The sequence below is a fragment of the Delphinapterus leucas genome, unplaced genomic scaffold, assembly GCF_059928025.1.
Source record: "Delphinapterus leucas isolate spDelLeu-1000000601 "Yukka" unplaced genomic scaffold, BTC_Dleu_Yukka2 spDelLeu_asBTCV2_sq49, whole genome shotgun sequence".
NCBI classification, from domain to species: Eukaryota; Metazoa; Chordata; class Mammalia; order Artiodactyla; family Monodontidae; genus Delphinapterus; species Delphinapterus leucas.
In genome coordinates, this window is record NW_028322258.1 from 3634936 (window position 1) to 3779114 (window position 144179).

Below are 144179 nucleotides of genomic sequence, written 5' to 3' on the forward strand. Positions count from 1 at the left end.
GAGATGTTTGGAAATCATATATCTGATAAGGGATTAATATCTAGAGTGTACAGAGAACTCCTAAAACTCAGCCACAAAGCAAACAACCTGGCTAAAAAATGGGCAAAGGACTTGATTAGACATTTCTGCTAAGAAGATACATAAATGGCCCATAAACACCTCAAAAGATGCTCAGCATCACTGATCATTAGGAAAATGCAAGTCAAGACTACAGTGAGACACCACCTTACACACTTTAGGGTGGCTACTATGAAAACAAAAAATAAGGGTTGATGAGGATGTAGGAAATTGGAACCCTGTGCACTACTGGTGAGAATGTAAAATGGTACAGCCATTGTGCAAAATATCATGGTGGTTCCTCAAAATTAAAAGTAGGATTACCATATGGTCCAATTCCACTTCTGGGTATATACCCAACATAACTGAAAGCAGGTTTTGCAAGATACTTTGTATACCTCTGTTCATAGCAGCATTGTTCACAATAACTAAACTATGGAAGCAACCCAACTGCCCACTGACAGATGAATAGATAAGCAAAACGGGGTGTATACACAACAGAATATTATTCAGCCTTAAAGAGGAAGTTCTGACACAGGCTACAACATGGATGAATCTTGAGGACATGATGCTAACCTACCAGTCACAGAAAGACAAATGCTCTCGATTCCACTTGTATGAGGCACCTAGAGTGGTCAAATTCATACAGACAGAAAGTCGAATGGTGGGTGCCAGGGGCTGGGGGTAGCGGTTGCTGGAGGGCAGAGAGTTCCAGTTTTTCCAGAAGAAAAGAGTTCTGGAGTTTGGCTGCCGCACAACGTGAATCTCCTGAACGTGTCTAAACTCTACACTCATAAGTGATACGATGATACAATTTTATGTGCATTTCACTACAATTGAAAACCAAACATGGACTTTCCTGGTGGCGCAATGGTTAAGAATCCACCTGCCAATGCAGGAGACACGGGTTCGAGCTCTGGTCCGGGAAGATCCCACATGCCGCGGAACAACTAAGCCCGTGCACCACAACTACTGAGCCTGCACTCTAGAGCCTGCGAGCCACAGCTACTGAAGCCCATGTGCCACAACTACTGAACTGCATGCACCTAGAGCCCGTGCTCCGCAACAAGAGAAGCCACCACTGTGAGAAGCCCACACACCGCAACAAGGAGTAGCCCCCGCTCGTCGCAACTAGAGAAAGCCCGCGCACAGCAACGAAGACCCAACGCAGCCAAAAATAAATAATTAATTTTAAAATTAATTTTAAAAACTATTAAAAAAAATAAAACACCAAACACAAGTGGCCCTCGGTGACACAGTAGATATTTTTGTCATTCACAGTTTAGAGCTGCCTCATTGTGAGGGTGTTAGTCTTCAGTCAACTAGCTGAGAACTGGTATGGAGGGGATGGGAACTTCCATGAAAGAGCTTCTGAAGCTAAGTAGCCTGGTCCATTTCCTAACTTCTTCAACGAATATCTGAGTGCTTGCTGGAGCCAGTCACTGTACTTGGCCCTCGAGATAGACAGCTGTGAAAACATTATACAGAGAGCCTTGCAATCTGGGAGTGAGAGGTGGGGTAGGGAAGGATCCGCAAATGAAAGCATGGAAGTTTTTAGCATGTTACCAGATGATGCAGGTTACGGGAACAATAAAGCATCAAAGGGAAAGAGGGCTACCCTAATTAGAAGGGGACATGTGGACAGACCAGAGAGAGCAGCCCCTGTAGATACGGAGAGAAAGAACCTTCTAGGCAGAGAGAATAGTAAGTGCAGGAGGCTATGGGGAGGGAGCTGCTAGGAACAGCCAGGGACAGCATGCCAGTGTGTCTGGAAGGGCTTGAGGGAAGGGGAGGGACGGTGTGTGTGTGTGTGTGTGTGTGTGTGTGTGCGCGCGTGCGTGCATGTGTGTGTGTGTGTGTGTGAGAGAGACAGAGACAGAGAGCGGGGATGGGGAGGGGGAGAGAGGGAGAAGACTGCTTTTATTCGAATCCAGATGGGAGCCTCTGAAGGGTTTTGAGCTCCGAGCAACACGATCTGACTTGGGACTTACCAGGATCACCGTGACCACTGTACCTAGAACGGATTGAATGGGAGGGGGCAAAGCAGAAAAACGCATTTGAAAGGGGTGCACAGAAGGGGGGAGCAGGGCTGGTGGGACCTGAGGGGAGAGGTTTTCTGTCTCTTGCAGGGTGCCGGCTAGGGTTTAGTCTGGGAGTGGTCGCCCCGCTCCCCATCTGCAGCACTCTGCCCTCCTCACCTCCTGTAAACGGAGGCCAAGTGCATCCTTGAGGCTCTCCCAGAGAGTTGATGGCCTGCCTGGGACAGTCCTGAGTCACAGCCCCTTGGCTGTCACCAGCTCCGGGGATGCTCCTGTCCTGAGCATTAACCTCCCTCAGGGGGAGTCCTCATTCTCCAGGGAGGAAATGGATATCTCACTGCTGCGGGCTCTTAACTCCTGTAAAGCTGCAGGACAAATGACTTCGCTGAACATGCTTCATGCAGGGAAGAATGGGTAATCTCAGAGAAGGGAATAAAACTTCTCAAAACTCCGAACCAGGGGATTGCAGAGAAGCTCGCTGTCTTCCCTCTTGGGTGCGTGTGTGTGAATCCGGGAAGGAGAGGGCGGGCACCGACTTGGGTCTCTGTTCGCCCCCGCGGACCATTCTTCCAGGGCAAGTTTTTCTTAGCGTCACTCGATTTCCTGAAGTGGGAGAATGAATACCCAGTGTAGAAAAGGGGGAAGAAAAGCGTGTTAGTTAGCATGAAATATGGTCATCTGATGACTTGTCCATTATGTATTTGAGGAAGTGGAGATTCTGAAGACCTTCACCTACTCAAGGAGAGGAAATTGCCTCTGTCTACACCAGGACCTCTTACTTTTGCCACTGGTGACATTTTGTGTCCGATAATTCTTTGCTGTGGGCTGTCCTGGGCATTGTGGGATGCTCCTACAGTATCCCTGGCCTCTGCCCAGCGGACGCCAGCAGTCCTTCCCCAGCTGTGACAGCAGAAATGCCTCCTGAACTTGTCAATTGTCCGGGGGACGGGGAGCTGGGGGCAGGGGGGCAAGTTGCTCTGGGTTGAGAGCCCCTGACCCAGGCTCAGCAAGCACATGGGTGAAGTCAGGACTGTGTATGTCATGTCCTCTCTGGCTAACAATAATCGATGGAGTTAAAACTAATAGTGGCTTCTGCTTGGTCACTGGGACAGCAGAGCATTCACTGTTCTGCCTTGAGAGAACAATTTTCCTGTGTTTTAACTAATAAGGCCCTTGTGATGGCTGGATTCTGGGCACTCCAACTAATAAGCGTGCCTATAAGGCAAAGAAACCAAAACCAACGTCCTCCCTGATTGCCAGGGAGGGGGCATGTTGTCTTTCCCCTCCCTCTCCTGGATCCATGCAGTAATTAGCCAAAGTAAAATGAATATTAGCTCATGCTTACTTGCCTTTACAGTGTACTCGCCAGCACTGATGCAGTAGTGCTAAAGCAATGTATTTTAATAAATTTTTTAAAATTTATTTTTATTTTTGGCTACCTTAGGTCTTTGTTGCTGTGCGTGGGCTTTCTCTAGTTGTGGTGAGCAGGGGTTACTCTTCGTTGCGGTTCACGGGCTTCTCACTGGGTGACTTCTCTTGTTGCAGAGCACGGGCTTTAGGCGCGTGGGCTTCAGTAGTTGTGGCACGCAGGCTCCGTAGTTGTGGCACACGGGCTTAGTTGCTCCACGGCATGTGGGATCTTCCCGGACCAGGGCTCGAACCCGTGTTCCCTGCACTGGCAGGCAGATTCTTAACCACTGCACCACCAGGGGAGTCCCTAAAGCAATTATTTTTTTAACTTTATGGCTTTAAATAATCCTTGGCTCTGAAATTCCCTGTACCCCTCAGCTACGTAACCACAAGCCCCTCTGCCCTAAATCCTTTTCTTACACTTTGTAGCTTTTTAAGCAACGCCCCTCTTTAGGACGACATAATTCCTTCTCTGTAGAAAACATGAAAGACCTGAACAAATCAAGATTTCTCCATGGAGAATTCAGCTAGTCCTGTGCTTAGCTCCGAACAAGGAAATCCATCTCTACACCAAGCACGCCATTACCCGGACTAATGCCTGACTTGAATAACAAGCAAATTATTGTGCTTTTAATTGTACCCTGCTCGGTCACAAAGCACGTGTGAGAGAGGAATGTGCCCAGCTTCTTCAGGAGAAACAGGTCAGGCCTCTAATCCTCCTTTTCTGTCACCTTCCCCTTCCCCTTTCCAATCCTTTCTCTTCTCAGCAGAGCAGAGGCAAAAAAAAGAGACAGCTAAATTATGTTTAAAATGGAAGAGTCTAAAAGAAGAAAAACGGTGGTCAGTACTGACTTGGGAGAGGATGCATTATCTATCCACAGCCTCTGCAGTGTGGGCCATTTGAGGACAATCAGTGTTCTAACCGGCTTGCTGGAGGGCGATATCTGCGAGCCTAAACCAGGCTTTCTCAGCCTCAGCATGACTGCTGGGTGGGGTTGGATGCTTCTTTGCTGTGGGCCTGTCCTGTGATGGAAGGACTTTTAGCCTCCCCTAAGCTGTGACCATCCAAAGTGTCCCAAGACACTTTCAAATGTCTCCTGGGTGCAAAATTGCCCCTGGTTGAGAACCACGGCCCCAAGCCCTTCCATATTGGGATGTACTTGCTCTCTCTCCCATTCTCTCCCCCCCCATACACAAAACCCAAGAAAATCATGGTTCCTGTGTTAAAACTGGGGAGATCAACGTGCTCTTCATGTAGGTAGAATGAGCGGAAAGGAAAAAAACACTGACTTGTGTGTAGTCAGGGGACAGAGTGGGAACCCCCTCAACGCCAAGACTGAAAAGAGTCTTAGGATGTGGGTGTGTTTCTGGCTCCCTCTGGGAAGTGGCAATGCCCCTGGTTGAACAAGCCAACTTTCGAACACCTCTACCCTGTGCACTTTGGAATCGGGCTTGCTGTGGGCGAGATGAGGAGTGATGGCGAGGCTGCAGAGATGAAGGCGCCTCTGAAGGTGCTGACTGTCTCCTCCCACACTACTTGGGACAGGGGAGAACTATCCAGCTTCACAGAGATACCCATTGCTCAGACAATGACGATCCTGTCTTGGACCTAAACATCGGGATGAAAGAGGGCTACTGACAAGACAGACGTTGTGCAAGCATGGGGTTGCACTTTCATTCCAGACATTGAGGCAAACATTTCACTCCTGGTGATATAAGACCTCCCCTATTTTTAGGAACTTACAAGAAGCGTTATTGCTTGTTCTTACCGGCCAGAAGGAAAGGCGGGAGAACGAGCACACTGCAGTGAGCCCCCATCTCCACTAGATGGCGGTGTACACCTTACTCAGAAGCCAGGCGGGCGGCGCTCCGGGCAGCTCGTTGGCCTAAGCAAGACAAGGGCCGCTCTTCTTTTGGGAGACAGGCGTCTCCTGTCATTGTCGGCACAAACAGCCCCAAACAATTGCACTGACCACACAGCTCTAAGCCACGTTCCAGGGCACTGCCGTCTGTTCAGGAGTGAATGCTGGGAAAATGAACCACGCTGCTAATTTGCTTGATTGGGGGGAAAATAAGATCTCAAGTGACGGTGGGTGTAATTTATTTTTCCAACAAGAATAGGGGCAAAGCCATTTCATCCCCCCCCCCCCCCCCCCGCCAAGTGCTACCATAAATGAAAGCAATCACCTAGTTAGTCCTGAATTACTAACTGGCAGGGTAAAGATCTGCTGGAAGTCAAGCTGAAGTGGGGAGTCTGGAGAAAGGGATGTGATTTCTGCAGGGGAGGAGGGGAGGGGTAGGGCGGGGTGGGAGGGGCGGGAGGAGAGGGGAAGGCCTGAAGCCCATTGTGAGGTCCTGCGCCCCTGTGGTCTGGGAGCCGTGCTGGCCCTGACCCTGGGAGAAAAAGAGGCTCAGTGATGTCTTCAGGCCGTTTATTTTGTGCAGGAGAATGACTTTATAAAGTGAAGGAAAAAGAACCTGTTGGAGAAAACCTATCCGAGAGTTTCTCTGAAAATGCTACAGATGGAGATGAACTGGCTTGGGAAGGAGAGCACAGCCCTGTGGCGCCTGGCCACCCCGCTGCTGGTGGACCCCCCAGGAAGGTTCTGTCACGGAAACGACAGGCAGATCTGAAACCAAGTTGGGCTTTACGTCATTAAGAAATCCCCCAAAGGAATGGAATAAAGGCCTCCTTTCACACTTTGGGTTTTGCATGTGTCCTGAGGAAGCGCCTCTTCCCCAGCTGAGACAGCGCGCTGTCCCCGCGACCCAGTGAGCGGCCCTCGTCCTGCGGGGAAAGCAAAACAGCAGCGGGGTGGGTGCGCGCCCAGAGCTGCCCCTCTCCCAATTGATTTGTTCAGGGATGACTTCTTGCGTTCTAGTTAGATGTGACTTTAATCGAAGTGCTTTCCTAAGGAGATTTATCACAACTGTGAACCGTCAGTTTGCACAGCTGCTGCTCTTTTAGGGAAACGCACAGGCTCGGGAGACGGAGGGGCCGGCGCGGGCTCCCCTCTTTCCCACGGACCGGCCCGCGTGCCCCTCGCCCACCAGAAATATGTGCGCCGCGTCCTCAGAGGCCGCCGCTTCTGTGCTCGGGCTCCTCTGCTGTTTCTGGCTGCTGAACAGCCATCTCCTCTCTCCTGGGAGGGACAGCTGGTTTCCTTTTGGGGCGCTCTCCTTCTCCCCGTCTCAGCTCCTGCAGCGGAGACGAGGCTGCCTCTCTCTCCCTGCACGCTGTGGGCTGGGTGTGCAACCCGGCTCGGGCCACAGTCCCCCACCGTCCCCGCCGACCCCGCTCGGCACCCACCACAGCCGGCAAAGCCCACACGGGGCGCCCAGTTAAAGGTGAACCGCAGATGAAAACCACGACTTCTTAGGGTGTCTTCAACATTGCATGCAACATACTTCTACTAAAAAAATTACTGTTTATCTGAAGTTCAGCTTTAACGAGGCGGGCATCCTGTATTTTGTCTGGCAGCCTTCTTGGTTCTAAAGAAAATGTTTGTCCAGAGCAGGTCAAATTGCAATCAGCCTAGGACTTTTAACTGGAGCTTTGGGGAAAAAATACTTAAAAGGTATCTGTTGGGACTGCTAGGCTGGTAGGATTCATGCTTGCAACTGCTGGGAGCCAGCTTTGCTATCATGTGGGGAGAGCTGCTTGAACTAGAAGCCAACACCACAGAGAGCAGACCTGTTTCATTTGAACAGGTGGATCCAGCTGTTCTTGAAGCTGGCCCGGTGGGTGGTAGAGGTCAGGGTGCTGATGGCCAGGAGGGATAATAATTTCCTACCCCTCAAATCTGGGAAGTGAAAACAGCAGGGCTGAATGTGCCCACGGGGCATGGCTTCTGTTCAACTGGAAGAGTGGTGAATGGCTATTGGGTGACAAAAACAGTCGGTCTACTATATTCTTACTTTGTTTGCTAATTGTTTTGCTGCATGTAAACTCTTTGTTGCATTAGCTCTTGTTCATGACATCACGTCTGGAGACAGGGTCTGATAGACTTACATGTGGAATTGGAGACTTAAATTTCAAATCTGCCTCTGCCTGGTTGAGTGGTTTTAGGGTCCTCGTAACCTCTACAAAGTTGAGTTTCTGGGTCTGAAACCTAAGGACAGAGGTTATCGTAATCCATTTGGGCTGCTATAACAAAATACCAGAGCCTGGGTAGCTTATGAACAACAGAAATTTATTTCTCATAGTTCTGGAGGTTGGAAGTCTAAGGTCAGGGTGCGAGCAAATTCACAGTCCGGTGAGTATGCTCTACCTGGGTCACAGCTGGCGTGTTTTCTCTGTAACCTCCCATGGCAGAAAAGTCGAGGGACCTCTGTGGGGTCTCTTTTATGAGGGCACTAATTTTGTTCATGAGGGCTCTACCCTCATGACCTTATCACCTCCCAAATGCCACACCTCCTGATACCATCACTTTGGGGGTTAGGATTTCAACATATGAATTTTGGGGAAGGCAAATGTTAAATCTATAGCAGAGTACTTTCCCCATAGGATGGGGGAGAGGGAAAGTATGTAAGCACCTGTCATAGGGCCTGGTGTGGAGCAGGTGCCCCATACAGATGTTATTACAAAATATTGAGTATAGTTCCCTGTGCCACAGAGGAGATCCTTCTATCTATTCTATGCCTTCTTTGAATGACCGTAGCACTTGTTGTCTGTATCATTATTATGTCTGTTGTTGCTTTGTGACTGAAAATGAAAAATTTCTATTTGTCCATGTCCTGGCCCTTACATAAAAATGTGTTCATTTATCTAATTCATATTTATTGACTACATCTTAGACACCGTGTTAACTGCTGGTTCTAGATGTTAGTAAAATATAGACCTTCCTGCTCAAAGGGTCACAGTATTTGTGGGAAAACAAAAAAATGAACAACCTATGTCTCTAAGAGCTTTGTACTTCCCAAAGAGAACACACCTCGTAGGTACAATGAATACATGTATCATACGTAAATGTATAAATAGTTAATGGGATTATACACCTGAGATAACTGCTTTTCGATTCTGAGGAAATGATAATTATATTTCACCAGGAGCTCAGTACCACTCTGAGAATGAGGGCTTAACCCCCGACTTGACTCACTGCATCGCTTTCCTATATAAAAATACACAAGTCTGTACATACGCTCCAGAAAAAGGCTTATCTGGCATGAATTTCAGATAGCAAGAATAGCAAGAAGAAAACGTCAAGAGGTTCAGAGAAGCATCCAGAAGCTCAGATGACTGTCTGGCACTAATACAACTTGCTTGACAGGAAAATAGAGCTGTAAATCTCACAAAATTAGATGATCTTTTAAGAATTTCAAAACCTCCTGCTATTAATTGGAAATCCTAGAAGAATAGCTTCTTTTTAAATGTACTGATAATATGCTTTACAGCTTACTATTCAGAAGCCTATGTTTTGGCTAAGTGAGCTTCAGGAAGGAAGGAAATTTGTGGTTGACCTCCACTTACTTTGGAACCGCTGGTTCCAAACATCTACTTCTATGCACAGTCATCTTATCATCTGTAGAATGGAGGCAACTCTAAGACAACAGAGTTACAGAGATGTTGCACAGCTCCATGTGTCATTGTCTTCATTTGTTTCAGAATACCAATGACATCTAAGCTACTACTGAAAGAGTGCTATATTATTTGGGGTCATCTAGTGCAGCTCTGTCAAAGTAAAGAAAAGGGACCTAGAATGACTATAATTTTCCCAAGAGGACACAATTATTTTATGGTAAATCTGGGACAAGAACCCTGATCTCTTTGATCCCATTCCATCGTTCTTTCATTGGGTTCTGAACAACCCAGAGAAATAAAGAGAAATAAAACTCCTGTGTGCTGTGTCACTGGTACAGGACATGGCGAGATTGGAATTGGAGCACTACATATTAAGAGGTATCTGAGAAATTCTTCAAACTAATTGAGATATATACCAGGTACATAGCAAACCGTATGTTTTATGAAGATGATTCTGTGCAATGAACAGAACTGGTAACACACACTGGAAGGTGAATTCTCATTTTCTGGCACCTTGAAAACTCCACCTCAACAGACACGTTAAAATAAACATTTGAACTGGGTCATATTTAATTCTGCATGCTCTTGTAAGTCAGCAAAATATTCCATATATCATTTAAGTTGTCACTCACTTTTTAACTTGACTTTCAATTTCTAAAAGTCTTTCCAAACATAAAACAGAGGTAGGAAAATGGTATATGGGAAGCTGCAGAGATGAAATAAGCTTATTTCATTAGGCATAAAGATGAATATCCAAACAACTTCTTCATGGCTGAAAGTGTCCAAATCTACTATCTTCGTTTTGTAGTCAAGGCTTCCGGAAAAATATGCTAATGGATTCCTAATTACCCAAATGCCCCATATCAGTTTCAGTAGGTATCATTATATATTATGGAAATTTTTCTCAGTGACAGTGAAAGACATCCTGGCTGAACATCCCCCTGCCCATGACACAGAGATGATGGTCTCAAGCTATCTTGAAGGCGTTGCAGCCCACACTATCCGTTACTAATATTAATGGAGGATAAAACTTCATATTCTGTTTGCTCTGTATTTGTTCAATCACTTCTTCCCTTCATTAAACTGGATGGCCCATAATTGAGTCTGTAGTGTGTCTATCATTGGAAACTGAACAAAGTTTTGTTGGTTTTATTAATGTCATATGTTTCTAGGGAGGGTCTATTCAATAACTAAGTCTAGTTTCACAGTTACAAATAAATTATGATGTAACTTTGAATAAATTAAGCTCATCATAAAGGAAGGATACTGAGAGTTGCTACTATCCCTTCCTTGAGGGGCTCTTGTAAAGCACTAAGTAAAGTAACAGAGGTGTATATGTATGCATATATTTTCAATGATATTTGTACAGACTTAAAAAGAACTCTACAGAATGCATTATAAAAACCTTAATGCTGTGTGTCCCTAGTTCCCAGCTCTCTCATTAAAACTACTTAAATGAACACAATCTTATCTGTTAGGATAGCTATCAGAGTACTCCACATACTACTTCTTGCAGTACCCTGTCCCAACCACTTGCCATCCTCTTCCCATTAGTCCTCAAGTCAGAAGCCCCGAAGATCTGTTCATTAATTTATGAACACATTTCTTCATCCAGCCAAGAAAATTGATGGATCCCTTACCAAATTTCAGGCACCATTCTTCAGTATGATTTATAGGCATGTTCAGGAAACACAGCAGTGATTAACACAGATGAATATAGTCTCTCTTGAGCTGAGGGGGGAGACAAAAGTAAATAAGCAAATATAAAATCATAAGTATAGTGCTTCCGTGGTGGCGCAGTGGTTGAAAGTCCCCCTGCCAATGCAGGGGACACGGGTTTGTGCCCCAGTCCGGGAAGATGCCACATGCCGCGGAGCGGCTGGGCCCGTGAGCCATGGCCGCTGAGCCTGCGCGTCCGGAGCCTGTGCTCCGCGTCGGGAGAGGCCACAACAGTGAGAGGCCCGCGTACCGCCAAGAAAAAGAAAGCTATGAAAACAAAACCTATGGATGGAGACCTACATGAAAGATGGAAGCGTATAATAATGGCCAGAGTACATTACTGTGGCAGAAGCAGCAGCCCTTAAGGAGGACAACTTTATAAATTACAAATTGGATTTAAATAGACAGGGAATTGAAAGTGGAGACATTATTTTCTGCAGAAGATGATGGACGGGGAGAACAAAGAAAATAAAACTGAGATTGTTAACAAAATACAATACTAAGCATATAAGTTAGGACTGAGTCCTTAACTTTCAGTTTTATTAATGAGTGGCTGAGTACAGATTACTGACTACACAGAACCAAGCCTGGGAACACATTTTATATTTATGATCTTTGTGCCTAAAACTAGATTCTCCTGCAATTTAATATGACACTAGGACAATGACTGGCCAAGTTTTAGATTAATCACTCTTACACAAAGATTTTTCATTCATATAATCTCAAACAAATACTGCGTCACCGATTAAGTTCCAGATCCTATGCACTCTGGCTGAAGATATAAATATCTTGCAAGCCCAGCGTCACTTTCCTCTTTCTCTGGTAATAAATCACACTTTCTATTATGACAATGGCCCCAGTTATCGGCCCAGGAATAAACACTTGACTCAGGAAGAGCCAATTAAAGCCTTCCTTTAGAGTTGATCGAGAGCTTTAAGGTTAGAGTATTTCAATCTTATGAAATTTTTGTAAAACAAAATTATTTCAAAATCTACTAATTATTCTTTAAGTTCTAGAAACTGCATTCTGTGACTAAGAGGACAATTTATTTGCCGTCGTTTCTGCTCTGCCCACTTTATGTTTCTGTTATTGTGAGATAAAGGCAGTGGGGAATGGCAAACCATTTCTGATTCATTCAACACATGAGTGCTTCTTAGGTACAAAACACCATTCTGAACATTGTCCGAGGTAAAAAGATAAATAATACCTAGCCGCTTACCCTCAAGGATCTTCCAGCTTAGCAAGGGAAATAAAATAGGCACACAGATGACTGCAACAAAAAGAAGATAACGATTGCTGCCAGATGTTTGGGGAGAATGAGTAGAGCAAAGAGAGAACACAGAATAAGGCAACATTCAACAGTCAGCCAAGAACTATTTGTTGAGCAATTGCAAGCTGTGACCTGGAAATGGAAGAGGAGAACATAGATCTTCACGTGGGCAGGTGAAAAATCAAGTGTTATTACTTGTAACACAGCTCTTCAAATATATTTTTTGGCACCAAGTGCCTACTAAACAGCCTTAAATTAAAAACTAAATAAGGATACAGTCTCTATCAAATATAGCCTGAGGTACTGATGCCTAAATACTAGGATCACAGTATTTGTGTTCCCAAGGATGCCTTTCTATTGCTTTGCTTCTTTCCCCCTTTCCAAATTAGCTAATGCTGCCTTAACAGGATATCTATTTCACTTGTTCCAGCCTTTTTGATCCAATGTATTGAATAGCAGAATAGGTGAGTTACAAGAGGATATTTTGACTTCAAACAACAGAAATAAAATACTATATAATTGAAAAAAAAGAGGCAATCTTTCAGGCACATGTGGATCCAGGAGTTCACATGTTTTAACCAGGTCCCTTTCTCTCTTCCCCACCCCTTCTTCTCTCTGCCTTTTCTCCTCTCTGGTATCTCTCATTATGGGATTCAAATATTTCCCTGTTTATGTGGGAGCTTCTGGCACAGCTGCGGGCTTATACGCTCGCAGCTCCAGGGCTGGCTGGAAGGGGCGGGCGCATCACAGCATAAGGTTGCACGAGGTGTGCACTTATATAGCAGGGCATCACATCTATGAGTGATGGATGATCACATTGTATACAGGGGTAGCTTCGCATAGCTTTTACATCACTTTTCTTGAAGATGGCAGTAAAATGGTATGTGTTTACAAAATCAAATAGTGTAACATTGTCCAAAGATATACATAAAGCATTTAGAGGAAGGAGGCTCCTTTTTCTTTTAACTCCGGCACGGATTGTCTATTGGACAGTGGTAAGCCTATGTCATCAACCTCGTTACTCCAGCAGAAGTCCAGGGATTAGCCCTGCCTAGCTCTTGTTAGCCTCTATTCCCTTCCTTGAACACTGTAGCCAGAAGGTTTTTTTCCTCCTCAAACCTTAAGTATTGAAACCTGGAGGAGGGGCATGTCTGAAAAGAAAATGATGGACTGGACTCTCCCTAGAAGGAAGATAAATGGGTGGTCAACAAGAAAAAAAAAAAAATCCTCTGTACCAGGAAATGTTTGAAGTGTTGTTTGGGTATCAAAAAACGGGTGCCCTACACATAAAGCAACAAAGGATATTGGTCTAAAAAGAACACCATGGCCAAAGGTGCATGGCCTATTTCAACAGAGGATTTGAAAGTTAAAAGTTAACCTGTAAAACATTCAATTCAATTTCATCATTTTACAGATGGGCAAAGTAAAACTCAGGCACAGGAACAGAAGTGCCAAGGTCATACAGGTGGTTGGTGGAAGAGACAACCAACTTCCCAACTTCTGACGTTTTAGGTGTGTGTGTGTGTTGTTTTGTTTATGTGCAAGGACATTTTTCTTTAGTACACTAACATTACAACAGAAAGTATAGTCTTGTTTTGGTTTTCTCTGCGCCCTCAATTCTGTATAAGACAGTTTCGCTGCACTCCAACAGAAAGGCTCAGCAAGAGTAGAGACCACCATAAGCAGTACACGTGGGCACCAAGGGCAGATACATTGCCCTTCCTTGTGTAGGAACTAGGGCCACTTGTTGCTTTAATGGGCCAAGTTTGGGCTGGACCTGCAGGAGGGGACACCTTTGAAAAACAGCTTCCTAACTGCACTACAACCTGCTCTGGCATCCTGATTCCACTCCCCAGCCCCCCCCAAATCTTCAGCCAGAAAAAAAAAAAAAGAATGGATCACTGGATCGATGGGGAGATTTCTGTCTGCTCCTCCTACTGTCACCTCTTTCTTGCTATTTCCTGCCCGAAGAAACCTGACATCAGCCCAAAAGCACCTCTGGAAATGGGTAGGAGGGAGCCTTACACCTGTCAGCGCCAGAGAAGAAAGTGCGCTCTGCAGAGTTCTCAGTTGTTCCATCTCTTGCGATGAAAGGAAGAAAAGGAGCGAATCCGCCACAGATTTACTGGAGACCAGGGTTACTTCATACGGCTCCGGCCACAGTAACCCCTGAAGACCAAAGATGCATTTCCATTCCCAGCATTTCTTGTTGGCGTCTTTCCCTACAGGCTAGCCCTGTGCCTGGCCCCGGAGAAGTCTCTGCGTAAAGGTTCTTTAGGTCATAGATCAGGCTCCTGTGTGTATGTGTGTTTTTCTTAGGAAAAACTGGCACAGACGAATTAGCAGTAGAGACTGGGGTCTCCCTACTACCCTTCATGCTTGGCGGCATCACCTTCGACTACCTCGCATTCTCCCGGCGCTGACAGCCCCGGCTCCGGACCTCAGGGTTGGAAGCAGTCAGCCCCAGCTAGAACCGCCCTGTCCGGGGCTGATGCCACCCTGTGCCTAGAATGTGCGTGTGGGTGCAGGCGGGCGAGCGAGCGGCTTCTACAGTGAGACCGAAGCAGGAGCTCAGCCTTCGACTGCGACCTGCAATCCCCAGATTCCCTGGGGACCTCGAAACTCCCAATCGGAGTTACTACCCCCCCCCACAGCCGCCCACCCTTTCCCTCCCCCTTTCCCTCAGCACGCAGCCCCTCCCTGCGTGATGATGCAAAACCGTGGGAAGGGTGGGCGCTGGGAAGGGTGGGGAGAGCCTGAGAGCGAGCGAGGGTGGGAGGGAGTGGGCCGAGGAGGAGAGGGAGCCGAACGCGCGTTTAAAGCGATAGCCATCCTCGCTCTCTCCCCAGTGCTGGGCTGTTGGAGAGCTCGAGCTGCAAGCCACCGAGCGCGAGCTTGAGCGCGGCGCGCTGGCCGGGGAACCCAAGAGCGCACGGCGCCCCAAGCTGGCAGGCGCCGCGGGGCCCCCCACCCTCGCCGGCTGCCCTTCCCCGGGTGCCCCTACCCTCCTCGCCCGCAGGAGACCCTGGGCTTCCCCGGAGGAGCTCACCCCAAGGGGCCAGGACTCCGGCGAGCCCGCCACCGTCCCCTCGAGTGCCGCCGCCACCACCGCAGCCGCGGGAGCAGCATGGTCCAGCTGGGGAAGCTGCTCCGCGCCCTGACTTTGATGAACTTTCCCTGCTGCGCGCTGGAGGTGCTTCTGTGCGCGCTGGCGGCGGCGGCGCGCGGCCAGGAGATGTACGCCCCGCACTCCATTCGGATCGAGGGGGACGTCACCCTCGGGGGGCTGTTCACGGTGCACGCGAAGGGTCCCAGCGGAGTGCCCTGTGGCGACATCAAGAGGGAGAACGGGATCCACAGGCTGGAAGCGATGCTCTACGCCCTGGACCAGATCAACAGGGATCCCAACCTGCTGCCCAACGTGACGCTGGGAGCGCGGATCCTGGACACTTGTTCCAGGGACACTTATGCGCTCGAACAGTCGCTCACTTTCGTCCAGGCGCTCATCCAGAAGGACACCTCCGAAGTGCGCTGCACCAACGGCGAGCCTCCGGTTTTCGTCAAGCCCGAGAAAGTAGTTGGAGTGATTGGGGCTTCGGGGAGTTCGGTCTCCATCATGGTAGCCAACATCCTGAGGCTTTTCCAGGTAGGGGGGCGCTCCCTCCGGGGCAGAGCGCGCCGTAGCTCCCCGCGCTCTTTTTCCTGAAGGCTGGCTTGGACTCCAGGGGTGCGGGGTCTGGTCAGCCTTCGCTCATTTCCACCCTGGAGATCCTGCCGAATCCCTCCCACCTCACCCGAGGAGGTACTTTCCCTGTTTGATTCATTTCCCTTCCACCTCTCCCCTGTCCGCGCTCCACTCCATCCGGCTTGACTTTCTGGATTTATGGCCCCATTGACAAGAAACAGTCTCCGAAAAACAAGGGGATGATTTAAATGGGTTTGCATTAGAGTGAAATATGGTTCCAAAACAGGCTTGTAAAAGTGCCGGACTCCTATGAGAGCCACTTAGGCGCAAGGAATATGAAAGATGAGAAGACGCCTAGAAACTAGGCATTTCTCAACTCCCCAGCTTCCCTGCCCCAAGCCGCCCGACAAGCTGCAGCTCCCTTGGAAAATTTCGAGAAGAGCTTAGGGAGGCAGTTCTTAAACCGAAGGCTAGTTCTTCACCTACATTTGGACGTGAATTGCCCATTTCGCTCGGGTTGGATTTCCCGACCTGTAACCTGTCTCTGCGAGGGCATGGGGCGGAAGGCGTGGGGACTGTCCTCAAGCGGGGAGAAGCCACCCGCAGACGTGCCCCCAGGTGATTTGCTCTGGGCAGTTGTTTGCACCGTCTAAACTGCCTTTGCGATCCGGCCACTGGCAGGAGCCGGGCGATCAGCTTTCTACTCCTGCCAGCTCAGAGCCCGGAGGTGAGCTCATGCTAACTGCGAAACACAGTCGCTTTTTCTGCACCCACCCTGTGCCCATCCTTTCCCACGACCTCCCTAACGCAGCCCCCAACCCCAGTCCTGGGTTTTGAGGGCGATTCTCAGAGCCAGACAAGAAGGCGCCTGGAAGGAGGCAGTAGGGTGCGCTGAGCAAGGCCGGGCGGTCCTCTAGCTCCGGGTGCAGGCGGGCAACGGCGGAAGATGCGAGGTCGGCGGATCGAGCCAGCTGAGCCGTGGGCGGTGCTGCAGTGCTCTCTCACCGCCTGCTCCCGCAGCCTCGGCCCCACGGCTCCTGTGCCGCCCTGGGTATAGATGGATGGCTTCTGTATGAAGAAATTGAGTTTCAGGGTATGCGTGACTATGGGTTCTCTTGTTTCTCTGTCTTTCTTCCTGTGTGTCTCTCTCCTTGTGTCTCTTTCTCCCTGCTTTTTTTTTTTTTTTTTTGGTCTCTCTGTTTTTATGTTCTCCCTTTCAATTTCTGCCTCTCTTTTCCTTCTCTACCCCTATCTCCAAGTTTTTTGTTCATCTCTGTCTTGAAGTGATCCTTTCCTAATGCACAGCTCTCTCCCTGCCTGGTAGGACCCAAGCTCAGTTAGTCCCTTCTCCAGGTGTTCTGGCTGACCCTTATGCTCCCCGTAGCTAAAAAGTTGGCTCCCTCTCAAGTGCCTTTCCTGAAGCATGTTGGGTTTCTGGAGGGGACTCCTTGTGAGATTCAAGCTGTCACTACATCAGCACCCAGGGGTATGAAGTTTGTGTTTGTGCCAGAAGGAGGGGTGTCTGTCTAAAGCTGCAGCCTGGTATGGCCCCTCTGAGCCTCTGAGCATCCCTAGCACCTGTTGAGTATGTCACCTCTAGATGTTTGCAAGGCCAAAAGTGCTTCTGGGCAGCCTTCACTTTGAGGTACTGCTTTCAGGAAGAGCCTGGGCTGTTGTAAGCAAAACCCAGAAGCACTTCCTTTACCTCTGAGCTTAACCTAGAGAACCTGAGGAGGCAGCGCTGCAGGGAGGATGAGGCCAGAAGTCACCTGAGAACCACAGGCGCAACTCACCGTGTTTTTACTGGAGCTCTGGGGGTTGAAGGCACATTTGCTGTTTGACATTTTAAAAATTATTTTGGTGCCTTCACTTGGAGCTTGGGAGCTTGCAGATGGGCCTGCCTGTCGAAAAAAGAGTGAAATCTTAAAGTCAAGAGAGAGCTTGCAGACTAGGCTGAAGGATTGTGTTTGCTGAAAAAGATTCCAGGGGGAGCTGATTCCTTCTCTGGTGTGTGGATCTGAGGCACTTGCAAGAAAAGAGAACGCTTGCCTTATGCTTAGTTCCCCCGTTCCCTGGGCTGGGAAGGAAAGGAACTGAATGCCAGCATTAGCAGTGTGGGTTGGGACCAAAACCATTCAGAGAAAACTCTGTCATTTTCCTCTAATTTGCAAATTGCAGCTATTCATGTTGGATTGAACAGCTGAGGGAAAAGAGCCCCCAGTTTTCACCTGCATTTATTGAGAAGAGGCTGGTAGTAGGAGGGATGCACCAACTTGTAGCTTGTGCTGCAAGCTGGATATAAGCTTTGGTGTGAGCATCCTGGTTAACCACTGCCCATGTTCAAATATACAGAGATAGATTCCAACAATCTCTTCCCGCAGCCTTATTTTTGCGTGTGATCTTAGAAGCTCCTGGCATGTAAGTCCAGTCCCCAGTTTCCCAGCCTCTGTAAACCTGCAAAATGAATAGAGAGAATAGTGGAACACAGACCCATTGTTCAAAGACACAGTCACTTTAGGGAAAGAGGAAAAGAACGGGTAGGTGAATCTTCTCTGGGATTGCAGGGTTCAGCTCAATGAAGACTGTCCTGTATAAAAGAAACTTCTCTAAATGGTTGAATTCTTAGCTCTCCAGAGATCTGAGTTTTCTTTTCCCCAGTCCCTGTGGGTTGCTGTGGGGAATGTGCCAAACCTATCATTTGAGATAAAAAGTTATGGTGAGGTAAGCTTCTAGGCTGGGGGAAGGAAGACTTAGTGACTGAAATGGGGGATGCTAAGCACTGGGGGGCAGGAAGGAAGAAGGAGCTAGTAATGGATGTAACAAATGCTGCAGCTGCCGGCAAAGCCTGGATTGAAGTTCCTTCCTGAAAATGAGGACCCGGGCAAGAACGACCACTCAGATGTAAACAGTGTCTCTGACTGGGAATTCTCATCTGCCTGCCGGTGGGCCAGAGCTGAGCAAGTCCTTTCTCTCCTCTGTATGCACACTGAATTGGTTAGTAAGTGACGTGTCAGAGGACAGGAATCATATTCAGTGGATCTTTCAAATCCAGGAGTTTGAGGCTAATGAAATTAGTGTGTGGCCAGGGCTCTGCCAACTAGAATTAAGTCACTGCAGCCACACTGCAATGCATTTTCAGCCTGAAGGGAGCATCAGGGAGGAATTTCGGGAGATTTGTTTCTGAGCCTGTACAAAATAATACTCATAATGCTAAGAAAGATTAAATGTAAATTAATATTGACTACGAGTAACATATTTAAAAAATAATCGCCGAGTGGGGGATGGCTTAAAGTGGAGAGATTATATAATATGGTGTCCAAAGAATAAATCTCCCCTGACCACTGTTTCATGGGCTATAAGTAAGATATATTACAATGGAAAGTAATGGGAACGTTTTTAGTCAAGGCTTCGCTGCTATTGACTTGAGAGCAAATACTCTGAGAGTATAAATTACTCTTGCTATGTGCTGACTCTGAATGAACAATATTTCATGTGCAGTGACATGGTCTAAGCTATAGACTTGGAATTGAATGGCATCTGTTTCAATTGTTTTGTTCTCTCAAGAGCAACTAGATAGAAAAAAGTGGTCAATTTGACCCTTGTGGGAGCGTGTTGCAAATCTAAACCTGTGTCCCTCATACCATAAATGAAATACATTTGTAAATTTGTAAGTGTTTTCTTTCTGTTCATTGATGCTTGAGTATAATCTCAAACTTTGGGAGCAACATTTTATACATAAGTAGTTGGTTTTCTTCCTTTCTTCTTTCTCTTTCTCCTCTCTCTCTCTCTCTCTCTGTTTCTATCTCTCTCTCTTTCTCCATCTTATGTAATTGGATAGAACTGGGCACCTAGGATGATGTGGTGTTACTATAGTGGGATTTTTTTTTTTAAAAAAAAAACAACTCTAACTTACCCTTTTAAAAATTTCATAAATACAGGTGTCAGTGCCATTTGGAATAGTCTCTATAACAATTTCTGTCTCCACATTTACTGTGTTTCAGCAAATTTACCTAATAGATGGTGAGTGAGCAATTTTTAAAGGGGCATTTTTTAGAAGAGCGGAGAGGGAAGGAATAGAGACAGGCACATACTGTATTTGAAGTTACCTCCACGTGTATTTTATGTATGTATACCCATACAATTAAGAAGTCTTTGGATGTTTTATCTTCAAGAATAATTCAGATAATGGATTACTTGAATATCATAAACATTTAGGGTTTAACAGATTTGTTACATATAGACGTTGTATCACGGATTTAAAAGACCATAGCCAGCGGGCAGCGGCGGGCGGAGCGACCGAGGGGCGGCGCGGGCTGGGCGGCGGGTGCGGGGGTCCGTGCTTCCTCGCGGTGGAGGGCTGGGGTTCGCCGAAGACGCCGGGTTGCGCCGCGTTGCCAGGTTACCGAGCGCGTGCCCCGCGCCCGCTCTTCCGCCCGGGCCGCCCTCGGCGCCGCCTTAGCCGCGGTGCGGGCTGCGCGGGGCGCCGGTTCCGCGGAAGCCTGGGTCGGGCGCTGCGTGCGGGACTCTCGTCGCTCGTGGACGGGGCGCGAGCGCGCGGGGGACGTAGGGCGCCGACCTGGGCCTCCCCGGCGCTCCGGCTCCGCTCAGGGCGCCCGCTCAGGGGCCTCCGGCGCGAGGCCCCCTTTGTGGTCAAGATGGCGGCGCCCAGGCGGGCGGCGCCGAGGTGAGCTGGAGTCGGGCCCGGAGAGGGGCGAGTCTGCCACGCCCAGGACTTGGACCCGGGGCAGGTCTCCCGTCTCCCGCGGAGCGGCAGGTGAGTGGGCGCGGCCGCGCGTAGGTCCCTCTCGTGGGGTGGTCAGCTCTCCGTGCGTCCGCAGACTTCTGTCGTCTGATAGTCAGATCTGGGGTGGCCCAGGTTGGAGGCGAGGGTGCTTGATTGGGGAAACCTGAGGGGTTTAAGGACTCTATTGGGATCGTTTCAGACCCCAGCAAGAAGCTGAGCAAGTTTCCTCTTGACTCTCTTCCCGGCTAAGTTTTCTCCCTTCTCTGAAGGCGCCAGCTTTTCTGAATCACCTTGTTACCCGGGGGGATACAGTTGGTGGTTCTGACCGTGGAACGTAGGACCTGGCGCGGGGAAGCCTGAGCTGGTTCTAGTTACTTTGTTTGCAAAGCACTTGTCTTGTCTTTGGAATCTTTGTGTATGTAACCAACGTTGGGAAGAGCCAGCGTTTTCTCCTCCAAAACACTGTGAGGGGTAACTTTTTATACGTAAGAAACAAGATGGCGTTCACATCCGTCTCTTTTCCAACCACTGAGTTTTGGTTGTGTTTCCTTTCTTTAAGTTTGTCTCGTTCTGAAGTGATAACAAACAAACAAACAAAAAGACCATAGCCAATTACACAAAGTATACTCTAGTCTCAGTCCTGCCATTAATTAGCTTAAGTCATTTAATTTTTCTAGGCCTCATTTTTCTCGTGTGATGTTTTTTCTTTGAAAAAGTATAGTTTCTAGAAGTCTCTAATCTCTGTGTCATAGTTCAGCTTGGAGAAAACCTGTTCTTATCCAAACTCCATGACATTGTATTTCCAGCTCCAACTTTGGACTTTGAGTGAGTTGGGGGCAACTTTTTCAGGATATTTTCACACAGCTTTTTTAGTTAATACCAGTCTAGCTGACTTGTCATACTCAGACTTTCTTCCATATTCTTTTACCAGTGTGTTCCTTAGTCATATATATAAAGACTGTTGTGGGCAAAATGACCTCCTGGGTCAGCTTACTGCATGGTCATCGACACAGGGCAGGGAGTAAGATTCTGTGGATTTTACAGAAGCAGATACAGGTTTCATTATCCATGTCCTCTCCCCTTTCATCTTACAAAAACAGCAGGCTTTTCTTGGAGAACTGCCAGATAATGCCATCCTGCCTCCTCACGGGCCCCGGGGATGAACTCCAGTAAAGCAGGTGATTGGCTCATGGGTAGGCATCTGACCTCGGCTGAGTCTATCAGACTCCTCCCCAGGACTTTTCTCTCAGAGAAAAATGGAAGAATTGTCTTTTCTCTCTGGAATTTCTAAGCTGGGGAGATATGACTCTGGGACTCCCAGTGACCATCCAGCACAAGAAGAGACTTTCTGTAAAATAAAGTCTTGCAGAGGTAAGCAGGGCTGAGCGATGGAGAGAGAGCTGGAACCCTGCTGATACTCTGGAACTTGCAGATCCAACTGTATCTGAATATGGCTGCATCCCTGAATTTCTAGTACTTGTTTGTTGAGGTGGTTGTTGTTGTTTGGTTTTTGTTTTTAAATTTCCTTTGACTATTTTGAATTTGTTTTCAGTAATGTGCATTTGAAAGCATCATAGCTAAAAGAGCTAATTTCCTACATTAATGTCAGGTTTGCTGAGTGGCATTCCTTAAGTGAAAAATAATATCCGCTATTTTCTTTAAATAAAATCCTTCTAGCTCAGGTTTGAGATATTCAAAACTCTGCCTCCTACCCCCCTCTTTTCCAACATTTACTATATCACCTTGAAGCATTTGTGACCACATCTTTCCCATCTAGACGCAGTTGAGAGAGAGAGCAAAGACTTCTGATATAAACTGCAACCTATACGCCTCCTACCTGGAAGCTTTAGAACATACTTGATTCTTGTCATTAAAGCAAATCTTTTGTTGTTGTCTCCAGGGCACAGAAGCATTTTCATGGCATAATGGAGTACAAAGTACATTAAGCCTAACTCTACTTCTCACCCTCTTTTACTTTAAATAGGCAGAAAAGAACAATCTCAAACACATTTTCCCAACAAATAAAATACATATACGATTATGTTTAGAAGACGTTTATGCAACACATAGTTAGACTGATTAATTAATGGACCTTTCGCCAACTGGCACAGTAAATATATATGTTCAATGTGCTTAATTAAAAAGAAGACAATAACATATTTTTACAGGTTGATTATCTGAGAAGAGTATTGTGCCAGCACACTTGATGCTACAGTATTTCATGTTTGACAGGTAATCTTCTTTCAATTATATTTACTGCTAAATGTTTCTTGGATCAAGCTATTAAATTATAAGGTCAAAAGTAAAATGATACGAAATTACAATGATAAAGGGACACATATCCCACTTTATGAGAATAGAAGTTCTAATTTCTTTTCAATACTACTAGTAGTGACCACAGTACTAATTTGAGCCCTTACTATGAGCCACTGTGCCCATATGCATTTAGTTCTTACAGTAGTTCTGCAAAGGGCATATAATAATCCACACTGCAAAGCTGAAGAATGTGATTCTCATAGCTGAAAGTCACATAGCTGGTGAGTGGCAAAGTCTAGATTCAAACTTAGAGTCGTCTGACAATGCCCAGGTTGTTGACCACTATGTACACTGCTCAATTGTTGCACCAATAAAGAAGTGCTTGAAATAATTATAGATTTGCCTACCCTGAAACTGCAGTGATTTAAAGACATCAAAGTTGCCAGTTGCTTAACCACATCTACTTACAGTAAGAAATTACATTTTATTTCATTTCTAAAACAAGATTAATTCTGCAGGCCCATAGAAACTTGAGCACACAAATCCTACCTCCAAATGAAAGATGCTTGTTTTCCACTATTCAACAGATGGCCCTGTACAGAGGCAATAAATATATAGTAGAATTTTCATTCAAATAAATGAGAAGAGAGGTTTCTTCTTGTCCTGATTCAGTGCCCATCATTATGGATTATGATGGCTCTTCCCAAACTTTACTTCATTCACTCCACTCTTTCTACAAAACTCCAGTAATGGAATCCATCATTCAGATATATGTGCAAAGCGAAAGGACTGTATTAATACAGTTGCTGAAAGTCAAGTTGATAGAGCACAGGAAATACATCCTAATAAATGCAACATTAATGTTTGTGTGGGCCTTGGAGTTAGCGGTAGAAAAATTTTCAGTTTAATGGAATATTTTGCCTCTTGCTATGGAAGTGTGGCTTAATAGTCTTGTAATTGGTCATTTACAGAATCCTCCATCTCTGGGTTTCATGCTTTCTTTACTCTGCAGCTGTTGATTCCTTCTCTTGTTCTGGATGGAAGATAGCAGCGAAGCCACTTCAGAGGGCTCAGCCTGCCTTTTTGTGTTATTGTTTAGATGAAGATATTTCCATTTATTAAAGCACACTATTTAAACATTTTTATCATGTTTCAAAGTTGACTGTGTTCTGAAGGTATGAGCGCAGGCAGACATAATGGGGGATGTTTTCCAGGAGAGAACATACCCTTATCAAAGGAATTATCAGAATTTTCATGTATGGATTGAGAATCAAATTCTGGAGTTAGACCTGAATTTAAATTCATACTCACAACTTATTACCAGTCTCATCTTGATCAAACGGTTACCACACTTCTCATCAATTTCCTTATCTTTGAAAGCGGAATAAGAGAAGTATGCCTGGTGGAGTTACACATAAAGCTCATCTGATAGAATATTCATAAGGATTTTGCACAAAATATACATGGATATATTTTAGCACCGAGTTTAGCATGCGATTCGTCTTCAATACATTTAAGAGCTATTATTTTATTATTATTATGCTATCGTTAAATATCACTATTACTTAAATGTCATTATTGCTAAAATTGCTGTAAAACTACCGCAATAACCCATGATGAATTCCCCTCTTCTGTTTCCTTTGTTTAAATGGAAAATATATATATAAATCTAGACAGAGAACACTTTAGTGATCCTATTCAGTGGAGTGAGAATTTCCATGGCACTGATTAAAACAAATCCTGAATTGCATGGACTTAAGATAGCAGAGAGGGGCTTCCCTGGTGGCGCAGTGGTTGAGAGTTTGTGACCCGATCCGGGAAGATCCCACATGCTGCGGAGCGGCTGGGCCTGTGAGCCATGGCTGCTGAGCCTGCGCGTCCGGAGCCTGTGCTCCGCAACGGGAGAGGCTGCAACAGTGAGAGGCCCGCGTACCGCAAAGAAGAAAAAAAAAAAGATAGCAGAGAGGCTAAGAGATTTGAAGTTAGACATCCCCAGGTGTGAATTCTACTGTGACCCTCTTCTAGCTCTAGAACCTTGAGGAAGTTACTTAAACTTTCTGAGCTTCACTACTAGTTTCCTCATCTGTATCTTTTTCAGGACTATTTATCAAGCATCTTCCTGTTCTCTATGCTTGGACGTATCAATGAATAAATCAGACAAGAGCCTTTGCCTGCGTGCTCCTTCTTGCATGCTTTCTCCCTCCTTACACTCTCGTGTGGAAACGGATGTTATAAATAAATTCTGTGCTTTGTCACAAGTTGACGGGCGCTACGGGGTAAGGAAAAGGATGTGAAGCTCACTGAAGAGGCTTGGGTTGGGAGTGCTGGAGGAGTGTACAGGTAGGTTCCGGTTTTAAATAGGGTAGTCAGGGTGGATTTTATAAGTTGACATTTGAGCAAAGACTTGAAGTGAGGGAGTTGTCAGAATGTATGATGGGGAGACCACTCCCTGGGAGCAAGAATAACCAGTCCCCAAACTCTAAGGCAGAAATATGCCGGGCAGCTTGGAGGAATATCAAGGAGGCCACCCTGGCTGACTTAGTCAGTGGGGAGGAAGAGACAGCAGGAGGGCTGGAGGTCGGATATGTGATGGGTTGGATTGGGTAAGTCCTGGGAGGCCATCACATGCATTGTGTCTTTTACTCTAAATGTAGGCAGCCAGGGGCAGGATTTTAGCCGAGGTGTGGCATGAACTGTCTCTTGTTTGAAAAGCATAACTCTATCTGTGGCCTTGAGGATGTGGGGAGAGAGTGGAGTCAGGGAGAATCTCGGGAGGCAACTACAGGATCCTCGAGGTCTATGCTGGTGGCCTGCACCAGGCTGCTAGCGGCTGGTAATTCTCAGAAGTGGCACATTGGGAAGGTTGTGACAGCATTTCGTGGTAGATTGAATGCAAGAATGGAAAGGAAGAGGGAGTCAAGGGTGAATTCGAGATTTAGGGCCTGGGAAACTGGAAAGGTGTGGTTACTGTCACCCAAGATGGAAAAAGTTTGGGGTAGAGCATGTTTGGGGGATTAAAGACCAGTTTTGGAGGTATAAGATTTGAGATGTTTTCGTGACGTCCAAGTAGAGATGCTGAGTACACAGTTGGATACACAAGTCTGCAGTTCTGAAGAAAGGTCTGAACTAGAGATACACTTTAATACAATGGAGATATTAAGAATAATGACATGGAAGCGCTATTTTAAAGATAAAATGAAGTCATGCAATTAGCACTCTGTCTTCTCAAAACATTGAATAACTGTTAGCTAAAATAATTACCTGAAATGAAAAAATACCTATAGTTTGTTTTGTTGTTTGCAGTAAAAGTGAATAAAATGTCACAATTATTTTAATAGTATTTGTGACACAGTAGTTTTAGTTAAGACACCATGACTACAAACATTTACAAGAAACCTTTCCGTCTCCTACTTTTCACTCTGATAGGGTACTTGGAACCATATTTTGTAAGGTTTAAGTTAGTTGCCATAGGGTACCTCTTTAATTAGAAGTAATTCTGAACTGTCTAGTTCCATGCAGTTTTGTATACATATATGTATAATTATTATTTTATGATTTATCAAACTCAGTTGAAAATTTGCATCACTGATATACATTAGAATTTAAGCATTTACCCAGGTATTCAAGGGAAAAAATGTACTTGTCTTGTAATTTCCATAGGGGAAATTACACATCTTCCCTTCACTTTGCAATTGAATTTGCAATTGAATGCAGGGGAAATACTATCTTACTGGTCTTTGAGTTCCCCTTAGCTATCTGCAAGTCCTTAAACAGCCTTTGTGGCTTAACCAAAATTCTCTTCCATCTTCATTCCGCTAACAGATATTGGTCTAAGCATGTACTTATACTAAAAAATGCATGACCACGTTGTCTCTACACATCTATAATTTTATGTTAACACTATCATTATGTAAGCTATACTTGAATTGTAATTATAACAGATTTTATGTCAACACACATCCATTTCTAGTGTTCATCTGGTGTTCAAGGGGAGAGCAGCATGTCGTAAATTTTATCAAAATATAACATCTGAAGAATAGAACAGAGGGTAATTGTGTAATTCTGTATTCACTCTAATTAAGTTCAGTGGAGTTGGCATAATAGAATTAAGATGAAAAAAAAAAAAGACATTGAGGTACCATGGCTCCCTCTCCTAACACACCCTTTTTATATCCGAGAGCAGAGACTCAGCACCTTTCTGTACAGAAATGGAGACAGGAAGAGGCCAGAGGATGAATGACAGGCACGAATGAGGTGGAACTTTGAAGAGCAACATGGAAATGAAATAATTCTTTTGTATTTGGTAGGTGGGGAAAATGTACCAGCGTGTATGCCTACTGGGACCACGTTTTCCAGAACAGTTAAGCCCAGTGTCAACTATGCTGTCCCACCTTCCTCGTAAGTAGGAACATACTGTTACTTGAATCTTTGCTTCCTGTTTCTTGATACCTGGTTGAGAAGATTATCACAAGAACTGCATCTTGTTAGCAAATACACTGTTTTGAAATGATTGACACTCACTGAAGAGTGGCAGCTCCAAGCTTGCTCTCTCTTGATCTTGGAGTATTTAAGTCTGGAGTGCAGGAGTGGGTTATGGGGAAAGACCATTGGAATTCTTATGTCTTCAGCATAATGGTTATAGCATAATGGTTAGGAGTGTAGGTGCTGGTTCCAATCTCTGCTTTCCACTTGCTAACCATATGAGCTTGGGCAATTTACCTGATTACCTGAACCTCAATACTCCTGCCTATAAAATGATGTTAATAATATTTCATCCCCATAGACTTGTTTTCAATGTTAAAATGAAGTCACTTACACCAAGCACTTAATACAATGCCTAGAGCATAGTAAAGTCTATTATTATTACTATTACTACTACTACTATTATTATTATTACTATCACGATGCCAGGTGCTATTTTTCCTATGCCTTATTCCATTATCTTCTGCCCTGTTCCCCCATTTCTGTCTTGTTGCTGTACAAGGGTAGGTTTGTCACAGAGCATTTTCTTTCCCTAGTGTCTGACTCTTAGTCATCAAGGTGACTGGTCCATGACCCCGGCATTCATTGCTGCTCGTTGAAGCAACCCATTTTGAGAAGGGGAGTTGGATATTGATGCCAAGTTGGGTCAAGGAGAGAGAATTTTCTCTCTTCTGCACTCAGAGAGCTAAGTGAAATATTCAGGCCTCAGAAGGAGAATCAGGCAAAGGGCAACATGCTTAATTTCATACCTTAGTGATTAAGAACAAGTCAGACAGGCTGGATTTGAACTCATTTCCGTCATGTACTGACAACGGGATCTTAGGTGCTTTTGTAACCCGTCTGAGGCTCAGTCAACATCTGAAAGAGACGAATAACATTATCAGAACCTAGTGTATAGCCTCGTTGTAATAAGTGAGTAAATCCTTTTAAAACGTTCAGCACGTTGTTTGGCATATAAACACTTAATAAAATTTAGCTTCTTTGACTACTACCGCTGCTAATATTATTAAGTAGCTGAGCAGATCCGAGGCCCATTTTTTTCTTAGATTGCACATAATCATTTGGACAACCAGCTCACATTGATCAACCGTTGCTTATATATAAACCCCCATGAACCCAAAGGTGCTTTAACTCTCTCCCAGTCAGAGCCTGTTCTGGGGGCAGAAGCAACACCGGCACTACCCCCGTCATCTTTGCCTTTATTGTCACTACACTCGCCTGCCGTACTGAGCACTTTCTGTTTGCCAGGCACCAAATTTAGCCCTGCGTATGCACTATATCATGTAGTTCTCACACTCCACTCAGGTGGGAGACATTATCATCATCCCCAGTTTTCAGGTAAAGACGCTGAGGTGTTGGAAAGGCAAGAAACTTGACCCACAGCAAGAGATGGAGCCGGAGTATTCAAACCCTTCTCTCTGACCTCAAGAACCCTTAAATATTAGCATACTACTACATCCTGGTAAGAAAATCTGCTTCCAGCCACTCTGGTGAGAGTAGAAATGATTCTCAGTCCCCACATTCCTCTATTGCCCATGCCACCCTAGCCTCAGGACTAGGGGGGAAAGGAAGTGATCTCTTCAAAGAGCAGCCAAAGGGAACCTACTCCCTTCTGCCTTTTCGTAATCAACTAACCAATATTTTATTTCCTTCTTAAGAGTCCCCACATGTTCCTTTTGGTACTTAGCTTGGCCTTTTAGAATTCTGACATTCTGTACGTGACTCATCCACTGTATTTCATGTTAATTTATTGAGGTCAAGTATAGGGTCTTACTCATCCTGAAGTCCAGTTATCCCCTGTCACATCTAACTCTGTTCTCTTCTTCTTGTAGGACATCTGCAGGTATTTATTTGAATTTTGTTGCATTGTTCTCATCAATAGTACATTAAAAGTTATACAGAAAGTGCTTTCTTGTAAGGAAAACCATCTAAATAGATTTCTAGCTCTTTACTTTTTATAGCACTATTGTAGAGATTATAGATCTCCAGGTAATATTTTTTAGATTGAGTTCTTCATATCATCTTATTTTTACATATAATGATAAATCTGAATTTTCTCTATCAAACCTCCGAGACTTCACTAGCTTGTAACTTAGCTTGTTGATTATGTGTTGTTGACTTTTCCATTTACAATGATATTTGATCCTGGTAAGGATGGGGCTGGGTGGGAAGGTACATCTTAGGGCCATAAATTGGTTTTGTAGAGAACTAACATAAAGATCTAAAGCCTCATCATATTTCTGCAGAACTCATGAATCATTTTATTATAATTCCATTCATTCAGGGAGTATAAAACCATTTTCCAATTGTTATTCCTAATTTGTTCATCTTCTCTTCCTTAGTCTTAGTGAGAAGAGAGCAGGCTGAATGGAAGAAAGTCATTATGACCACTGGGGCCCCTAGGGTAGGCATCAGTCCCAGAGTTTTGTTTTCATCTCTCCGCTATTAATATTGGCTAATGTCTTGAGTGCTTACTTGGTGCAAATTACTTAGCCGACCATGGCAAATGGATTGTGTCATTTCATCCCCTGATAGTCATACAATTAATGTATGTATTATTATGATATCCCATAATGCATACATGGAACAGAGCCTCAGAAGTAGTTATTTGCTCACCAAAATATGGTAGATGTGGAATTTGGACTCAGGTCTGATAGACTCCTAAATCACTCCTAGTGATTTTTACCACTAAATTAAAGTTGTATACCTCTGGAGAGTAGATAGTTTCTAAAATTTCCTCAGCTCTAACGTTTTATAATTAAATTTTTGTCTGATGGCAAGCTTAACAGTTAAGATGGGTAGGAAGGAATGCCAGCCTGTTGAATGGAATTTCCCTGAAATAAGCCTGTTTTATGACACCAGTTCACTCATTCATTCACTCAGCATGTATTGAATGTTTGCTCTGTGCAAAGGCATTTTAGGCATCACAGTGGAGTGAGCGCCCCTTCCATAGACTCTCCTGCAGCACTCAGAGAAGTCTTGGACTGGTTTGCCTGTTATGGAATGGGGCTTGGTGATAGAAGCCTGGTTTGTCCTCCACTGATATAACTAAGACATACTCATATGAGTTTATAGGCATCTTGAAGCCGTGGGATAGTAACACACATGAATCTTACCATTTTTGCCTGGGATTAATGATATAAAGGCTTTGGATTTGGGTATGGAAAATGGGTGCAATTATGGGCGTGTTGGTTCTACATATATATGGACATCACGTGTCATCAGCCTGCAGCTACCTGCCATTCCTCACTACTTCTTTTCACAAACCAAACAAGTACCTTCTTATCTCTCCTGTGGATAAGCTCTTGACAGTGGCACTAGGGCCTCCCTCAATAAGTACATCATTGGCTAAACCAGTGCTTTCTCAGATATGCTCATTGAACAGCCCTTAAGGTGGACTGACATTCCACTGCCTAGAATAGAATATGGTGTTCTTTAGAAATCGGGGGGAAAAAATAGGCCACCAGATGTACTTTCTTTACTTTAAATTGTTTATATATATATATATATATATATATATATATATATATATACGAACAATTGTTATATATGTGTATGTATACTTGTTCATATATATGAATGATTTAAAATTGAAGAGAGATATATATATACACACACATATATATATGTATATTTAAATTTTGGCTTCTGTTAGCAAGTAGTAAATTAAATGATTAGCAGATCCATACTGCAGGGAAATAACCAATCAGATTTCATTCAATAGCTTGCTTTTTTGTAGATTTATGGTTGTGATTTTATATCTGCAGGTATGTTTGCTGAAGAAAATATTTCTACCACTTTACGCAAAATTAAATTCATTTAATACCAATGCGGCATGTCCCAAATGTCTTAATACAGTTTTAATCTTTAATCGCATCAGAAGTATGGAATTAGAAACATACCCCAAAATCATTTGAAGATATAATTACTTTCATTTCCCTTATACTTCTGAGACTTTTGAAAAATAAGTATTTAGTTGTACTTATCTGTTTCTGTCTCTCTAAGGATAGCAAACACTGAAACACAATTATTTTTAAAAGTCAATATTAAAAGTATATTGTCCAAGATGATCAAAACTAAGGAAGTGGCAAAGAAATTCAAAAATTTAACCTTTCAAAGGGTGCTTTTTTTGTGAATGTGTAGTACTTGTTCTTCTGAAGGAATTAATCTTTTTAAAAATTTAATTAACTTATTTTTTATTGAAGTATACTTGGTTTACAGCATTGTGTTAATTACTGCTGTCCAGCAAAGTGACTCTGTTATACATATGTATATACATTCTTTTTCATATTCTTTTCCATTATGGTTTATCACAGGATATTGAATATAGTTCCCTGTGCTATATAGTAGGACCTTGTTGTTTAGCCAATCTATATATACCAGTTTGCGTCTGCTAATCCCAAACTCCCAGTTCATCCCTCTCCCACCTGCTTCCCCCTTGGCAGCCACCAGTCTATTCTCTATGTCTCTGATTCTGTTTCTGTTTCATAGATAGGTTCATTTGTGTCATATTTTAGATTCCACATATAAGTGGTATCATGGCATTTGTCTTTCTCTTTCTGACTTACTTTGCTTAGTATGATAATCTCTAGTTGCATCCATGTTGCTGCTGCAAATGGCGTTATTTCATTCTTTTTTTTATGGCTGGGTAGTATTTCATTGTATATATGTACCACATCGTCTTTATCCATTCATCTGTTGATGGACATTTAGGTTGTTTCCATGTCTTGGCTATTGTGAATATTGCTGCTGTGAAGATCAGGGTGAATGTGTCTTTTTGAATTATAGTTTGGTCTGGATATACGCCCAGGAGTGGGATTGCTGGATCATGTGGTAGGTCTATTTTTAGTTTTCTGAGGAACCTCCATACTGTTTTCCACAGTGGCTGCACCAACTTACATTCCCACCAACAGTGTTGTAGGAGGGTTCCCTTTTCTCCACACCCTCTCCAGCATATGTTATTTGTAGACTTTTTAATGATGGCCATTCTGACTGGTGTGAGGTGGTACCTCATGGTAGTTTTGATTTGCATTTCTTTAATAATTGGCAGTGTTGAGCATCTTTTCATGTGCCTATTGGCCATCTGTATTTCTTCTTTGGAGAAATGTCTCTTTAAGTCTTCTGCCTATTTTTTTGATTGGGTTGTTTGCTTCTGTTGTCATCAAGTTGTATGAGCTGTTTGTGTATTTTGGAAATTAAGCCCTTGCTGGTCGCATCATTTGCAAATATTTTCTCCCATTCTGTAGGTAGTCTTTTCATTTTGTTTATGGTTTCCTTTGCTGTGCAAAAGCTTGTAAGTTTGATTCTGTCCCCTTTGTTTATTTTCATTTTTATTTCTATTGTCTTGGGAGACTGACCTAAGAAAACATCGGTATGATTTATGTCAGAGAATATTTTGCCTGTGTTCTCTTCTAGAAGTTTTATGGTGTCATGTCTTATGTTTAAGTCTTTAAGACATTTTGAGTTTATTTTCGTGTGTAGATAGGTTCATTTGTGAAAGGATGTGTTCTAACTTCACTGGTTTATATAAGGCTGTCCAACTTTACCAACACCACTTGCGGAAGAGACTGTCTCTTTCCCATTATATATTCTTGCCTCCTTTGTCAAAGATTAATTGTCAAAGATTAAGTGAGGTGTGTGGGTTTATTTCTGGGCTCTGTATTCTGTTCCATTGATCCATATGTCTGTTTTTGTGCCAATACCACGCTGTTTTGATTACTGTGACTTTGGAGTACTGTCTGAGTCTGGGGTGGCTATGCCTCCAACGTTGTTCTTTTTCTTCAGGATTGCTTTGGCAATTCTGGGTCTTTTATGGTTCTGTATGAATTTTAGGATTATTTGTTCTAATTGTGTGAAAAATGTCATGGGTAATTTGATAGGGATCGCGTTAAATCTGTAGATTGCTTTGGGTAGTATGAGCATTTTAACAATATTAGTTCCTCCAACCCAAGAACATGAGATGTCTTTCCATTTCTTTGAATCATCTTCACTTTCCTTTATTAATGTCTTACAGTTCTCAGCGTATAAGTCTTTTGCCTTCTTGGTGAGGTTTATTCCTAAGTATTTATTTTGGGGGTTGTGATTTTAAAAGGCATTGTTTTTTTACGTTCCCTTTCCGATATTTCATTGTTGCCATAAAGAAATGCCACCAATTTCTGTATGTTAATCTTGTATTCTGCTACCTTGCTGAATTCGTTTATCAGTTGTAGTAGTTTTCATGTAGAGTCTTTAGGGTTCTCTATATATAGAATCATATCATCTGCATCTAATGACAATTTTACCTCTTCCTGAAGGAATTAATCTTGAAGTTCTACTGAGACTTTTGGGATACCTGTTTTAATGAGCCATTACTTCCTGCCTGAGATTGCACTATGCACCAGAGATTCTAGAATTAGCATAATAAAACTAATAATGCAAACAACAGCAACAAATCTTCACAAACCTTCCTTGCAAGGAAGTAAAGTCCACTGGAAAAACAGACAAGTGAAACACACATTCAAAATGGCAGTGATTCTCAAACATTTATGTGCTGAAAAATCATGACAAGCATGATAACCAGGGCAATTACTAGACCCCTTCTCCAGCTGGTCAGGTGTAAGGTCCTGTAACTCAATTTTTGGTGAATGCCTCCAGGAGAGTCTGAGACAGATGTTCTCAGTTGTCGTCAACCTTTAGTGTGCATCAGATTTGCCTGAGAATATTGTTAAAACACAGATTGCTGGGCTCCAGTGCCAGAGTTCTAACCAGTTCCCAGGTGTGGCTGATATTGCTGGCCCAGGGACCACATTTTGAGAACCACCTTTCAAAACGCTGCAGTATGCGGTTGTGTGTGTTGTGAATGAGACGGCCCAGAGAACCAAAGGAGGGCAAAGGGACTCTGCCCTAAATTAGTCAAAGGTAACAATAGCAGCTAGAATTGATTGACCCAAGAAAAAATTATAAGAACTTTACCTGCATTTGCTCATTTAATCCTTTCAGTAAGGTACATAGGTGCTACTTAGTGTTCCTCTTTTACAGGGGTGTCCAGAGAAGGTAACTACTTTGCCCACGTCCTAAACTGGTAAGTAACAGATTAAGAATTCAAGTCTAGGAAGTCTGATTCCAGAGCCCACACCTCTACCCTTTCTGCATGTAGAGAGGAGTAAAGGGTTGTCAGTGAAGCCTTCCTGGGGGCCCTGGCCTCTGAGTGTAGATAGAAGGATGAGTGGACATAAAGATCATTATTTGTGTGTGGTGGGGGTAGGGGAGGAAGTATGAGGGCTTCCAGAAGAGCCCGCCCTCCCCATACATCTGCTATAAGCAAGTCTGATGATCAGGAGTCCGGAACATGAGTATGACTGTGGGTTACTGAGAAGGGTTCTACAACCCTGAGGTTAGAGTTCTGGATCAGTTAGTAGGTAACAGAAAGTGAATGAGTGATTTACCTTACTTTCCACGGGTAGCAGGAAGTTTGGAGATAGTCCCTCTAGCGTTAGTCCAGCTGCTGAAGGGCAGCACCAGGGGACTGGGTTGCTTCGCTCTTCCAGCTTCCACATCTCTAGCACGTCCACATAGCTTCAAAGTGACCCCAGAATCTCCAGTAGTGTTCCAACAATTTGGGCAGGAAGAAAGAAAAGGAAAAAAAAAAAAAAGAAATTAAGTAAGAAAAAAAAGGCAGTGTCTAACTCAGAGAGCAAATTTTTTACCACAGATGGTCAGCAGACTTGCACTTAGATCTCATCAGCTCGGATTTTAAACTGGCCACCTTAGCCTTAAGGATAATGGGGTCTCCTAAACCAGGGCTCTGATAGTAAGGAATAAGGAGAGAGTGGTACTGATTAGCAGTGCCTGCTGTCCCAAACAAATATTATCCCCAAACTATTGTTTTTTATCCTATATTTTACTTTAAAGAATGGAGGGGAAACATTATGTATCTGTAAATAGCCTTTTAGAAAGGGTACAATTATATAGTTATACAACCCCCTGGAGGGCTCCTTTCTTCTAAAATCTCTTTAAAAACTGTTCAAGGTTAAGGACATTTTTATCTTAATTTAGTAACTTGCAGTCGATTATCTTGGAATGACATCCTCTCTCTGCAGATGTTCTGTCAGGCTTTAGAAAATTCTAGAAGTGGACAGAGAAGTGTTATGGTACATGTATTTGCAGTATGCACGTCTTTGAAATGAAATCCATTTAGGGACCAAAAGGCATTTCATGTCTTTGCTATACATTTTCACATATTTGCCTTTCCAGAATTCCTTTGAGCAAATCTGTTAGATGTAACGCATCCGTTTCTCCCATCTGAATTCTTTATTACTAAACGTTCTTCAGTATGCTCTCACTCCCCTCTGTCAAAGGCGTTTCTCTGGGTCCTCACCCTTCTCATCTCATATGTGAATGCGTATCTTAAACTGAAGCAACAGTCTGCTATGACTTCTCCATAACTTGAAGAACCCGTCTTTGTGGGAAAAAAAGTAGACTTACTAACTTAAAAGGTAAAATGCGCGCAATGTTTCTGAGAATTAAAAACTAAGATAAAAACATAAGCAATGGAAAAAACTTAAAGTGGATCCTTTTCAAAGACTTTATTTTACAGAGAAGGCAACTGAGGTGTAAAGAAAAAATGCGTTAGTTAAACACTAAATGATAAACCTTAAACCTCAGTGGAGCAACACATGGACAGTTCATTTCTCACTCACTCAGGAGTGTAGTATGGACTTTGGTGGTCTGAGGGTCAGTTTTCTGCTCAGTTATTCAGGGACCCACCACCTTCATCAAGTGGCTCTACGTTTGTCCTAAAAAGGAAAGGAGAGAGGAAGCTGCAAGCTACAATTATCAACTCGTTATCCTTCAGACATAAACTCTTCAGGTCACCTCTGGTCACATTCTTTGGGACAGAACCATACCCAGATGCAAGCGGAGATGGAGAATGTTGTTCCTATCTTGGTCCTAGTGATGCCTCTACAGGCTGGAGGAGCTAATTAAAGTGTAGTCAACAGCTCGTTGTTTCTGCCACAATGAGTGATTAGCCTAAGACTGTGGATTAATTATGTGTGTGTGTCACATATACATATAATACACACAAACATATATGTGTGTGTATATATACATTTTTTAGCATGAGTTGACACATGGGGCTTCTGCCGTATCAAAAGAGTACAAACTGCCTCTTGTTGCTTTTCCTTAATTGAAGTTGACTACTACTATCTATTTCCCTTCATTTTGCTACCTCCCACCCCCCGCCTTTCAGTATTATATGAAAATTCTGAAAGAAATAATTTCAAAGTTTCCAGTGCTTTTCAACGTAATAGAATACTCAGACCTTAACAATTTTCCTGTGTGAAACTTTTGCCAGACTAAAATAGTTAACTTATGAAAAGTAAATTTAGATTGATACAAAAGAGAAAATAAGCTGATTTTTTTTTTTTTTTTTACACAAATACCCCGAGCCAGGGTGGAAAATAAATGGAAAACTGGAGGAATTTAGATCCTTTTGTTGTAAATTTAAATATTTTTAATTGTAAAAATAATACAGGCTCATTGCAGAAACTCCAAAATTGAAAGGATTTAAAGAAAAAAGGAAAAATAACTCAAAATCCCATTTCTGATAAATCATCTCTGTAACATTTTTGAGGGTATCTTTGGAAACTCTTTTGTGACGGGGTGCATATAAATACAATGCAAGTATAAAATACCTTTAATTATTATATCAAACTACAAAGCAGTTCTATAGCATTTTCATTTAGTAATATAAGTATGATTACTCATCACCTAATAAAAATCTGCAGCATCATTTTTAATGGTTGAACAGCATTCTATTATTTATTTAACCAGTCCCTGCTGTTCAACATTTAGATTATTCCTGTTTTGCTTTGCTAAACAATGAGACAAGCATCCTTGTTCATATGTCTTTGAGCATTTGTTTATTTCCTTAGAATGGACTTCTAGAACTTGAATGGCTGGTTGTCAGTTCTGGTACATACTGACATATTGTCTTCCAGAAAGGTTACCGTGCTTTTTATTTCTACCAAGAATTTAACATCCAGTGTGGTTTCTTACACACACTCATCAGTACCAGTATTATCAATATCAATACCAGTATTATCAAGTTTTTTAAAACTTTGTCATTCTAGTCAGTAAAATATGACACCTGAATTATTTTATTTGTATTTCTTTGATTAATAATAGCAAGGTTGAACATATTTTCATATCTTTATTGGCTGTTAATACTTTTTAGTTTGTGACTTTATGACATCCATTTTTCATCGATGTATAACAACCTTTTATATATCAATGTGTTTATTTTGTTGTTTGTTGTAAATGCAATTTTTTCCTCTTCATTTATTAATTTTTATTTTGTGTGTGTTGAACTTCTTTAATACTGTCAAGTCTATTCAAAAACCCTTTAATGAACACAACAAATGTGGAAAATCAGTCATTCTCCTGCATTTTGTAATCAGTTTATTTCCTCTTGGGCAGTATGGAAATGTAAGTTCTTATTTCATCTTAAGGTTGGAAAGAATCTGTTCCCTCGGAAAGGGATTATAGTCTCCATGATGCAGTAATGGGAGATTTTATAGGGTAGGCAGGGTCGACAGAAGAAAAAACCCTAAATCACACTCCATTGGTGGTTGCCTTATTTATAAAAATGGCATTTGAGGTTGTGTGACTGCCATCAGGTAAGCAAAATTAATTTTTAGCGTGAAGTACTCCTATCAGCAAGAAGAGCCTAGGATAGGCTAGCAGTAAGAAGTGAGGGGTTATGGGATTGGGGCATAGCCTCTGTTTCCTCCAATGCAGCTGGAAATTTAAACTCTGGGGCTCCTGCTTGATCCAATCAGCCCAGCTAGTATGTGTTGCCAGGTAGGGTGAATAGACTCAGAAGTACAAGAGCTCATCCTTGGTCCCCTCTGGAAATGAGCAGAGAATACTGTGTCAAGCAGAGGTGATCAGTCCATGGTCTGGAGACTTGGATCTCCTCACATAGTCCTTAAAGTCAGGGTGAGACAAAAGGCCAATACAAATTATATTGATGACAGTATCAATGAGGTGACATTGAGTCCTTTGACCCAACGTGTGTCTGCAGTGTGCCATCCATTAGTAAATGGGCAAAGCCAATCTATCTGATACAATGAATGAATCTGACACTCATATTTTGAAAAACTGAAACTGTATCCATTTGTCAAGAACAGTGGCTACTTGTTCTGCTTTATTCCCCCTGGTAGAACTAGGTAACATTGCAGGCAGTAAGACGTTCCGGCATTTCACCCTGGAGTAGCCCCAAAACTGAAGAAGCTGTCTTATCAGTAGTTAGCTCCTTGTCACCAAGAATATTAAAGTAGATTTGTATGATTAGCAAATTAAAGAGACTGTAGTGCCTACCACTACTGTATTCACTAAGGCACCCAAGTTATTCTAAAGAAATCCTAATAATACATTAGGACCGTTTTGAATATTTTTATTTGATTAGCCGTAATCTTCTAGTTATAACATCCATCACCATTTTGACCACTGAAACTTGGCCTTCTTTTCTTACAGCCTAGCCCTGTGGTCTTGGGCTAATCACTAACCTGCTTAGATACAATTTTCTTCTCTATGAAATAGAAACAATATTATATGCTTTGAAGGGCTGCAGGAAGATGAGCTGTAATGTTTATCAAGTGCCTAGTAAGTAGCCTGGCCCATAATAAATACTTGGCTAATTGTAGATGTTAGTTTCATTTTTAGTTTTATTTCCAAACATTGCTCTTTACTTTTGGAACTCTAAAATTTGTTTTGAGAGTGGAGGACTTGTTGTTTGGATTCCTCCAACACTCTCTGTATACTCTGTACTTCTATCCCTAGATCATTTATATTAATGGAATAAATGATCTTTGGTCTGGTGATTCCAAGGTGACGAGGAGCTAAATGGAGGTTCAGTATACACCTGGAAGTATGGATTTTCATGCCCAGTGCAAATGTGGGAAAGGCATTATTCCCACATTATAAAGGGGGTAAAGACCTCCAACTTGAGGAGACTCTGGGTTGAGAGATGAGAGATTTACAGGCACTGTGTTTATCCTACAGGGTACCACAGGGGCTTTTCTGTTCTGTAGCAAGAATTTGCACCTTATACCCTTGTAGTTAGAAGTAAAGCATACCACATAACTAATATCTAGTAAGCATTAGAGTTAGAATAAATACCATTTATTTAACGTTTCCTTTGTGTTAAGCATTTTACAGTTACAACATATGGATGGATACTATATTGTAATGGTTAAGAGTGTAGTTTTTTGAGCTGGATAATCCTGGATTGGAGTCTCATCTTTATTACCTCTTTTTTTTTCTGTTTTATTGAGGTATAATTGACAAAATTGTAAGATAGTCAAAGAGTATATCATGATGATTTGATATACATATCTGTTGTAAAAGGATCCTTCCCATCACGTTAATTAATACATCTAACAGCTCATGACACCTTTTTCCTTTTTTTCTTTTTTTGGTGAGAACACTTAAGTTGTATTCTCTCAGAAAATGTTAGTTATACAATACAGTATTATTGACTGTAGTAACTATGTTATACAGTAGATCCTCAGACCTTATTCATCCTGCAGCTGAAAGTTTGTACCCTTTTACCAGTCTTCCCCTCTTTTCCCCACCCACACCCCAGCCCCTGGCAACCAGTTTTCTACTCTGTTTCTATGAGTGTGGCTTTTTTTCTTTTTAGATTCCATATATAAATGATATCATTCGTATTTATCCTGTCTGGCTTATTTCGTCAGCATAATGCACTCCTGTTTCATCTATATGGTCACAAATGAAAGGATCTCCTTCATTTTTTTAAGGCTGAATAATATTCCATTACCTCTTAAGTGAGTGACTTTTGGTACATTGTTTACACTTCCTAAGCCTCAGGGTTTCTTTTCTTCTGTAAAAAAAAAAAAAAATATATATATATATATATATATATATATATATATATATATATATATACACATACTAACAAGTTATTTTTTGATACGTGGAATGTTTGTTGAATCAACAAATAATTAGTTGAGATCATAAATGTGACACTTAGCACTGTATTAACATTTATTAATACTCTCCCTGTTAATTTCTACAATAAATTGTATAATAAGTAACAATAATAATAGTACTACTAGTAGTTTTAGAAAATGCATAGGATGTGCCAGGCATCATATACTGTACTACCCTCCTTCATGTGTACCACAAGTTACATGTGGATATCATCTTCCACGTTGTTTCCTTTAAAGAAAATTGAAGCTCAGCAAGATTGAGTAGCTTGCTCCAGATGTGAACTCAGGTCTGAATCACTCCACATATAGGTTCTTAATGACTCCATGTCTTTAATTCCACACCTGCATTTGTTTGTTGTTGTTGTTTTTAACTTTCCAAGCATCTGATCTGAAATTCCTTTCTCTTTGGGGAATTTTCCACTTTGTGGGTCTTGGTGAGAAACAGAGCCTTCCTCTCGTTATACAAGCTGAACATGTCAGATACACTGTTTACTCACATGCTCAGTCTCCCTTACAGATGGAAAACAGTCGGGCGACCTCAGGTTGGCCAACTGCACCCCTCTCTTGGATTTTGAATTACAAATAAATGATGTAAAGAAGCAAGGCCAGCAGTGCTGGGTCAACCTCCTGTTTCCTGTTCCTGCTTGGTAGCAAGGCCAGCTAGGACTTATAACATCACTTTGGCCTGATCCTATAATTGCAATAGCATAGCCTTGGCTTTCGGTTGTTTAGTCTGCTTCTAGTTACTGAGACCTAACCAGAAACTTCCAAAAGTTTCCTTTTCTGCTCAAATTAGCCGTATCTGGTTCCTGATGATTACAAATAAGACCTTTCCTGATATACAGTGGTGACCTACTTATCCAGGCAGATGTAACATCGTCCTGGCAGGGACAGAGGGCAGGCAAGTTCCTTGAACAGCTGAACAAGAAGAAAAAGACCTAAGAAGGAAGAATTGAAGCCAGTTCTGCTTGTGTTATAATTCTACCCGCAGCTGCCTCTGTTTCACAGACCACATGCTAAGGACCATGTCCCTTCCCCTGTAACAGACGAGCAAAGTAGACCCAGGCCTTCCAACCCAGAGACCAGCTGAGCTGTACCGTGGACAATCTAGGATGTGAAAGACTTCACTCAATGTCTTTGTCACTTGACACATTGTTCCTCTCTTTGGGAAGTAGCTTCTTTGTGTGACAAGAATATGCTAAACCAACACTTAAGTGGACAGAGGTGAACGATGCCAAAATTAGCTACAGAAAAAAAGGCGTAAAGACTTGTATTTTCTGTTATTTGAAGGTGTTAAGACCCCACATAGAATATGAGTCCTTTAAAGGAAAGTTGTGAATGGCCCAGGGAATGTTGAATTTCCATGTGGCCATATGTTCTTGATCGGTCACGATGATGATGATGGTAGCATCAGTAGCATTTATCAGTGTTTCCTGGGTGAGAGGCACTTTATCCTAATGACCTTTTAACCCCATGATGACCCTGTGAAGTAGGAAATACTGTTTCAGCATCTTCAGGGTTTTTCTTTTTTTTTTTTTTTTTTATCAGGAATTTACCCTAGATCACAGTTGGGTGGTAGAACGACCAGAACTGGACACTAGCCTTTCCTGAATTCCCAGAGTGTGATCTTAGCAGTTATATTGCCTGATGCAGAGCCATGTAAATGTTGCCAAAGCAATGAAACGTGTACCTATTTCTAACAGATTCTAACTCAGAAGCTCTGGGGTTAAGTGCAGAGCAGTTGAGTGTGATTGTCTTTACAGACAGTAGATAACTTAAGAGAAGTTGTTTAAAAGTATATTTGCATATTGCACTGCACTGTCATATCTGTGATTGGTTAGCTATTGAGTAACTAACACAAATCCCAATCCCATCTCTAATCTCATTCATCTCTTGTATGATATTTGACCTAATTGAGGCAGTTTTTTTTTTGCTCTTTCCCACAAACACACATCGAACATCCAAAACATGCTTACCATTTGTGAGCATATTCTCTTAGTTATTTAGGAGTTGAGTAAGAGTGAGAGAGAAGGGCTTCCCTCGTGGCGCAGTGGTTCAGTGCTCTGCCTGCCGATGCAGGGGACGCGGGTTCGTGCCCCGGTCCGGGGAGATCCCACATGCCGTGGAGCGGCTGGGCCCGTGAGCCATGGCCACTGAGCTTGCGCGTCCGGAGCCTGTGCTCCGCAACGGGAGAGGCCACAACAGTGAGGCCCGCGTACCGCAAAAAAAAAAAAAAAAAGAAAGAAATACGGTCATCATTTATTTAATATCCTTTATGTTGTTAATCCCTCTTAGCATTTACTGCCATTCACTCATTTGTATTATTTGGAGTATAGCAGTTTATTCACACAGCATTTTTACATATGGCTTATCATTTGTATTCTATTTTAATAACACTAATAATTGTAGACTATTGACAAACTCATCAGACCCTACATATTCATTTCAAAATCATGAAAATAAGGTGGAAAATGAGGTGTAAAGTGGAAAATCTATGTGTATGTTTTCATTGGTGGAATGAGGAGCTACCTGAATATCACTCCTTCAGCTTTTTCTTCAAATGGTGCACTTTTTCCTCCATGCATAGCAGTCTCTTCCATTAGGTAAACAGTAGTCTTGAGGGCAAACCTCAGAAGTAGAAACAGGAGAACTTTTCAGTTATGGTAAAATCAAACATATTTTTCTTCAGTAGTGAAAAAAAAATCCTTCACGAGAAGTTCAACCACCGTGAGTTCCATGGTGAAAAACTTTCCACTTATAGATGCAACTTCCCCCAGAATTCTGAGAAATGTCGGTAGTAGAGAGGGGTGTTGCATACACCTGTTTCATTTCCCTCTGACTTTTCCTCCTCCTTTCTCTATTGACATTAAAATCTATAGTGAAAGCACATAGTAAGCAGTCTAGGACAATTGATATGACATTTGATCTAAATCTCCAAAGTCTATTTTAGATGGGGATGCTATGAGAGTCACAGGAGGGGAAAAAATCTAGAATTATTCTTATGTGATCAAATGTACTAAAATAACAAAAGCAAATCTTATTTCTAGCTAATAAAATAGCATTCCTTATATGATGTCATATTATGGCAGAAAAGAAATATATGCGTCTATTTTCTTCTATATTAAAACTGCTAAGGAGTGGGGACCAATGAACTAAATCAATTGTTTTGGGTTCAAGTTGTAGTTTTTAGTAGCCATCCTTCTTAGCAAGTTTTCAGAAGCAAATGTAGTTCGTTTACTATCACCACTAAATGTGCAATTGTGTAGATTTGTGGAAAAAAGTATTATCAAATATATATACTTCAAAATGATTTGTGTAAATTTTTCTATTCATATTATTATTCTCCTTAAGTAAATCAAAATCTACTATATACTGTGTTTTTCTTCTATAGCTTAAAAGGGGAATGTATGTTGAAACTTATTCAAATATTTATTAGGTGTCTACTAAGTGCCAGGCACTCTACTAGGCAGTAGAGATGTTGTATTAGAGGTGGAAAATGTCCTTGACCTCCAGAACTGATACTCTTGTAAGAGAAATACTGGGTCAAACTAAGTCAACAGTTTCTTTGCTACAGAGCTTTTTACGAGTCTTGTGAATTATGAGTCTCTGATAAGGAGATGCAGTGGACAACAGATCCCAAATTTATTTGAAATCTTTTCCTTCATGGACTGTCTCATAGGATTTATGATCCACTGAACACACCTTGAGAGACACTAGTATTCTGCAGTGGTTAGTTAATTGTTTTCTATTAAACAACTATATACTGAATCCATGATATTGAGTAATAATATCCATGATATTATTATCTGGATTTTTTGGAGGATACAATGATGTACATGGCCACTGTGATGATAAGGGGGTCCAGTTAGTTAAGAAGAGAAACCACAGGAGTTATAACTTAATGTAACAAAGAAATACACACACATATATATATTTATATGTAAATTACTATTTATATAGTATACAGTGTCTTCTGAAGAAGATAGAGTTGTTTGTAACTTGGGATCTCACAGGAGGTTTCACAGAGAAGGTAGACCCTGAGCTGGGCAGAATTTCAGTAAGTTAATTTGGTTCTGACCGTACAATAAGATCAGGTATTTGCACTGGTCAATCTGACCTTGATGGAACAGCATTCCATTTGCAGGGAATAGTGTGATCAAACATGCAGTGGTGGAGATTGCCAGATTGTAATATTCCAGTACCTGGAAAGTGTTGGAACGTCTGCTTTCTCCACGGTCTAGAAAAGTGAATCTCGAGTGAAATGCAAGTATAATGGAGGCCAGTGCTCTTTGCGTTGTACACTGCTTTGATTCTACAACATGCAACAATGTAGTGATCTGTTTCAGATTGTCATTATTCGAGAGGGTTCTTAGTAACAGGAGTGGAAAAGGAAGACCTCTCTTCCTGTGTTTCTGCCCTATGCTCTTAAGCCAGAAAATGTACCAACATCACTGACCTGACCTTGTCTCAGGTATCTATCAGGATCTACTAGAATCATTCTAGTGAAAGGTAACTAGATGTCCAAAGGACTTAAAAGATACACTATAACCTTTGTATACTTTATATACCTGGTGAAACAAAAATGTCACCTGAGTGGTCCCCTTCCCTAGAAATACCAGTATGTTTTTCCAGTGCATGGCAGAACTTTGCAGGTAAAACTGGGATAAAGGTGAAGAACAGTCTTAAAATTCTAGTCCTTGAACAGCACCTAACACAAAACAGGTTTTCAATAATCTTAGCAACAGTATTCACAAATAATGACCATCAGCGTAACTGCTCTTTTGTGCCAAAATACATTACCATATTACTTTTTTTCCTTCAGCTTTACAACTTGGGTTCTATTATTGTTTTCATTTTACAGGTTAGGAAAGTGAGGCTCAGAGATGCTAAGTCACTTGGGCAAGGTCACAGAGCTTGTAGGAGATAAACCTGCACGCTTACTGTTGGATCCTACAAACCAGACCATAATTTAAGTCCTTCAAAATATACCTCAGAACATTTGAGTAAATTAATGAATAAATCCTCCTAGTCAGACTGACCAGATCATTATATTAGGTTCAGCTATAAGTGGAGGAAAGTCGTAGTCATAGTTGGACAGTTAATACAGTAATTTACTTGCTTTGAATTTTCTAAATGATGTTTAGCTGGTAGTTTCATGATGATAACCATCGAATAAAAACAGGCATATTTTGGTGTTTGGAATAAGATCTCATATTGAGTAAAATACATATTGATTTCTAGACCTATATGATGTGAGTAACAGATGACATTGAGATGTCATCTAGAAGTACTCCTGTGCAGTTCATCATGTCAACCCAGCTAATAATTTTAGAATGTTCAGAGTGAATAATATATGCAGCCATAAAGCATATTTCTAATCAATGCAAATAATATTTTTCCTATGCTAAACCCAGAGTTAAGTTATAACACGCATCATAAGATTAATGGGCCATTTTTTCTTCATCACTTTGCTAAATGACTTAGTCTGGAAACCATTCAGAAGGTTGCGAATTGGAGCTGAGCAGTAGTAGTGAGACTGTGCCTCTGATGATGAAACTATTTCCACCCCGACCCCTACCGCTCCCTTCTTGGGAAAGAAGGCAACACTTCTCCTAGAAAAAGTCACAGGTTCGTAAGCTGGCTTGTATAATACGTTTGGAGGAATAGTGTGTCTTTTAAGCAGAGCCTATCTCGGCATATAAAATAATTTTTACCTACCATTTAATGAAATTAACACTCGCTTTGAGGCTAGGTCTTTTGCCATTTGACTCCTGGATCACGTCTATGGATATATTTTTTTCTTGAGACGAAGTGTGAACCCAATATAGTATCCGTCATTCAGTCTATCTAGCTGATGTACGTCATCTGAAGCACAAGCTCCCTGAGGCCAGGCACTTTATCTGCTCTATCAGTGTAGCCCTGATGCCTAGTGTCTAGCTTTTGGAGATTCTTAATAAACATTTGTACTGAATAAGGTATGTATATGGTGAGCAAAAGTTGGCTTCCCATTCTACAGTCAAGAGTATCCCACTCATGTTCTGTGAACACTGGATAGCAGAATCTTACTATGTTATTTTTCTGTTCCCTTTGCAAGTTTCCTGAAAGGGCATTCCTGTCCTTAGAATGTCCATCTCCTCCCATCTTCCTGGAGAATAACTCTTCTTTCTTAAATACTTAGCCCCATTATTGACTCTTTAAGATTGAATGTATTACCTCCTTACAAACAGGAAAATGCAGTGCTTTTTTTTTTTTTTCGACAGTTTATCACCAGAAAATTATTCTAACACCTGAAATTCTGGACCTAAAATGCCTGGACTAGTGGTTCTCAAAGTCTGGTACCCAGACCAGCACATCAGCTGCACGTAGGAATTTTTAGAAGTGAAAGTCTTGGGCCCTGCTCCAGACCTACAGACTGGGACACTCTGGGGGTGGGGCCCACTACCTGTTTCAGCAAGCTCTCTTGGTGATGCTGATGCATACTCAAGTTTGAGACCCACTGCTTAGACCTAGAGCTTAAGGTTTAGGCTTTGGACAGATCTGAGTCCTAAACACTACTGAGACACTGGAGTGACCATGAGCAAGTTACTTCTGGGAACCTCTTAGCATCTGTGTGCCTTGCTTAGCTAATAGTGATTTTAATTAATTAGAATAATGCACACGGTGTACTCAAGAGAGTAACCAAAGCATACTTTATGTTCCATAAATTCTAGCTGTTTACCATTATCATCAATCAGAGCTTACTGACACATCCTGAAGACATTCTTCTAATAAGTGTAATAATGTGGTTTGTAAAATTAACAGCTTAGAAGAGCATATTACGAAGTTCATCAGACAGGGTCTCAGCAGGAAATCAGGGGTACATCAATAAGGATAAATTGAGCCCAATGTAGAGAATCAAGAGATAGTGTAGTGCCCCTGGGTTCAGTAAAAGTGTGGCTACTTTATAGGAGATGAAAGAGAAAGGAAGCCTTGCTGGAGAGAGAGTCCTCTCCAAAGATGCTGTGATGCCCCACAGAGAAGCACTATACGTTAGTTGGGGGATGCAGCCAACTCCCAGCAATTTGGCAAGAATTAATACCCTAACTTCACTCCCCTCCTTCATTCCCTACAATCTTCTATTGGTACTCTTCATTGGTGAGCCAAACAGAAGCCAGAGCAAGGACACTTACTAAGATAGGCCATGCAAGCCATCCATATAGAATTGGGTGGAGAAAGGATGTGGAAGGGCAGATAGGACATATTTCCCGCAGGTGGTGAGCGAGCTGTAAAGTCACTCGCCCTTCTAACATCTTTGCCATTGCAGGAGCACGGAGGAGCGAGTGGTTAGTTCTGACTTGGCAGATCCAGGAGACTGCAGGACAGAACTGGTATATGAGTTGGGCTTTAAAGGTAGATTTGAATTTTAATGGAGAGTATGGAGTAAGAAATGGTGAAGAACCAAGGGAAAGGGAGATTCATTGCAAATGGAGAAAAGAAAAGTGGCATAAAGACAAGAAAAGTCAAGACTTATGGAAGAGATAGCAAATACTCTGCGTGTGACTGGAGCAGAGAATGGGTAGACGAAGGCTGGAAGTTAAGATGAAGTCATCCTTGAATAACATTAAAGTTTCCTCCTTTAACCTCAATTTCCACCTTCTACTCCCTTCACTAACATTGGAAAATTAAAAGTGAATTTGACTGGGTTGGTGGCAATGGCAGTATGAAGCAAAGAGAGGAGAATAAGAGTAAAAAATTTCGTAGTACCTTGGTGAAGCTGGGTAAATGATGGGTGGTGGTGTCACGTCAAAGCATGGGCAAGTGATTGTGACAAATATAGGCTTATTTCTTGACTATATGACTTCAGTTAAGGTACTTAAGCCCTCTAGGCTGCAGTCTCCCAACCTGTAAAATGGGGATAAAACCTCGCTTCCTCCAAGGTTTCTGTGAGGATCTAATGAGAAATGGAAGTAAAGAGTTGAGTCCAGCAATCAGTTTTTAATACATATAAACTAATGTGAGGATAAGGGTAAGAATACTTGCTATCATTTATTGAATACTTATTATGTGTCCAATATTGTGCTAGTCTATTTACATATCTTTTCTCACTTAGCTTTCTTTTCTCTTATCTGCCTTTCTATAGGCAAGAGATAACTGATGGCTCAGTTATGAGGAAACGCAGTTGTGAGGAAAATGTCAGAGGGAAAATGTACCAGAAAGTTAATTCCTAATGGATCTGTCAGCCTTAAACAGAGCATGTCTGTGCTAAAATGTGTAAAATATCTGTGCTAAAACTACTCAATTGGACAAGTTTTGATAAAGTATTAACTTAACGAATAGGCATAAACAGCTTGGAGCTTTTTGGGGGGTATGTGGTAATATTAGTATTGGTGTGATGACTTTTGAAAGTTCTATGGCGTATAGAAGTCAAAAAGAAGACCCAGAAAGGGGGAAAACTCTCTCTGAAAGTTATTGGGGAAGTCTGGCTAGTAAGACTCCAAAAGGGAGAATCAGTAAGAGGCCAGGTTATTCATAGGCCTTCTAAGAATGTGTCCATGAGAAATATTTACAATGATTGGATGCCGGAATAAAGGAGAACACTGGCTCCATAAATGGTAACTTATTTTCCACAAACAGGCTAATGATAAAAATAATGAAAATCTGATGGATTTTTGAGAGTTTCATTGACCAAACTGAGACAAAAGTACATAACAGCTAGATGCTCATAGTTTTAATCAGTTCACTTTGGAGTCAAGCAAAGATAGCACCTGAAATGGTAAGGGACGTTTATGCAAGGTCACAAAGATTTTTGGTGGTGCATTTGGGATATAAACCCATTTCCGTAAGAATTCTTTCGGAAGTCAAATGTTTGCTTGTCAAAAGTAGCATGAACTTACTTCCAGGAAAAGTTCCTAAGAAAAAATAATTTGAGTAATGAAGAACACTGATGTAACAGATAATTTAAGAACCCAGAAACAGAGGTAAAGAGTAAAGCAATTATGGGTTAAGAGTCTGCATAGGCAGAAGGAGCGGAGAGGCTGCTGCTCAATGGCGGAAAAGCGGCCGGTGTTCTGACCGCTTCGTCCCCCTAGCAGTTGCGGGGGAGTTTCCTGCCGGCGCGGCTGGAGTCTCTGTTTCTCAGGGTTCGGTGGCTGGAAGATGCTCCAGAGAGACGAGGCTGCGGCGGAGGAGGTGGCGGCGGCCGAATCGGCAACGGCGCTAGGGTGGAGAGAAGGCGGCGTGCGGGGCCCAACGGTGTAAACAGCCCCGGAGGCGGCGGAGGCGGTGGCCAAGCCCCCGAGGGGGAAGCGGCGCCTCCTGTGGAAGCCTGGGCTGAGTGCAGCAGAGAGGTTCTGCGGCGGGCGCGAGCGGACGCCCTAGACCTCGCCTCCCTCCCTCGCCCCAGGTAAGGCCGCTGGGCGCCCCGCCGCAGGGGGAATGGCTCGCGGGCACCGCCGAGGCCCCGGACCGTTTTCGGGGTGCCGCCGAGCTGCGGCCGGGACCTCTCCCCGCTTAATCCTCGCCTCTTTCCCTCGGCCGCGGAGCCCAGAGGAGCGGGACGCCGGGCCTGGCTCCTGGCTAGGTCCCTTCCCCAGCCGCCGCCTCCGCGCTCGGCCGAGGCTGGGAGAGGCTCGGGGCAGGGAATTTTAGTTTGCTCCAAAGCCTGGAAGTAAACTGCTTGTCCCTGTTCTCTGCGAGCATCTCTTTCACCTGAAAGCACTGGGGCTACTCCAGGCCGTAACTCGTCCCTTCCTGGTGCATGCCTGTTTGAAAACACTACCTTTTCCCATTTGTTTCCTCATTAGCTTCTGCCTTCCTCTGCGCTCCATTTCACTTCTTCGTTAAATCTTCTTTCTCGCTCTTCTGTCTACGCGTCTCACCACCTCCTTCCTCCTTAGCGACTTTATTTAAATCGTTTCTCTTTTTCTTCTCAGGAGACTCCGGTCTTCTCTTCCCTGTCTTCCCCAGCAGTCCTTTTCGGATGTCATTCTTTTTACTAGTGAAGTTCTTAAATGAAACTGCTATCGTCAGTGTCCCAAATCTACCAGAGGCCCATTAAGAATAGACTCACCAGCTTTAAGTGGCAGATCAGTTTCTGATTTCACCGAGCCTAACATCCTTTTTAAAAAATTGTATTATTAAATGTAGAGTGTGGAAATAGCCCTGAAGCTATTTTTAAAATGAAGGGCTCAATGAGTGTTGGAAATAGTTATTTCATTTTTTCAAGTTGCATGACCTCTAATGTCAGATTGAGCAGATCTAGAACATTTTTGCCCATCTTGTCTGGCAGAATGCTTCTGAAGCGTTTTGATAGCGGCTCACATTCATCACTATTCAAGTTGGCTTAAAAGCAGTTTGAAAACTTTAGAAAAAAGACATTATGAGAACAACTAGGAAGCTGTTTTGATGAAGTCACTGTTAAATACCTTTTAAAATAGGCTTCACATGTTTAATGTATCAAAATAAAGTTGGCGGGGGTCTTGTAAAAAGGATTATTTAGGAATTTGAGTAGTCTTAAGAGTTATGTAGCTATTTTGGGAAAAACATTCTTTTTCTGTTAACAAACGTTTACAACTCCTGTGATGTGAGAATTACCGAGGTTTACTGTGGGATTAACACAGGAACTGATTTTATTTGAGCTACTATATGGATGTAGAAGTGGTAAATTGCTCAGGTTAGAGTAAATCAGTATGTAGAAGAAAAAAACAAGAGTCTGCATAAATTCCCCTGGAAGGGGGATATGGTCAGACATGGCAATTTGAAAACAGTGAGTCACCAAAAGTAAAAGTAAATTACAAGCTGTTTTGGGGGTCTTCAAGAGAGATTTTATAGATTGACCAACAACAGCAGCAAGGATAAAATATAACGCTGTCATGTAGACTGCAGCCTGAAAAGAAAGCATTGCAGAAAAGCCACATCATCCTGAATTTATATTTCCGTGCATTTGAACAGATTGGAGAGCAGTAAAGTTGTTTTAAGAGCGAGTGATTTAAGTCAGCCAGCTTGTGAATAATACAAGATATTTTTGCATTTACATTAACTTATGTCCATAAATAACGAACTTTAACAATGAACAAAATCCATAATCCTGATAATGCTAAGAAAACTGGAAAGATACCTTTACCTTGAAAAGACAGCATAAAGAAGACAGCATAGAAATTTAGGGAGATTGCAGTTTTGGAAAAATTATATTAACATTTATTAGCTGCTACAGCTTTGAAATGTGATGATTTAAAGAAAGAAGTAGACTGTTGATTTCTAAAAGGTAATGTGTTGGCTGAAAGAGAAGAGAATCTTGTTGAGACCTAAAGTGTTCTTTTAAGGATATATTTCAATGTCATTTCAAAAAATAAACACATTTCCCATAACAAAACAGTGAGGTTAATGGAATAATGCAGGTGAAAGCTTTTTGGCCCAAAGGAGTTCCGTCCTTTGGAACAAAGTTTTATTGTTGAACACACCATGACCCAGGCCTGTGAGTGCCAGCACAGTGGCTGTTTTTACAAGATCTGGTACAATATTCACAGTAGTTCTGGCCTTAGCACTAGGCAAGGATCATTCTTTTTGTATCTTCCCGATTGCTTCCTCTACACAAATGGGATAATCCCTCCTCTTCTAAACTGGAAAGTAGTTTCTTCCCTCAATAAAACTAGTTTCTTCTCCAGGTTGAGCTTTTCCAACTCTTAGAGGTCTAAAATGAATGATATGAAACATACTATATTTGCATCTATTTTTATTTAAGAGTTCTCTAAGGAGATTTATCTAATTAAATAGGAATTTCCTAAGAGATGCCAAAATAAACAATCAACAAGTTTTCTTTAGAGATAATATATATTATATAACAAGATCCACCTAAGAGTTAAAATATAAGTAGGTATACAATTTAACTATTTGAAGATAATTTTTCTTCTTACCACTGAAGCAATAAGCAGGTAGTAGTACAATTTGGGGAAAACAATATTTCTGGCTTTTGTTTTATTTTAATTTGTGATATTCATGAGATCTTTTGTGAATCTTTTGGGTATATAGTAAAATTCATGGGTTTTTAACTTTGTATTGACTCGTATTTTTGTAGGTTTAAAATTTTTCTTCTGGCTTTAATTTATACTATCTCCTTTTACTTTTTCATTTAGAAATAATGTATTTTTCTCAGGATTGCAATCTCAGTGCAGTCCTCTACTTTTCTGTCTCTTAGACGTCTACATTTTTGTCTAGTTAGTACATTTCTAGTGTTTTATACAATTGATAAGAACTCTTTAATCTTATGAATTCTTTATATTTTCTCTTTGGAGACAAGACTTACAGGGATTTCCTTGGGCTTAAACTAGAAAGAAAAACGAATTTGCATATGAAATGTTGAAGGCTTTGTTACAAAGTGGGTTAACATTATATGTATGTTTGAAATAAACTACTTCAACCAGAGCACCTAGCTGTTAGCCTCCAGATTAATATCTATCATAAAATATGTGCATGCTTCCAACACATGGCATTGCCTCCTATTACTGCATGTCCAGGAGAAATTGTTTTGTCTTGTAGCAAAGGGCATTAGCTCTTTGCACGTTTTTTGTTTTTTTTTTTTAATGACAGCTATCCAAAAATCAAGCTGAACCCTTGTATATGAGGACAGAAAAGGACAATTTTTAGACAGGTCTAATATCCAGTTGTACCTTTCAGTCACTTAGAGAGAAGGCTTAGACCCCTGAAGCCCAAAGTCACAGGTTTTTTAGGATTATGGTGGTATATACCTCCAGTTTATAGAAAAAAAATGCGTTGTAGAAAGTCCAAGTTAAATTAGGACTAAAATCCAAGTTAAATCTAGAACTAAAGTTTTACTGCCCCAAATACTTGTAAACTCTAGGTTACTGCTCTGTTGTCCATTTCATCAGTTGCAAAATATTCAAGTTAGTCTTTCAATGCTAACAAGAACATAAAAATGCATTATGTCTAAAAGCAGAACATGAATGCCAAGCCAGATCTGCGCATTACCTGAGAGTTTGGAGGGCCACCCAAGCGGCATCTACTTGTTTGCTACTGACCTTCAGTTAGACTTGCTCAAGAATTGTTACCATGTAATAACATACACCTTATGTACTCTTGAGTTTATTGAAAACACACAGCAAATGTGCACACACACACACACATACACACCAGCACACCAGCACGCACCTACTCTAGAGCCTAGAATTTTAAGAGTCAGAACTTTTTACTTGCTTCTGGATTAAGATGGACCCTGTATTTCCTCAGCATGCTAATTAGAAACTCTATAAACAATTCAAAACCAGCTTCTTAAAATTCTGTTTTAAAAAAATTGATGTTAAATATTATCCTCAGAGAGTTCTACTGTGACTTTTCAAATTGTTTTCTTCTCCCTTCATGGGATAAACAGTTAGGGTTTCTTTTTGTTTGTTTTTTTATCTCTCATTGTAAAAAATTCTATCTTAAAAGCTGATTTATTATTTCTTCCTTAGCATGGATGACATGGGAACAAAGCTGATATTTCATCAGTCTTGTTTTTATTTAAGTTGAAAGGTTATATATTTCTACTATCTACTGCAATAATGCCAAATATTTTTATAGTGCTTGCAAATCTTATGACATTATTTTTTTAGTTTGTATTTAAGGCATTTACTCAAAAGGGACCATATGCCTCAGTTCATGTTACTCTATCATCAGTGTGTACGGTCACTCTATTTTCTAATACTTTTAAGATTGGTTTTGGCCCCGACGTTCCTCTGCCAGATTTATTTCCTTTATTTTCCCCTATATAGCACCATTTGGGCCATTTAATATGTAATTTCCCAACTCACCTTTCATAGTTATTTTAAACGTGTATATATTTGAAATATCGAATTGTTTTGTATTTTCTGATTTTTGCAAAAGTAGTATCGACTAAAAATCACATCCTGTTCTTTTATTTTTTCTACACAAAATTATTGTTTTAAAATTTGTGTTGCTCCATAGAAATTATTGCTTCTGGCCACTGTCTAATATTCCACCATATGTTAATACCATGTTTTGCTTATCCATTACCCTGGTGATACATACTTAGGCTATTTTCAACACTTTATGTCCACCATAAGGCATTAATACACTCTTTCCACATGTCCCCTTGAGTAACAGTGCAGCTGTGGAATGGCTGAGGTGGAAGTCATATATATGCCTTATTTCACAGATTCCTCCCCAGAATAGCTGTACCATTTCCCCCTCACCAGCAATACTTGGAATTTCTCTCTTGCCATATCCTTTGTCACCACATGCTGTTAATCTGCATTTTAAAAAATTAATTAATTTATTTTTGGCTGCATTGGGTCTTCGTTGCTACACTCAGGCTCTCTCTAGTTGCAGCGAGAGGGGTCTACTCTTTGTTGCGGTGCGCAGGCTTCTCATTGCAGTGGCTTCTCTTGTTGCGGAGCACAGGCTCTAGGCGCGCGGGCTCAGTAGTTGTGGCTCCCAGGCTCTAGAGCGCAGGCTCAGTAGTTGTGATGCACAGGCGTAGTTGCTCCACAGCATAATTTGCATTTTAACTTCTGGAAATTTGGCATGTGTGGGTTCATATGAAGTAAGGTGTTTTAATTCTGCATTGCTCTGATTCTAGAAAAGTTAGGTCTTCATATACTTTCTTGCTATTCATGTTTTCCATTCTATGAATTGCCTATCATGACCTTCGCTCATTTTTCTATTGAGTATTCTGTGTCTTTAGAGATGTAGAAGTTTTTGTATTCAGATGTTGAGTCCTTTATTGGGTTTTGGGTAATGTATATGTCTTCTACCCATCAACTGTTTTTCAGTCTGACTTTGGTATCCTTTATTGTACATAAAATTCTAATTTTTTATTAAAGTATAATTGATTTACAATACTATGTTAATTTCAGGTGTACAACGTGGTGATTCAATATTTTTATAGATTATGCTCCATTGAAAGTTACTATAAAATATTGGCTATATTCCCCATGCCCTACAATATATCCTTGTATCTCATTTATTTTATACATAAGTTGTCTGCACTTCCTAATTCCCAGTCTGTATCTTGCCCCTCTCGCTTCCCTCTCCCCACTGGTAACCACTAGATTGTTTTCTATATCTGTGAATCTGTTTCTGTTTTGTTGTATCCATTCATTTGTCTTATTTTTTAGATTCTACTTATAAGTGATATCATTACAGTATTTGTCTTTGTCTGACTTATTTCACTAAGCATAATACCCTCCAGGTCCATCTATGTTGTTGCAAATGGCACAATTTAATCATTTTTTATGGCTGAGCAGTGTTCCATTGTGTATATATGGCGCGTATTCTTTATTCATTCATCTGTTGATGGACACTTAGGTTGCTTCCATATCTTGGCTATTGTAAACAATGCTGTTATAAACACTGGATGTGGGTGCATGCATCTTTTCAAATCAGTGTTTCTGTTTTCTTCAGATATATACCCAGGAGTGGAATTACTGGATTATATGGTTGTTCTGTTTTGGTTTTGTTTTTATTAACGTCTTTATTGGAGTATAGTTGCTTTACAATGGTGTGTTAGTTTCTGCTTTATAACAAAGTGAGTCAGCTATACATATACATATGTCCCCATATCTTCTTCCTCTTGTGTCTCCCTCCCACCCTCCCTGTCCCACCCCTCTAGTGGCTACATCAGTTAACATTCCCACCAACAGTGTACCAGGGTTCCCTTTTCTCCACATCCTCGCCAAGGCTTGTTAGTTTTGTTCTTTTTTATGATAGCCATTCTGACATGTGTGAGGTGATCTCTCATTGTGGTTTTGATTTGCATTTCCCTGATGGCTAGTGATGTTGAGCATCTTTTCGTGTGCCTGTTGGCCATCTGTATGTTTTCTTTGGAAAAATGTCTATTCAGCTCTTCTGCCCATTTTTTTAAATCAGAATTTTTATATTAATAAATTTATAATTTTAATATAGTTAAATTCATCACTTTTGCTTCATACAATGTATGTTTCTTTATTTTTCAAAGATCTATTTCATCTCTTACCCTGAAATCACAAATATATTCCCTTGCAATTTCTTTTATTCTCTCTAGATTTTATTTTTCACATTTAGATATTAAAACTATTGTATTTTAGTTTTGTACATTAGGTGGAATTATATAACATAATGGTTAATAGAATGATTTCTGTGGGGTTTAAGTTCCAGCTCCACCATGTACTTCTTAGGCTAGTCATTTTATCTCTCATACCTCAGTTTTTCCACCTGTAAAATGAGGATAATAGTTTATGCCTTGTGGATTTTTTTGTGAAGATTAGGTGAGCTATATAGGACTGGGTACAACATAAGTGATATCACTAGGTTAAGATCCAGTCTCATATCTCTTTTGAAAATGAGACTGTTTCCCCAAAAGCTGTAATTCAACTTCCTCCATTGGACTATGATTCCATCTCTTTCATGTGCCAACTTCCTCTCTGTATATAGCTCTATTTCTAGGCCACCTGTTTGATTTGTTTTCTTGTTTGCTGTTTCTTCCAAGGGCATCACAGTTCTTATCTATCATGACTTCCCAACATATCTTAATGTGTAGGGCACATTCTCCATTTTGAGCTTATTTTTCAAAACTACCTTAGCTGTATGGAGAACTTTATTCTTCCAGATACATTTTATTTTATTTTATTTTAATGTTTTTATAGGAGATAGAGCAACCTGCTCTTTTTTTTTTCTTTCTTTCTTTTTTTTTTTGGCTGCGTTGGGTCTTCATTGCTGCGTGTGAGCTTTGTCTAGTTGCAGCGAGGGGTGGGGCAGGAGGCTACTCTTTGTTGTGGTGCACAGGCTTCTCATTGCAGTGGCTTCCCTTGTTGCGGAGCACAGGCTCCAGGCTCGTGGGCTTCAGTAGTTGTGGCTCGTGGGCTCTAGAGTGCAGGCTCAGCAGTTGTGGTGCACCAGCTCAGTTGCTCCGTGGCATGTGGGATCTTCGTGGACCAGGGATTGAACCCATGTTCCCTCCATTGGCAGGCAGATTCTCAACCACTGCACCACCAGGGAAGTCCCCCAGATACATTTTAGAATCACTTTTTTATGCTGTCCCTCAAAAAAAAAGAGCTTGGCCTTTTATTACAGTTGCATTTAATTTTATAGATTAATATAAGGACATTTATATTATTATAGTAAGTCATCTCATCCATACCTGTGATATATATTTCTTTTACTCATGTGTCCTCTAATAAAGTTTTCATTATGAAGATTTTCTGCATAATTTATTAGGTGAAACCCCATACTCTCTATAGGTTTTGTTACTATGGTAAATTCATCTTGTATTGTATCTAGATACTGATGCTATGGAGGAACACAGTTGATTTTGGTGCATTAATTTTTTTCCAGCCCCTATGTTGAGCTCTTTTCTTAGATTTAATAGCTTATTGATTTTCCTGTGTTTCCAATGAAATACATAATCAAAACAATCTATAAATATGACATTTTTATCTATATTCTTCTAAACCTTCTCTCTCTATTCCTCTCAATACACAGCTCCGAAAAGGTCGGTTCCAATAGACCAGTAATGTTAGAAATCTTTATCTCAATTCTCTCCTTAAAGGAAATGCTAATTTTTAAAAAAAATTAGTAGTATAATAATTTTTGTTAGTGTATACATGTGCCATGTATTTTTGGTATATAGCCTTTATCAAGGAAAGATAGTTATTATTTGGATCTAGTTTTATAAAATCTACCCTACCCAATAGATTTTGAACCTCATGGGATGCTTTTTATCTCTTCTATCTAAAAAGAATGATGATACGATTTTCTCCTTTTATTTAACTAATACAGTGAATCACATGATATGACTGGCTGATACTGAACCAACCTTGCATTCTCAAGGATAAACCCACTTGACCAAATCGTATTATAGTATAGGTTAGCTTTTGCTGTATTACAAACCACCTCAAAACTTAGTGGCTTAGGGAGATCAGCTTGGTGCTTTGTGACCACCTAGAGGGGTGGGATAGGGAGGGTGGGAGGGAGGGAGACACAAGAGGGAAGAGATATGGGAACATATGTATATGTATAACTGATTCACTTTGTTATAAAGCAGAAACTAACACACCATTGTAAAGAAATTATACTCCAATAAAGATATAGAAAACAAAACAACAACAACAAAAAACTTAGTGGCTTAAAATAGCAATTACTTGGCAATTTGGGACTGGGTTCATCTGGGTAGTGTTTTACTTTCGGTTTTTTCTGGGCTCCTTCATGCAGTTTTAGTCAACTGATGGATCAGCTGAGTGAGAGCTGGTCTGAGACAGCCTCGCTCACAGGTTTGGTGGTTGGCATGGGCAGTGGGAGCACCTGGTCCACTTGTCTTCAGAACCTAGTGGGCTAGTCCTCGGCAGCTGAGCCATCAAGCTCTTTTGCTATTGTCTCATCATGTGGGTTGAGTATGCCAAAGCCCAGTCCTGCTGAAGTGGTGACTCAGGAATGAGGGTGTCAGAAGGGGATTGTACCATAATTTTTGAAACATCCTATCACAATGTTTTTAATATACCTTAAAACTCTGTGGAATAATATTGTATTTAGGTTTTTGACTTATATTTTTAATAAGGAAAATTTGATTGTAATGTGTTTTTATATTGCCCCTGTTTGGTATAATATTCTTCTTGCCCCTCTAGCCCCATTATTCTAGCTTGGGGTACTTAAAATGTATTGAAGGGGATAGAAATGAGTATTGCATCTTAAATAAAATAGTCTTGGACAAGTGGTTCCCACTTATCACCGAGGTTGTTCAACAGGCTGCACTCTCACAGTGGACTATTGAACCCTTATGCACACCAAGCATTACATCTCACTTATACCTTACTAGCATTCTTGTGCTGGTTCCTTGATTTTAATTTAAAAAGTAATAAGTCCTTGAAAAAATACAAAGTAAGAAGCAAAAACCCTCCATCACCCTAGTCTCTTTCCCTCACAGGGGAAGCAACTATAAAGTTAAGATGTCAATTAAAAAATATTTACAAGATGAAAATGATTCTTAAAAGTCCTTGGGGGCATTTAATCATTGAAGGGTATGCTGAAGAAGGTAAGTAACAGTTTGACCTCCAATCCAGAGACTATTGGCAATAAGTGTAAACAGTGCTCTAACAACATGGCCTAATAGAACTATAGAACTAAAGAAAAAGCTAGGATTAGGATTATTGGGCCCAAATTCACATTGTTCCTAATGAAGAACCTTAAAATCATGAAATATTGACTGATCTCTAATTCTAATTCTAAGTCATTCCAGAATGCTATTTTCTATGTCGAGGAGTGGAGTTTGAGAGAGAAATAAGAAGGAATAAAGTCCAGTTTGGTTTTAAAGAATCATGGAGAAATGAAGATTATTTCTTTCATAATTTCCCTGTAGATAGAGCTCTTCTATGACTGACTTGTTTCACTAAAGCAGGGAAATACAGGGTGTTATCCAGATAATCATATCAGTTTACTTCCAGTCAGTCCTCTTCTGGGCAAACACATCTTTAACTTCATTTGTATTATATAGTATTTTAAATTATGAATTGTTTTGTCTTCTCAGGTCAGTTTCTTTTAGCCACGTGGGTTTGCTCTCTGTTTATTCCCTCCTCCTTCCCTCTCTTCCTTCTCTCCTGTACTCCCTTTTTTATTAGTGAATTGGAAAGACGATTTCCTTATATATGCTAAACTATGCAATTGCAAAACCCAAAAATATAACTAACGTTTTATGAAGAAGACAATAACGAAAAAAAATTATAGTGGAAAAATCTTAGGAAACTGGAAGGAATTTGGGGGTCTTTCTGTCTCGAAGTAGATTTGGAATGTGAATTTCAGGTTCTCTTTTTTAATGCAGGGTTGCTAGTTGAGCCTTTATTTTGTTTTCAGAAAAACAATCAGCTTACATATTTTTTTTAACAAGGTTTTCTTCACCTTTGGAAATTAGTAATGATTAAAAAGAATATTATATAGTTAAGTGATGTCTAATTTTTTTCCTCATGGGTTCACCGTAGTTCAGGTTATAGCCCTGATCTGTTTAATCCTCCAACAATCCTGAGAGGGAGCAAAGGGGCAGATGTTCTTTCCTCATTTCACAGATGAGAAAACTGAGATTCAAAGATTCAAAGTGAGGTTAAGTGCTTCTGCCAAGGTCATTCTGTGAGGTGAAGCCGGAGCCAGGAATAGCACCTCATCCTCTTGTTTTCTCTCATGTGATTCTCCATCCGCTGACCCACTCTCACTATAAAAACACACTGTACCAGGCCTCACACAATCCCTGAAACGTCCTTTTTGTAGGACACTATGGTAGTGACAAGATTGAACAGATATAAAGAATGCTGTAAAAAAGGACCTGTCTTTTTTGTTGACTCCATCCCATAAACTTCCACAGCCACACCGCATGAGAAACATGAGGCATCCATTAAGATCATGTTCCCATTAGTTCCCAAAATCTAGCTAGAACTAGGTTTTGCAGAAATTGAAGACACATCTTGTGGCCTGACTGCTGAAAATGAGTGTCTCAGGAGTCAGAGAGGCATTGCTGCTCAACGAAGTCAAGAATGCCCTTTGCTAATTGTTTCTCCTCCATTTCTGAGGGAATTTAAATTCATGATCGGCACCATATATTATACTTCAATACTATTCACCATCCATCTTGTACGTATTCGCAGGAAAGAATGTTGCCCAAGTCATTATATCCCGCCATGATTCACAGTCGTATGACCTTAGGTGGCAGCTCAGCAGGAGCTTACCGGTGCCTTAAATCATCCCTGTTGTGGGCATACAAGAGCGTGACCTCCGACTTCCCAAGCTGTCTCTTCATGAAATGAAAATGGAACTGAGAGTTTAGGGGAACGTTTTGAAAGTGTCTGGCTCTTGTAGTCATCTAATGAGGTCCCTCATTTCTAGCTGCTAAGCATGCCCTTTAATTGGTGGTCACTCGAAAATCAATGATAATATAACTGTCCAACTCTTTGGAGCTATTTTTCTCTCTGCTTTCTATCTTGCAAGTGCACGATAAAAGAAACCACCCATTCAGCCATTATCTTGTGTCACTTACTATTCAGAGATCAGTCTTCCTTTATGTGCTCTTTCAGGAAAGACCTGGGTTGTATTTTTCACTTGCCTTTCAGGCAGAGAGTAGAGTCCTTGGCACAGATTAAGTCCTCAAAAATGTTAGATGCGTGGATGGGTGGGCAGTGGATTGCAGCACATGAGCAACTACAGTAACATTGTGATTTTTTACTGTACATGACAAGGAAATGACCTCAGTTGGGGAAATAAATGCCTAGCACATATGCCACCACTTTCCCCTTCCATCTTCATTACAGTCCTTACTAATCTATTATGACATTTTTTCCCATTGGGTCTAGACATGACCTCAGGATGCTTGTAGAATATAAACAGTCCTGTGCAATGTAAACCTTGTATAATGTAAACAATGCTTTACTGTTTGATTTGAGTTGGGACACGAGAAGAATTCTATTTTCCGTCCATAACATAGACGTTGGGAATAATAGCTAATGCTTATGTAAACATATAGATTCATAGGATAGAAAAAATAATTTTTAAGAAATGACCTAGTACAGACTCGGGGGGAAAATATATGTTAACTTGATTATAGAAATTTGGTTCAGCCACTCAGCTTCAACCTTCAAAAATCATGTCACTTTTTATTTTAAACCAACATATGAATCCAAGGTATAGCAAAATAAACCATAAACCTTGCAGAACAGGGCCCTTCTAGATACGATCTCGTTAGGACCTGATTCTCCATGGTTGTATCTACACAGAGGGGTAATGCCAGGTCCCCTACTGGGAAGTTGAATTGGAGGAAGAGATAGACATAGAGGTACTATGGATAATTCTAGACTGACATGGTCATCGAGCAGTCCTATGAAAAATAATTTCTGGTGAGTATAGAGTAAATCAGCAATGAGAAACGGAGAGGATTGGAATTAAGTAGACTCATCACTAGTCCGTGGTTATTACCAGTGTAGCAGTTTAGCAATGAATTACTCAAGGTAATTGGTGCTAGGTAGTCTAACAAACACTCCTGAAAGCCAAGTGTCTTAACTTAATAAATGTTTATTTCTCTTGTCAGAGACCAGTGTGAATTAGGTGGTTCATTCTTAGCAGATTGCTTTCAAGTAGTGAATCAGGAACCCGTGCCCCCTCCACCTTGAGGTGTTGTCTTAAATGCATGACTACCTAAACTACAGCAGACGGGAACATGGGCAATCATGCATAATATCTCCTGGCCGGGCCTGAAAGGGGTAGACCCATACCCTTTCAACAAGAATGCAAAAACTTGACCTCTGCCTGGCTCCAAGGGAGGTTGGAAAAGGTCATTGTTCTGTGTGTCCATGAAGAGGAGAATGAAATGCATCTCACTGTCTCATCCATAGCTGAAGGCAGGTAATCTGTGAGAGAGAGCAATGTTTGCAGATGGTGATACATGAAGATTGAGGAAGATGGATTTCTCAATCACTGAGGAGTACTGTTCCATCTAACTGAGTTCGGAATGGTAATAAAGTCATCCACTGAAAACTTACCAATCTAGTTTGTGTGCAAGGTATTATGAATTATAGTCTGACCGTTAATTTAGCAGACCCACAAATATTTACATCTACCAAGCACCGTGCTGGCAACTGCAGCTTACCAGTACTTCTTTCCTGGGCCCTGGATAATTTCCAGTAGTTGGTATCAGGATCTAAGCTATCCACTTGATGTGGACACTAGTCCCCTTGTAGCCCTCTCACAGGAGCCTTTAACCATTCGTGGCCAAAAACAAAGGAAATGGGCAAGAGTTACTGCTCTGCTTATCAGAAGGTGTCTCCTAAAGTCTTGTCTCCTAAATCATTTTTCTGGCCCCTTTATAGTAATTCTTTCTTTATTCACATTTCTTGGCCTACTGAACGCTATAGTCAAATCCTCCCTCAATTTTCTTTTTTCTGAAGTATATAAAACTACATTTTCTTCAGCCTTTTTTTAAAAAAATGATAATTATCTTGTTTATTGGTATTTGGAAAATCTAATGAGATCACATATTTAAAAATCACATACTATCAAAAGATAAATAGTAGTAGTAATTCCTTCTGGAATATTTTTGCCCCTCATCCAACCAATGTTAGGTCCCTTACTCCCTTTCTTAGCAACTTTTATTAATTTCTTATGTGTCTATCAGAAGTTTTTTGTGGCAAAGGTACATGTGTATGTTTCAGAGGTTACTGTTGTCATGAATTCACAGAAGCCAGAGCCTGGAAAGCATTAAGTGGTCCTGAGCACCCCATTTCCAATGAGAGAGCGTAGCAGTGCTCAAACGGCTGGGTGTCCTATAATTCAACTCAATTCTGGCACTATCTACCTGTAGATAGCATCAGATCTCACATGTTAAGGGCTCAGTCCAGCAGGAATGCACACACACACTTCAGGTGCCAGTCACCAAGTATATGTTGTCACCTGTGCTTCTGACCCTTGTACCACAGATCAGAGGTTCCAACGAACCCCTTCTTAGCTTTAATTAATTTGCTCAAGTGACTCATAGTACTCACGGAAATATCCTATTAAGTAGATTAACCGGTGTATTATAAAATGATAAAACTCAGCAACAGCCAGATAGAAAACATGTATAGGATGAGGTATGGGGAGAAAGCATGGAGCCCACTCTCCCCAAATCTCCATGTGCTCACCAACTGGGAAGCTCCCTGAACCCTGTCCTTGGGGGTTTATGGAGGCTTCAGTACACAGGTGTGACTGAATAACTCATTGGCCATGGGCGATTGAGCTCAATCTTGAGTGGCTCTTCCCTGCCCTGAGGGCAAGGGGGTGGGACTGAAAGTTCCAACCTCTAATCACAATGTTGGCTCCACAGGCTGCCTGCTCCCATCCTTAAGTGCTTTCCAAAGATCGCCTTGTTAACATAACAAAAGACACCATTATCACCTCATCACTTAGGAAATCCCAAGGGTTTTAGAAACTGTGGCAGAAACTGGGACAGAGACCAAAACTATAATTCTTATTACTCCTAAATCACAGTTATCTAGGTAAATGTTTGTATCACCCCAAACAGGCAGTAGTCACCAGGGAAAATAAGTTAATTGCCAGTCTTTTCTATTAATTTTTAAAAATCAGATTTAAGAAGAGAATTTTTTTAATGGCCAGTGAAAATGTCTCTTTAGCTCTTGCCTTTTTCTAGTTATTATTTATTTTTTCAATTTTTAGTTTAGTTTTGAAAAGTGTCTTTAAGTTACTTTAAGGTTAGAACCGAACCTTCCAGGGTTAAAAAACTATTGCGTCTCTTGAAAGAGATTATTTTAGACTTAGTGAAATGGATTTGATGCTAGAGAACATGTGACATCATACATTTGACCTTTTTGAAATGATTTACATTATATCAGCTACATTTTAAGTCCAGCAACTGTAACCAAAAAGAAAGAAAAAAAACCCCTACTAATTAAGGCAACTTTGCAGATTGATGGCATTAGATTATCAATTAAGATCTCAGTTTTAAACCAGATTTTTCCTCTAAATAGTGATCCAAAGAACACTAGTTTTACGGTCATTCTAATTAGTCAGACAGCCTTCTGATTGTTTAGTGCCTTCACTTGAAGTTTGTTAAATATTTTGAATATCACCTATGCTCCCATGGGACATTAGTGAATGTGAAGTCAACAAAAAAGAAAAAAAAGTAAGAAAAAGGATTTTGTAGTAAAATAAACTTGAGAAATCCTGGGTTCAGTAAATTTAAACATGTTTCGTGACTGGAGGACTTTTGAGATGTGGAATGAGCTATAATGTGCTCTGTGAATTTCACTGTTAAGTAGAGTTTTGTCTGAAGTGTTTTTAAACTTTATTTGGCTCTACAACCCTTTGTCAGTGGAACATTTTAAAGGACTCTGTTTCTAGCAACTTTGGAAAATGCTGTTCTGGTCTCAGTTGAGCCCTTGAAATCTTAGCATTTGGAAGGAGATCCACACACTAGCTCATCCAATTTCTGGTACAGAAATCTACCATGTATCCATGCTATAGGCTCACTCAGCTGTGGATGAGTATTTTGATAACAAAATGCTCGCTACCCATAAATCAGCTGATTCTATAGTCGGAATGCTGGTCTGTTAGGAGGTTTTAACTTTTTAAGTGCCTTTTACTATTAGAAAATTTTAAGTTTTAAAATTTTGTCTATTGGACCTAGATCTGATCTCTGGATTAAGATAAGTCCTACTCAAGTAAAAGAATCCTTATTTTTCAAGGATGATTTGTACATGAAAAAAAAAAAATCCATATACTTAAAATCATCTGTAAATAGTGACTGAAGAGTAATTGAAAATACATTTGAAAATAATTTTCATTTGAAATTTATGTCAAACTATGTTATTATATAAACGAATCCAGTATATTTTCTCTTACAGCCAGTAAAATTTAGGTTAAATTTTAATTAAGCACAAGTGCTACAATTAAAAAAAAGAATTACATTCTGTTTCGAGTGATTATTTCAGCAAAACTGGTTTATGGGACAGTAAACTGTCCTTCACTGCATGTTCAATGTTAGCAGCTCAAACAGGCTAATTCTGGTAAAAATTCAACAGTTTTCCAAGGCCTTCTCTTAATTATTTGATACTCAATTGTTTTTTCTTTTACTTCTATTGTATCTCTTTTTTAAATTGTTAACTACACATCCTCATTTATCAACGGCTTTGTATGTTTAACCCAGCAGATCTCTGGTATTATTTACAATGGCTTCATGATATTATAGCTTTAAAATTCAGAATTTCACTTTAAAGTTGATTTGAATTTTATTTCTATTAAACGGTATTATGTTTATGTTATGAATCCATCAGTGAGTAATTTTCTGAAACAGGATGAGCAGTTTGCTGACTTAGAAGGGCTGGAATCTATAGACACCTTAAAATTAGGATGTAGATAACGAATAGTTGGATGACAAGAAACCCTGTTATATGAATACAGGAATAATAATGAGTGTTCCAAATCTTATCTTTTCTGTTCTTACTTTTCTCCAAAGGTTAGTTCTGGAGTCCTTAATTCTCCATTCAGTATTAAATGATTGACTATTTGCAGCCATCCCACCATTCTCCCCACTTCTAGGTCTGAGTTTGATAAACCTTTTGGTTTCATCCTTTATTTGTGAAGTAGTGTTCCTAGTCAAGCCAGAAGGCTGTTCCATTAAAGGTTTAGCATTTTAGTGATTTTAGTAGTAAGGGTAAGGATAAGTGGTCTTCAGCCCGTCACAGTCTTCCACCCAACCTTTCTTCATATGAATTTCCTGCAGTAGAAAAATTAGACAGCCAGGCTGAATGATTGAGTCCCTGACTATGACTAGCAATGAACTACTCAGCCCTGGCTTCCTGGGCATGCCATCCTTCAAAAACAGCCTGCCAGATGGAATCTCAATCCCCTAGCTTGGCATTCAAGATACTCATACTCTAATCCACCAAAATCCACTTCCAGTAGTTCTCCCCACTTCTTTCATACAGCAAATATCCATTCACCCAACTGCATTCACTTATCTGGAGTGCAAGTTCTTTTCCTTATATTCCAATATATCCCTGTTTCATCTGCCTAGGAAGTCTTTCAACTTCTTCACAATCTTCAATCCTACATGGTCTTTACTTTCCTACCTTTACAACTTGACCTTAAGAAAATTTTTGCTTTCCAAGATCTATAAGTCAATCAATCAATAAACCATTAATAAGTTCATAGGCTGCTTCAATACAGTTCTCCTCAATACAAATATAGTTGTCAATCCTTAATAATAACAGCTTATATTTGATCACATAGAAATGTATTTTAACTCACATATTTGTTATCTAAAATGATAGTATAGCACTCTTCATTTCGTTGGTTATTTTCTCACATATTTTAATGTCAGTATCACCTCTTTGAAGACTTAAAGTATATGTTGTCCATTTTTTCAGTATTTTAGTATCCTGCCCTGTTTTACACTTAGTGGGTGTTCAATAAATGACTTCGACACTTCACAGAATGGAGAAAATTTTCCCAAATCCTACAAGCGTTGACCCTCTCTGACTTTGCACATCACTTGTTAATGGCAGCTGGGTAGTTGTGTTTGATAGAAATTCAAGAAAAAATTTCTACATGTTTCAAGACCAAAGCCACAGTCATATGAGGACCTTAGCATCATGAATATATTTTTAAATATATACAATGGAGAATTGCACTTTTATGATTTTGTGATGAATCACATGTAAAACAGTCATTCACATTTTATTTATTTATTATTATTTTTAAATATCTTTATTGGAGTATAATTGCTTTACAATGGTGTGTTAGTTTCTGCTTTATAACAAAGTGAATCAGCTGTACATATACATATATCCCCACATCTCCTCCCTCTTGCATCTCCCTCCCACCCTCCCTATCCCACCCCTCTAGGTGGTCACAAAGCACTGAGCTGATCTCCCTGTGCTATGTGGCTACTTCCCACTAGCTGTCTATTTTACATTTGGTAGTGTATATATGTCCATGCCACTCTCTCTTTGTCCCAGCTTACCCTTCCCCCTTCCTATGTCCTCAAGTCCATTCTCTATGTCTGCGTCTTTATTCCTGTCCTGCCCCTAGGTTCTTCAGAACCATTTTTTCTTTCTTTCTTTCTTTTTTTTTTAGATTCCATATATATGTGTTAGCATACAGTATTTGTTTTTCTCTTTCTGACTTACTTCACTTTGTATGACAGACTCTAGGTCAATCCACCTCACTATGAATAACTCAATTTCATTTCTCTTTACAGCTGAGTAATATTCCATTGTATATATGTGCCACATCTTCATTATCCATTCATCTGTCGCTGGACACTTAGGATGCTTCCATGTCCTGGCTATTGTAAATAGAGCTTCAAAGAACATTCTGGTACATGTCTCTCTTTGAATGATGATTTTCTCAGGGTATATGCCCAGCAGTGGGATTGCTGGGTCGTATGGTAGTTCTATTTTTAGTTTTTTAAGGACCCGACATACGGTTCTCCATAGTGACTGTATCAATTTACATTCCCACCAACAGTACAAGAGTGTTCCCTTTTCTCCACACCCTCTCCAGCATTTATTGTTTGTAGATTTTTTTGATGATGGCCATTCTGACCTGTGTGAGGTGATACCTCATTGCACTTTTGATTTGCATTTCTCTAATGATTAGTGATGTTGAACATCCTTTCATGGGTTTGTTGTCAATCTGTATATTTTCTTTGGAGAAATGTCTGTTTAGGGCTTCTGTCCATTTTGGGATTGGCTTGTTTGTTTTTTTGATGTTGAGCTGCATGAGCTGCTTGTATATTTTGAGATTAATCCTTTGTCAGTTTCTTCATTTGCAAATATTTTCTCCCATTCTCAGGATTGTCTTTTCATCTTGTTTATGGTTTCCTTTGCTGTGCAAAAGCTTTTAAGTTTCATTAGGTCCCATTTGTTTATTTTTGTTTTTATTTCCATTTCTCTAGGAGGTGGGTCAAAAAGGATCTTGCTGTGATTTATGTCATAGAGTATTCTGCCTATGTTTTCCTCTAAGAGTTTTATAGCGTCTGGTCTTACATTTAGGTCTTTAATCCATTTTGAGTTTATTTTTGTGTATGGTGTTAGGGAGTGTTCTAATTTCGTTCTTTTAAATGTAGCTGTCCAGTTTTCCCAGCACCATTATTGAAGAGGCTGTCTTTTCTCCATTGTATATTCTTGCCTCCTTTATGAAAAATAAGGTGACCATATGTGCGTGGGTTTCTCTCTGGGCTTTCTGTCCTGTTCCATTGATGTATATTTCTGTCTTTGTGCCAGTACCATACTGTCTTGGTTACTGTACCTTTGTAATATAGTCTGAGGCCTGGGAGCGTAATTCCTCTAGCTCTGTTTTTCTTTCTCAAGGTTGCTTTTGGTATTCAGGGTCTTTTGTGTTTCCATACAATTTGTGAAATTTTTTGTTCTAATTCTGTGAAAAATGCCGTTGGTAGTTGGATAGGTATTTCATTGAATCTGTAGATTGCTGTGGGTAGTATTGTCATTTTCACAATGTTGATTCTTCCAATCCAAGAACATGGTATATCTCTCCGTCTGTTTGTATCATGTTTAATTTCTTTCCTCAGTGTCTTACCGTTTTCTGCATAAAGGTCTTTTGTCTCCTTAGGTAGGTTTATTCCTAGGTATTTTATTCTTTTTGTTGCAGTGGTAAATGGGAGTGTTTCCTTAATTTGTGTTTCAGATTTTTCATTATTAGTGTATAGGAATGCAAGAGATTTCTGTTCATTTATTTTGTATCCTGCTATATAACCAAATTCATTTATTAGCTCTAGTTAGTGTTCTGGTAGCATCTTTAGCATTCTCTATGTATAGTGTCATGTCATCTGCAAACAGTGACAGCTTTACTTCTTTTCCAATTCGGATTCCTTTTATTTCTTTTTCTTCTCTGATTTCTGTGGCTAGAACTTCCAAAACTACGTTGAATAATAGTGGTGAGAGTGAACAACCTTGTCTTGTTCCTCATCTTAGAGGAAATGGTTTCAGTTTTTCACCATTGAAAACGGTGTTGGCTGTGGGTTTGTCATATATGGCCTTTATTATGTTGAGGCAAGTTCCCTCTATGCCTACTTTCTGGAGGGTTTTTATCGTAAATGGGTGTTGAATTTTGTGGAAAGCTTTTCCTGCATCTATTGAGATGATCATATGGCTTTTCTCCTTCTGTTTGTTAATATGGTTTATCACATTGATTGATTTGCATATATTGAAGAATGCTTTCACTCCTGGGATAAACCCCACTTGATCATGGTGTAGGATCCTTTTAACGTGCTGTTGGATTCTGTTTGCTAGTATTTTGTTGAGGATTTTTGCATCTATGTTCATCAGTGATATTGGTCTGTAGTTTTCTTTCTTTGTGACATCTTTGTCTGGTTTTGGTATCAGGGTGATGGTGGCCTCGTAGAATGAGTTTGGGAATGTTTCTCCCTCTGCTACATTTTGGAAGAGTTTGAGAAGGGTAGGTGTTAGCTCTTCTCTAAATGTTTGCTAGAACTCGCCTGTGAAACCATCTGGTCCTGGGCTTTTGTTTGTTGGAAGATTTTTAATCACAGTCTCTATTTCAGTGCTTCTGATTGGTGTCTTTATATTTTCTATTTCTTCCTGGGTCAGTCTCAGAAGGTTGTGCATTTCTAAGAATTTGTGTGTTTCTTCCAGGTTGTCCATTTTATTGGCATAGAGTTGCTTGTAGTGATCTCTCATGATCCATTGTATTTCTGCAGTGTCTGTTGTTACTTCTCCTTTTTCATTTCTAATTCTATTGATTTGAGTCTTCTTCCTTTTTTCCTTAATGAGTCTGGCTAATGGTTTATCTATTTTGTTTATCTTCTCAAAGAACCAGCTTTTAGTTTTATTGATTTTTGCTCTCATTTCCTTCATTTGTTTTTCATTTGTTTCTGATATGATTTTTATGATTTCTTTCCTTCTGCTAACTTTGGGGGTTTTTTTTGTTCTTCTTTCCCTATTTGCTTTAAGTGTAAGGTTAGATTGTTTATTTGAGTTGTTTCTTCCTTGAGGTAGGCTTGTATTGCTATAAACTGCCCTCTTACAACTGCTTTTGCAGCATCCCGTAGGTTTTGTGTCATCGTGTTTTCATTGTCATTCGTTTCTAGGTATTTTTTGATTTCTTCAGTGATCTCTTGGTAATTTAGTAACATATTGTTTAGCCTCCATGTTTTTGTATTTTGTACAGTTTTTTTCCTGTAATTGATATCTAGTCTTGTAGCATTATGGTCAGAATAGGTACTTGATACGATTTTAATTTTCTTACATTTACCAGGGCTTGACTTGTGACAAGTCAATATATGATCTATCCTGGAGAATGTTCCATGAGCACTTGAGAAGAAAGTGTATTCTGTTCTTTATGGATGGAATGTTCTGTAAATATCAATTAAGTCCATCTTGTTTAATGTGTCGTTTAAAGCTTGTGTTTCCTTATTTATTTTCATTTTGGATGATCTGTCCTTTGGTGAAAGTGGGGTGTTAAAGTCCCCTCCTATGATTGTGTTACTGTTGATTTCCCCTTCTATGGCTGTTAGCATTTGCCTTATGTATTGAGGTGCTCCTATTTTAGGTGCGTAAATATTTACAATTGTTATATCTTCCTCTTGGATCGATCCCTTGATCATTATGTAGTGTCCTTCTTTGTCTCTTGTAATAGTCTTTATTTTAAAGTCTATTTTGTCTGATATGAGAATTGCTATTCCAGCTTTCTTTTGATATCCATTTGCATGGAATATCTTTTTCCATCCCCTCACTTTCAGTCCGTATGTGTCCCTAGTATGTGTCTGAAGTGGTTCCTTTGTAGACAGTATATATAGGGGTCTTGTTTTTGTGTCCATTCAGCCAGTCTATGTCCTTTGGTTGGAGCATTTAATTCATTTACATTAAGGTAGTTATTGATATGTATGTTCCTATTCCCATTTTCTTAATTCTTTTGGGTTTGTTATTGGAGGTTTTTTCCTTCTCTTGTGTTTCCTATCTAGAGAATTTCCTTTAGCATTTGTAGTAAAGCTGGTTTTGTGGTGCTGAATTCTCTTAGCCTTGGCTTGTCTGTAAAGGTTTTAATTTCTCCGTGAAATCTGAATGAGATCCTTGCTGGGTAGAATTATCTTGGTTGTAGGTTTTTCCCTTTCATCACTTTGAATATGTCTTGCCACTCCCTTCTGGCTTGCAGAGTTTCTGCTGAAAGGTCAGTTGTTAACCTTATGGGGATTCCCTTGTATGTTATTTGTTGCTTTCCCTTGCTGCTTTTAATATTTTTTCTTTGTATTTAATTTTTGATAGTTTTGATTAATATGTGTCTTGGCATGTTTCTCCTTGGATATTTCCTGTATGGCACTGTCTGCGCTTCCTGGACTTGATTGCCTATTTCCTTTCCCATATAAGGGAAGTTTCCAACTGTATTCTCCTCAAATATTTTCTCAGTCCCTTTCTTTTTCTCTTCTTCTTCTGTGACCCCTATAATTCGAATGTTGGTGTGTTTAATGTTGTCCCAGAGGTCTCTGAGACTGTCCTCAATTCTTTTCATTCTTTTTTCTTTATTCTGCTCTGCAGTGGTTATTTCTACTATTTTATCTTCCAGGTCACTTTTCTGTTCTTCTGCCTCAGTTATTCTGCTATTGATTCCTTACAGAGAATTTTTAATTTCATTTATTGTGTTCTTCATCATTGTTTGTTTGCTCCTTAGTTCTTCTAGGTCCTTGTTAAACGTTTATTGTATTTTCTCCATTCTATTTCCTAGCTTTTGGCTCATGTTTACTATGATTACTCTGAGTTCTTTTTCAGGTGGACTGCCTGTTTCCTCCTCATTTGTTTGGTCTGATGGGTTTTTTCCTTGTTCCTTCATCTGCTGTGTATTTCTCTGTATTCTCATTTTGCTTAACTTACTGTGTTTGGGGTCTCCTTTTTGCAGGCTGCAGGTTTGTAGTTCCTGCTGTTTTTGGTGTCTGCCCCCAATGGCTAAGGGAGGTTCAGTGGGTTGTGTAGGCTTCCTGGTGGATGGGAGTGGTGCCTGTGTTCTGGTGGATGAGGCTGCATCTTGTCTTTCAGGTGGGCAGGACCACATCCTGTGGTGTGTTTTGGGGTGTCTGTGACCTTATTATGATTTTAGGCAGCCTGTGTGCTAATGGGTGGAGTTATGTTCCTCTCTTGCTAGTTGTTTGGCATAGGGTTTCCAGCACTGTAGCTTGCTGGTCGTTGAGTGGAGCTGGGTGTTAGCGTTTAGATGGAGATCTCTGGGAGAGCTTTCGCCTTTTGATATCACGTGGTGCCGGGGGGGGGGTCTCTCGTGGACCAATGTCCCTGAACTTGGCATTCCTGCCTCAGAGGCACAGGCCTGACACCCTTCAGAGCACCAAGACCCTGTCAGCCACACAGCTCAGAACAAAAGGGAGAAAAAAGAAAGAAAGTAAAAAATAAATAAAATAAAGTTATTAAAATAAAAAAAAATTAAAAAGTAATTTAAAAAAAGAAAGAAAGAAAGAAGAGAGCAACCAAACCAAAAAAGAAATCCACCAACGATAACAAGCCCTATAAACTATACTAAAAAGCAAAAAAAACAAAAGACGTACAGACAGAACCATAGGACAAATGGTATAAGCAAAGCTATACAGACAAAATCACAGAAAATCCACCGCCTCAATTTTGGGATGATTCATTGTCTATTCAGGTATTCCACTGATGGGATAGATTTTCCTTTTTCTTCTTTGTTCGCACAGCTCCTGGGGCTCAGCTTTGGATTTGGCCCCGCCTCTGTGTGTAGGTCACCTGAGGGCGTCTTTTCTTCACCCAGACAGTACAGGGTTAAAGGAGCAGCTGCTTCGGGGGCTCTGGCTCACTCAGGCCGGGGGGAGGGTGGGGTATGGAGTGCGGGGCGAGCCTGCCGCAGCAGAGGCCAGCGTGATGTTGCACCAGCCTGAGGCGCACCGTGCGTTCTCCCGCGGAAGTTGTCCCTGGAATTCGGGACCCTGGCAATGGCGGGCTGCAAAAGCTCCCGGGAGGGGAAGTGTGGACAGTGGCTTGTGCTTTCACACAGGATTCTTGGTGGCTGCACAGCAGCCTTAGCATCTTATGCCTGTTTCTGGGGTCCGCGCTGATAGCCACGGCTCGCGCCCATCTCTGGAGCTCGTTTCGCCAGTGCTTTATTAATCCCCTCTCCTTGTGCACCCCGAAACAGTGGTGTCTTGCCTCTTAGGCAGATCCAGACATTTTCCTGGACTCCCTCCCAGCTAGCTGTGGCACACTAGCCCCCTTCAGGCTGTGTTCACGCAGCCAACCCCAGTCCTCTACCTGGGATCTCACCTCTGAAGCCCGAGCCTCAGCTCCCAGCCCCCACCTGCCCTGGCAGGTGAGCAGAGAAGCCTCTGAGGCTGGTGAGTGCTGGTCAGCACCGATCCGTGCGGGATGCTCTCCGCTTTGCCTTTCGCACCCCTGTCGTTGTGCTCTCCTCCGTGTCTCCAAAGCTTCCCCCCACCCACTGCTCCCCGTCTCTACCAGTGAAGGGGCTTCATAGTGTGTGGAAACTTTTCCTCCTTCACAGCTCCCTCCCAAAGGTGCAGGTCCCATCCCTATTCTTTTGTCTCTGTTTTTTCTTTTTTCTTTTGCCCTACCCAAGTATGTGAGGAGTTTCTTGCCTTTTGGGAAGTCTGAGGTCTTCTGCCAGTGTTCAGTAGGTGTTCTGTAGTTGTTCCACATGTAGATGTATTTCTGATGTATTTGTGGAGAGGAAGGTGATCTCCACGTCTTACTCCTCTGCCATCTTGAAGGTTCATTCATATTTTAAATACTCTTCAGAGCACAATTTTTAAACTTCTATTTCTCTAAACATAATGATTTAATAATTAAGAGGTGTCAAAATATTACAGTTGGTTTTTCTTGTCATTCTGTTTGTTTGTTTGATCCCATATTGTATCTTGGAGATTTTGGGGCGACTTATATTCTGTAGCAGTATACAGTATATATGCACAATGTTTTAAAAATCTGATGTATAAATATTGAGTTTTACTGTCACCTAGATGGCAGATATGCAAAAAATAAATTCATTAAAATATTTCTAATGTCCTGGTTTTAAAATAGGGAGCACTTTCTCGACGTTCATCTCCTCACATAGTCATAAAGTTTCCTACTTTAACAAAAGTCACTTGGTTCTCTGCACGCCAATGAACTTGAATGTTAAATTTACAAGTTCATGCTAATGTGTTCTCTGCTAAATTTGGGAATTTTCTTTCTGTGTATCCATTGATATTTCACTATTTACCATGGTGGTGTAAATGCTTGGGTTAGCTTGACCTAAAGGCATCCAAATTCATGGAAATGAATGTGGAAATGGGACGATATAATTAAATATCACAATTAATGGGCTTGATGCTCCTATTTCATTCTTCACACAAACATATTAAAAGTAGATTTATTTTTTATTACGTAAGACTTGGTTCTATATATAGTTCAGCCAGAAGTAAAATTATTCCTAAATCACCCTGTCTCTCAACCTAATGCATCAGCTTCAGCCTGTACACATAATGACAGTCAGACCTTGATTGGCTTTTTTCTCTTCCAACTGGTGGTGTAGACAGCAAACAGGAACCCTGTCTGAGAAGAGTTTGTGTATAGACCCAGAGAAAAATTTTAACGTGGCACTGTTGTTTATGTTATGATCGACCAAATTTATTGATCCAGTCATTTATTTATTTGTTCTTACAAAGTCCTGTATTCATCCATCCAGCACATTTCCTGAATACTTACCATGCACCAAATACTGAAACTACAGTAATAAGCAAAACAGACATAGCCCACGTAGTCCCGGATTTCATAATTTGGAAAGCACAGCTGGACTAGAGTTACCCTTAGGAAAAATACGTTCAGATATAATTAGATAATCACACAAATGTGTGAAGTGAATAATAAACATATGATGCTGTAAAAGCAACGAGACCCAGTATTTTCAGGAGGTCAAAGAAAGGCTTTTTTGTGTCAGTGCCATTTGAACTGAGATGGGAAGGACGCATTAACAAAACAGTGGTGGTGATGGGGAAAGTAATCACTAGCTCTCTGACCTCAGACAGGTTACTTAACCAGTTTATGCATCAGTTTTCTCATCTATCAAATGACAAGGTTAATAGTACCTACTTTATAGGGTCTGGTGAGGATTTGGTAAGAGTTTAGGACTATGTTCACTACATGGGCTCTATGTAAATATTACATATTGTTGTTACATGGCATTTTTACCCATAGTTTGCTAAGTTAGAAACGTACTGAAGAAAATAAAAATAATTAAATAATACTGAATGTTGATTTCAGATTTATTCAAAGCAAGATGCAAGTGATAAATAAAACTTCCCATACAAAATGTCACAATTCAGGTAGGGAGACAACATGGAAAATGTTGAAAGCGATGAAAATGATGATGTGAACTGCTTACAATATAGGCATTATGAAATGACACCTAGGAAAACTGGAAATCAATGAAGTGTTAATTGCTATTTTTTCTGGAAAGGGAAGATGGATGCTTGCAATAAACTTAAATGAAAGATTTTTAAAAATGGTGCCCTGGGAACAGAGAGGCACAAAAGCATGCTCATAATTTTGTGGCTTGGGCTGAAGCATTTCTCAAATGTCCTTGAAGGTTTCCAAAGACAGCCTTTCCTCAGGAAAGTATTTCTCCTGTGAGTAAATAATGTTCTTGCCTAGAAATGAAATGCATTAATATATTACATTGCAAGTGAACTGTTAGCAAGACTGGCAGCAGAAGTTCAGAAACAAATGTCGCATTGCAATCTAGAGTTTGAGGTTCTGTATCTGAACTTCCATAACTTCTAAAGGGATGCCCTTTGTATGAAATCAAAGTAGTCCAGAGAAGAATTTTGACTTCTCTTTACTTAACTATTAGAAGGATTTATTTGGAAATATTATTGTGTCATGCATGTTCTGCCTTAAATTTTCTGTGGTTGAGTTGCACAATTGATAAGCTAAGGTTTCTTTCCACCATAAAAAGGCTCCTTTTAAGGAGTCCTATAATAATGACATTTAAAATACTTGCTTGCTTCTGAAGAAAGCTTCACGCTTGGGCTTCCCTGGTGGTGCAGTGGTTGAGAGTCCGCCTGCCGATGCAGGGGACACAGGGTCGTGCCCCGGTCCAGGAAGATCCCACATGCCGTGGAGCGGCTGGGCCCGTGAGCCATGGCTGCTGAGCCTGCGCATCCGGAGCCTGTGCTCCGCAACAGGAGAGGCCACAACAGTGAGAGGCCCAAGTACCGGAAAAAAAAAAGAAAGAAAGAAAGCTTCATGCTTTCCAAAGTGCTTTATAAACGCATTTCTATGAGGCAGGTGGAACATGTCGTGTCAACAGTATTTTACAGAAAAGAAAATGGAGGCTGTAAAGGAAAGCTGCTTGGTCAAGGTCATTCAGTGCATTAGGCGAGTTTTCATCACAGGAGTACGCACAGTTGAGCAGGGAATCCAGCAGGGAAAGCTTAAGGCTTTAGTCTATCTTTACACACGTATTTTTGCATAAATGAAAAATCTACCCAAAATGAAGTGCATTAGGTACCTAGTACTGCCTTCTTGTTCCTTAGAGTCTAGTGAGGGATATAGACTGAGCATATTCTATCCCAATGAAGATAACTTAGATTATTCTGAGGATGATCACTTGGGCTTCAGAATCTGAATTCCAGCTTGACCCCTAACATGAAGGAAGTTACTTAATCTTTCAGAGCCTGTTTCTCCATCCCTTAAATGGCAATTTGAATGCTCTCTTATATGTTTATTAACTCATTCACTTAACAAAGCACCTGCTAGATCTCAAGTACTCTGCTAAGAATGGTGAAGCTTTTCTAGGAAGCCAGAAGGCATCCTCCAGTGGATAGCGGAGGTCAAGAGAGGTTAGAGTTAACACTTGAATTTGACAGTGGGAGAAGATGAAAGGTTCACACGGCAAGGAAAAGAGAAAAAGACTATTATACAGGTTAAAGAGCTAGACCTGGAGATATTTGGAGTGACAAAATTTCTGAATTTTGATGTACCATACTTCCTGCCTCAGTTTCCACATCTTGGAAATGGGAATAATGATTAAACATGTTTCACAGTATTCATTTGGTAGAGATTAAATGAGGATTAAAAAAGCATGGAAAGTGGCATAGGACAAATTTGATAAATTATTATGTATGAAAGTGTGTATAAATAAAATCAATTGCCATGACCCCTCTTCGTACCAAGTGATCACAGCACGCTTTAATTTTCTAGCTGAGCCTGGATATGGATTCGTAACTTTATTCAAACAGTGTATCAGGCACCACTTAACCTTTGGATTGGCTGGAAATTTTTGCTCCTCTGCTCTAATACAATTTAATTTTAATTTTGGTTTTTAAGGTACATGGGTATAAATAAGAAGAGTATTAAAGAAATGTATTTCAGATTTTAAATTCAAAAATGTAGAAAAACTTTCTTTTACTATTTTTCATTTTACCTTTGGGTGCACTGATCTTCTGCACCCAGGCAAAAGGGATTCTGAAGAAAACACTTTAGAATTTTGATTTCATATATAAGATAGTGGGAGCCTCTGCCTGCTTGATTTACATTTGTGCTCACCTTCCACTTTATGTGGGAGGGGGCATACGAGTAAAGGAAATTTTTATATGATTTCAAGTTATTTAATTCCTGATATTATATTTAGCCATGATAGAGTGTTATGATTTGCCTACAACATCCATCCTTCCTTTTCTTGTACCTTACCTTGTTCAGAGAGGACTTGTGCCTGTTGTGCTTTGAATTTCTCAACCAGTTCAGCTGCTAAAATCACAGGTGAAGCTTAGTTTCTGCTGATTTAATCCACCCAATCGAGATAGAGTTTCTCATTTTATTCAGCAAATATTTACTATGCCTTAAGAAAAGATTTTTTAAAAATGCATGGTCTTATTTGCTAATGCTGCTGGGAATTAATTAATTAAGTTTTAGGTTCACAGTAAAATTGAGCACAAGGTACAGAGATTTCCCACACATTCCTCTGGTGGGAATGTAATAAATTGGTACAGCCACTGTGGAAAACAGTACGGAGGTCCCTCAAAAGCTAAAAATAGAATTCCCATATGATCCAGCAATCCCACTCCTGGGCATATATCCAGACAAAACTATAATTCAAAAAGATACATGCACCCCAATGTTCGCAGCATCATAGAGGCGTTATTTACGATTGCCAAGACGTGGAAACAACCTGAGTGTCCATCAACAGATCAATGGATAAAGAAGATTTTTTATATACATATTATATATATTATATATATATATAATATATATATAATTAAAACTTATATATTTGCATACATATATATATAAATACTACTCAGCCATAAAAAAGAATGAAATTAATTTTGCCATTTGCAGCAACATGGATGGACTTGGAGGGCATTATTCTAAGAGAAACAAGTCAGACAGAGAAAGACAAATACTGTATGATATCGCTTATATGTGGAATCTAAGAAATAAAACAAACTTGTGAATATAACAAAAGAAGCAGACTCACAGATATAGAGAACAAACTAGTAATTGCCAGTGGGGGAGGGGGGAAAGGCAATTTAAGAGTTGGAATTGGGAAGTGGGAAGTACAAACTATTTGGTGTAAAGTAGGCTCCAGGATGTATTATACAACAGGGGGAATATAGCCAATATTTTGTAATAAATGGAAAGTAGTCTTTAAAATTGTATAGAAATATTTTCTTTTTTAAAAAAGATACTTCTTAGCTGATAGAAGCTTTAGAAGTCTACAGAGGCAGATAATTTTTAAATTGCAGCATATAACTTCTGGAGCCTGGCTGACGTTCTCATAGGAAGCCGCATGAAAATTACTTTCAAAGGCATTCATCACCTTAGCTTACAGGAGTCTGTTCCTTCAGTGTGTATTAGTCCATGGTGCATCCTTACTTTGACTTATCTGTGAGGTTCACTTCTCGCCCCCAGGAACAAAGCCTGCAGAGGGGCAACTTGTTTGGCTTGGGAGCCTGCCCGGTATGAAAAGTTTGCAGGCAAAATCAGAAAGAACAGCTGCAGGAGGAGAGATGAGGGTTGCCGACAGCTAATGAATGATTCAGAAAGCAATTTGCATGAGAGCCTTCTGCTTAGCAGGAGGCAGCATGTGCTGGGCAATGGTTTACCATCCACTGCCAAGCTGGTTTCTACACCCTGAGTCCTCATTCCATCAAAACACGTGTCCTGAGGGAACGCCCAGCCACCAGCTTCCACTTACCTGAGTTAGCATGACCTGCCATCTAGAATTTCAGAGAGCTTTTCATTTATTAACTCACATGAATCTACTTTATCCTGAGGCTCTGGATACTAGTCCCATGCAAACTGACTTAATAACAAACATTTAAGTGCAAATCCAAGGTCATCTAGATAATATTCTTTGACAGCTTATCGCATGTGAGGCACTGCACTGTGCACTTTTTATACCATATCGGACTTCATAACAGACCTCTGAAGTGGGTGGTTAAGTTTCCTGCCAAGGGATCCATACACAAGAAACGATAATCAGAAAAGACCAAAGTATTATTTATTACTAGTGAGCTAGCCGCTGTTACTTCATTTTGGAATTCTAATTGAGGCTTTCCTTCTCTCTTTCTCTTGCCCCCAAATCACAGATGACTAGGTCATGGGACAAGCTTAAGCTAACATGCCTTATTCTGTGAATCATAAGCTGAGCTACTGGGACAGAACCATGTGACACGTTTGTCACTTTCAAATGTAATAATTCTACCCATTGCTCCATAGATGTTCTGGTTACTGACCAATAACATTAACAGTTCCTCTTCCAAGAATAGGATGGAGGGGAAAGGCACTGGATCTCCTATGCCTCCCAAACATGTGAAGGCCAAAGCATGGTGGGAGGAGAAGCGTATCTCTTTGTAATATGTTTTATTCCCTGTTTTATAGATGTGCATATGGAAGATTAGAAAGGCTGAGTAACTTGTCCATGTCATGTAGCCCATGCTTTTAACTTTTTTATTATACCACTTATCCTTCTCACCTATCAATTTGCCTTTTATACTGATGTCCTGAGAAACAGACCACTGTATGGTATAGAAATGAACAACCATAAATAAGCTGGAAATGCATTTCTATTTACATTAACTAAGATAGTCACTTGTTTCTTTTAAGTGAGGTCCTCCACCTTTTTAGGGACCTGAGTAAACTAACGATGTGCTTCCATTGATTAAACAAGAATTCTCCAATATTCCATAGAAGAATCATACATTTCTTTAAGCCCTGTGTATGCTTCTAGGGTTTAGATTCTAAATCAAATAGGTTTCTGTTTTTCATTTAAAACAACGAACACAGGATTTCACTTGTAAATGTATTAAGTTTTTTTTTTCTGTCTAGCAACAAGCAGTGACTATTGTTGGGTTGGTGGACATAGTAGAGATGGCCATTCAGAAAATCACAAATTTTAGGAACTCTAGCATTCATGTAGCTCAGAACTGTAAGAAGAGACCAGAGGAAGATCAACATGCTTTAAAGTATATTACAAATCAATATTGAAATAGAGCTTAACACATAATTCATCTGGAAAGAAGCTCAGAACATGATTGCCAGTTATTTAATATTCTGGTCAAAGACAATGGAAGCACTATTAAAGTATGGCATTTTGACTGCCATTGGAAAGGTCAGGTTTCAAACAGCAGTGCACTAGTTGTGCTCAAAATGCCTAAAGAATGATGAATAATTAAGTGAAGAGGAAATGGGAGCACCTGCATTCTAATCTTGTTTTGGCCACTGATGGGAATCATGTGGACTTTAAGCCCATCACACAGTCATGTACCACCTTGGTTTTCTCCCCTGTAAAATGAGGGAGTGACTATAGTTCTTTAATAATCCTTGATGGTCTTTAGCGCTATGATTCTAGAAGCATCTTGATTTAATACAGTTTGAGGATTTATGTCTAAACTCTAGCAAGCAGAAAAATGTTCTTTTATTTCTAAAATGGACTTGACATTGCGTTAACAGAGCAAATGAAATCTTTTGAAGATTGTTCAAAGAATCACCAACTTAAAATTCATCTCCATTGTTGGTTTTTATTGTCTGTTTAACTCTTACTAGATCTATAATAGTTTTATTTATTTTCCTTTGCACCTGGACTGGCAGCCTGTGTGGTTGGAGAAACACATCACCACTTATTTTAGATACTTTGTTATCAGAGCCAACTCTGTAATCTTTGCTCTGCCCGTGAATTATTTATTTAATTTGATGTGTTTTTTCCTGGATTCATAGAATTTCCTTTTGTCATGATTCTTCTTTCCATTTATGGGACTGTAAATACAGCTGACTAAACCTCTCTAGTGGCCGAATACATATCAGGTCTTTTGTGTGAAGGATGCTAGCTAATCTTCCCGTTCATAGGCTGACTACATTTTTATTCATTTGCTTTTTTTCTACTCACCCCTGACAGTAGTATCTGTGGAATAAATAAAATAATGATACCTACTACTTATTTAACTCGGATCAGAAAACTTGACCTTTTCCTAATTTTTTACATTTGCTAGCTTTGTGGCAATATGCACCCCTATTTTTCTCTGAATCTCAGTTCACCCTCTACATGGGAATAATTATGCCTACCATACAACGTGGTGATCATAAAAGAAATTCTACCCATCTCCTACCATATTGGGGAAAAAAATTTGGATTGACTTTGACCAGACTTGGAGGCACATGTTTGCAGTGGCCTGTTTGAAAATCCTGACTACATGGGGTACAGTGGGATACTCTGAAGGCACCTTACAGAGGTAGATAAATATCTCTCCCAGGGCATCAACGCTAAAAGTGAGAAGCATCTTGATTTCTCATCAAGAAAGAAATGTTCTATGATGTTAATGGTTCTTAACTTTTGGTGATTCATTGAAATCTCCTGGGGAGCTTTTGATAATCTTAAAGCCCAGCCTGTAATTTATACCAATTAAGTATGAATTTCTGGGGGTTGGACTGAGGCATTGGTATATTTTAAGGTTTGCAGAATGTAATGGTTAATTTTAAGTATCAACTCTCAACTATATCCTGAGATACACAGATATTTTGCTAAACATTATTTCTGGGTGGGTCTGTGAGGGTGTTCCCAGATGAGATTAGCATTTGAATTGGTAGATGGAGTAAAGCAGATTTCCCTCTCCAGTGTAGGTGGACCTCATCCAATCTCTTGAGGGCCCCAAAAGAATAAAAAGTCAGAGGAAAGGAGAATTTGCTCTCTCTGCCTGAGTGTTTGATCTGATCCCCTGCCCTCTGACTGTGGCTTACGTCAGTTCTGAAAACTACACCCCTGGATTTCCTAGTTTCCAGCTTATATTTAATATACAATATATTTAATATGTTTAATATCAATTACATATGTTAAAGCAATTACATATATTACGTTATATTTATTATATATCTCCTATTGGTTCTGTTTCTCTGGAGTACCCTGACTAATATGGTGCTTCCAATACACTGTAAATATTGAGAACTACTATATATGTTAAAATACTATGGCTAAGGTATTACAAAAGTGGATGCCCTGACGGTGCAGTTCTGCTTCTTAAATGGGCAACTCAATGAGGATAAGTAGCAATGTAAATTATTTTTTTCATTTTAAATGGTGGCCAGTCATATATATATAAACACTTTGGGAGGCTATAAGACACTAATTAAAAGAACTTATAGGATATAAGCAGTAAAACCACATCGACTCGCCACTCAGTAGAAGGAATTCTAGGCCCAAGATACAGAAACCTCCATACCTGAATCATTGGAAAAGATGTAGAAAAGACTCTAAAACGATTGAAATGTTCAGAGATCCCTTGTGACCCTTTTGGAGGTCATGATATCAGGACTCACTGTCCCCTGAGTCTTGTTTTGTAATACAGAGAGGGACCCACAGTTACATAGTAAATTGACACCTGAGACTTGTTTTTTTTTCAGCTAGAAGTGGAAAGGAGAAATATCTTTCACTGAAGCAGAGAGTAGAGGTATAAGTGGGGAAGACAAGGTAAAGAAAGAGAAAAGAAAAGAATCCATTTAGAGAAGACTTGCTCTTGGGGCAAGCCCTGGACATATAGTCATTTATATATCCTATTTCAGGATACATTGCATGCTTTACTGTAAGTAAGCATTTAATGATTTGTCTTCCACATACTTTGCTTCATTAAAGAGATTCACTTCTGCTGGCATTTTGTTTCATGGGATCCCAGGCCCTTAGCATAGTCCCTTAGTAAAGTATTTGTGGAATGAATCAGTCAATATGTCCTCAAACTCAGTACGCTTCTCAAATCAGTTACCTGCTTTATACCATAACTGAGATTATATTATCATAGTGTTAGGACTCAAAGGGAAATACCTCGATTTTAGAAGCTGACGTCATCTGTTTTATCACCTCATCCAATGTAAGAATTCATGCTATAAAAGTACTGGTAATCTGGCCTCTGTTTGAGCACTCCTCGTATCTTGAATGCTCTACTTGGTGAGTTAAGTCATCCAGCATACGAACAGCTATAATTTCTACAAAGTACTTCCTTATAGTTGCCTTCCTGAAGCATGTCACCCATTGGTCTTAGCTTGACCTGATGGAACTACAGAGAAAAATATTTGAGTTTCAAATACCCATGTTTGCACTTCACATCTTTGTAGTCCATTATCACACAACTGAAGTCTACTTTTCTTCAGGAAAACATCTAATGTTTTTTCCTAAAAATCCTGTGAAAGTATGTCTAGGCCCTTCCCCATCTTGTTTATTGATGTTTGTACTTGCTTTTGTTTTCTAAAATACTCCCAAAAAGGCAATGCTCAGAACTGGATCTAGTGCTTCTGACATGGTCCTTTTGAGACAGAATGAGACAACATATGCAAAAAAGGAAATCTATATTTCTATTAAGTATAATTATCTAATTCTTATAAAATCTGCATGTGTTTGTTTCAAAAATAAAAATACAGAATAGTATAAATATACAATATTTTATATAATAGAATATAGATATAGAGTAGTATGGAAAAAAACCCCTGAAGTCATTCAAAATAACCCATTACCCAAAGAAAAGTACTTTCAGATCCATTCATCTCTGCTTTTTATCTCCCTATATTGTGTGTATGTTCATTTGTGTGAACATCACACAAACATACTAATATATACACATAGTTTAACCTAAATAAAAACATAATGTTTTAAACCCGTTTTAAAATTTAATGTAAGCGTTGGACATTATTACATAGTTATAAATTTAATTCTGCATCAAAGTTTGCAAACTCTTGGCTGACTAGTTAAATTCAGCCCGTAGACATTTTATTTCCCACCCCCCAGTCCCACCCCCGGGCCTGCACAACATCTGAAAAGCCTAGGCGTGTTGCAGCTTCTCCTGAAAAGTGGACAGTCTGGTGATACTTGGTGTGCAGCCTTACCTGGATGTGGGGGAAGTTGAAGCGCAGGTACATCTGATGCCCTGGGAGGTGTTCTCCAACGAGAGCTTCATCGTCAGCGTTTCCTATTTGATGCAAACACAGCCTGCAAGAACAGCCCCTCCTGGGTGAATTTGTGTTGCCGGAACATGATCGTTTTAATAGCTGTAGCTCTAGGCAGTGGTTGTACCACCATTCATTTCATAAATCCCCTTTCGGTAGACCTTAATGTTGGTTCCTTGTTTCTCCTATTATAAATAGTGTTGCAGCAAATATCTTTTTCACCCAGTTGCTTGATAGTCTTATGATGAGCTCCCAGACTAGATGTGGAATTGTGTGGCCAAAGTAGACTTCGAGGTCTCAGAACTTGTTTTAGTCTTTTAAACATCATGAGAACCACAAAAACAGCCTTTAATTTTCACTTGCACTCTGTTAAGCAAACACGTGACCACTCTATATGTAAAAACAATTTTAAAAAATAGAGTTGTTCAAAAATACATAGTAATTAAATTAATATTTTATGGTAGAAAAATTATAAAATACAGAAAAATGTAAAGGAAAAATATAAATACACTTGCAGAACTCTGATATAAATATTATCTTTTCCATTTTTGCATTTTCCCACTTATATATGCATATATATTTATATAAAAATATATTTACATGTATTTTATACATACATTATTTAATAAGGATAAGATATACTGTTTATATAATTTTTATTTCTAGTACCTTTTCACCTGATGTTATCATGACAATTTCCCACATGATCTAATATTCCTCATTTAGAAAATTTAAAAATTATTTAATATTTCAACATATGATATCACTTATTTAAACAATGCCCTATTGTTGGAAACAAATTATTTCCAAGTTTTTCTTTTTTACAAATAGTATTCCAATTAATGCCATGGTACCTAGATTTCTGTGAAATCCTTAGAATAAATTTCTACACGTGTACTCACTAGGTCAAATATCCAACTCGTGCAGACAATTTTTAAAAAATCTATATTCAGACCTTTACATTCACAACTATATTAAGTATATTGATTTCATTTGTTTTGCTCTTTTGTTTTCACCCTGTTGATAGATAGACAGATAGAGAGAGGGAGGCATTTCTTTTAATTTAATACATCTCTCATTGATCTTGTTGCCTCATGTGTCTGCCTCTTCTAAATATTTTTGCACAGTTTTGGCGTTAACTGGGTGTTTTGCCAAAAAGTCAGTTCAGTGTTCCTCAGATAGTTGTTCAATACTGCCCGCCTCTTCAGGTGCTGAAAAAGGAAATTCTAATGATTTGTTAACACTTGTTAATATAGATAAGATTAAGGCCCCAATTTTCTTACGAAAGCTTACTACTTGGGGCTGGTTTCACAGAAATTTCATAACATTATATGCAGTCAAGTTGCACTGATATTCCATATGAGGAAACAAAATCTGTGAAAGGATTTAAATATGAAAATAATTATGTAAATGATAAGTATTATTTATTATTAAGTATAATTAGTAGTTGTCAAGCAGATCCTTTTCTCCCAAAGAGCCACAAATCTTTCAAAATGAATGCTTGCAATTAATAATATTTAGATAGGGGGAAAATGAGTTTTTCTCAGCTTTTCCATCATAGCCTAGATACTGCCAGGCAAACAACTTGATAGAATCAGTGGAAGCTTAAACAGGTGATAATCTCCTCTTGCTCTGCAATTTATCACTAAATGGCTTTTCTGTGGACTGCAATCATTGAAAGGTAATTGTAGCCTTCTGCTATATTTACCATTAGAAAATTTCTTTTTACGTGGAGCGTGCTGTTCTAATAAGCAGTGGGTTTTTCACAAACTTGTTTATCATTCACAATGATTAGGTTCCCCCTTATTTGAACTGGTGCATAAAATGCCACTTACGGGTTTTTTTTATTTTTTAATTTTATTTTATTATTTTATACAGCAGGTTCTCATTAGTTATCCATTTTATGCATATTAGTGTATATACGTCAATCCGAATCTCCCAATTCATCCCACCACCACCCTCCCCTCGCCACTTTCCCCCCTTGGTGTCCATACATTTGTTCTCTACATCTGTGTTCTCTACGTCATGTTTTTAAATGATTTTTTCTCTCTGCCTTTCCTGTTAGTGTAACCGGAGGTGGGGTCTAGCTGCTCGCCGCTCAAAAGCAAGTAAAGAGGCAAGGTTGGTGGAAAGGAAAGTTTACTTTGTTTTGGGTGCCGGCGACCAGGGGGTGTGGGAGGGAGGACGCCTGTCCGAAGGCCAACTCCCCGCACCCACCCAATGAGGGGGCAAGAGCTTTTATAGACGGAGGGAGGGGGGCTACACGCAGAAACAGCACAGTCAGCTCTGACCGTCATCTTGAAATTGGTCATCGGTGGTCTGACCAGTGTCATCTTGATTGTTTTAAGTACAGTTAGTCTTCAGTCCCAGGGTCGGTTCGTTCTCATTTCTTTGAGGCCAGTTCTCAGAATTGTGAATTGTGGCAGCTTATGTCATGCCTACAGTCTGGTCATCATGTACTTAACTTCTTCACCTAGTGGGGTTTCACACAGCTCACAGGATATGGCTCAGAATATTATCTATAGCCATTGAGGAGGAACTAAAGGTCCTTAACTTTGCTTACTGATAAATTATTATTGTTTTGTCCTGTTTGACTGCTTTTATTTTTTGCTTCTGCATTTTCTCACTTCTCTGATTAAACTTAATTTTGGGCTAAAGTTTTTCCACAGACAAAAAGCAGGCAGAGGACATGGTTAGGGGAAAGGATCATAGGGTCCTGCTCTGTCTCATTAGGAGTCTCATTTAGGTGCATAGTTAATGTCTGCATCGCTTGGCCTCTGCTAGAAGAGGAGTGAGGTGCACAGGACGCCCACGGCCTGCTCAGAAAGCCTACAAACATTGGAAAGGGATGGCGGTATCTGCCACACTGTCAACCTGTTCTACTCGGTGTGCTACCGCTGTTATAGCACATGCTGAGCTGTCAATAAAAATCAGCCAAAGCATTCTGTGTAGCGTAGGGAGGTGTGGGAAAAGGGGTCATTCCAGTTGCGTAAAGATGATGCATCTGGTTGGCAAGAGGACCCATATTCATGTTTAATCATGTATGGAGCCTCTGTCCTCCTTCCTGGTCCCCGTTACTCATCTGTTCAGGTCTCCCTGCCTCCCTGACCGCCTCCCCCATCTTCCCAGCTGCTCATCTCTGTACTTGATTCAGAGTATCTATGAGAGTCGGCCCTGAGCTGCAGGGCCTGATCTCTGCAAAAATGGATTGGTCTGTCGTGAGCCGCACAAAACAAAACGAAAATCAGGAAACGAGTGAAAGCATCTGTGAGCTAAAGTGGAATAATTATACCTCGGTACCCTGTTTATAAAGATATATAGCAGACTTCCTGCCATATTATCACCCAGTAAAAAAGTGTACTTTTTTTTTTTCCTTTTAGTGAAGAGAGAATGCTTTTATGTCAATCTATTCACGCCTAAGACTCACAGTACCTATTGTCTATAACTGTGAGATACAACTCGGGAAGGATATAGATGGAGTATTTGGCTTCAATAAAGTGGGTGGAGCAGGAAATGGGCCCTACACCTGGCCCTGTTTACAACGAGTGACTTGTTAAAATGAGCATCTATACCAGGAAAAATTAATCAGCATATGTAACCATAAGGAAGGTGGAAAGTGCTGATCACATACGTTGCTCAGGTGCTGTCAGAGAGATTCCGGGGCTGATGGAGGCTATACAAGCCCTAGCATCAGATGGGAACAACTCTCTCCCCCACAAGCTAGCCCGCTTTCCCCCTTCCTAAAGGCAGGCCCTTACAAGTGTGGTGTCTGGGGTGGTCCTCTAATTTTCCCTAATCTGTGTGTGGCTGTGGAATGAGACAGAGCTAACGTGCAAAGAAAGGGTAGTGAAAATGACATGAGCTCTGGAGTGAGACAGAACTGCAAGTCCCATCCCTATCATTGATTTAGTTACGTAAATTGAACAAGTTCCTTAAATTCTCTGAACTGCAGTTGCCTTGTCTGTGAGGTAGAAATCAGGTCAGTCTTTACTGGGTTATTATATGCATTATAAATAATATATATAAAAGGCCTAGCAGGGCACTGACATAAAACAGACACTCAAAGTGGTAACTATTACTATAACTCAGGAAAACTACTCTGCCCAACATAGGCAGTTCTAAAGTGAAACAGTATATAATAAAATCTTATTCAGAAGAACTTATAAGTAGGCAGTGGATTGGGTAGCTATATCTTATGGCTAGGTCTCAGTGCATCAATTCATATCCAAGGAGATTCTCAACATGTAGTAGATGCAACGTATTTCCAATTAATATCATCATAAGAACTAAACCTCTGTATTTCTTTGGTTTCTAAGAAATTTTCAACCTCAATAATATGTTAGAGTACTTCTGGGTTTAGCTCTTACTAAATTATAAATGCTATCATTTTATACCTAAGATGCATGGTTCACTCAGTGCAGATGGGGGAAAACTGAATGTTTTAGACTGGCTAACTCTGGCTTGCTGAAGTTCTGGTACACGGACTACTTGTGGTGAAGTCAGTAAAGCTGATGAGGTTTCATTTCTAAATGTACTAGGACTAGGTCAAGATGCTAGTTTCCAACTGCATATATCCTTTCTGATGATGATCTTTTTTTTTTTTTTTTTTTTTGCTTGAGTGTAAAGATATTCTTTTCTCTGTATTTTTGAGAAAATATTAGCTTGGCTGTCCCAAGCTAACATATGACGTTATGTTAGCTAAAAACGATGACGTTATGAAAGAGTGACTTCAGTGACTCAGTGCTTCCCACTTGGTAATTTCTCTCACCCTCAGGAGTAGCCTCAAATGCTAGCTCCCATCAATTACTGGATGCCCCATATTTTCCCAGCATCATTATAATCACTCCTATCAATTCAGCACCTGTAATGAGCCAGGCTGCTTATCCATTTACAACCTTCACTGCTTTATATATATTAGCTCAGTTTGCTACCTCTTGTCCCCCTCAAGCCAATATCAAATGTTTATTAATTAGGTAAAAATGGTATTAACCGCTTACATCAGGAAGGGCAAAAGGGTATCATCTTGAGTGCCCATTTTGAATGAGTGGTAATGGTTGGCAGAAGCACTGAATTAAGAAAAAAATTTAAGCTCTGTCCAGCCTTAGGGGGGAAGAATGCCGTGATTGATTAGCAATGTCTGCCTTGGTTAAAAGAAAAAAGAATAGAAATAGGTTGAGTGACTTGCAGGACGGAAAGGATGGGGATTCTCGGGCTCAATTTCCTTGCTGTTTATAAGCTTCTTAGAGACACAGGTAATGTTTCAACTTTCCATCATGTTGCCACAGTGTTCATTTCCAAATCATTTATTTCTTCACCCCTCCATTTATTCCTGCTGAGTTCTCCTGGACTCAGAAACTTCACACACTCTATTCCCTTATGTTGAGCCTCACATACTTCCAAGTGGTTTCCAAGTGGCTTCCAAGTGGCCTCCAAGGGTGGCCTTGTCCTGTTTATCCCGAGAAATTCCCCCAGGTTAACATGTGTCGCAACGTCTTTCTCTTTTATACTATAGAACTTATATGAATTTGTAATTATTTGTTAGAATGTTTTCTTGTTAATTTACTGTTTCCCTCACTGAACTCTAAATTCCATGAGCCCAAGAACCGCATCTCTCTTTTTGACAAGCCACCTTATTTATACCCAGCACACACATCTGGGAAAGAGTAGACATTTAATAAATATTTGTTGAAACAGCAAATCCACTAAACTTTGGAGATTCAAACTTAATAAAACATGGATCCTGGCTTCCCAGAACTCATATTGTAGTGAAGCAGAAAGTTGATTAAGTAAATGATTATGATGCAATGTGATAAAAGAAACATAGACGTAAGGAAATATCACTGCCTGCCTGGATCAGGGGGCAGGTGTTGGGGACGCATTCTGAAAGTGATGTCAAGATTGAAGAGTAAGTAGTAAAAATGGACCTTTTAAGAAAAATCAAGCGCTGCAACTTGTGCGATTTGAATTTGATATGTTCCACCATTAAATTTTTTTTTTTAAATCAAGCAGGGTATATTAACATGCATCTGTAGTATTGCCCTAAAAGCATTTTAAAAGAAATATGGATGTCTTACCTACAGAGGCACACAATTAGGCTTTTCCCTCAAGGTATTCTTAGTGTTAACCCTTTATATTGCTTTTTACTTGATGTACCCACCAATTGTTCTGATCCAGTGGCCTTGATGAAATTTTTGGTCATTTGCAAAAGTGTCAGTGGGGATTATGTGAGCACGAGTCTTTCAGAATTTTAAGTAGAAAATGGCTCAAGCATCTCCTACAGCTAGGGTACATGTGGTTACAGTAGATTAATTTAGAGAAGTGAAATTGGGTTTGTCTCTTTAGGTTTAAATATATGACTTGGGGATAATAAAGGAAAATCATTACTAGCACAACAAGGGATATTTAAAATAAAAGATGGTTTTAGGTACACCACTAACTTTCTTACAGCGTCAATGATAAATTGTTAGGTATTATATTGATGGTAGCAGGCGGTAACATGTCCCTTTGTAGTTGAAGCTTTTTTTAAAGCTTATTTTTATTTTTTTTTAACATCTTTATTGGAGTATAATTGCTTTACAATGGTGTGTTAGTTTCTGCTTTATAACAAAGTGAATCAGCTATACACATACATATATCCCCATATCTCCTCCCTCTTGCGTCTTCCTCCCTCCCACCCTCCCTATCCCACCCCTCTAAGTGGTCACAAAGCACCGAGCTGATCTCCCTGTGCTATGCAGCTGCTTCCCACTAGCTATCTATTTTACATTTGGTAGTGTATATATGTCCATGCCACTCTCTCACTACGTCCCAGCTTACCCTTCCCCCTCCCCGTGTCCTCAAGTCCATTCTCTACATCTGCGTCTTTATTCCTGTCCTGCCCCTAGGTTCTTCAGAGCCTTTTTTTTTCTTTTTTAGATTCCATATATATGTGTTAGCATACAGTATTTGTTTTTCTCTTTCTGACTTACTTCACTCTGTATGACAGACTCTAGGTCCATCCACCTCACTACAAATAACGCAATTTCATTTCTTTTTATGGCTGAGTAATATTCCATTGCATATATGTGCCACATCTTTATCCGTTCATCCGTCGCTGGACATTTAGGTTGCTAGTTGAAGCTTTTTTTTTTTACAAATAAGCTGGAGGGGTTTTTTTTTGGCTCGATTATATATTCTTTTATAAGGCAGAGAGGAAGAAAGGGAGGGATAGACTAAGAAAGTATGGAGCAAAACATTTCCTTAAATCACATTTAAAATAAGGTAGAGTGTAGTAAAATACAGGAAGGTAGACTGAAAGGCAACAGTAAATTTTTTTTAAAGAACTTTTATAATTATATTACATCACTTGACAGAGCTGTAGTGCTTTGTGTAGGCCTTTAAAACTTCCCCCAAACATGTTCATTCACCTTGATTCAGTCATGTGCATAGAAGAAGTTCCTTGTTGGGTTGGTAAAGCAGAATCATATCCAGGCTCTAGCTAGATCCAAACACTATTGCAGTTCTGTACAAACCTGTGTGGTATGTACAGATAGAAACAATAATATGTAAACCTGTTCACCTTTGGTACATTGATCATTTCCTAAACTTATTTCACCTGTACCCACCACCCCTCCCCATACACACACACAAAGCACTGATACCCCTGTAAGATATATTAAATGTGTTGATTTGGATAACTAGAATTTGATGGACAGAATTCCTCCAGCAAGAGGGAGTTTTAGGTAGAATGGAAGAGAAACTCATGGAAACGCTTGAATGGCCCTTTCCTTGATTCCACAAAATGAGTAAGACTGATCGAGTCCCTTTAATATGCAGCATCCATATTGCATTTGTTCTTACATTTTATGCTGTAATTAAATACAGAGTAAAAGTTATTGAGTGAATATTAAGTTTTTTGGGTAGCTGAGTTGATAATTGTATTTTATTTTTGTGCATTGGAAATCTATGTACATTTATATTGTAGGAATATGGCAGTGCTCCAAGAAAAATGAGAAATTCACTGGTAATTTCCCACCCAAAGAGAGCCATTGTTAACGTTTTAATATTATATACTCTTTGTGTCAGTTTGTTTTTTAGTCAAAAATGGCATCTTATTGCTTGAATTTGCATTTCACTGATTATGTGATAAAAACTCCTTTTTAGGGCTTCCCTGGTGGCGCAGCGGTTGAGAGTCTGCCTGCCGATGCAGGGGACGCGGATTCGTGCCCCGGTCCGAGAAGATCCCACAGGCCGCAGAGTGGCTGGGCCCGTGAGCCATGGCCGCTGAGCCTGCGCGTCCAGAGCCTGTGCTCCGCAACGGGAGAGGCCACAACAGTGAGAGGCCCGTGTAGCGCCAAAAAAAACAAAAAACAAAAAAAACAACTCCGTTTAAATTTAATTTTTCTTGAGGTAACATTGGTTACCGCCTCTCAGCTCGAAATTCACTCTTTTGTTACTTGCTCTGTGGACAGTGCTATGGGTCCTTTAAATAGTTTTTCTTTGGCCACCTCGTGTGATGTTAGGCTTTCCTAACTGATGGCACCTGAGGAAGGTGTTGCTTCGCGATGCCCCGGTGCTTGCTGGGAGGGCTCTTGGTGGCGTCTTCAGCACCCACTCACTCCTGCAGCTCCGAGGGCGTCCTCAGCCCTGCTCCCGGGGCTCACAACTTCTCCGGTAGTCGGCTTCAGCAGTGCGTAGAGAGAGCAGTGGACGACAGCTTCCATCAGCATCTTCTATCAAGCAGTTCTGGAGTAGCGCCTCAGGTGAGAAATCTCCCTGTGCATAGTTTTACTGGAACCCTAGAATGTGGATTTCCAGCAACTTACAGAGGGCATATTTCCAGAAAGTTCCACCACGAGACACCACAGCAGCTTCTTTACCATCCAGTGAGCCACAGTCATGCTCTTTTCAACCGGGTCTGGACCTCAGTCCTGTGGGCAGGGAGGAGGAGGTCTTCTTTTCAACTGGAGGGTTAGCGGCTCTCCTTATTTCTGCTAACTGTGTGTTTTGGCGTTCTCTTTACTTGTCGCTGGCCATTCCTTCCTTACTCTAATCCTCTTTCATAATTAATAGTTTTTTCATTACACTTTCCATGTTCAAATTACTGTTTGTTTTTCTTCTGGTTGGACCCAGAATAATAACTAAATAATCTAATATTAGTGTGTTACTGTTTTATTTTAAAACCCGTTTTTCACATTTTTTTGTTTCTACATCATTATTTTAATGGTTTCATAGTAGTCCATGTAGTAGTAAATACTTCATGCCTATTGTTATACAGTTTATAATATATGTTTTCATTTTCACAATTGTAGACAATGCTTTAGTGAACATGTTGGTACACATCCTTTGCTCCTATCCATAATGATTTTCATTAATTCTCAGTCATTTGGACATTTTAGTCAGAGGCAAATGATGAACACACCACGTAATGTGCTTTATATATTTCCAGGGGAATACTGAACATATTATTTAGTGCCATAGCAAAACATCAGAAAAAAGTGAGGAAATCATGATTTTTATTGTCTTCTGCCAAACTCTCATAGCAAGAATCTGAAAATTTTCTGGTGAAACACAACTGAAACTAGATTTGAGATTGAGCCATTAAATCCCAGTTATCACCAATCACTTCTGGCTGCTTCTGATTAAACACTTTCTTTGTGTTTACGATTGGGGAATCCACCTCATGAAAAGAATGGCAAATGGGAAAGAAGTAAATGATTCAGAATATCTTGGTCGTTCCTGGGAGAGAGTGCTCTGACAAAGCAAACGGTTTACCTGAATGTCTTAAGCAAACTGAGCTTGGCTGATTTCCTGTGCTTACAGAAAAGAACCGCCGTAGCTTCAGCTGGAAACCCTAAGCCAGTGGCTCAGTGGTTGTTGTTTTGACGTGCCTGCATCACAGGTATAAACAATCTGCGATGTGGAGCTAAACATACCTAAACTGCTGAGGATCTTTCAGGTTAATTTAAACCAACAGGGAATGATCCTGACTGGCGACAATAGAAGATTCTCTCCCAGCAGGAAGTGCATGGGGGCATCCCTTCTAGATCAGACATGCTTCAGAGACTGCTTCTGGAAGCGGTCGTCTTAATTGAATGTTTGTGTCTGAATGTTTGTTGCTCACAGATGTTTCTCACCAATACTGTTGAGCCTTTTGGTGGTTTCTAAAAGAGGCTGTGTTAATCTCAGAACAAGGAGATACAACATATATGACGTGTAATCACACTATAATGATAAAAATAGACACATGCCATCATTGTTGTCATGGGCATTATCAACAACAACACAATCACTGTAACTTATTGGGCACCTGTTATTTAGACAACATGTCTCTTGTCCATGGATTAGTGTAGTTAATCCTCACAAAGCTCTTAAGAAGTAAGTACCAATAATATCCCCATTTTACAGATGAAGACACTGAGGAAGAGAAAAGTTAAGAATTTGCCTATGATCAGTTATCCATCTGTTCAGCCAGTGCACAAATTACACTGCCCAACTCCAAGACCAGGTGAGTACCATGGCCTGAGCACCATGCTTTACTGCTTCCCACATATTTAGGAGCTAAAAGAAATCAAGTAGTGGACCTTAAAGAAAATCTTCCTCTACCTTCGTTCAACTCTTTTCGCTTTCATTGTGGTGGAGCCTGTGAGAGACTTAATGTATCATGTAGAATTATCAAGTTAAATGACTGCATTTTTCCCTTAATTGACCATTTTGAATTGAATTGCTTGGATTTATCAGATTTTTTGTAATGCAGTGTGGTCTGCAATAGCTATTACCAGCCTCTTTCCCACCATCACTACACCTGAAAAAATTCAGACATATGACATTCTATCATGTGCTTATCCAGAATTAATGCACAAAGCTGCAAAAGTAAAAATCTGTGGTTTATGCACAGTTTCTTCCAGGCCAGCTGCTGTGTCTCCCAGTCACCCTAGGGTCTGCAGTTAAGGACCTGCAAGTCTAGAGAAACTGAGAGAGACGTGTTGGCTTGGCCAGTACATCTTGAGCACCTATAAAGTGCAAGGAGCTGGATCACTGTGGTGGACTTGTCGGGGATTTAAAAATAATAAGACAGCCTAGGAGACAGGCTTTGACACCACTGACAAAAATACACTTCAATTACCAGGCAGTGAGAAAAGGAGGGACGTGGGTAGAGGAACATGTCAGCAGGGTGTGTTGTGTGTGGCCCATCTTCAAGCCTCAGTTGAATCCCACTGTTCAAATGTGGGCCACTTGTGGGAAATTCTGTACCATGAGGGTTTTGCTTAATGTTTACAAAGTCTTACAAAAAGATGAATAGGAGACATAGCAGGTGGCAAATCAGAAAGTTGTGTCTTGTAAACAGGGGGAGGTCAATCCAACCTCCAAATCCCAAAATATATCAATATCCCATAATAGAGAATCACTATCAAGGAACTTGCTGTTGGTTTATTAGTGGCAGCATGGCATAAAATCAGGATAATTCAGCGTTTAAAATCCCTACTTTGTTTGAATTCATAACTAGTATAAATACTTCTAAGATTATATACATTTAAATTTTTTCTGCAACAAGTTAGACAGGATCACAAATTCACATGATGCTCAAAAGAACACTCAGAAATATTTAATGAAAACCTTCATTCTAGTGATGAGGAAACTCTAGCTCAAATAAGAAGCAAAAAACCATACTCAAGCAAACAAATCTGTAAAAGAGTTGTAATCAGAAATATCCAGTTGTCCCACCTCCTAATTTTGTGATCCATCTGCTTCACCATCAGTCAAAAAATCTGATTCTTCGAATAAAGAACTTTGGCTTGGCTTTATAGAGTAAGATTAAAAACAAAGAAAAAACCAAACACTTAGGCAAAGGAACAAACAGCCAAAATTAAGTAAATCTGGGATTTTTTTTAAACCAGCGTTGTCTGCATTGTTATTTTGGGCTCAGAGCGATAGCTTGATGCCAAATTTAAATGGAAAGCATTATCTACTCCATATTTATAAATCTTTAGATTCTGCATGTGTCATGAAAAATGTAAGTAAATTTTATAATAGTAAGGTGTGTGGGATTAATTTGTATTCTATGTTGAAAAGCTCCACGGTAGGCAATTAATTCATGAAACACCAGCGATTGCTGCCTTAAGGGCTACATTGCTAGATAAAATTACAGACCTCAAATCTTATTATTACACTGGTATCTATTTTTTGTGTGGTCTAGGGAATATATCATCTTAAATTGAATATTTACCTAATCAGTAGGCTAAGGGTATCTTCTGGGTTCTGCCCCCTTCGACTCTAGAACACATTGTCTAGTTGTGAATATTAATATGCTGCTTATATAGTTAGGTACTACTGCTTACTGTTTTCACTTCATGGCACACTTATTAAATGATACTTGTATGCTATACTAGAATAAACTAGAGGGGATCTAAATGGAGCTTGGTAAAAATTGTATAGCCTTTATATTAAACAATGATAAAGCAAAACAACTAATATAAATAATTTAAAATAACAAGCCATAATAAAGTATAAAGTATTGGGAAAGATCTCATCAGAACTGACTGAATTAAATTCTAAAGGGAGACCTGCAGGCAGAAGGAAGATTATCACAGATGAAAATAAGGACTTTATAAAGAATTATGTATAACAGAAAGGATAAATAAGTGGATAAACCTAAATAAAATCTAACAGCAAAAAAGAGTAATAATAAAATATATCAAAAATTAGAATGCATTAAAACAAAAGGAAGAGGAAAAAGTAGTAAAAGAAATTTAAGATCTCAGCATTGCTTGAGAAGCAGTAAAAGAGCTAATAAGTCATGGTACATGTGTAACTGCTACTTATGTAAAAATAAGCTAATACAAGGGAAAATGGAATTTGAAGAAATCTCAGAGGAAGAAAGAAGAGCAAAAGGAACATAACAAGGTGGGACAAATAGTAAACAAGGAGTAAACGGTCTGTAAGAAAATACATTAACTGTAAATACTGAAATTAAAGGACAAGGATTATTGAAACAAACCAAAAACCTAATTCTATGCCACCTACAAGAGACAAGAGTCAGATTGAAAATGAAAGGATTCAAAAATTATGTCATAACAACAATAAGTAAAATTGAAGAAGATTTGTTAATGTTAACATAGATTTGAAAGCAAAAAGTATCACTGGCGATAAGGCAGGATAATAAAACCCACTGTTACTTTACAAGGAATATATTATAAGTCTAAACTTCAATGCAATATATGAAGGGAAATTCCAAAAATCTAAGTAGAAATAGAAAAATCTAAATTACCTAGATCAGTAACATAGAACCACAACAACAAATCAGCAGATTATAGAAGATCTGAATACCATCATTAAAAACTTTGGCCTAAATTTACATAAAACACTGCACCAACAATGATGGAATATATATATTATGCAGAAATTTTTAGGTGCACATGGCACATTTATAAAATTGACTGTATTCTGGTTATAAAACAAGGCTCTGAATAAGCAAGAAATTTAAACCTATATAACCAATATTTTACCAAATAGTTGGATATTAAAAACATACTTCTGATCATTATGTAGGTCAAAGATAAAGTCGCAATGGGAATTAGAATTTTATTAATTGAATGATAATGAAAATATGCCATAACAAAACCTGTGGGTTGCAAATAAGGCTGTGGTCACAGAGAAGTTTATGTATTCCAATTATACTCTCTAAATGTAAAACGGAAAGGAATAAAGCAACTAGAAGATAACCTATCACCCTGAGCTAGGCAGTTCCTGAACTGTACCTGGTGGGGAAGGCAGGGCAGAACTTCAGGAGTCCAGCTGAGAGCACGGTGAACACCATGTCAGGAGCAGTCTCCAAGAAAGAGAATTTAATGTACAAAGGGATGACTAAAATATATTTAAGAGCTAGCATCCTGACCCCTCTTAAGGATGACTTATGTTGCTGGGGAAAAAATAAGAAGTGCTCGATGTAGAAGGTGAATAGCGTTATAATTCCCAGGAGAATCTTGGTACCAGGACCACACAATGAAGAACTTGGAGTCCCCGTGGCTAATCCAGCAGAGAGAAAAGGAGAAACAGAGATGTGAGAGAAAATAAAGGGAACTCTGGGTGCAATTTGGTGCTGCTGCAGGTCCAAGTCCAGGTATGTGCTCTCTATCTCCATATCTTAAATAAAAGCCACCATGTTCCTCAGTCTTTCAGGTACTTAGAATTTCTCTTTAGAACCTGAAAATGGGGTCAGGTCTCCTGTCTGCATTGCTACAGTACAAAATAGAGGCAGGATGTTTGAAATGGTTCTCCATCTGGCAGAGGAGGCCTTGAAGCTGTGAGCCACTCGCTGCAAACCAGCAGGACGTGAAGGATTCTTGAGCAGATCTGAAGCTACTGGGAGGCCTTTGAGGAGTTAAATCCCATAGTAAATACTGTACCTTCAATGGCCCCTTCTCCCTCTCTGTCCAGCCTTCCTCCACTCCCGTGGGGGCCCAAAGGGGTTAAATGAGCACTCTGATGTAATCAATATAGCAAATTACTGGTATCTTCTATGGATTATTGAGATCATAAATGCCCTATATACAGTATTATGTAGAAAGCAAGAGAGTTGATATAATACTTATATAAAACCGTGAAGGTGGAACTATCGTCCTTGGTCCTTACCATATAAACACACACACATAGACACACACACACTTAATGGAGATTGAAAATTTATTATTTTCCAAACCAATAGATGCACACCTAAATCTCCAATGGTAATGTCTATGATAAGCTTTTTTAGTCAGGGTATCATATGTAGACATAGCAGTTTCAATTCAAAATCAGGCTATCACCTGTTAAATATACAGGAGTCCATGTTTATGTGCCATGATCCATCACTGTTGTGCTAAAGCCATGTAAGCAAATTAAATGGGGATATCTAGGAATCACAGCTACTACATTTTCCATATCTTTGACAGTAATATACATCTCTTCAATAATTCCAGAAATGCAGTATTGCTGTTGATTTCAAGCTTGTTGGAATGGGAGACAAGTTCAGTTCAGTTTCATTTGGCTTTCCTACACAAATTTGAAAAGCAAGACAAGGGGTGTTCTATCACTAACTGTGTTTTTTCCACTTATATATCAGGAACGGGATAAATATCCACAAATTTCATTATGAACCAGTGAGCGCCCTGTGAGTTGGGCTTGGGTCAGAACTCAGTTTATCACCTGACCTCCATATCTCTCATGCTAACAACTTGAGAGGGTATCATTTCTGTTTAATAGATGTTATTGATACCTCAGACCACTTATCTAGATGTTTTTGAAGTGTCTGAATGTTACCCCAGGTCAGTGTCAGATTCAATAATTCAGTTGCTGATTCAAGACTCTTATAAGATACACATATGCATGTGCACGTGCACACACACACACACACACACATCCATTCATTCATCTATCTGTCATCTACCTATCTATATCTATAAATATTTTTTGACATAGCATTAAGTGAAAGAAGTGTGAGAACATTTCCCAGTTTGTGGATTTTCAATTTTCCCTTGTGAAGACTGAGTTGCTATATTTATAGAAGCTTGAGAAGCTGGAGTTACTAGGTCTTAATGATTCATACATTTTATCATAGTAAATATCTTTTAATCCCTGATAGTATTTTTGACTTTTTTCTGATATTATTATAACTAAATCCATTTCTTTTTGATCAGTATTCTCCCCTTAGATTCTTTCTGTCACTTATACTGCAGACTTCCTATGTCCTGTTAAATTGGGTATGTGATAAATAAATAATAATAATTGTCTATTTAGCGAAATTAAATCTTACGTTTAATGTATTTATTGTGATTTTAATTAGCCCTTCAAATTCTTGGGTTTCGCATCTGTGGATTCAATCAACTTGGATTGAAATTTCCATTCATTTTACTACTACATTTTATATGAGGGACTTGAGCATCAGCAGATTTTGGTATATGCAGGGGCTCCTGGGACCAGTCCCCCTCAGATACCAAGGGATGACTGTAATCTTCTGCTGTTGGATAAGTATTTTATAAATGTCAATTAGATACAGTTGATAATGGTGGTGGTTCAGTTCAACTGTATGCTCACTGATTTTCTGTAAGCAGAATCTGTCAATTACTGATAGAGGTCTGTTGAGGTCTCCAACTATAATAATAGAGCTGTTTATTGCATCTTGCCATTCTGTCTGTTTTTGCCTCACTTATTTTGGTACTTTGCTGTTATGCACGTACACATTAAGGATTAAGTCTTCTTAGAAAATTGACCCCCTTATCGTTATGTAATGCCTCTCTCTATCCCTGATAATTTTCCTTGTTTGAAGTCTGCTTTGCCTGACATTAATATAGCTACTTCAGCTTTCCCTTCATTAGTGTTAGTGTGGTATAGTTTTCTTCATCACTTTACTTATAATCTATGTCTTTCTTTTTAAAGTGGGTTTCTTGCAGACAACATATAGTCAGTTGTTTTTTTAATCCCCTCTGTCATTTTCTGTTTTTAATTTTTATAGTTGCATTTAATCCATTCACATTTAAAGTGATTATGTGTATAGTTGGATTAATCTCTCCTCTTTCTGTACTGTTCTCTATTCATTGCACTTCTTATTTTTTATTATTCTACCCCTTTTCTGCCTTATCTGGTTTAATTAGGCATTTTATATGATTCTGTTTTCTCTCATTTCTTAACAAATCAGTTATACTTCTTTTTAAAAAATGATTTTAGTGGTTGCCCTCAGGATGGCAACATGTATTTACAACGTGTATTTACAAGTCCACTTCTAAATAGGTCTATATTATTTTATGAGTGTGTAGGTACCTTAAAATATTTCATATTCATCCCTTCTAACATTGATGTCACTCATTTCACTTATCAATAAGCTATACTCATCCAATATATTGTTGCTGTTGTTAGTTTGAACACTTATATATTAAATCAAGTAAGAAAAAGAAAAATAAAAGGGTTTATTTTACCTTTATGTGTTCCCTCTCTAATGCCCTTCATTCCTTTATGTAGATCTCAGTTTCTAACCTGCATCATTTTCTTTCTCTAAAGTTTAAAAAAATTAAACCTCTTTAAACATTTTTTGAAAGGCAGATCTACTGGTGAAAAATTCCTCATTTTTGTTCATTTGAGAAAGTCTTTAATTTCTCCTTCCTTTTTGAGGAACAATTTTCCTTAATACAGAATTCTAGCTTGGTGATTCCTTTATTTCAACATTTTAAATATTTCTCTCCACTCTCTTTTTGCTTGCATTGTTGATGACAAGAAGTCTGCTATAAATCTTATACTTCTTTCTTCATAGGTAAGGTGGTGTTTTTCTGTGTGTGTGTTTCAAGATTTTTTCTTTGATTTTCTGTAGTTTGAACACAACATGCCAGGTGAAAGTTTTTTTTATTATTTATCCCACTTGGACTCCTCTGAGTCCTTGATCTATGGTTTGGTGTCTGTCATTATTTTTGAAAAATTCTTAGCTATTTTCACCTCACAAATTATATCAGTATTGTGAACTGAAATCCCATGTTTTTTATTACCAATTCATACTCTCCTCTAATAAGCCATTCATCATAGAAGACCTGCCACCTTATACTTCCTCTAGATCCACCTCTGCTGAGACCATTGCATCAAAGTGAGAACTAATCTCGAACTGATTTTTCCAATTTTCTCTTTGCACAGTGCTGAGTAGTGGGAACTTTAATTGTAACTGATCAGTTTTTGTCTTTTATATAGTGTGCAGAATGTTTATTTGCACAAAACATAAATAACGTGTATATGTATGTGCCTGTGTATGTTATATATATGTGTGTGTGTGTGTGTGTGTGTGTATATAAATGTTATGATTCCTTGCTCGGAAGGATGGAATCTAGGGCAACAAGAAAAGGGGGAGTGATACATGGTCTTCCTCTTAACTTTACCTTTTTTTCTCTCCTTTTCTTTTTTTACCTAAGTTATTTATTTAATTCATCTCCTGCTACAAGAAAAGTGATGGAAAATCAGTCTACTGGTCATCATTTGATGCAAATAAAGAACATGGGCTTAAGGTCCTATACATTTTACTGGTCCATGTGCAAGAATAGTCCAAATCTGAGCTGTGGTCCATGATGTAGAACAATGGTCCAGGTTTTCTTTATTCATCTTCATTGCAGGTCAGAAGTGGCTTCAAATGAGGGTTATGGAATAAAGAATGGTTACCGTATCTCTAGGAAAAGGGCTTGAACCTGATGCAGAGATGGGGATAGACAAAAACTTGGGTTCTTATGTTTTCTCTGGTGCAAACAGGAAGGCGTTCAGCAAGCTGACTCCCACCCTGGGGAACATGACAAAGTAAATAGGGGCCTTCCAAGTGTGAGCTAAGCCCTCCTTGCTTGAGGCACCTCTAGACATGGGAAGCCCCAGATGTGGTTGGGACATACCTAGAACCCCAGAAGCCCAGAGTCTAGCCACCACTCCATTTTCGACCTGATTCAAAGCTATCATTGCCTCTTTATTATTCTAGAGATTATAAAGAAATTATTATTCCTGATTAAAAACAGAATTATCAAATTTAAAATCATTGTGATAGCAGTAAGCAGCAAGTTATATTCCTTAGAAAATCAATGCAATGAAATACATACTCGGCATACATACATACTCAATTTTTCTCAGAATTCAGAAGAAAATAATAGAAACTAGGTGTGATGAGAAAAGAGTTAAGTGAAAGAAGGTGGAAAATAAAATCCAATCTACAGAAAATTGTAACTTCATGAAACAGTCACTTTTACAAATTACAAGATTTTTTTTAATCCAGAAAGTGACATAGTTATTTATCAGTTACTAGTTTCAGAGTCCTTTCAACATTTCTGAAGACACAAGTCAAGATGAAGCTGATAATTGCCCAATATTTGATCTGATAAAAACATAATGCTGCAAACGAAGGAGAACTTTCCTCTGGTGAATGGTGGACTGAGGGGGGAAAAATGAAGCACGTTTTCACCTCATGGAACTGAGAATGCATGAAGAAACGTTGATAAAATATTTGATTAACATAACCGCAGATGTTCACAAACTGAGTTTTAAATAGATATTTATGGTTTTCCAAAGCAACCGAAGCAGCAGCCCATCTTCATGGGATCAGCTAGTGAGTATCAAAATTATTTAATACACTCTATCCCCTACTGTCAAAAGTGAATACTCTCAAGTGCTTGGCATTCTGTAGAATAGTGGTTAAGGAGAAACTTGAAATGTGTTTTCTCTTGTCCAGCAAGTTAACATTTTCTGTTAGGTTTCTGTTTTCTCTCGAAGGACCTACTCTTCTCTTGATGGTAAGTTATTCTCTTTAAGGACACGCTGTCCCCCCGCCCATCCCCTCAACTACAGTAGTATGCTTTATTCAGAGATTTCTATAGGGCACAGATATCATGATATGATAATGCAAAATACATACGTACATTTTAGTTAGCAGATGGTTGGTCTCCTTATATAGATTTTAAAATACAAATCAAAATAAAATTCAGATGGAATAAGGACTTAAATATGTAGAGCATAAAATTACTGGAATAATACAGGAGATAACAAACTCTGAGCTACACAATAAAAGCAGACATATAATGATTTGGTTAAACACCAAAAGCTTCAAAAAGTTTAAACAAATCTCAAAATAGAGAAATAACTTCTGCAATGCAAAATAATCAATATAGGGGGAAGAGATTTCATTAAAAAATAAAGGTAAATATTATATTGAATAAATGCCAGGAAGAAGAAATTCAGGAAAGCAAATGTAAAAAATGTGATAAATACAATGAAATGCTCAAACTAACCAGTGTTCAACAAAACAAAATTTTAAATAAAAATAATATGAATGTTTTGTCTATGTTTAATTCATGAAATTTGTTAAATGTAAACTATTCAAATTGATGGAAATATAAACGTTGGACTAATATTCTGTATTGTTTTGGATTTTGCTTTCTATTTGATGGTAAGATTTAGAGACTATTTCATGTCTGTTTATAGATTTATAACTTTTTCAAATACCTTCATAGCACATATTCTGGATTCTTCATAATTTATTTGTCATTCTTATGGGGATTTCAAGTTGTCCTCACTTGGTTGCTATGCCAGCAATTCTATACGAGAAAACCTTATCCATACAATTTGGTTTCGATGTGTTTTCTTAGCACTCATTAATTCTCCTGAAGAAACCTGCTCCTTTTCCCAAACTTTAATTCAGGAAACACAAGGATAGTCACCTAATTTTAGAACTTTGTTTTGTGTTATTGAGGTCTGTATTGTTAATCTTAGGATCTCACAGTTCTTCCTCAGTTTGGTCATGTTTCCTTATGCTAACAAAATCTTCTTTTGAGAGGTAAAAAAATATTTTTTATTCTTACTGAAGATGCACTTAAAATATTTTTCATTAATTTTTACTTTTGTTGTTGGCACCAAATTACTGAGAAAAGGGCAAAAGAAACAACTTTATTCAGCCATATATAATTACAAATCAGTTTGTTGATATTTAGTAATATTGGTTCTTATTATCCATTATCCTAAATTAAAATTTAGTATATTTACAGATGCTCAGAAACACTAGGAAGTTAAAATTACATATTATTTCTTTGCTCTTGAAATTACATTTGATAAGCTTTTGTATTTTTTTAAGGAACAATCTGTGTCTTCAGCACTTTTTGATGTAGCATTACATTAAGAACATTTTCCATGTTATTAAATATTTTTTGAAAGCATGTTAATACCTACAAAACATTCCATCTTATGCAAGTACCACATAATTTATCTGTGTCTTTATTACTTGATATTAAATGTGTTTCTAATTTCTTCTATCCCCAAACATTCTATAATAAGCATTCTTGCACATTAATCCTTGTTAATTGCTTTATTTCTTTAAAATAATTATTATAATGCTATATAAGTAAAGTATGCTGTGGGCACTCAAAACCATAGAGAAAACAGTACATCTAAATGTATTAGTGTTTAAGAATCATAACATATCGAGGGGGATTTTAAGTGAATGAACCTAGTGATTAATTTTAAGAACATAAAACTTGAGACAACCAGATATTATGTGCTCCCTAATGTGAAGAAATAAGTGTAGCACATCAACTATGAAGAGCTCTTACCAATCAAATCTGAATCAAAACTGTAGTTCCCAATCACTAATTTGTTAAAAAAGAAAAACATGAAAATCGGAGAAGTATGTTAAAAATAAAACAGGAATACACACAGAAAAATGCAAAATTTTGTTAACTCTACAAGGCAAATGACCACCCACAAGGAAGAATAAACTTCATGGAAAAAAGAGAGAGGGACAACGTATAGATTTAAAGACAAGAGAATAATCAACCAAGCTATCAATATTCTGAGCCCTGTTGGGATTCTGATTTCAATAAAACAACTTTGGAAATAAATTATGATACATCATGCAGATATATACACTGACTAGATATTTTAATATAAAGGGTTTATTGTTAAATTTGTGGGTGGATAGCTGGAAAAGCTTTTGTCTTATTTTGTATTTTTTTAGTCCTTATGCTGTTTTTTCCCCGATGAAAAATCCTATGTTTAGGATTTTCATCTATACTATTCAGGGGTTAAAGTAACTCTGAAGTAATCCTAAAGTAACCTTAAAGTAATCGTGTTTTGGGCAGAGCCAAAACACGATTGGACGTATGTTGATAATTATTGATCTTCTCTATATTTCCATATTTTTTGAGAATTTAAAATGCCACAAAAGGGAGCAACAGGAAATGAGTTTACTATTTTGGTGGGGAATAGATAATACAGTCTTGTTATATATATATATGGTTTATCCTGAAGAGCTTTGGGAAAGGAAGTGATATGATGGGATTCACAAGTGAGAGTGCACTCTTATGAACATGGACATGAATTCATCCAGGAGCAAGGAGACCATTAATACCTTCCTCAATTTCTATAATTCCAGTGCCCTCTCTGTCACACTCTTATGGGCTATAATTTCTCTACAGAATGATAATAGAATGATAAAGAAAATAAGAATGAATTAAAAATGAGATGTGAAAGCCAAAGGGACTCCTTGGTAGAGGCCAAGAAGCCCTCGTTTTGCAACAGGAGTGCAGAGAAAGCCAAACATGAGGCCTGAGATTTATTAGTCTGTGCGACTAACTTCAAAGGAGGTTAAACTTGGCAGATTTGTTATATACCAAGGGCATTGCCCCCATTGGGAAAATCTGAAGCTTTAACACACAGAATCTAGACATGCGGATGATTGCTCCTGAAGATTTTGATTCCTCTGACACTTCTGAACCTTCTAAGCCTGCAGAAGTGATCCATTCCTTTTTGCTAAGAGCAGTCATCTCAATAATCCTGAAAGGCAGCAGATATACCACTCAAGATCTGCCCTCACTTTCCCTCCTGGCCACTTGGCTTATACCTAGGTTTTAAGTCACAATATCAAGCAACTGAGGATGCACTTGGCTTCATAAACAAAGTAGTGTAATTTAAAGATGCTGTAAATCTATCTGACATGTATCAGTAGCCATCTGGGATGGATGAGTGGCACTGTGTTAGAAGATTCTTTATCAGAGGGACTGGAACATAGAATTGGAAAGGGAAGAATTTATTTACCTGAGAATATTCTTTGGAGATAAAGGATTTAGTGTCCGGGAAAGAACCTCAGGAGATTGTACAAACTAATAAGGTGGCTCCCAGTACATGGCATGGTACACACAGTGGCCAAGCTGAGCAAAATTGAAATGCATGAACTGCAATGTCAGATGATGGATAAAGAAATTAAAAAGTTCAGAGAAGTAGACATGCTAGAATGGATGTAATATGTACAGTCAGAAGATAAGCATGATGGTTATGTTCCTTGGGAAGGCCCAAGGACACAAAATTTATCAAGACCATATGAATGGCCTGGTGAGACAGGAAGCAGCATCATTAAAAAGTTCAGGGGCTTCCCTGGTGGCGCGGTAGTTGAGAGTCCGCCTGCCGATGCAAGGGACGCGGGTTCGTGCCCCGGTCTGGGAGGATCCCACATGCCGCGGAGCAGCTGGGCCCGTGAGCCATGGCCGCTGGGCCTGTGTCCGGAGCCTGTGCTCCACAACGGGAGAGGCCACAACAGTGAGAGGCCCGTGTACAGGAAAAAAAAAAAAAAAATTCAGTAATGTCTCTACTCTTCATTTTAGGGCTGGAGATAGAAAATACTGTTACAGAATTTATCTAGCTGAAAACAATGTCCATGAATGGACTTTAAAATAGTAGAGTCTAGGTGGCAGCAGTTAACTGTCAGTAACCAGGTGGTACTTAACCACATATGTTGTGATCACTAGCAAAGTTGGAGTAATAGCCCTGGGAACCAGATACACAGGGACTTACAAGGATGGTTAATAGAATATGACCTCCCTAGGGGCAAAATAGATTGGTGGCTGACAAAGTCACTACTCAGCTTGAACCAGCAGAAGAAATCAAGGTTTGGTGATTGGGCGTCTGAGGATAGCCACCCTAATAAATATGTCATGATTCCTTGCATAGGTTTCAGACTGGGGACCATTGTTCAGAATCAGAGCCCACTAAACAGTGGTTCCAAGTGGAACAATTGCAATACCATAGCATGTATACAAAGCAATGATTTGCTGCATTTTTCCTCAAGAAAATTATGGCCATTTACTCATTTGACTATAAATTGGGAGATGGGGATTACTCATTTTTAGCACTGTTGGTATAGGTTATAGGGTTTCTGTGATATTGAAGTACGAATACTTTGAAACATTATTGTGGCCTTCCTATATGTATGGGGGCATATGGGAGACAGGTAGTAAATCACTTACATAGACCACCTGATGGTCATTTCCCTGGGCCCTGAATGTTTAATTGGTATTAACATACTTGGAAGTTAGTACAACTTCCAGATTGGGTCCTTGGTTGTAGATAACTACCAAAATAGGGAAAGCCACATGGAAGCCTCTGAAACTGTTCCTGTCATGAGAAAGTAAGTAAAAATATAGAAATAAAAATTGTATCATATATGTATTATATAGAGTTTAGGAGATTTATATCAGCTTTGAGTTTCTAAGAGATGCCAAGGATGGTGGTCCTTATCACATCCCCAGTTAAGTTACCTAGCAATGATCTTGCAAAAACCAGATGGATCCTGGAAGGTGACTGTAGACCGCTGCAAGCTCAACCCAGTAGTTGCCCTGATTGAAGTTGCCACGATGGATGTGGTAACTTTGTTAGAACAGATAGAGCCTCAGGTTCTGGTATATGGACATTGTTTTGGCATATGCATTCTTTTCTATTTCAGTAAGAAAAGAGGATCAGGGAGAGTTTTTGCTCACTTCAAATGTGTAATAAACACTTGCAAATTTTGCTGTTGAGCTGTAATTCCTTTTCCTCTGCTATAATGTAGTCCAAAGGGATCTCGGACTATCTAAACATTGCAGAGCGCAGCACATGAATCCATTGCTTTCAGGATAGCATGTTAATCTCTTCAAATAGTTAGTACTATGAAGGCCTTCATGAGACACTGTTTAGAGGATGGAGTGGTCATGATGGCAGAGAGAGAGGCCAACAGCGTGGATTCTCACTAACTAAGGCTAATCTAGCTACTGCTACTGCCAAATGTCCAACCTGTAAGAAAAAGAGACCAAAACCAAGCTCCAAAATTACATAATTTCTTGAGACTTACTATCTACCTGGTAACAAGTTAACTATTTTGAATAGCTTCCATCCTGAGAATATCACTGGTCTTGTCACTAGAATAAATTATTATTATATATTTCTGCCAGTGTATATGGGTTTCAAAAACATTCCTGTTCTGCTAATTGTTTTTCAAAGAAATGAGTTTTACGGAAGGTGTGATGGTTTATTTTATGCCTCAACTTGACTGGGCCACAGGGTGGCCAGATATTTGGTCAAACATTACTCTGGGTGTATCTGTGAGGATGTTTCTTTTTTTGTTTGTTTTTTTCTTTTTAACATCTTTATTGGAGTATAATTGCTTACAAAGGTGTGTTAGTTTCTCCTTTATAACAAAGTGAATCAGCTATACATATACATTTATCCCCATATCTCCTCCTCCTTGAGTCTCCTTCCCACCCTCCCTATCCCAGCCCTCTAGGTGGACACAAAGCACCGAGCTGATGTCCCTGTGCTATGCAGCTGCTTTCCCCACTAGCTATCTATTTTATATTTGGTGGTGTATATATGTCCATGCCACTCTCACTTCGTCCCAGCTTACCCTTTCCCCCTCCCCATGTCCTCAAGTCCATTATCTACGTTTGTGTCTTTATTCCTGTCCTGCCCCTGAGTTCTTCAGAACCATATATTTTTTTAGATTCCATCTAAATGCGTTAGCATATGGTATTTGTTTTTCTCCTTCTGACTTACTTTACTCTGTATGACAGTCTCTAGGTCCATCCACCTCACTACAAACAACTCAATTTTGTTTCTTTTTATGGCTGAATAATATTCCATTGTATATATGTGCCACATCTTTATCCATTCATCTGTCGATGGACACTTAGGTTGCTTCCATGTCCTGGCTATTGTAAATAGAGATGCAATGAACATTGTGGTACATGACTCTTTCTGAATTATGGTTTTCTCAGGGTATATGCCCAGTAGTGGGATTGCTGGGTCGTATGGTAGTTCCATTTTTACTTTTTTAAGGAAGCTCCATATTGTTCCCCATAGTGGCTGTATCAATGTACATTCCCACCAACAGTGCAAGAGGGTTCCCTTTTCTCCACACCCTCTCCAGCATTTATTGTTTGTAGATTTTTTGATGATGGCCATTCTGACCAGTGTGAAGTGATACCTCATTGTAGTTTTGATTTGCATTTCTCTAATGATTAGTGATGTTGAGCATCCTTTCATATGTTTATTGGAAATCTGTATATTTTCTTTGGAGAAATGTCCTTTAGGTCTTCTTCCCATTTTGGGGTTGGGTTGTTTGTTTAATTGGTATTGAGCTGCATGAGCTGCTTGTAAATTTTGGAGATTACTCCTTTGTCAGTTGCTTCAATTGCACATATTTTCTCCCATTCTCAGGGTTGTCTTTTCATCTTCTTTATGGTTTCTTTTGCTGTGCAAAATATTTTAAGTTTCATTAGGTCCCATTTGTTTATTTTTCTTTTTATTTCCATTACTCTAGGAGGTGGGTCTAAAAGGATCTTGCTGTGATTTATGTCATAGACTGTTCTCCCTATGTTTACCTCTAAGGGTTTTATAGTGTCTGGCCTTACATTTAGGTCTTTAATCCATTTTGAGTTTATTTTTGTGTATGGTTTAAGGTAGTTTTCTAATTTCATTCTTTTACATGTAGCTGTCCAGTTTTCCCAGCACTACTTATTGAAGAGGCTGTCTTTTCTCCGTTGTATATCCTTGCCTCCTTTATCAGAAATAAGGTGACCATATGTGCGTGGGTCACCTCTGGGCTTTCTATCCTGTTCCATTGATCTTGATTTCTGTTTTTGTGCCAGTACCATACTGTCTTGACTACTGTAACTTTGAGTGCAGTCTGAAGAAGGGAGCCTGATTCCTCCAGCTCCATTTTTCTTTCTCAAGGTTGTTTTGGCTCTTTGGGGTCTTTTGTGTTTCCATATAAATTGTGAAATTTTTTGTTCTAGTTCTGTGAAAAACACCATTGGTAGTTTGATAGGGATTGCATTGAATCTGTAGATTGCTTTGGGTAGTAGAGTCATTTTCGCAATGTTGATTCTTCCAATCTAAGAACATGGTTTATCTCTCCAACAGTTTGTATCATCTTTAATTTCTTTCATCAGTGTCTTATAGTTTTCTGCATACAGCTCTTTTGTTTCCTTAGGTAGGTTTTTTCCTAGGTATTTTATTCTTTTTGTTGCAATGGTAAATGGGAGTGTTTCCTTCATTTCACTTTCAGATTTTATATCATTAGTGTATAGGAATGCAAGAGATTTCTGAGCACTAATTTTGTATCCTGCTACTTTACCAAATTCATTGATTAGCTCTAGTAGTTTTCTGGTAGCATCTTTAGGATTCTCTGTGTATAGCATAATGTCATCTGCAAACAGTGACAGTTTTACTGCTTCTTTTCCAATTTGGATTCCTTTTATTTCTTTTTCTTCTTACATTGCTCTGGTGAAAACTTCCAAAACTATGTTGAATAATAGTGGTGAGAGTGGGCAACCTTGTCTTGTTCCTGATCTTAGTGGAAATGATTTCAGTTTTTCACCATTGAGAACGATGTTGGCTGTGGGTTTTTCATATATGGCCTTTATTATGTTGAGGTAGGTTCCCTCTATGCCTACTTTCTGCAGGGTTTTTATCATAAATGGGTGTTGAATTTTGTCAAAGGCTTTTCTGCATCTATTGAGATGATCCTACGGTTTTTCTCCTTCATTTTGTTAATATGATTTATCACATTGATTGATTTGCGTATATTGCAGAATCCTTGCACCCCACTCGATCATGCTTTATGATCCTTTTAATATGCTGTTGGATTCTGATTGCTAGTATTTTGTTGAGGATTTTTGCATCTAAATTTCTTAGTGGTATTGGCCTGTAGTTTTCTTTTTTTGTGAAATCTTTGGTTTTGGTATCAGGGTGATGGTGGCCTCATAGAATGAGTTTAGGAGTGTTCCTCCTTCTGCTATATTTTGGAAGAGTTTGAGAAAGACAGGTGTTAATTCTTCTCTAAATGTTTGATAGAATTCGCCTCTGAAGCCATCTGGTCTTGGGCTTTTGTTTGTTGGAAGATTTTTAATCACAGTTTCAATTTCAGTATTTGTGATTGGTCTATTTATATTTTCTATTTCTTCCTGGTTCAGTCTCGGAAGGTTGTGCTTTTCTAAGAATTTGTCCATTTCTTCCAGGTTGTCCATTTTATTGGCATAGAGTAGCTTCTAGTAATCTCTTATGATCCTTTATATTTATGCAGTGTCAGTTGTTACTTCTCCTTTTTCATTTCTAATTCTATATTTTGAATCTTTTCCCTTTTTTTCTTCATGAGTCTGGCTATTGTTTATCAATTTTGTTTATCTTCACAAAGAAGGTTTTCATTTTATTGATCTTTGCTATTGTTTCCTTCATTTTTTTTTCATTTATTTCTGATTTGATCTTTATGATTTCTTTCCTTCTGCTAACTTTGGGGGTTTTTTTGTTCTTTCTCTAATTTCTTTAGTTGTAAGGTTAGGTTTCTTATTTGAGATGTTTCTTCTTTCTTGTGGTGGGATTGTATCGCTACATACTTCCCTCTTAGAGCTGCTTTTGCTACATCCCATAGGTTTTGGGTCATCGTGTTTTCATTGTCATTTGTTTCTAGGTATTTTTTGATTTCCTTTTTGATTTCTTCAGTGATCTCTTGGTTATTTAGTTGTGTATTGTTTAGCCTCCAGGTGTTTGTATTTTTTTATAGATTTTTTTCCTGTGATTGATATCTAGTCTCATAGCATTGTGGTTAGAAAAGATACTTGATATGATTTCAATTTTCTTAAATTTACAAATGCTTGATTTGTGACCCAAGATATCTATCCTGGAGAATGTTCCATGAGCATTTGAGAAGAAAGTGTATTCTGTGGTTTCTGGATGGAATGTCTTATAAATATGAATTAAGTCCATCTTGTTTAATGTATCATTTAAGGCTTGTGTTTCCTTCATTATTTATTTTCATTTTGGATCATCTGTGGGGTGTTAAAGTGCCCTACTATTATTGTGTTACTGTCGATTTTCCCTTTTATGGCTGTTTGCATTTGCCTTATGTATTGAGGTGCTCCTATGTTGGGTGCATAAATATTTACAATTTTTATATCTTCCTGTTAGATTCATCCCTTGCTCATTTGTAGTGTCCTTCGTTCTCTCTTGTAATAGTCTTTATTTTAAAGTCTATTTTGTCTGATATGAGAATTGCTACTCCAGCTTTCTTTTGATTTCCATTTGCATGGAATATCTTTTTCCATCCCCTCACTTTCAGTCTGTATGTGTCCCTCAGTCTGAAGTGGGTCTCTTGTAGACAGCGTATATATGGGTCCTGTTTTTGTATACATTCAGCCAGTCTAAGTCTTTTGGTTGGAGCATCTAAACCATTTACATTTAAGGTAGTTATCGATATGTATGTTCCTATTACCAGTTTCTTAATTGTTTTGGGTTTGTTATTGTAGGTATTTTCCTTCTCCTGTGTTTCTTGCCTAGAGAAGTTCCTTTCACATTTTTTGTAAAGCTGGTTTGTTGTTGCTGGATTCTCTTAGCTTTTGGTTGTCTGTAAAGGTTTTAATTTCTCTATCAAATCTGAATGAGATCCTTGCTGGGTAGAGTAATCTTCATTGTATGTTTTTCCCTTTCATCACTTTAAATGTCATACCACTCCCATCTGGCTTGCAGAGTTTCTGCTGAAAGATCAGCTGTTAACCTTTTGGGGATTCCCTTGTACTTATTTGTTGCTTTTCCCTTCCTGCTTTTAATATATTTTCTTTGTATTTAATTTTTGATAGTTTGATTAATATGTGTCTTGGCGTGTTTCTCTGATAGTATCCTATTGGACTCTCTGTGCTTCCTGGACTTGATTGACTCTCTGTGGAATCAGGAGGTGTTGCTTTCCTGGTATCCTTGTGCGACAGTACCCTAAGGTTTCAGCACTATGAACCAGGGAATCTCACCCCAGTATTCAGCTTCAGTATTCAGTCGCTACTGGGGTTCCACTTGCCCCCTGGTTGATCTCAGTCTCCATTTCAAGTGATATTGTATGACCCAAAGCCCTACTCTGTATCACATTGTTGGTCTTTCTGTCCTGGTCAACCCCTACCTTAATCTGGTGTGGTCAGACCCCTATACAAAGATGCTCCTGTCAGGCATGACCTTCCAAAGGATATATCTCCCTGAGAGCAAAGGCAAAGGCCAGACCTCTTTAGGGTAAAGTTAACTTCCCTACAATACAAGTACATTTATGAAAGTCACATTTATGCTATCATTTTAAGGATTTGCAATAGTGATTCCAAAGTTCAGACAAAATTGTAAAGTTTCTTGTCCTTTTATTCTGTTGAAATAATGACACTTGCTAACTAGGAATATGAAAAAGCTCCAACCAAGGTGACACTTGGACACAATTTCACTTATATGCCAGCTCTAAGATGTCACTTGCCTGTTCACTATCCTTAATTTATCACAGAGTTAATTAAATTTTATGCTCTTCTTGTATAATCATTTGTACACCTTCTATGATTAATCTTACACAGTCATTTTTCCACAATAATTTAAACAAAATTTCAGTGTATTTAGCTCATTTTTATTGTATGTGTTCTGTGATATTAGGAAAATGTCACTTAATTTACGAAATTAAATCTAAATATTTTTATTATCCATAAATCTTATATTTATTTAGTATAGGTCTTGCCATCATGGGAATGTTTTTCTATTAGAAACTTTGATAAATGTGTTGTAACCATAGGAATGATTTGCAAGACAGCAGGAGTAGTCAATATAGACTAAATTAATGTGTTAGGTTTAGTGTTCACACAGCATGCTTTACTTTAATTGATTACTCTATAGCCAAACTTAAATTACTAGTATCAGTGCTGATAGAAGAAAATGAATATTTAATAAAACACCCTTTGTATCATAGTAGCAGATTAATCTAAGTAAAAAAGCTATCATTTGTAATAAGCTTTTAAGGCTACTTTGATATCTTGAATACATGCAATATTAAAGAGCTTATAAATACAAAGAGCAAGATAAGTTGGGATAATTTAACAAAAAGTCTCTGCAATTAACTTTGAATTATGATGCATTTGGATTTAAAAATTAAGTAATACACTTACATTGAGAAGAAGTGGCAATACATTTTTTCTAGCTTTGAAATTGCAACAGATTCATTTATCAATAGAATTATATCAACAAAAATAACATAATGAGTAAACGGTAAATGATTAATTTATGAACTTCATAACTAACTCTTAGAGTCATTGATGTTTACATATAGATAATCTTAAGACATAATTCATGGATAAAGTACATTTTATTCCCCCATCATCAATCACCATCATTGTCATCGATACAACAGAGTTTTTGGAATAAAACTCAAATGAATAACAATAAGGAATATCACATTACTAAAATGTAAAAAATTATATAACTAAGAAAAACCTTGTAGGTTAATATTGAGAGTAAAAATAGAATAAAATTACAGATAAGGATAAAAGGCAAATTTTATGCATTCTTAACTATATTCTTTAAATCCCAAACATAATTTTGACTATTAAAGTATTTAAATTCCTCAATCTGGAGATGCGTTACAAAAAATAATCCTGTATACACTATAAAATCAGAAGTATATAATACCTTAGTGGTTTATTATGACTGTTGAACTTCAACTGTGTCTTTAGCTCCATGGATTTTATTCCATTGTATGTTAAAATTGAAAATCAGTGATTGCAAGAAAAAAATTAATTCCCGTTTTTTTCCCCATGTTTCTCCCAAAGTGGCTGAAGTAGGAGATGGAAACATTACCATTGAAAAAGAAGGTACAAGAAGAGCCAGATTTATGGGCATGCACCTAGTGCATCCACTCAGACCCAGACAGAAGGACTACACACTTGGTTTAATGCTCTATTGTTGCCATCTTGAAATTCTGAAGAATTTTTGAATAAGGAGCACTGCATTTTCATTTTTCACTGAGTATGCATAGCCATAAATAAAGTCAAACCTGTTGGTGATGTCAATCTGGGAAACTCCTATCTGGGTCAAGGAGAGACTGGGCATGGCTGCCAGGCATGTGCTTAAATGAATACTTGGAGAGACCATATATAAAATAGATAAACAACAAGGATTTACTGTCTAGCATAGGGAAATATATTCAGTATCATATACTAACCTATAATGGAAAAGAACTGAGAAAAAAGAATATATATTAATTTATTCATACAAATGTATAACCGAATCACTTTGCTGTACACCTGAAACTAACACAATATTGTAAATCAAATATACTTCAATTAAAGAAAAGAATACTTGGAGAGAACATGACTATTCTCTGAAACTTGGAATAAGCCTATGACCCTGGGTTTTATTCCTTTCCAGTACAGCTTGTCTGTTCTGAAGAGATTTTGACTGGCAAATAGTGAAGAGACCCTTCTTTACTTGATAAAAGCAAACAAATAAATACCAACAATAACCAAAAAAAAGGAGGATGGGCAATATCAATATTAAAATGGACAAATTCATGATCCACGAAGAATATATGTGAATAGCAAACACTTTTAGAATAATGAGAAGATGATTAATATTGGTCTTATAATGTAAGTGGAAATCTTTGACTCATCTCTCAAAATGATTTTAAGCAAGTCCATAGAAAACTTTAAAAATGATATCGATTTTGAAGAGTATAAGTACAAGTCTGAATTAATAGGTTTATACTGAAATTTAAAATTAGACTAAATAGACATGCAAAGAGCTCCCAAATATCTGAAAAACGTTCAAAATTTATGTTCTCAAAGCAATAAACTTTAATCAGTTATGAAAAATAGAAAAAAACCAGTTTCTGGCCTCAGTGCAATAACTTGAGAAATTAATAAGCTTAATAACACAATAACAAGTAGGAAATTATAATATAGAACTCATTTAAATAGCTCTAATTACTCTGAAAGAAAGCAAAATTACAATGCCTATTTAGAAATTAAGTAGTTACAGAACCAAACATAACAAAGTATATAAAATATACTAAACCTTTACTCAAAGAGAACACGAAAAGCTATAAATCCTTTCATTATTAAGAAGAGAGAGTATATATATATATATATATAAAACATAATTATTAAATTTCAGTGGATTTATTGGAAAAATGGACATGAAATTAGATGAAGCTAGAAACAGATAACACTCCATGAGAGCTTAATATATGACAAGACTTTTCTATAAATATTGCTGGAATTATCAATCTCAGTCTTGAATGATACTATTATGAGCCTTATTTCACCTATGAAGAAACTCAGGCACAGAGATGTTAAGTAACTTGCCCAAGTAACTTGCCCAAGGTCACACAGATGTGTAAATGGAAGAGCTAGTTTATGAATAAAGTCAGTGTAGAACCATAACCTGGGCTCTTAACCTCTATGCTCCACCCCTTTGTATAATAAAATAGCTCATACTGACATGATTACTACTCACCAAGCCCTACTCTGAGTGTTTTACATATTTTAATGAAAGACAAAATAGGTCAAAAAAATATGAAATCAAAGTGCATTTGACTGTTATGCTGTACCCACATGGACAGAAATTCTGTTCTTTTTATCTTAATTTCACTCTTTGGGGACATAAACTATTGTTCAATAAGTTTTATTTTAAGCTGTGAAGGACATTTGAGCTGTTCTTTCTGACCCTAGCTGTGTTTGTTTGTGTTTTGGCAGGTGGGAGAGGGAGATACATTAGGAGTAGATATAAATTAAACCCTCATAGAATCAATGAGAGACAGCAATACTGAAATTATAACAAGGCACATGTCCATGGATGCTGGAAAGCAGAAATTAAGGGTAAGGACATGCAACAGCTTTATAGTATTCAAGATGTCACCAGCAGTCCCTCTGCCAAGATCACAGGTGCCATGCTAGAGCTACCAGGGCAATTACTGCTGTCATGATAGTAATGACACAACAAAACAAAACTCTCCCAATTCTTGAGCCAAATGTCCCACTTTGAAAAGCCACATAGAAAGGGTGAATGTGCATTTGGTTAAGCTTGAGTCACATGTCTGACCATAGCCCGCAAAGAAGGATCTGTCCTCTCTACTTCATATGAGGCACTAAGGTGAGAAATATATAATGGGCATGGGAATCCTCCTCTGTCAGCACCACAAACAGGGTAATAGAGAAGTGTCTGGCAAGCAGGCCATCCTGACAGCACACATACAAAACAAACTCACATTCACATGATTGTTTGCTTCTCTTGCTTTTCCATGAGTTTCACAAAAGTAGAAACTATTCCACAGTTTTCATCATCTGTTACCTAAATCATTTCTTTCTTGAATTTATTAGGCATTTAATATAAGCACTTTGACAGAATTGATGAGTATTTAAAAGAATGAATAAATGAATAATCAAAAGTGTGTTTCTTTCTAGAAGTTTAGAATCTACCTCTACCAAACAAACAAGGCACAACAATTAGAGATACCAAAGCATAACAACATATACAATTTAATACATATCTTCTTTACAACCCATAGTTGACCAGAACAATGTATAGTTTGCCTTGACTGTCATCAAAATTAAGAGAAAAATCTATTCACACTGAAAGACAGCAAAACATGTTAATATATTGCTCATGTGTTGTTTACATCATGAACCATTTCCTGCAAAATGAAGAATGACAAATTGCAACTTACATGACCTTTGAAATACACTATCATATATGGCAAGCCTTCCTTCAAGGATTTTAAATAGTAGGATAAATAGGTTGTCAAAAAAAAAGCGACCTATAAAACTCATCTAGTTGAGTGGCAGGTTTTTGTATGAACACTTTTTTGAATAAGAATGCTGAGTTTCATATATATATATACATACATATATATATATACAAATATATATATATTTGTATATATATACAAAATTTGTATATATATATTTTTAATGATCATGGGTACTAACTCTAAATCCTTACAGAGAAAAAAACCATGCAGAAAAGATGATCTGTTTTGAAAATGTGAAGTTAGTTCATATCTTGCTTCATGTTGTAAATATATTGAGCTTGAATTTGCACAAGGACTGGATTTGAAAGGAAAAGTTTAAGATTATCATTCCATTTCTTAGAATCAAATCAAGAGAAAAAAATTTTTTCTTTGTACAGTTGGGAGTGGGAGGTGCATGAATGAATTCTTTCTAAATTCCTTTTAAAATAATTTTTCAATAAAATTTATGTAAAATTCACACTCAGGAAAAAAACAGTGAAACTGTGTGGAAAAATTAAATAAAATGGGAAATATGGAAACCACGATTTCAAAGTTCTTTAGTGACACTGTATAGAAAGTGTATATAAACAAATAATGTGTAATGCTTTGTACTAGTATATAGCTCTAGGAGTATTTTGATCCAAAAAAGTCCTTGTTTTATAGAAATCCATGAAATTTGAGTTCTGCTTTAAGGAATTTACAGTGAAAACCTTGAAATTGCCTTGAGGATGAATTAAATTAATTCATTATGTCAAAATTTGAGGAAGAGATTTCATAAATGGAACAGGAGAATGCACTTACTTTACTGGCTCAGAAGAACACACATGAATTTTGAAAATTTGAATGACAAGAAAAATTGTTTCTTTGAGAACTCACTTGACATCCTCTTTCTTTTTGATTACTTTGGAGACCTAATATAAATTCACAGACATATTTTCAACCATAAAATCCATCTTTTGATAGATTTCTTAAAGTGGCTTCCAGTTTATAATGAATAATTTGTGCCTTAAAATGTAATGTGTGAAGAGACGGTTTTTGCCCCATGTAGGGCAGTGGAATTTGTTGTTTGGTAGACTTACGGATGAACGGTGCAGAAGGGATGTTCAGAAAGATCTTGAAAGCTGTTGGTTGTCAAGTAAATGCACACGTGGCCTCAACACCAGAGCATCACGTGCCTTGGTGATCCCTGACCCCTGGAACTGGAGCTGGTGTTTCAACCATTTTACTCTAATTCAATATTAATAAATTTCTTCTTCTGTTAGTTTGATTTTTATGGAGTTGTGATTTTTTTTCATGCAGGACAGATTGATCAAGTAGATATGCGAGAAGGGTGGAGTCAAGATGGTGTACTAGGAGGACACAAAATTTGCGTCTCCTCACAACTAGGGCACCTACCAGGCAATGGTGGGGGCCACGGACACCTAAGGGGATGGGAGGAACCCCCAGTGACTGGGTAGGATGTGGGGCATGGGGGGAGTGAGGGAGGAGGAGAAGTGGAGGCGAGTCAGGACTGGCCCCCCTGAGGGGTGGCTGGGGGAAGGGAAGGGATCCCATGCCAGAAGGGGGAAATTGGAGGACCACTGGGAGGGAAGAAGATCAAAAGGGAGCATGGCCAGGTTGCCCCTGCCCACCACCTGGGCCCCTCCAGCCACGCAGGTCCTGAAGGAGTGGGAGGGAGGGAAGGGCAATCAAAAGTAAAGGCCAGACCTCTGGGACTGGCACCCCTGAGGGGTGGCTGGTGGAGGGGAGGAGTTCCTACACCCAGTGAGACCCACTCAGATAGGGGTCCAGCAGCAATGGGGGGAGACCATGGGGGAGGGGCACGAAGGAAGGGAAAGGAACACGGCTGGTGCTTTCCCTGTACACTTAAGCACCAGGAAGCCTGTTGGGCTCCCAGGCCTAATCCTCTGCATTTGGAGCCTCCCTCCTGCAGTGCAGAGCCCAAGCCCCGCCCCTACACCCCCACCCAGGGCCATACCTCTACACTCAGAGACCCCCTCCAGTGAGCTTGGCCTAAACCCCACCCATACACCCTCACTCAGGTTCCTACCTCCAAACTCCAGAAGCCCACAGTCCAGAGGCCCTCCTTTCCACATGCTGCCTCTCCCCTTCTGCTCAGGTCCTAAGCAGAGGCCCCGCCCCACACTTGAAAGTCACCCCCCACCCACGCACCTAGGCCCCCTCCCACACTTGGACATCGCCCCATGTAGGTCCCGCCCCACACTCAAAAGTCACCCCCCACCCTAAACACTGCCCCAGCCTAAGATCCCCCCCAAACTCCGCCCACATAGCCAAGGCTGTTTTTCTTTTATTTTCTTCTATTCCTTTTTGCGCTGTCAGATTGGGGTTATGTTTTACCTTGTTGATTCATTATTGTTGATTCTTTTATATTTTTATTTTTCATAATCTTTTATTTTTCTAATTTTATTTTATTCTTTATATTTTGTTAGTGATTTTTCCTTTTGGCTTGTTCCCCCCCCAATTTTTTTTTCTTTTTTCTGTTGTGTATTTATTTTACCTTGTTGCAGTTGTTTCAATTATAGTTTTATTTATCCTAATAGATTTTTTATCTTTCTAATTTTATTTTGTTTTTTATTCTTTGATATTGTACTGCTCCTTATTTTCTTTCTTTCTTCCTTTTTTTTTTTTTTTTTTTTTTAACTGTGCCATGAAGCTTGCAGGATCTTGGTTCCCCGGCTGGATGTCAGGCCCAAGCTCCAGCGATGGGAGCTCTGAGTCAAAACCGCTGGACTAACAGAGAACCTCAGAGCCCAGGGAATATCAATCGGAGTGAGGCCTCCCGGAAGTCCTCATCTCAGCACCAAGACCCAGCTCTATCCAAGTGCCTACAAACTCCAGTGCTGGGCGACTCATGACAAACAACCTGTAAGACAGGAATACAAAAGCACACCCCCCCCAAAAAAAAGAAACAACAAAAAAATATGTTGTTGAAGGAGCAAGGTAAAAACCTACAAGACCAAATAAATGAAGATGAAATAGGCAACCTACCTGAAAAGAATTCAGAGTAATGATAGTAAAGGTGATCCAAAATCCAGGAAACAGAAAGGAGAAAATACAAGAAACATATAAGGAGGACCTAGAAGAACTACAGAGCAAACAAACACTGATGATCAACACAGTTACTGAAATTACAAATACTCTAGAAGGAATCAATAACAGAATAACTGAGGCAGAAGATGGAAAAGTGAGCTGGAAGATAAAATGGTGGAAATAACTGCCACAGAGCAGAATAAAGAAAAAAGAATGAAAAGAATTGAGGACAGTCTCAGAGACCTCTGGGACAACATTAAACAGACCGAATTATATGGGTCCCAGAAGAAGAAGAGAGAAAAGGAAGGGGTCTGAGAAAAACTTTGAAGAGATTATAGTCGAAACTTCCCTAACATGGGAAAGGAAATAGTCAATTAAATCGAGGAAGCAGAGAGTACCATACAGGATAAACCCAAAGAGAAACACACCAAGACATATATTAATCAAACTATCAAAACTTAAATACAAAGAAAAAAGTATTAAAAGCAGCAAGGGAAAAGCAACAAATTTTCAGCAGAAACAAATTTTTCAACAGAAACAACAAATTTTTCAGCAGAAACTGCAAACCAGAAGGAAGTGGCAGGACATATTTAAAGTGATGAAAGGGAAAAACCTACAACCAAGATTACTCTACGCAGCAAGGATCTCATTCAGATTCTATGGAGAAATAAAAATCTTTACAGATAAGCAAAAGTTAATAGAATTCAGCAACACCAAACCAGCTTTACAACAAATGCTAAAGGAACTTCTCTAGGCAGGAAACACTAGAAAAAGTAAAGACCCACAAAAACAAAACAATTAAGAAAAGGGTAATAGGAACATACATATTGACAATTACCTTAAATAAATGGATTACATGCTCCAACCTAAAGACCTATACTGGCTGAAGGGATACAAAAACAAGGCCTGTACATATGCTATCTACAAGAGGCCCACCTCAGACCTAGGGAAACATACAGACTGAAAGTGAGGGGATGGAAAAAGATATTCCATGCAAATGGAATTCAAAAGAAAGCTGGAGTAGCAATTCTCATATCACACAAAATAGACTTTAAAATAAAGACTATTACAAGAGACAAAGAAGGACACTACATAGTGATCAAGGGATCAATCCAATACATAAAGTACATGCTAACAGCCATAAAACGGGAAACTGACAGTAACACAAAAATAGTTGGGGACTTTAACACCCCACTTTCACCAATGAACAGGTCATCCAAAATGAAAATAAATAAGGAAACACAAGCTTTAAAGGACACATTAAACAAGATAGACTTAGTTGATATTTATAGGACATTCCATCCCAAAACAACAGAACACACTTTCTTCTCAAGTACTCATGGAACATTCTCCAGAATAGACCATATCATGAGTGACAACTCAAGTGTTGCTAAATTTAAGAGAATTGAAATCATATCAAGTATTTTTTCCTACCACAACCCTGTAAGACAATATATCAATTACAGTAGAAAAACTGTAAAAAATACAAGCACATGGAGGCTAAACAATACGCTACTAAATAACCAAGGGATCACTGAAGATATCAAAGAGGAAATCAAAAACTACCTAAAAACAAATGACAATGAAAACACAATGACCCAAAACGTATGGGATGCATCAAAAGCAGTTCTAAGAGGAAAGTTTATAGCAATAGACTCCTACCTCAGGAAACAAGAAAAATCTCAAGTAAACCTAACCTTACACTTAAAGCAATTAGAGAAAGAAGAACACACACACACAAAGTCCCAAAGTTAGCAGAAAGAAGGAAATCATACAGATCAGGTCAGAAATAAATGAAAAAGAAATGAAGGAAACAATAGCAAAGATCAATGAAACTAAAAGCTTGTTGTTTGAGAAGATAAACAAATTGATAAACCATTAGCCAGACTCATCAAGAAAAAAGGAAGAGGACCCAAATCAGTAGAATTAGAAATGAAAAAGAAGTAGTAACAAATGACACTGCAGAAATACAAAGGATCATGAGAGATTACTACAAGCAACGATATACCAATAAAATGGACAACCTGGAAGAAGTGGACAAATTCTTAAAAAAAGCACAACCTTCTGAGACTGAACCAGGAAGAAATAGAAAATATAAACAGACAAATCACAAGCACTGAAATTGAAACTGTGATTTAAAATCTTCCAACAAACAAAATCTCAGTACCAGATGGCTGCAGAGGTGAATTCTACCAAACAATTAGAGAAGAGTTAACACCTGTCCTTCTCAAACTCTTCCAAAATAAGCAGAGGGAATAACACTCCCAAACTGATTCTATGAGGCCACCATCACCCTGATACCAAAACCAGACAAAGATGTTACAAAAAAAGAAAACTACAGGCCAATATCACTGATGAACATAGATGCAAAAATCCTCAACAAAATACTAGCAAACAGAATCCAACAGCACATTAAAAGTATCATACACCATGATCACGTGGGATTTATCCCAGGAATTCAAGGATTCTTCAATATACGCAAATCAATGTGATAAACCATGTTACCAAATTGAATAATAAAAACCATATGATCATCTCAGTAGATGCAGACAAAGGTTTTGACAAAATTCAACACCTATTTATGATAAAAACTCTCCATAAAGTGGGCATAGAGGGAACCTACCTCAAAATAATAAAGGCCAAATATGAAAAACCCACAGCCAACATCATTCTCAATGGTGAAAAACTGAAACCATTTCCACTAAGATCAGGAACAAGACAAGGTTGCCCACTCTCACCACTATTATTCAACATAGTTTTAGAAGTTTTAGCCACAGCAATCAGAGAAAAAAAAAGAAATAAAAGGAATCCAAATTGGAAAAGAAGAAGTAAAGCTGTCACCATTTGCAGATGACATGATACTATGCATAGAGAATCCTAAAGATGCTACCAGAAAACTACTAGAGCTAATCAATGAATTTGGTAGAGTAGTAGGATACAAAATAAATGCACAGAAATCTCTTGCATTCCTATACACTAATGATGAAAAATCGAGAGATAAATTAAGGAAACACTCCCATTTACCACTGCAACAAAAAGAATAAAATACCTAGGAATAAAGCTACCTAAGGAGACAAAGGACCTGTATGCAGAAAACTATAAGACACTGATGAAAGAAAGATGATACAAACAGATGGAGAGATATACCATGTTCTTGGATTGGAAGAATCAACATTGTGAAAATGACTATACTATCCAAAGCAATCTACAGATTCAATGCAATCCCTATGAAACTACCAATGGCATTCTTCACAGAACTAGAACAAAAAATTCACAATTTGTATGGAAAGACAAAAGACCCCGAATAGCAAAAGCAATCTTGAGAAAGATAAATGGAGCTGGAGGAATCAGGCTTCCTGACTTCAGACTATACTACAAAGCTGCAGTAATCAAGACAGTATGGTACTGGCACAAAAACAGAAATATAGATCAATGGAACAAGATAGAAAGCCCTGAGACAAACCCACGCACCTATGGTCACCTTATCTTTGATAAAGGAGGCAAGAATATGCAATGGAGAAAAGAGAGCCTCTTCAATAAGTGGTGCTGGGAAAACTGGACAGCTACATGTAAAAGAATGAAATTAGAACACTCCCAAACACCATACACAAAAATAAACTCTAAATGGATTAAAGACATAAATGTAAGGCCAGGCACTATAAAACTCTTAAAGGAAAACATAGGAAGAACACTCTATGACATAAATCACAGCAAGATCCTTTTTGACCCACCTCTTGGAGAAATGGAAATAAAAACAAAACTAAACAAATGGGACCTAATGAAACTTCAAAGCTTTTGAACAGCAAAGGAAACCATAAACAAGATGAAAAGACAACCCTCAGAATGGGAGAAAATATATGCCAATGAAGCAACTGACAAAGGAGTAATCTCCAAAATTTACAAGCAGCTCATGCAGCTCAATACCAATTAAACAAACAACCCAACCCCAAAATGGGCAGAAGACCTAAAGAGACATTTCTCCAAAGAAGTTATACAGGTTGCCAACAAACACATGAAAGGATGCTCAACATCACTAATCATCAGAGAAATGCAAGTCAAAACTGCAGTGAGGTATCACCCCACCCTGGTCAGAATGGCCATTGTCAAAATATCTACAAACAAATAAATGCTGGAGAGGGTGTGGAGAAAAGGGAACCCTCTTGCACTGTTGGTGGGAATGTGAATTGATATAGCCACTGTGGAGAACACTGTGGAGGTTCCTTAAAAAGCTAAAAATAGAACTATCATATGACCCAGCAATCCCACTACTGGGCATATACCCTGAGAAAACCATAATTCAAAAAGAGTCATGCACCACAATGTTCATTGCAGCACTATTTACAATAGCCAGGACATGGAAGCAACCTAAGTGTCCATAGACAGATGAATGGATAAAAAAGATGTGGCACATATTTACAATGGAATATTACTCAGCCATAAAAAGAAACAAAATTGAGTTATTTGTAGTGAGGTGGATGGACCTAGAGTCTGTCACACAGAGCAAAGTAAGTCAGAAAGAGAAAAACAAGGACCATATGCTAATACATATATATGGAATCTAAAAAAAAAAAGCTTCTGATGAACCTAGGGGCAGGCCAGGAATCAAGACACAGATGTAGAGTATGGCCTTGAGGACATGGTGTGGGGGAAGGGTAAACTGGGACGAAGTGAGAGAATAGCACTGACATATATACACTACCAAATGTAAAATAGATAGCTAGTGTGAAGCAGCTGAATGGCACAGGCAGATCAGCTCGGTGCTTTGCGACCACCTAGAGAAGTGGAATAAGGAGGTTGGGAGGGAGACGCAAGAGGGGATATATGTATGTATATAGCTGATTCACTTTGTTATACAGCAGAAACTAACACAACACTGTAAACAATTATACTCTAGTAAAGATGTTAAAAAAGACAAACATTAAAAAAAAGTAGATTCAAAAACTGCCTTTAAGGTAGGGATTAACATATACACACTACTAGATATAAAATGGATAATCAACAAGGACCTACTGTATTGCACAGGGAACTCTACTCAATATTCTCTAATAAGCTATATGGGAAAAGAATATGAAAAATAGTAGATATGTGTATATGTATAACTGAATCACTTTGCTGTATACCTGAAACTAAACTGACACAATATTGTAAATCAACTATATTCCAAAAAAAAAAAAAAACTACCTTTATGCCTAACTGTTGCAATGATTTGTATAATTAGTTCAGTAAGATAATTTTTTTTCTTCCTCTTTAGAAGCTTAGTCATTAGATCCAAAGTCACATTTTTTTCACTCTCTTCTTCTCAAATGAGGAAGGTTTCATTTACAGTTTTTTCATGTTACCCTGTGTCTCACATTTGACCTAAATATTACCCTTACATTTTACCAGTTGGATTCTTTCAATCTGTCTTCTTCTGTAAATAATGCTGATTTTTCAGTCATGGTTCAGTCAGGAGATAAACCATGCGGTACGTGGAATGGGTGCAGTTTATCAAAAGAATTCATACCTAGTAACAGGTGAATGGAGTAAAGAATGCAGTAATACCTAATAGAGAAAGCAGCCACTACTCTTAGGGGTGATATCAGTGCAAAAGTTCCTCCCTCACTCCCACCCCCAAAACACCACCCCCCACCCCAAACTGAGGCTCAGAACCCCCTGGTGGCGCATGGCTGTAGCCCAGCAGATAGTGGAGAAGTTCACTGAAGTTCCACAGGAGGATGCCAGCAAGCAGAGAACTGCCTCCTATATGTAGAGGAAACTCATGGGGAGCTACATTTGGGGTAGGTGGAGTGGGTCCTGAACTCGCAGGGAAGTGGCTGGAACACCCATTGGGATGTTGCTTAACTGAGGTCCACAGTACTTGCTGGGAAACTGCCTGCAGGATGCACTAAGGCTCACTCCAACTTTATTATTTAAAAATTTATTTCTGATTACAAATGCAATATGAGGTCAATATTGGAAAAATGTGGAATCAGAATAGGATAAAATAGGGAAAACCACAGCTCTCAAAAGCATTTAAAAGTAACTTTTACGGAGTATATATATCCTACACGTAGATTGTATAGATTGTACAAAAATTGTGTTTTAGAGGATGGTAACACGATATGTGTTTATATTCAATAATGTAAGTCATTCCATTTTTTTCTATTTAATAAGGTAGTCTTGGCTATGTTCACCTACTTGATTTTTAATATAAATATTATATTCTACTTGTCAGTTTTCACGCATACCAACACAAACACAACTGGATTTTGAAATGTCTGGCACTTTTTGGTCATTTAACATTAAAGGAAATACTTTTGATGGACTTTGTTTTTTTACACACTCCTTATATATTACTTTAATAGCATTAGAATAATATACTTTGTGAAATAAAAAATTACTAATTCCTAGTTTTGAAATTCTGTTTCCAGGTTTTCATTTTGTAGAACTATGATGAACAGTTCTATGCATAAAGGTGATCTGAACTGTTTTTAAGATTCTTCAATATAGTGTCTATAAAGTTGAACTGAGTTATGCATTATCAAAGCTCATAGAAAATTGCTGTCTTGTGTATCATTTAAAAATATTTTCCATTTTAACCATCAGTATGTGTGAGTATACCACAGACTATCTCTAAGAGAGTATGCCTTAGCATTAAGTTTTCTTTTTTGTTGTTTCAAAACACCATGTAAGTATAATCTTTCAGACTTTGAGTAGAAAAGATATTGCAGGTGTGTGTGTGTGTGTGTGTGTGTTTTCTGTGCTTGTGAGAGCAAGAGAGACAGACGGAGACAAAGACAGAGAGATACTAAGGATTGTAAAGGCGGCACAACTCTATCTCATTTTCAGATTTTAGCTATATAAAGAATCAAAGTACTAATTACATTCTGAAAAATCAAAATTATGCCCTAAATGATACAAATTATAATTCATAAACTTAATATAATTCATTATTTTTATTGTTCTCAATTCACTCAGATAATGCACATATAATTATAGGGCTACTATGCAAGGTTCTTTTCAGAACAGCAAGGGCTAGATGATTTCATAGCAACTAATTGTAATGCAATAAGTCGGGAAGTTTTCTGAAAGCACAAATTTGAGTATGTTAAAATAGTTTCAAATTTTATTTTCCTTGGACGAAAGCTTCTTTTACAGTGCGAATGTATTTTAATTATAAGTCTACACTTAAAAACCATATTAAAGGGAAACTATTTTTACTGATACATGCCAGGGGGTAAATAATATTAATGCTAAATGCATACCTTTTAAGAAAAGAATAAAATGGACTATGATATGTCTTTGTTTAAGCACAAAGTTCTCCAATTGTCCTTTGGATGAAAGTTGAATCACATTTTCTTTACTATAGAATCAAATCTGAGCATTTCAAGAGGTAAACAGTGATTCTTTGATGCCTTACTTCAAGGCATTCAGAGGAAATTAATCAAATTAATCCATCCTTCTTTCCACTGGTAACAAAAATTATTCACTGCTTTGGACTCAGGGCATTTCACAAGACCCTAATGAGTATTGGGAAGGAAAAAAAAAGTATTAAATGGTGGCATTAAGGAGGAGACTGTAAAGCACTGAATATTCTTTTTTTTAATGCCAGATTGGAAATGTAATTGAGTGAAGCAGGCCCCGGGTGGTTGGAAGCATTGCAAAGTGCGTGGTCCGCCTAAAGGTGGCAGCTGCTACCCAGCAACCATGGATCATTGCCACATTGGAATTCAGAACCAGGTTTGGCAGATATTCCAGTGTTTGTGGAAAAGAAAGAAATTCATATTTTAATGTGAGCTCTCTAAATTTTTGAGTGTTGATGTTAACAAAAAAAAGTCCTTGTGAGCTGAATCAAATAAGTCAGGAAGTTCCTCCTTGTTAAATGAAAAAGCATTATGTACTTGACCTTGGTCTTGCCCCTCCCCAATTTTAATCAAAGTCCTTAAAAGCATTTAGAAAATATTTAAGTGACAATTATTTCTTATGTCAATTTTTCCTTGAGGAGCATCAAGAGAAAAATGTATTTCCTTCCAAAAGCCATTGGTTGAAGACCAAGCAACTCTAATCGTTTGGCTAATATGATTGTTTATATATTTCCCAATAATCAAATAATTGTTCTCAGTTGATAAAGGGGAAGAGTATTTAAAAGATTATTTTTAAATTACAGCAATACAGGTATTTTTTGAAACAAAGGGATATTGCTTTCAATACATTTTTTGCCTAAAATGGATGGTCTCTTTCCATATCTCTTCCAAATCTCTGAACGAATTCTCACATTTTTTCAAAATTGTTGCTGTAAGCATGGTTAAATTATATCACCTCTATAGCTAGACTCTCATATTCTGAATCCAGTTCTGATGTTGCTAGCTACTTCACCTTGTGTGTCTTACCCAAATTTCTTGAGTCCCAGGTTCCTCATCTAGAAAATAATGGTCATTTTGGGATCAACTTCAGAGGCTTACTATGAGGATTTTGTAAGGAAATCTTTAAAGCTATCAGTGATAGAAAGTGTTCCATACATCTTAGTTATCATTATGTCCTTTGAAGTCATTCTTTTTTCCTGGTTTACATGGAAATACTGCTGCAGATGTCAGAAGACACATTTTTCTCCCCCCTGCAACATTGCACATTTGTAGCAACCATCTTCATAGAGGAAAACAGCATTCTTATTCACTGCTGCACATATTTAATGTATTTTTGAGATCACTCTACCCCGTTTCTGGTCTTTATAAAGTTATCATAAAATTATAAGTGTCTTTGACAATTATCTAGTTACTAGACACAAAAGTATCAATACAGGGGAACTCAGAGAGACTGAGTGATTTGCCTGGGATAAATAAATAAATAAATAAGAAAGTGGCAGAACTGGGACTAAAATTGTGTTTCTTTGTTTTGCTTTCATTATATATTTCTATCTAAATATATTTAAGTTGAAATTATAAATATTAAAAAAATTTGAATGCCTTAATTCATAGACTTTCTCCATTAAATTGGAAAGAGAAAACCATTATTTTTATAGGGAAATTTTGTCAATTAAGCTGCAGTATGCCAAACATCTGTGTACCTGTCAACCAATTCTACATGATTGACATAGTTTGCATTCATATACAGATATTCCTGCTTTTTGAGATCTAGTTTTACACATTGACATTTTAATATAAATGATCAATAGAAAATCATATTCCATGGGCATCATGAATAAGTCAACAAATTTATTTGGCTTACTCTAAATAAATATTTCTTAAATGTCACATTTACACAGCATTAAAAGTTTTAAGCAAATACTCGTGAAGCATGCCCCTGTGACACTGATGATTGAATATATTATCTTGTCTCTTTCTAATGAAGAAAACAGTGTAGTTGCCAACTTTATATGAACTAAGGGAAGTTCTCTGACCACATGAGATGTCATTTCAAAATAGATTTCCTTTGGAAGGATGATATTATGCTAAAATAATATGAGATTTATTTTTATTGCCCACTAAAGAACTAAGGAAAATACAGTGCCATGGAAATTGTTATTTTAATGCTGTATTCAAAAGAATAAAAGTTAAATATAGAACTTTGAATTGCTTTTCTTCTCTCCTCACTGGTACTATATGTTCGTATTCTGGAGATTGGGAAATTCAACTTCACACAACACATCCAGCTAATGAGATTGCAGAAACATTGTGCTCTCCATCATTTCCTTATCAGTGACAGTCCATTAAAAGCTGTAACCCCATGAAGTGAATTTCAGTTTTAAAGTTTTGCATTCTGAAAACGGTCTTCCCAAGACCATTAATAGATAAGATGGATGCCACATTTGTTGACAGTTCAAGATACTTTTACCCTACTAGAACTGTTTTGAAACCAACAGACCTATTATCTTCTTTTACAAAGAAATTTTATAGTGCTATTTTAGTGAATTGCAAAACTCTGAAGGAAATTTTACTTTTATTTACCTGTGTTTTTGTTTCCTTACACAATGCAGTAAAATATGTACAATGTGTTTGTAGTCTACATTTGAATTGCATCCTTTCAGAAAAATTGAATAGGTCTACTAAAAACAATTTTCCTTTCGAGTGTGGCATGCTTTGTCCTGAGAACAGAAAGATGATGATTTATTCCTGGATTCTTAATAGTTTTGGTTGCAGTAAGTTAGTCATGATCACAATTGAATGTCAGGATTGTAAAATAATCAAAACAGCCTTTCCAAACTTAGTGTGGAGAAACTGAACAAATGCAAGCACAAAGATATGACTTCACCTCCTGACAAAGGAGGAGGAGGAGATTCCTGCCCAGACTGATGTCCCAAAGAAACAACCATGATTGTGAGGAATGGCATCCAGGGGGAGTTAAAGTCTTACTATTTTAGGTAATTTTTAAAATTGAAAATGTGTACAAGTTTCCTTCCATGAATGTAGTTAGAACATGTCAAAAAAGAACGGAATTCAACTCTCTGAATTCAGTCTCAGACGTTTCAGAAAATAGTAGGGATAGTCACCTGAAGCAATTAGGCTTTTGAGAAGAATGGCATATGGGCCACTGCTCTAGCTGTCCCTGAATGGGGACTGGAGACAAGGGCACAAATCTAGGTTTCTGGAGCTGCCCAATCAATAACTAGTGCCTTTGAAATATAAAATTCAGGAAACAATCAATGCATACTTAGGATTATTTGGTGATACAAAAAGTGCAGAAATAAATATGCCTGGAGATGGAGATACAGCTACTGATCTACAGTGCACAGAAAACTGGATACACTGAGTAGAGTGACAAACACATGGTGTGCTGAAGAGAAGAGCTGTGTTGTCCTGTCAGGTACTGAGATTAAAATCTGTTTACAAAAAATAAATAAATAAATAAGAAAAAAAATCTCTTTACAACATTCAGCAAAAGAGGGTTGGCTCCCTTTGGAAATTTATTTGTACTTCAAAGGATGCTAAATAGAAACAGGATCGAAGATATGTTTGAAAGAAATATGCTGTATTTGAAGTGGAATCATCTCCCATCTTTAGTGAAAATAGCTCCATAATATCCCAGAAGCCAGGAGCACTATAGAGAGATTGTTTGGGTGGAATTACCAAATACACTTACTTACATTAAATTAATATCAATAGTAGTCAATACACTTTGATCATTTTCTATATATAGTAGTATACTTTATGTGGCTTATGTTATTAATCTCTTCAATTAATCTATGAGGAGTCACTCAATGTTTGTCAACGTCACAAATTAATAAATTGAGTTTAATACAGATTAGGTATCTTTTCTCAAGATTATGAAACTAGAAAGCATCAGAATAAGAGTTTTCAAACCCTTATTTAGCAAGGCAGTATATACTTCCTAATGCATATGATTAAGAAACAAGTTATCTCATACTTTATGTATATGTTATTTGATACTAAGAGACTCAGTCAGTCCTTCTGAGGGTACAGGTAACGGTAAACGCTTTTTCTTTCCACCCAAAAGCTTCAGATAAAATGTTTTTCAGTGAATTGACTGTAAATAAAATTTTAATTTTATCTTAACAATATGCTAGAAAGATAGTTTTAAAAGTTTTTCATAATTCAAGATGATTTATATAATTTATATAATGTTCACATTAATTAAAACATGGTAACTGGGGTATACGTATGGATAATTAGATTAAGTTGGTAAACTAAATATTCTGTCTAACATAGATTATAAATTTGAGTGGACAAGAAAAATATGTTGCAATATCCATTTGAGCAACAGCAGCTTCTTAGTACAAACACCATGCTTAATATAACTATCCCTAGATATAAGTGAAAAATATCGATTATCACAGTTTTGCTTTTTGCTTTTTTTAGTAAACAAAAGAGATATTAAGTTTCAGAATGATGAGCTCAACTTTCTTATTCCATGTGTCATTAGGATGTGGTATATAAATATTCTCCAACTTTGCTCTATATCTTCACAACAAAGTGCAATGATAAACTAATGCTTTGCAATCTGAAAATTCCATTTGTCACTTTTTTCCTCTAAGGGTGTCAGATTGAAAAACCTTTCTGATTTATGATCTGTGCTTCAATTACAGTTGAATTCAAGACTACATGAAAGAACTTGGTGCTGACAGTATTCAGTTTTCACATGGATATGGTTTTCCAAGACACCATAGTTTTCTGCTCCTTGTCCTTACTCATCTGTCTACTTGCCTCTTAGATTAAATATTTTCAACAAATATGCTTATTTGAAAGGGTCTTGTTTGAATTTTAATGTTATTATTTTGCTGCCCCATTTATACCTTATACTTAAATAAATTGCTACTCCCCACCGCTGTAGCTTGTTACAAAGTCTCCATTGTGGATTACAAAAATGTTTCATAATATCTGACCCTGAGGTGGCTAACATGATTCCAACACAGTATCTACAGGATAAATCCAAGCACCTCAAGGATAGATAGGTGTAGAAAGATCAAGTTAACAAAAACTAACACTTATAATATGAAAAAAAAAAACTAGAACAACATGCAGTGCTTAACAAATAATATACTGAGAAGAATATGAATATTACAATGTCTATATTTGTTGTCACTCACATAGAAGTATGGTGTTATCATTAGTCATTGAATTAGCCTAGCTAGATTTTGATGGCTAAGAACACTCTCCAAATAGGCATCTTGATTTTTTCCACTGAGATGGGATTGGAATTTCAGTTCTCCAACTAAGAGATGTTTTATATCAACCCAACTTGACATAATTAGCCAATTCTCAATTTAATGTGTCATCCAATCTCTCCCCGCTGATGTTCATAAATTTTGTATACACTCTGATTTCATTGGATTATTCATTATTTTTGACTTGACTCTCTATTCCAAGGGAAAAATAAAAGGTTTTGTAGTACATTATAGTAGTTGCTAGATCATATACCTAAATTTTAGCTTCTTTTCACATTTATAATCATAAATCTATTAAATTAATTTCCAGAACATTTTGAAATATAGCTGGATTGAGATACACATTCTTGTCATGTTTAGATACGTCTGTTGGTACTTATGCTTTCTTTGAATTTTATTAAACATTGAATTGATTTTATCAAGTATAAAAATATATTCTCTCTTAAGATTTAATTGCTATTTACTAGTGATATTTGAGATTTGCTTTTTTTAAAATAATGCGAGTCAGTCTGTGGTTTGACACAGTAAAGTCCATTTCAACTTATAGCCCAGAACTATTTAAATAATATGAGAATTCGTTGATTTTAGGTATATGAAAATTTCCTTTCTAAAAACCTGTGATTCTTGTACCTTTCAACATGGTAGTTTTTGTAGATCTTTTAAAAAATTTCTTCATTATTATGGTACTATTCAGTATTCTTCTCATACATTCATCAATGATGCTAATGTATCTTAATATAAATAATCAATTTTATTTAGTAATTAAATAAATTACCATAGAATTATTTTTAAAATACCTTATGATTTTACAACATTTATATTAGGAGTCATCAAGCTCTAAAATATTTTTCCTGAAGAGATCTGGCAAGATTTTATATAAATTTTGAGTAAATACTTATTTTTGCCTTTTTTCTACTTTATTTCATATTCACACCACAATAATGACTCTTCTAATTTAAAATATAAACCATAGAGATTTCCTTAAAGGTGGCAGGGGAGGACTGGAACTGTCAAAGACAGAGTGACAGGTGGGGTTGGGAATAAGTGAACGGTCTTGACAGACTCAAAGTTGCTGGCAGCTTGGAACTGCACCTGGTAGGACAGTGGATGGATCTTGCAACTGTACACTTTGGACATAAACTGGTTAGTGGGCTGCTTGGGTCGGCATTCAGCATGCACCATGAAGAGCAATGTGAGGGAAACTGGTACCCAAGTAGGGGCCTTCTGTGTGGTGCTGTCTCGATGGTGTCTTAGGTGTGGAATTGTCCATGCACTTGGGGCAGTAGAGCTTCACCAGGGCCTCACCTGAGGTGTCAGAAAGGCTATTGGAAAGCATTGGCTTGTTCTCACAGTGCACATGGGGCAGTAGCCGAACTCTCCCTGCTGGTACTTTTCCAACATCTGGGTGGTGCCATGGTTTGTGAGGATATAGGTGGTCTGGGTGAACCCATACAGCATCTTGGCTGACTGCTTAATCAGGGTTCTCTGGTTGGGGTTGTCTTCGAGCTCTTCATCAGGCTCCAGGTCCAAGATCATGTTTAGAGCTTGTCTACAGTGAGGCTCATTGCTCATTGAGTTGACTGAGATTAAATTTGTCCTGGATGGAGTCTTCATCCACTTCACAGAAGAATTCATAGTCATGGAGCCCACAGAACCAGTATAAATAACACTTCCTGATGTTTAAATCATTTCTTTTAATTTGTCATTTATTTTTCCTTACTGATTTCCTGATGCTTCTTTGTCTCTGTAATTTTGCTTTCTTGAGTGATCATAAAAGTCTTTGAAAGTTAGGGGTCTTTTTTTTCTTTTGTTTTGCAAAGCATGCCATGATTAAAATGTGTTTCTACTTATTTTAATGAATTAATAAATAAAAATATCATGGGAATGATATTTTTAATTTCTATGTACTTTTAAGTGTTTATTGAAGATAGTATCGGTAAAGACTAGTAACCACATCAAAAGAGTTCAGCTTAATGTATTGATTTCACATGTCAGAAGATACCTGCTTAGTCAGACTCAGATCAAAAACAGAATACCAATAACCTAGCACATTCTCATCTCAGTAAAAACTGTTCCAGTTAACTGCTCTCATGACTTCTAAAACCAGAGATTCGTCCTGTCTTTTTTTGTACTTAGTATTGATAAATTATGCATTATGCACATTATAGACGATCAATTCCCATTGTGTGAGTATTCCACAATTTTCACGGCTTCTCCTATGAGTGGATATTTATGTGGGTAGCACCCAGTTTGGGCTTACAAATAATGCTATAATGAATATTCTAGTGCATGCCTTTCAGTGAACTTATGAATGCACTCCTGTTGGGTTTAGGTATATATATAGGAGTGGAGCTGATTATCTTTGGAACTGTGTATCTTCAGCTTTTGTAAATACTGCAGTTTTTCGAACTGTCCTTATGCTTGAGGTTTTTTTTTTTCTATTGATACCAATTTTTTTTAGTACATCTTTATTGGAGTATAATTGCTTCACAATACCATGTTTCTGTTGCACAACAAAGCAAATCAGCCGTATGCATACACATGTCCCCATGTCCCCTCCCTCTTAAGCCTCCCTCCCATCCTCCCTATCCCACCCTTCTAGGTCACCTCAAAGCACCGAGCTGATCTCCCTGTGCTATGCTGCTTCTTCCCACCAGCCAACTATTTTACATTCGGGAGTGTATATACATCAATGCTACTCTCACTTTGCCCCAGCTTCCCCCTCCCACCCCACGTCATCAAGTCCATTTTCTATGTCTACCTCTTTATTCCTGCCCTGCAACTAGGTTCATCAGTACTATTTTTTTTTTAGATTCCATATATATGCATTAACATATGGTGACATACTTCACTCTGTATGACAGACTCTAGGTCCACCCACCTCACTACAAATAACTCAATTTAGTTCCTTTTTATGGCTGAGTAATATTCCATTGTATATATGTGCCACATCTTCTTTATCCATTCCTCTGTTGATGGACACTTAGGTTGGTTCCATGTCCTGGCTATTGTAAATAGTGCTGCAATGAACATTGGGGTGCATGTCTCTTTTTGAATTATGGTTCTCTCAGAGTATATGCCCAATAGTGGGATTGCTAGGTCATATGGTAGTTCTTTTTTTAGTTCTTTAAGGGCTCTCCATACTGTTTTCCATAGTTGTTGGATCAATTTACATTCCCACCAACAGTGCAGGAGGGCTCCCTTTTCACCACACCCTTTCCAGCATTCATTGTTTCTAGACTTTTTGATAATGGCCATTCTGACTGGCGTGAGGTGATACCTCACTGTAGTTTTGATTTGCACTTCTCTAATAATTAGTGATGTTGAGCATCTTTTCATGTGCCTTTTGGCCAACTGTATGTCTTCCTTGGTGAAATGTCTATTTAGGTCTTCTGCCCGCTTTTTAACTGGATTGCTTGCTTGTTTGATATTGAGCTGCATGAGCTATTTGTATATTTTGGAGATTAATCCTTTGTCTGTTGTTTTATTTGCAAATATTTTCTCCCATTCGGAGGGTTGTCTTTTTGTCTTGTTTATGGTTTCCTTTGCTGTGCAAAAGCTTTTAAGTTTAATTAAGTCCCATTTGTTTATTTTTGGTTTTATTTCTGTTACTCTAGGAGGTGGGTCAAAAAAGTTCTTCCTGTGGTTTATGTCAGAGTGTTTTTCCTATGTTTTCCTCCAAAAGTTTTATAGTGTCTGGTCTTACATTTAAGTCATTAATCCATTTGGAGTTTATTTTTGTGTATGGTGTTAGGTAGTGTTCTAATTTCATTCTTTTACATGTAGTTCTCCAGTTTTCCCAGCACCACTTATTGAAGAGGCTGTCTTTTCTCCATTGTATGTTCTTGCCTCCTTTGTCATAAAACAGGTGTCCATATGTGCATGGATTTATCTCTGGTCATTCTGTCCTGTACCATTGATCTATATTTGTTTTTGTGCCAGTACCTTACTGTCTTGATTACTGTAGCTTTGTGGTATAGTTTGAAGTCAGGGAGCCTAATTCCTCCAACTCCATTTTTTTTTTCTCAAGATTGCTTTGGCTATTTGGGGTCTTTTGTGTTTCCATATGAATTGTAAGATTTTTTTGTTCCAATTCTGTGAAGAATGCCATTGGTAGTTTGATAGGGATTACACTGAATCTGTAGATTGCTTTAGGCTATATAGTCATTTTCACAATATTGATTCTTCCAATCCAAGAACATGGTATATTTCTCCAACTGTTTTTTGTCATCTTTGGTTTCTTTCATCAGTGTTTTATAGCTTTCTGAGTACAAGTCTTTTGCCTCCTTAGGCAGGTTTATTCCTAGGTATTTTATTCTTTTTGCTGTAATGGTAAATGGGAGTGTTTCCTTAATTTCTCTTTCTGATTTTTTGTTGGTGGTGTGTAGGAATGCCAGAGATTTCTGTGCATTAATTTTGTATCCTGCAACTTTATCAAACTCATTGATTAGTTCTAGTAGTTTTCTGGTGGTATCTTTAGGATTTTCTATGTATAGCATCATGTTATCAGCAAAGAGTGATGGTTTTAATCCTTATTTTTCCAGTTTGTATTCCTTTTATTTCTTTTTTTTCTCTGATTGCCATGGCTAGGACTTCCAAAACTATGTTGAATAAGAGTGGCAAGAGTGGACATCCTTCTCTTGTTCTTGATCCTAGTGGAAATGCTTTCAGCTTTTCACCATTGAGCATGATGCTTGCTGTGGGTTTGTCATATATGGACTTTATTATGTTGAGGTAGGTTCCCTCTATGCCCACTTTCTGGAGGGTTTTTATAATAAATTGGTGTTGAATTTTGTCAGAAGCTTTTTCTGCATCTACTGAGATGATCATATTGTTTTTATTCCTTAAATTGTTAATGTGGTGTATCACATTGATTGATCTGCATATATTGAAGAATCCTTGCATCCCTGGGATAAATCCCACTTGATCATGGTGTGTGATCCTTTTAATGTGCTGTTGGATTCTGGTTGCTAGTGTTTTGTTCAGGATTTTTACATCTCTGCTCATCAGTGATATTGGCCTGTAGTTTTCATTTTTTGTGATACCTTTTTCTGGTTTTGGTATCAGGGTGCTGGTGGCTTCGTATAATGAATTTGGGAGTGTTTCTCCCTCAGCAATTTTTTGGAAGAGTTTGAGAAGGATTGGTGTTTGCTCTTCTCTAAATTTGCTCTTCTCTAAATGTTTGATAGAATTCACCTGAGAAGCCATCTTGTCCTGGACATTTTTTTGTTGGAAGATTTTTAATTATGGTTTCAATTTCATTACTTGTGATAGGTCTATTCATATTTTCTAATTCTTCCTGGTTCAGTCTTGGAAAATTGTACCTTTCAAAGAATTTGTCCATTTCTTCACGGTTGTCCATTTTATTGGCATATGGTTGTTTGTAGTAGTCTCTTATAATCCTTTGTATTTCTGCAGTGTCAGTTGTGATTTCTCCTTTTTCATTTCTAATTTTATTGATTTGTGTCCTCTCCCTCTTTTTCTTGATGATTCTGTCTAAGGGTTTATCAATTTTGTTTATCTTCTCAAAGAACCAGCTTTTAGTTTTATTGATCTTTGCTATTGTTTTCTTCATTTCTATTTCATTTATTTCTGCTCTGATCTTTATGATTTCTTTCCTTCCTCTGACTTTGGGTTTTCTTTGCTCTTCTTTCTTTAGTTGTCTTAAAAGTAACATTAGATTGTTTATGTGAGATTTTTCTTGTTTCTTGAGGTGAGATTGAATTGCTGTAAACTTCCCTCTTAGAACTGCTTTTGCTGTGATGCATGGGTTTTGGGTCATTGTGTTTTCATTGTCATTTGTTTCTATGTATTTTTTTATTTTTTCTTTGATTTCTTCAGTGATCTCTTGGTTATTTAGGAGCGCACTGTTTAACTTCCATTTTTTTTGTGTTTTTTACAGGTTTTTTCCTGTAATTGATTTCCAATCTCATAGTGTTGTGGTCAGAAAAAATGCTTAATAGGTTTCAATTTTCTTAAATTTACCAAGGCTTGATTTGTGACCCAAGATGTGATCTATCCTGGAGAATGTTCCATGAGCACTCGAGAATAAAGTGTATTCCATCACTTTTGGGTGGAATGTTCTATAAATATCAATTAGATCTATGTGGTCTATTATGTCATTTAAAGTTTGTGTTTCCTTATTAATTTTCTGTCTGGATAATCTGTCCGTTGATGTAAGTGAGGTGTTAAAGTCCCCTACTATTATTTTGTTACTGTTGATTTTTCCTTTCATGGTTGATAGCATTTGCCTTATGTATTGAAGTGCTCCTATGTTGGGTGCATAAACATTTATAATTGTTCTATCTTCTTTTTGGACTGATCCTTTGATTATTATGTAATGTCCCTCCTTATCTCTTGGAACAGTCTTTATTTTAAAGTCTATTTTATCTGATACAAGTATTGCTACTCCAGCTTTCTTTTGATTTCCATTTGCATGGAATATCTATTTCCATCCCTTCACTTTCAGTCTGTATGTGTCCCTAGGACTGAATTGGGTCTCTTGTAGACAGCATATATATGGGTCTTTTTTTGTATCCATTCAGCCAGTCCATGTCCTCTGGTTGCAGCATTTAGTTTATTTACTTTCAAGGTTATTATTGATATGTATGTTCCTATTACCATTTTCTTAATTGTTTTCGGTTTGTTTTTGTGGGTCTTTTTCTTCTCTTTGTGTTTCCTGCTTAGGGAAGTTTCTTTAGCATTTGTTGTAAACTGTTTTCATGGTGCTGAATTCCCTTAGCTTTGGTTTGTCTGAAAAGCTTTTGACTTCTCCATCAAACCTGAATTAAATCCTTGCTGGGTACAGTAATCTTGGTTGTAGGTTTTTTTCTTTCATCACTTTAAGTATATCCTGCCACTCCCTTCTGGCTTGCAGGGTTTCCACTGAAAAATCAGCTGATAACCTTACGGGGATTCCTTTGTATATTATTTTTTTGTTTTTCTCTTGCTGTTTTTAATATTTTTCTTTGCATTTAATTTTTGTTAATTTGATGAATATGTGTACTGGTGTATTTTTCCTAGGTTTTATCCTGTATTGGGGCTCTCTGTGCTTCCCGGATTTGGGTGACTCTTTCCTTTCCCATGTTAAGGAAGTTTTCCACTATAATCTCTTCAAATATTTTCTCAGACCATTTGTTTTTCTCTTCTTCTTCTGGGACGCCTATAATTTGAATGTTGGTGCATTTAGTATTGTCCCAGTGGTCTCTGAGATTGTCTTCAATTCTTTTCATTCTTTTTTTCTTTATTTTTCTCCTCAGCAGTTATTTCCACCATTTTGCCTTCCAGCTCACTTATTCATTCTTCTGCTTCCGCTATTCTTTTACTGATGCCTTCTAGTGTATTTTTCATTTCAGTTATTGTGTTGTTCGTCTCTGTTTGTTTGTTCTTTAGTTCTTCTAGGTCTTTGTTAAACACTTCTTGTATTTTCTCAATCCATGCTTCCATTCTATTTCTGAGATTCTGAATCATCTTTGCTATCATTACTCTGAATTCTTTTTCAGGTAGATTGCCTATTTCCTTTTCATTTACTTGGTCTTGTAGGTTTTTACCTTGCTCCTTCAACTGTGACATATTTTTTTGCCATCTCATTTTTTTTTTTTTTAATGAGTAGGTTGTGTTCCTGTTTTACTGGTTGTTTGGCCTGAGGCTTCCAACACTAGAGTTTGTAGGCTATTGAGTAGAGATGGTCTTTGTGCTGAGATGAGGACCTCTGGGAGACCTCACTCTGAAGAATATTCCCTGGAGTCTGAGGTTCTCTGTTAGTCCAGTGGTTCAGACTCAGAGCTCCCATTGCAAGAGCTTCTGCCCGACCCTGAGGTCATGAATCAAGATCCCACAAGCCATGTTGGGCAGCAAAAAAAAGAAAAAAAAAAAGAACAGTAACAAAGTAAAAATAAAATTAGACGGAAACTAACATATTTATTAGAAAGAGTGTAAAAATAAAAATATATATGAATCAACAACTGGAATGTACATCAGTACCCTGTAGTAAAAAAGAGGAGGAGGGAAAAGGAAAAAAAAAAAAGGTGGGGGAGGGAAGGCCTTGGCTGTGGAGAGCGAGGCCTAAGTAAGGGTGAGGTTTGGGTGGTGTATGGGGCCAATGCTCAGGACCCACAAGGCTGGAAAACGTCCTGAGGGCTGTGGGGGGTGGGGCTTATACTCAAGGAACAGTAGGAACCCAGGCGTGCCACCCGCCCCTGGTCTCAGAGGGTAGGGGACCTCACCTGGGAGCCCAGCAGGGGCAGAGCAAATGCCCTCCTCTCCTCTCCTGCTCCTCTGGTCTGGGGTCTGGGAGGGTCCCTCCTGCCTGCCTCTCTGATCTCCCAGGCCTCTCTCCTATGTCCCCAGGACCAATACGGTAGGGGGAAAAGGGGGCCTTCGAGGGCAGGGGACCAGCCTGGGAGCTCAGCAGGCTCCCTGTGCCCAAGTGAGTAGGGTAATCAACCTCTGCTCCTCTCCTGATCCTCCTGGATGGCCCCTCCTATCTGCCACTCCTGATATCCCCAGCCTCCCTCCTATGTCCTCAGGACCCATGTGGCCTGGATGGGGCTTTGAGGGGAGGGGGAATTGGCTTGGGAACTCAGCAGGCTCCCCGGCCCGAGGGACGCCAATCCTGTCTGGGCTCCACTTCTCCCCCATCGGTCTGCCTACATCCTACTCGTTCACTCTGAGGTTCCTCCTGTCCCCTTGGGGGTCAGAGTCCCCTACCAGTGGCTGGCAGACACCCTAGTTGTGGGGAGAAGCTAACTCTGCATGTTCCCACACCGCCATCTTGACTCCTCCCCTGTGCTTGAGTCTTGAGGTACATAATTTACTTTGATATTTGTAAGAAATCTAAAAACTCAGCTTTTATTTTCCTATTTACACAAACTTTCAGAAATGTGTGTTTTAACTTCAAAATATTTTATCACATTTTGTTATAATTACTAGTTTTATAACATTGTGGTAAGAAAATGTGATGTAAACCCTTATAATTTATCTGTTTTCAAGTGTGTTGCAATTTATTTTAAAATGTCCAAAGTATGTTGGAAAAATAGGAGGCAGAAAGTGGATAGAGTGAGAACATAGTTACATAGTAAGAACAGTCTACAGTTTAGTAGTTAAAT

The 144179-nt window shown here is 38.9% G+C and overlaps 1 protein-coding gene and 1 pseudogene across 1 annotated transcript; one reads left to right on the top strand and one right to left on the bottom strand.

Annotated features, from left to right (window-relative positions):
• Window positions 1-16647: 16647 nt before the first annotated feature.
• Window positions 16648-116700, top strand: LOC149743943 (uncharacterized). Its single transcript, XM_089906019.1, has 9 exons — window positions 16648-16752; window positions 19965-20475; window positions 34201-34243; window positions 49297-49560; window positions 93233-93831; window positions 95477-95576; window positions 99045-99188; window positions 102994-104162; window positions 116467-116700. The coding sequence occupies exons 1-5, from the start codon at window positions 16648-16650 to the stop codon at window positions 93354-93356; spliced, it is 1047 nt and encodes a 348-aa protein (XP_089762145.1). The 3' UTR covers window positions 93357-93831; window positions 95477-95576; window positions 99045-99188; window positions 102994-104162; window positions 116467-116700.
• An 18994-nt stretch (window positions 116701-135694) lies between these two features.
• Window positions 135695-143844, bottom strand: LOC149743944 (casein kinase II subunit beta-like; annotated as a pseudogene).
• Between the last annotated feature and the right edge of the window lie 335 nt (window positions 143845-144179).

Coding starts and splice junctions, on each gene's coding strand:
- LOC149743943 (XM_089906019.1), top strand. CDS start 16,648: ATGCGAGGTCGGCGGATCGAGCCAGCTGAGCCGTGGGCGGTGCTGCAG. Junction 34,244..49,296: donor TTTGCCCACGTCCTAAACTG/GTAAGTAACAGA, acceptor TCTGTTTCTCAG/GGTTCGGTGGCTGGAAGATG. Junction 49,561..93,232: donor GCCTCCCTCCCTCGCCCCAG/GTAAGGCCGCTG, acceptor ACTCCTTTTTAG/GGCTTCCCTGGTGGCGCAGC.